Below are 144,179 nucleotides of genomic sequence, written 5' to 3' on the forward strand. Positions count from 1 at the left end.
AAGTCGGGTGATCTAGCTGGTCAATTCAATTTCCAATTTTTCAGGAAACATTTCGTCTAAAACTTCTTTTGCAGCTAGACAATCTCATTATGCTCTAGCTGCAAAAGAAGTTTTAGACGAAATGTTTCCTGAAAAATTGGAAATTGAATTGACCAGCTAGATCACCCGACTTAACTTCTCCCGATTTCTTTGTTTGGGGTTACCTCAAAGAGAAAGATCGATGTATAAAGGTAACTTTATAAATTTTAATTAATGTTCTAAGGTGATTTCAAAAATAAAGAATAATTTTAGTACTATTTTACGATTAATTAAATCGTTTTTTTTTAATTAAATTTTTTTTAATTACATTTTGAAAAATGTTTTATTTTTCTTTTTGTGGATATCTTGAAATTGACGTTAGAAGGGCCTTTAGGCAACCCTTAAAAAAATCTGCTCATGTGTACCCTTTGCCCCACTTTTCACCAAAAAAAGCTCACTTGAAACTTTTTTCGATTCGAGTTTTGGTTTTCGAGATATAAGCATATGTCATTTTAAATGAAACACCTGTATATTAATATATTAATGATATTGATTTATATAAATATAATAAGTTTGTCATTTAGAGGGAATACACATAACCTCACTCTTTAAAATTGGTTATCTATAATTTGAAATTTATGTTTTAGAAACCTTCTGATGATGGTCTATTTATGTCGAAACATGTAAAGGAAAGATACTTTTAATAAAAACATCGATCAACAGTAAAATAGAAATTAATTTTTATTCATTTACCTTAAAATCTTTTGCATCAATTTAGAAACACCTGTATATCAAGAAAAGCAAAAGATTTTCACAATATCTTTTAGTTTTTGACATATTAAGAAGAAAGTTGAAGAGTCAGCAACAAACGGTTTGAAGGAGGTACAGCATTATTACTAAAATTTTGATGAATTTTACATTAAATAATAACAATCAACAAATTACTTACGTCATGGATGGAGGTTATATTACATCTTCTATTTGATTCAAAAGGCGATGAAAACTTTTTTTCGAGAGACGAAATCTCGTCATAAATTCAACATCTGAATGAATATTTAAATGGTCAACTCTACTCCTTATTATCCTTTCGCTTCTTATAGGAAATAATTCATTGATTTCTTCAAAAATTTGTTCTTCATCTCCAATATCGAAGACAGAGGCGGCGCTACTGGGGGGTGCAAGGGGTGCACTGCACCCGGCCGCCGCCTAAAAGGGGGCGCCGGCGCCTTTTTTAATATTTTCTCCAACAATATCTTATCTTTCTTTTGCAGTATTTAGACCTGTCATCAGTAGCTAGTCTTCAGAAAGCAGTATTTCGTCTCCACAAAGCAATTTTAGTCCTTAGAAAGCAGTATTTAGTGTTCCAGACGCTGTATTTAGACCTGTCTTCAGTATCTAGTCTTCAGAAAGCAGTATTTAGTCTTCTAGAAGCAGTATCTAGTCTTCTGCTAAAGTTATGTATGTTTTCTCCAAAATATTTTATCTTTCTTTTGCAGTATTTAGATCTATTAGCAGTATCTAGTCTTCAGAAAGCAGTATTTAGTCTTCTAGAAGCAGTATCCAGTCTTCTGCCAAAGTTATGTATGTTTTTTCCATAATATTTTATCGTTCTTTTGCAGTATTTAGACCTATTAGCAGTATCTAGTCTTCAGAAAGCAGTATTTAGTCTCCACAAAGCAATTTTAGTCTTTAGAAGGCAGTATTTAGTGTTCCAGACGCTGTATTTAGACCTGTCGGAAGTATCTAGTCTTCAGAAAGCAGTATTTAGTCTCCTAGAAGCAGTATCTAGTCTTCTGTCAACATTATGTATGTTTTCTCCAACAATATCTTATCTTTCTTTTGCAGTACTTAAACCTGTCAGCAGTATCTAGTCTTCAGAAAGCAGTATTTAGTCTCCACAAAGCAATTTTAGTCTTTAGAAAGTAGTATTTAGTGTTTCAGATGCTGTATTTAGACCTGTCGGCAGTATCTAGTCTTCAGAAAGCAGTATGTAATCTTACAGAGTAGTATCTAGTCTTCAGAAAGCAATATTTAGTTTTTTAGAAGCATTAGATCTTTTTGGGAGCCTCTTGTTATCTATACGGATCTTCTACCACCCGGTACCTCATTTCTGCAGCAATTACTTTGCTTTTGTGCTTATCCTGCATTGGCAAAAGTTTCCGTATTGGTGATTTGCTGTCCTGTGCAATAACAAGACGCTATTGGTCTATTGGTTTGTTGTTCATATTCTTCGCATTCTTTTATTGAACACATAAGTATTGCCATGAAAAATCATGTTTGGTTTATAATCAATTTTTTGTTTTCTCTGAACAGTAATTTCAGACTTGATGTGGACTTTGAACAATGTAATTTCTGTTTTTTGCTGAAGTCTAGTTTATAACTATTGCAATTTCAGACTTTTTCTTGTAAATTAATCTTCTGACCAGAGTATTCCCGACTATTCCCTTAAGTTTGGTTTTTCACCAGTATAATTCTTAAATTTTTGCTGAAGTATGGATTATGATTATTCCAGTCTTTTTTAAGTTTATTTATATTTCTTTGATTATATATATTATGCATTTTTTGATTTTTTTAAATTATAATGAATTTTTAATTTTTGGCCCGCATTTTGGGCGCTCCCCCCCCGCATTCCGCCCAAAATGCTTGGGGGGTGGCACTCCGGTTCCCACACCCTAGCGCTTCATTTGCTAGCGCCGGCACTGATCGAAGAAATTATCCATGATGATTTTATCTAATGTTAATTATTAATAGTTTTTTATTTAAGTTTGTATTACTTTTCTTGTTTTAACCGATAGTAAAGCGGTCGAATTTTATACGTCAGTATAAATTCTATTTGAGGTTAGGTATCCGCAGTTATCCCTTAGATAGCAACTTATCCGACACCCAACCCACAGTTGGGTTACAGATATTTCAAAAGTTATCCGTTGGATAGCGGTATCTATAAGATAAATACAGTGGTAGTAACCAATTTTTAAGCTATCCGATAGATAACGCTATCAGAGACTTTAACTACGAGTGGTAGTAGTGGGCCTAAGAGGAAGTAACCTCTCCTCATAATAAATCTTTATCTACATTTAGGTTGAAATGCTTCTTCTACTTTGTATAATTGCCAAAGTTTCTAAATAGAAGTGAAAATAGATACAGTAACTATTCCTGATAACTCTTCATGATATACAATCATACATTTTGCAAGATAAATTTGGTTACAAATAACTACTAACTATGAGCCACTAATAACTCAACATAATAATCTGGAATAGCTCTAACTTTATTCCAAATCAACTGTGATTAACTTAGAGAGTCTAAAGTAGCTCTGAGCTAGTTTCAACTATTCTGAGGACTTTAAAGTAATTCTGTGCTATTCTAAAAAATCTGAAGTAAATCGGATTTATCTTCGATAGTGTAAAATAAGTCTAACCTATACTAAATTAATTCAACCTCTCTCTACAAAGTCTGAAATAACTGCATTTAGAAAAATGATATTAAATTCTTTATTAATCTTACGGAAGTATTTTCAGTAAAATCATTGTAGTTTAAATAACCAGAAAGTTCAAAAAATGAAGAGCTGCGAAAGAGTCAGAAACAATTCAGAATGATATTAAGAAACTAGAAGTAAAAGTTTACCTGAAGAAGGTTCACTAAAATATAGAACTTATTACAAAAATATAATAATACATGCTGTTTAAAGTTAATTGAAATAAATTAAATATTAAAAAATGTATTATAATTAAACACATCCATAATGTTTGTGGAATAGGAGGCGTGAATAATTTCGTTAGGAAATAGAAGCAAGTAATCTGATAGTAATTCGCGACAAATGGAAAGGATCATCAAGTTCCTACGGGTGCTGTGAACAGAAAAGTAACATTCCTGCAAAGTACAGGCTGCAACAACTCGACACACATCGCTGCCTCAAATATAGTAAAATTATACGGCTGAAAACATTTTCATCTCAACTTTGGCAACAATTTCTCATTTAAATAAAATAAAAAAAAGCTTTACTACTGGTTTTATTTCTAAGTTCTTCTAAATCAACCTGACATGTTTCCGATCAATAATAGATCATTATCGGAGGTATGGTCAAACACAGAAATATCATACGAGGAAACTCAACATGAGACAATAATTTTTGCGGGTAGAAATTATTAGTTCTTGATATCTATTTATTAAATTAATATAGTACTGTTGAAAGAGATTTCTTAACAATTTCATTTATTTACCCAATGATTTTCCTTCTTTTCTTAAAGTAACAATTAACGTGAAAATACCTTGTGGAACTTTAATTTTCAATAAAACTATAGAATAAGTACACTTCTGTATCGCTACATCAACTGTTTTTGAGCGAAATAGTAGTTCCTTTATTACTTATAACTAATTTTGCTACGCCTTGTAAACACAACATGAAATATTTGAGATTAAGAGATCTGCACCACTTATATCTTGAAGATATTAAGTATGTATTAGATATACTTGAATACTATACAGAATGTTTCTAAATGGATGCGAAAGATTTTAAAGGCTGTTTTTTCATAAAAAAAAGCACTCTTTCATATAATTTTTGCTCAAAATCTCTTTTCCTCCAAGTTATAGCCCTCTAAAGTTAAGAGGAAAATTGTTTTTAATATATCCAACATGGAAGAATTTAGACGAAAGAATTTTGGCAGATAACTGTTGCTAATAAAATGGCACTTTTTGACGATTTTAGTAACTTAAATTAATCGAAATTTTCATTCAACAACAAAGTATTCTCAAATCCAAATTCCCCCGCAGCTGACTTTACAATTTTAAGTATGATTGCCTTCAATATACAAGTATACAAAAAATAATTATTCAAATATTTAAGTCTTAAGATCATGAGTGGAAGTGATAAACACACTTTTTTTCTTCATTCGTGGTGGGTGTCACAACCTTCAATAACCCAATAATTATTGGTTTATTTTGAACATCAAGTATGTTAAAGCAGATAACTGAAAATTGAAGGAATTAAAATATGGAACTTATTCTGAATTTTTATGCAAATCCATGGAATGCATTAAATCAACCAACAATGTATCTCAAATGATGGTGAAGTAATGTTAGGTAACAAATTGTCATTGAGTACAATTTGTTACCTAAAATTACTTCTCCATCATGTTTAGATTTCCAGTTATAGACATTTTTGTAACTAGAATTTACAATTTTGAATATTTGAGAATTTTTGGGTTAGAACTAAAAAATTATAATAGTTGAAATGAAATTGTTGGTGGATTATGATTTTATAATTCTTTAAGAACAAGTTATATCAACAATGTTATTTCTGCATCGGCTTTGGATTTCCAATTATAAAAGAATTCTCTTTATAAAATCAAAAATTTATGAAGTTTTGAGATGTTTTGCGATGAATGCAAAAAATGGTTATGAATGGAACAACATTCTTTATAGATTACGTTTTTATGATTTATTGAGTACAATTTGTTACCTAACATTATTTCTCCATCATATTTAGATTTCCAGTTATTGCACATCTTTGTAGCTAAAATCGATAATTTTGAATATTTGAGAATTTTTGGGTTAGAACTAAAAAATTGTAATAGTTGAAATGAAATTGTTGATGGATTATGATTTTATGATTCTTTAAGAACAATTTATATCAACAATATTATTTCTGCATCGGCTTTAGATTTCCAATTATAAAAGAATTCTCTCATAAAATCAAAAATTTATGAAGTTTTCCGTTGAAAGTTATCCGTTGGATAGCGGTATCTATAAGATAAATACAGTGGTAGTAACCAATTTTTACGCTATCCGATAGATAACGCTATCAGAGACTTTAACTATGATTGGTAGTAATGGGCCTAAGTGAGGTAATTTCCCATTTTTCGAGGTAAATAATTATTTGCAATCATTTTCAAAAAATCATAGCAAATCATAGACTTAATACATTTTTATGAAGTTATCAGCATTTGGTATACTAATCAAAAGCCTTGCAATGATAGAAATGGATTTTAAAAATATCTTTTAGTTCTTCAGCTATTTATTTTTAAGCATAGTAAGGCACTTATTAATTTTTCGGGATAAATAATTCAAAGCAAATCGTAGATTCAATAAATTGTTATAAAATTGTCAACATTTAGTACAGAAATTATAAGCTTTCCAATGAAAGAGATATTAATTTTTAAACATAATTATTTTTTTCAATCATTTTAATAAAACCATAACAAATTGTAGTTTTAATAAATTCTTATACAATTATCAGCATTTGCAATACAATTTATAAGTTTTCCAACGAAATAAACGGATTTAAAAAATATCCTTTAATTTTTGAGATAATAATGTTTAAACATTCTCATATTTATTACTTACCTGATTTAGATAACTTGAATAATGGTGTTTCTTTTATGGAAATAAAAGTAAAAATTCTTAATCGAATAAATAAGTATAATATATTTCATAATTTAAATCAGTTTATTATATTACAATTACTTCCGGTTTTTTGTCGTCTATTTTCCGTTTTCTTGTTCATTATTTTCGTTCATTTTCGTATGTAAATTTAAAATCGATATTGCTGTCTCAATTTTTTCTTTTCACAAATTAAAGTTTTCAATGTTTATAACACGATGCGACGTTTTTAAAATTAAATTATTAAAAACTCGTTGTTTTCGAGATTTATTCTTTTTTCTTCAATAAATTAAAAATTTTCGGTTTTCTTTTATCCTATTTACAATTTTTTTCGAGATATGTTTATTTTTTAAATTATTTTCAAAATTATTTACAAGATGTTTTTTATTTTTTTTTTGTTTCGAAATTTGTTTTTATTTTTAAATCTAAAAAACTTATCTTAATTATTTATTGCACAGTTCCATTTATTTTTCCAAATTTTTTTTTCTTCATCATCGTCATCAAAAAACAACTTTTATTTAAATTAAAAATTAAAAATAAAGAAATCCAAATTCTAAACTAAGTATTATTTAACAAAGATTCTATACTAAAAGGATTCGGTCTTTTTATTTTTTCTTCTGACGTTTCACCGGAAGTTAACGTTAATTCCGATCCATTTTCAGTGTTTCCATAAAAATCTCGACTCGTTGTGCTTAAATTTTCACTTTCAGCACCTGAATCACCAACGACGTCTATATCAGAATCGGAATCTAATTCGGCTCCTCTTTGCGTTAAATATTCTCTTTTTAATGCGACCAAATCGACGGCGATTCCTTTCGCTCTCAATTTTCGAGCTTGACGTTCTAAAGCTTTTTGTAACTTCTTTCTTCTTCTTGCTCTTTCTCTAGCTCTTAATTCAGCCGGTGGAATTGGTTCGCCGGAACATGATTGTGGATGGGCATTGTGTGCGGGTCTTCCAGGGCCTTTTTTTGTGTGTTCTTTTTTGCGCCACTTTGCACGACGATTTTGGAACCAAACCTGCAAAAAAATACATATATATAAAAATATAACAATACATATATGAAAAAACGATATAAATAGGATGTGTGCAGATTTCAACGTGTATCGAGAGTTTGGAGCCCCGAGGGGCCGTAATTAGCATGTTAATCCGAGAGGGGCGTATCGGAGAAGTTCTTGCCGAGGCAGCAGCGCTGCCCGGTGGCGCCCCCTTCGCCGTTGCGGCCGTAATTGCGTGATATACATATAAATTGATTGTGTTAAGGTTGATGACTTCATAACGCGAAGGGGTCGAACGGGAGCGTTATTTTAACCACTTTTTTTTTGTTGGAAATTATCATTATCAGGTGTTAATTATTAGAAATAGAGAGTTTAAGATTTAATCTGATTCAAGAATAATTTCTTAATATTCATAAATATGAACGGAAACTTTTTCGCCCCGTCGAAGTCGATTTCTGGGATCCCTAAAGGTCATCGAAGTTAAAAGACTTCCCTAACCCTCAAGAAAAGCTTCCACCCTGAAATAATCTGAATTTATTTCAAAAATTTTTTTTTATAGGATTCTTTTTAATTTTAGCATTTTTTCAATGCACAAACGAAGATAAATTACAATTATCGGTTGATGGGATGGGGTTGGAATCGCAAATTGGTCTCCCATAAAATACCCATCATAATTACGGGTGTTTTGCATATAAAGTAGGAGCTCAAGAACGTATTCGTGCTTTTTTTTGATCGTTTTTTAAATGGGAGGAGATTCTCTTCGCCGCCGTCGAGAATGTAACATCTTTATAAAATGACCAGGAGCGATTAAATATTTATCGGGTTCGGTTCAAGAACAACTTCTTCGCCGACGGTTAATTTTGGTCTCATAAACGTTTTTTTTTTTTGATTATTTCAATTCGTCCTTTTTTTCAGATTTTATTACAAACAATAAAAAATTTTAGGTTATTCATAATTGTTTATAAATGTATTACATATTAAAAAAATCCATTTTAAATTAAATATCGAGTTGTTTAAGTCCAAACACGATGGGTTTATTTTAAATAGTTCCAAAGATACACAAAATATAAAAAAGAAACAATTGAAATCAAAGATGGCCGACACCAACTGTCATTTTTAAGGTTATATTTTGATAATTTACTGATAATATGAGTTGTTGGGTATTAAATTAAAGGATTTTTCATGTTTTTTATGATTATGAAATTTTTATGATTAAAACAAATTATGCAAAAAATTCATTGTAATTAATCAAAATTGAAAATAAGCCCAATCTCGATGTGTTTATCTTAACTAGTTCTAAAAACATATCTGTGCAGAGGCGGCCTAAACCGGGCGCCGATTAAAAGGGGGCGTTGGCGCCTTTTTAATATTTTCTCCAACAATATCTTATCTTTCTTTAGCAGTATTTCGACCTGTCAGCAGTAGCTAGTCTTCAGAAAACAGTATTTAGTCTCTACAAAGCAATTTTAGTCTTTAGAAAGCAGTATTTAGTGTTCCAGACGCTGTATTTAGACCTGTCGGCAGTATCTAGCCTTCAGAAAGCAGTATTTAGTCTTCTGCCAAAGTTATGTATGTTTTCTCCAAAATATTTTATCTTTCTTTTGTAGTATTTAGACCTGTTAGCAGTATCTAGTCTTCAGAGAGCAGTATTTAGTCTCCACAAAGCAAATCTTAGTCTTTAGAAGGCAGTATTTAGTGTTTCAGACGCTGTATTTAGACCTGTTGGATGTATCTAGTCTTCAGAAAGCAGTATTTAGCCTTCTAGAAGCAGTATCTAGTCTTCTGCCAATGTAATGTATATTTTCTCCAAAATATTTTATCTTTCTTTTGCAGTATTTAGACCTGTTGGCAGTATCTAGTCTTCAGAAAGCAGTATTTAGTCTCCACAAAGCAATTTTAGTCTTTAGAAGGCAGTATTTAGTGTTCCAAACGCTGTATTTAGACCTGTCGGAAGCTTTCTGAAGACTAGATCTTCAGAAAGCATTTAGTTTTTTTTTAAGCAGTATCTAGTCTTCTGCCAACGTTATGTATGTTTTGTTCTTGATACTGACAGCTACTTCTTTCTGGGTGTCTATCATCATCTTTTTGGGAGCCTCTTATTATCTATACGGATCTTGTACCACCCGGTACCTCATTTCTGCAACTGTTACTTTGCTTTTGTGCTTATCCTGCATTGGCAAAGTTTCCGTATTGGTGATTTCCTGTCCTGTGCAATAACAAGACAAGTCCATTGGTTTCTTGTTCATATTCTTCGCATTCTTTTATTGAACACAAGTATTGCCATGAAAAATCATGTTTGGTTTATAATCAATTTTTTGTTTTCTCTGAACAGTAATTTCAGACTTCATGGCGCCGGCACTGTATCTGTGACTTCGTGCAAAAAGGGGCAATGTCTTATTTTTCTTGAAAATAAGACCTATATTGCAAGAGCATTAATTTGTAATATATTTTCAGTGCTAAAACGCCCAAAGTCAAATTCCGCTTGGAAGTATGCGTAATTATTTTTTTATTGATGAGGCATATGTCCAGCAACCTTGTCATCAAGTTTATGCAAGAAGGGCCAATCTTGAATTTAACCTTTTTAAATGTAAGTTTTTTAAATAAGTCACAGCTGCCATATAACATTGGCCGTTAGTAGCAAACACGGAGTTCGGAGTATAAACGTTATTTTATGTGGTGTCTGCAATTTTTGTGATACTTATGACATGGATTCCAGAGTTCCAGAGTTCGAGAGCGAATAAAATGTTAAAAATGTGTCTTGCCTTTAAATGTAAGTACAGAATTAATAAGTCATTATGTAAAAACGTTTGTTTTGAGCTTCTGGAGAGATCCAATAAATGTGAGGTTTTGATTATTAGCTGCTTAGAGTACCTTCAATAAAACGATATTTAAAATAAGTTATCAGACTAGACGGATTGCATGAGGAATAAAAATTATTCTCCTTTTGCTATCAGATTCTGCTGAGAAAGAAGATACTGTTGCAAGTAGTAGCATTTCACTGTCTGCTGCTAATCAGGTAAGCAGAGAAGAATTAGAAAACGATATACAAAACTCTGTGCATTTGCATGAAAGTACCACATCATTTGGTGTATATGAAAATCAGGGTAATTATTATGTGAAATTGAAGGACCTTTAGACATCGTAGAAATTACTGTCCCATCAGTAAATGCAGAAATAATAAACTTTGACCGTGAAGAACGTACATTTCCTTTCCTGGAAGAAGATTGTGTATTGAGGACAGTTCGGATGAATACATTCCTAATGCAGATAAGAATACCGACGACGAATCATCACTAGATCTTTCGTTATTTATAGGAAAAAAATCAAGATCTACCAAAGGAAAGAACGTCGTTCCACAAAATATTTCTTCCGTGCAAGGTGCAGGTTCCAAAACTGCAAAGAAAAGAAGTTGAGTGCAAAGCAACGAAAACACAAAAAAAAGGCGGACTAATCCAGATCAGTGGGACAGAGTTAAAAGAAAGCAACTAAATACAGGGTAAGGAATATACAACCGTTTCTGGAAAAGAAATTCTAAGCAGATTAAAGTGCTCTAAAAAATTCTGCTTACAAGAACGGCTAAATATTTTTAACAACTTTTACTTGCTTTCTGGTGAAGCGCAAAGCTAATTTCTAGCAGGATCGGTTGAAGAAAGTAAGAAAAATGTTGGACATTTTTCCAGAAGGTATTTCTTGCAAAAGTCTGATAAGAGAATTCAAGTTTGTTATGCCATGTTTTTAAATACTCTTGCTGTAACCTTAAAAAAAGTAAGAGTAATTGTTGAAAAGGAAAGGTCTTCAAGAAGATAAAACTGGTAAGCACGGCAAACAGTTTCGAATCCCTGAAAGTGATAAGAACGTTATTAGAACACACATAAAACTGTTTCCAGCTTCTAAAAGTCATTATGCACGAGAACACACAGGGAAAAAGTAGTTGTCTTCAGATTTATCAATTTCCAAAATGTATCGTCTTTATGTTGAATACTTCCAGACAAATAACTTCACAGTTCGAAAAGAATCTGTATATAGAAAAATATTTGTTGAAGAATTTAACTTATGCAAATGTGGTAAATTTCAATTACAACTAAGGTATTCCGAAAACGAATTACAAAAACAATCGATCCAACATCTAGACTTAGCTCAATCTTCCTATAAAGAAAAGAAATCTGACAAAATAAGAAGTAGACAAGATAAGCACATAGTCACTGTATCATTTGACATAGGAAAATGCCTGCCTACACCAAACTTGACAATTCATGAAACTTGTGGTTATGGGATGAAATATTGGCAGCAGGTGGGTGGTGGACAGAAGATAAGTTCGTGTCCTTTTCAGTATTTTACGAATTTAGAACATGATATTCAAGAAGTTAACTTGTACAGCATCTGATGTTGTTACATGCCGTTCACTATTTAGGACGACAAGATAAGTATATATTATTTTATTATTATTATTGGCCTCTCTCGTCACCGCAACCTATAAGATCTATTATAACTTTAGACCTGCAAAAGTTTACTGCAAATCTAGGTTCTCAATGAACCTTAGTATTGCTCCAAGGTCTTGTTCCTTTATGTCGGTAGGTGTCAAAAGAGCTTTACCGAAAATTTTGTAACTTTTACTTGCTTTCTGGTGACGCAATTATACAGCATATGTTCAGCCGTTTCTGACTCGTCGTTGCAAAGTCGATAAGTTTGATCCTCAGCTTGTCCAATGTGGAAGAGGGAGTATTTTAGGGGTGCATGGCCGGTCAAGAAACCTGAGAGCGTGCTTAGATCCCTTTTGCTGAGGCATAAAACCTCTTTGGTTTTGTTTTGCATTTTTATTAGCGTCTTGTTGGACCCATCTCAACCTTTAAGCTCATCCTGTTCTCAGACGGCTTCTGTTGGACGTTGACCGGACAATGTAATATGATTTTTATGCAAATAATCTGCATACTCCTGGTATGGAGTTTTCGTCAACGGCATATCCTTCCATAAATCTGGCGTTGAAAATACTTATTATTATTAAAAATATTTTTTATTATTAAATCTGTTGAAAATTATGCCCGTTCAGAAACAAACCCGCGCTGGTCAACGGACACGATTCAAGGCATTCGTAGCTATTGGTGACGGAAAAGATCACAATGGGTTGGGGGTGAAATGTAGCAAAGAAGTTGCTACAGCTATCCGTGGGGCGATTATCCTGGCGAAACTTTCGGTTATCCCTGTAAAGTTAGGTTACTGGGGAAACAAGATTGGTAAGCCCCACACGATTCCTTGTAAAGTAACAGGAAAGTGCGGTTCAGTTACGGTGAGGTTGATTCCTGCACCACGTGGTACTGGAATAGTTTCGGCCCCCGTTCCCAAGAAATTACTGCAAATGGCAGGAATTGAAGATTGTTACACCTCAGCTAGAGGAAGCACGGGGACATTGGGTAACTTTGCTAAAGCTACATTTGCGGCAATCGCGACCTGAAAGTTCTTTCCAGCGTAAGGCTACCTCCCAACTGTTGATTATTTGTTTTAGGTGGCTTTTTTGTAGTCCACAACCGGGTTGGGGTCCAATAATGGGCGTTTCCGCTGCCTCTCTGGCCAGCTTGTCCGCCTTCTCATTGCCCTCAATGTTTCTGTGACCTAAAACGACTATAGATTAACATAATGGTCCCTAGCGAGTTCTTTCAGGTTGCTTGTACACACCCTGATCAGTGCGGAATCACACGTGTAGGCCTGAATTGCCTTTCGGGCAGCCCGACTGTCTGTGAAAATGTTTATTGATGCACCTTTCTGCCCCCTTTGTAGGTTCAAAGCGGTGCAGAAGTTTATAACCAGAACTTCTGCTTGAAAAATGTTTATGTCCAAACTGAGGTTTAATGTAATGTGGCTATTTGGTCCACTGATGTCCATGGCTACTCCGGCTTCTCTTTTTAGTTGAGGCCCACCCTTTGTCTAATCATAATTGCTTCTAAATATGATCTTATACGGCTGGTCGAAATTGTATTCTGTCGGTATAAGGTCCGTTTTAACTTCAATCAAGTGATTTAGACATGGGCATCAACTTGAGCGAAGAGCCTGTTTTCAGTAATGAGGCACTTAAGGCTGCCTCCTTTTGTATATATTAATGAAGTGGTGTGAGACCGAGTAGGGTTTCAAGAGCAGGCATCAGACAAGATCTCATTGCTCCCGTTGTATTAAGACATGCTAACCGCTGGATTAGTGCCAGCTGTTGTTGTGCTGTCTTATGTTTTGTTTTTGGTCACCAAACCAATAAGGCCTAGGCGATCATGGGTCTGATTATTGCTACGTAGGGCCATAATGGCCTCTTTCCTCACCATGTCAAGGTAAGGATATAACAATCAACCATAAATTTGTGGAAGCTTGCCATACCTACATGGAAGATACTATCCACACTGCCATAGAGAAAGCAAAAAAGACTCAAAGAAAGTCTCCAATAAAAGTTGTTGAAATGGAGCAGAAAAACTTCCTCAAATTTAAATCTTTACTGGATTAGAATTATCTTCTCCGCAAAAAAGATACTCTAGGACAAGTGACTAGGACTCTGTGGTCATTAATCAAATTTATGCAATATCGGCCAGAAAATCCAGGTAAAGTGTTCTATAAAGAATCTTTTTCTACCGATGAAGAATTTAAAACTTTAGACTTGTCAAAAAGAAATTCAGCGAGGATTATACCCACCAACATTATGTTACAACCACTAAATAACAAACGTAACCTTTAAGCGAGGAAAAGTTAAAGGACCTAAAATCATTGCATCCATACATTCACGTGAACAGCAGAATTTTCTACGACAAGTTTATGGAAAATCTTAAAGGAAAATTTGATGTTGAAGACTATTTTCCAGATGAAAGGTCTGATGATGAATACGAAGAGTAAGACTTTTACATAGCTTGGGGCTCTTTCAATTACTACAGTTTTGCATATTTTGTAGTTCTTTCTTGTGTTTGAAATAGTGATGTAACGGATATTCGCATCTGCATCCGCAACTGCGGATAATCCGCATTGTTTTGAGGATCCGCATCCGCATATATTTTAACGGAGCTCCGTTACAATAAATAAGTAGGGTAGGTTGAAAGTACAAATAGGGTCAAAACGTGCCCTATTATGAGTCAAACATATTCCCGAAATTTCATTTTCCTAGCGTTTATGGTTTTTAAGAAAAAAGAATTAAACCAAAATTTTCCGCCATTTTTGGAGAGGTGTAGCTCCTTCGGGGCGCCGAAGTCGCCCATGGTTCATATATCAAATTACCCTTAAAATTCAGTAAAGAATCACCCTTGAAGTTTGTCAGATACACCCTGTATATATAAAAACTTTTTTGAGGTTATGTTCTTAATTACTGATCAAATCAAAAATTTTTATTAACAATATTTATTTAGAATTACTTCAGGAACAGTGTTTGTTAATAAAATTTTTTGCTATCTTGAAATTTTAATTTCCCTCTGAATAGTATGCTATCAAAATTAATTATCTCGATAATTATTGTTTTTATCAAAAAATGTTTTAAATAAAATTTGTTTCAATTTCGATTTTGAATCAATTATCTTAATAAAAAATGTTTACATCTCTATTAATTAAACATCTAAGTGTAATTAGGTATAAAAACGGAAATATTATTATTTTGAGGTTATCTCCTTAATTACTGATTAAATCAAAAAGAATTGTTGATAAAGTTTGTTTAGAATTGTTTCAGGAACAATTTTTGTTAACACAATTTTTTCTAACTTGAAATTTTAATTTCCCACTGAACAGTATGCTACAAAAATTAATATTTTTGAGGTTATATCCTTATTGTTGATTTAATCAAAAAATGTTGTTAACAAAATTTGTTTAGAATTACTTCAGGAACAGTGTTTGTTAATAAAATTTTTTGCTATCTTGAAATTTTATTTCCCCTCTGAATAGTATGCTATCAAAATTAATTATCTCGATAATTATTGTTTTTATCAAAAAATGTTTTAAATAAAATTTGTTTCAATTTCGATTTTGAATCAATTATATTAATAAAAATTTTTTACATCTCTATTAATTAAACATCAAAGTGTAATTATGTGTAAAAACGGAAAAATTATTATTTTGAGGTTATCTCCTTAATTACTGATTAAATCAAAAAGAATTGTTGATAAAGTTTGTTTAGAATTGTTTCAGGAACAATTTTTGTTAATACAATTTTTTTTTAACTTGAAATTTTAATTTCCCTCTGAACAGTATGCTACAAAAATTAATATTTTTGAGGTTATATCCTTATTGTTGATGTAATCAAGAAATGTTGTTAACAAAATTTGTTTAGAATTACTTCAGGAACAGTGTTTGTTAATAAAATTTTTTGCTATCTTGAAATTTTAATTTCCCTCTGAATAGTATGCTATCAAAATTAATTATCTCGATAATTATTGTTTTTATCAAAAAGTGTTTTTAATAAAATTTGTTTCAATTTAGATTTTGAATCAATTATATTAATAAAAATTTTTACTTCTCTATTAACTAAACATCTAAGTGTAATTATGTGTAAAAACGGAAAAATTATTATTTTGAGGTTATCTCCTTAGTTACTGATTAAATCAAAAAGAAAGTTGATAAAGTTTGCTTAGAATTGTTTCAGGAACAATTTTTGTTAACACAATTTTTTTCTAACTTAAAATTTTAATTTCCCACTGAACAGTATGCTACAAAAATTAATATTTTTGAGGTTATATCCTTATTGTTGATGTAATCAAGAAATGTTGTCAACAAAATTTGTTTAGAATTACTTCAGGAAAGTGTTTGTTAATAAAAATTTTTGCTATCTTGAAATTTTAATGTCCCTATGAATAGTATGCTATCAAAATTAATTATCTCAATAATTATTGTTTTTATCAAAAAATGTTTTAAATAAAATTTGTTTCAATTTCGATTTTGAAGATTTTGAATCAATTATCTTAATAAAAAATGTTTACATCTCTATTAATTAAACATCTAAGTGTAATTATGTGTAATAACGGAAAAATTATTATTTTGAGGTTATCTCCTTAATTACTGATTAAATCAAAAAGAATTGTTGATAAAGTTTGTTTAGAATTGTTTCAGGAACAATTTTTGTTAACACAATTTTTTTCTAACTTGAAATTTTAATTTCCCACTGAACAGTATGCTGTTCTTTTAATCAAGATTTTCTCAACAAACGCCGCTGAGAACGAGTGGAGGGGGAAAATCGTATCGTTTTGTTACAAAAGTTCCGTGCCCTGCTGATTACCAATTAATAATTTACTAATTATTAGTAATTACAATAGAAATATTATTTTCATGAAAATTTTAGTACGTAACTTTTTTCAATAACTCCGCATCCGTTAAAATCGCATCCAAAAATCCGCAAAATTAGAATTAAAAAATCCGATTCCGCATCCGTATCCGCTAAACTCACATCCGTAAAATCACTAGTTTGAAACTCTATATTGTACTAGTTAATAACTTTGTCTTCTGTTGTACCATATGAAATATTTTGTCTGTTTTTTATATTTGCAGCAAAAGATCTAAGCTATTGTATGGTAACACTGCAAGTCTAAACGGCCATCAAATTGTCATCAAATGATTCAATTTAAGGTAAGTAATTCTAATAACAAAAGCATGTAACTATCAAACGTTGACTTCAATAAAGTAAACTGAGCACGACTGACATTAACCTAAAAAAGTGGCAAATCTGTTTTCTGAATTTACTCAACAGTAAGAATTTTGACATTGGCCTTTTTTGCACCAAGGCACAGATATAAAATGTAAAAAGACATAGTTGAAATCAAAGATGGGTTGAATAATATTATTTTTCAAATAAGAATCTATCTTATATATCTATTACAAAGTGTGTTGTACTGCAAGAGGATGCTTTATTCTGTGCAATCATGAAAAGTGCTACGATTGCAGACTCTGTAACACCCGTTACGTTGCAATGTCACACCTGTGACAAGATTAATAAGAAATCAAATAACTTATCTATATACAAATTCTACAAATAAATTTTACAATTAAATAACCAATCGATACACCCAAAACGGTTTTTACCATTACAATTGTTCTCATGCTTATTGATTTTCATGTTATTCCAGTTATCAACCTTTTTTAAATTGTACGATAATATCACGTTTATTTCTAGTTCCGATAATATATTTTTGTTGTGGCTATTTTATTAAATGTCAAATGTTAATTTAAGAGGCCAAAGTTTCGAGATAGCCGGCAATATTACGGCCGTATTATAATTCCAGGTTGGGTATCCAAAGTTTATGCTATTACAAACTACAACTTTTATGAAAGAAATGCAAAACTTAATATTGCAAAAGATTGCGATCAAGTTAAAAAATCTCTATCTCAAGAACTAAAATGGATGTCCTGAAACAGTTTGGAAAAAGTTCATCCTTTAATTAGTAATTCATGGAAATTCGATTAACGTTTTCCACAAAATATATCTCTTATGAATTTTTGAATTTAATGTAAAAAATATATTGAGCAAAGGATTTCGATCGAATTAAAAAAATATTATCTCAAGAAAAATATTTGATTAATGTTTTCCATGAAATAGATCTCCCATGAAATTTTGAATTTAATAAAGTAAAAGATTACAATCAAGTTAAAATATTTCTATTTCACGAACTAAAATGAATTTCGATATGTTTTAGCATTACACAATTATTTATTTATAAACAAGGTATGTTTTGCCGGAATGATCATCATTACACAATGTACAATAAATTATTCCCACGATTTGAATGAAACGATTTCGGCGCGTAACTTCAAAAGCAAATTTATTTCTGTTATCAGAATGTCTTAGTAAATCATAGTGAAATCGCATCCAATCAATACAAAAATTGCAACATCTTGTTTTAATGATATTTCTAAATCAGAGTAAAAAAACGTCTTGTAACAAATACTTTATAATATTCTACTGTTCGCAAATTAGAATTGGTGTCAAATATAGGGTAATCTGATTGCAGAAAACTACATCGTACTTCATTATAGACTTGTCACCGGTTGTTCAACTAATTTTATCTGTACAAACTTTTAACTTGATTCCTCCTGGTATGTCGTTGTTCAGTTCGTCATCGGCGAGTGATCTGGCACAATCAAAAGTTTTCGTGGTATTATGTAACTTGATAACAACATTTGCTCGAAATTGTAACACGTTTAAATTATCTAACGTACCGGAAAATCTTCATGTTATTACTGCTATATATAATTTTGATTGTTTTAAAAGATCCACACAAAGCAAAATAAGATAACATTATTATGCTAACTGGAGTGTTTCAAAGAATTTCATTACTCACATAAATTGAAATTCTCCCGTTAAGATAGGCTTTTGAGGTGCAAAATATACACGGCCAATCAACGGATTCCTACCAAACCGGAAATGTAAACTCAAAAAGCAGTGTAAATCGTTGGAAACAGTGGGCCAAAATAACTTACCAGCAGATAAATGAACCGGCCACTTTCAAGGTCTATACACAAAAAGAATAGATGATGCAACTTCGCCAAATAACAAAGATTAAAGAGAGCAGATGGTTTATAAATTTTATGACATCGTTCGACAGGATACAACTGCCGGACGGTATAAAAGAGTTATTACTTAATCCAAAGAATATTTAATACTAACACACTTAGCAGAGATGAAGGTACCCTTGAATGTGGGGGTAGAGCAAGGTGATAGCTTCAGCATAACATAACATAGACATAATCCAATATTCAACATGAAGATAAATGTTACCAAAATAACAACTTTGGTAATTACTAGAGAACCGCGCAGATGTGAAACAAAAGTGCCACATGATAGAGCTAGTAACAGACTACACTTATTTGTGGGTAAGTATACCGTTTTGTGGAACAACCAGAAACGAGTCAACAAGTCAACCAGAACACGTGGAGCGCTAAGATCGACCAAGTGGAGAAGCATGTTTACTCTGGAGATCAGGCCAATAATGATAAAAACTGCGGAGACGCAGGCAGATATTTTCACATGCTGTTGATATCAGCGCACGAGATGGGGAATAAATTAGAAACAAAATTTTAGTATAAAAGTTGTAGCAAATTTCATTCTTAACAACATTGCTCTGTTTCACTTTTGCTCTCAGATGCGTAAATATAGAGAAAATCACGAAAATGTGAAAATTTGATGATTTTGTGGTTTTATATGCTATTGATAGTAGCGCACGAGATTGGGGACATATTAGAAAAACACTTTTAGTATAAAAGTTGTAGCAAATTTTATTCTTAACAACATTGCTCTGTTTCACTTTTGCTCTCAGATGCGTAAATATAGAGAAAATCATGAAAATGTGAAAATTTGATGATTTTGTGGTTTTATATGCTGTTGATAGTAGCGCACGAGATTGGGGACATATTAGAAAAACACTTTTGGTATAAAAGTTGTAGCAAATTTTATTCTTAACAACATTGCTCTGTTTCACTTTTGCTCTCAGATGCGAAAATACAGAGAAAATCATGAAAATGTGAAAATTTGATGATTTTGTGGTTTTACGATTGTGAGCACTTACTGGAAACACTCAAGAATCAGAAAAGAAGCAAGGAAATTGGGGAGGAATTGGAGAGGAAAGATGTGGTAAGATGAACGCTTAGACTGTAGAACGAGCATATTTCACGATTGGAGAGGAATAGACTGCTAAGGATTGCTGGAGATTCCAGATCATTGCAATTAGATTTTTGTAATTAGGTTAGGTTTGATGCGGTGTATTTTAATTAATATGGAGTGAGTTTCTTGGTAGGCAGAGGCTGTTTGTTGCCTTATTGGTTGGGTGGAAAAGCCGCACGCTGAAAAACTGGTCAGCCGGCTCATGCTTTATGCATGATGACGGTAAGATTAAATGCAAGCATAACAGAATAGAAAGAACAAGCGTCTGTGGCTTCAGCAAAAAAGAAGAAGAATCTTTTTTCTGCAAACCCCTAATCTAATTGTATACACAACCTAGAAAAGACAAAACTCAATAAAAATGTCACTGCGCATAAGCAATCATTGAGATTAACTTTGAAGATTGACTAAATTTTCATAAAATTTGCTTTACAATGTTATTTATTGCATCATCATATCTCAATTTGTACACAATATTAGATTTACCAACAATAAGTTTCTGTTCTTGACATTTATAACTATCCAATACGCAGAATGGGCTTAAAAATCGTAACAATGAAGTTTATGAACAATAAAAAATTATTTGTTGCACACTAAATTTCTAATAAATTTGTCGTAAAACGTTCGTTATTTCATCATTCGTTCTGCGATTATTTAAATGACAAATTTTCTTAATTTTTCGAAGTCACTTCGAATTTGTGGCTGAAGCTACATGGCATCCGAAACCTTAAACAGTTTTAGTAATCAAAAGACGCACGGCTTAACCCGAAAGTTGCTAGTTCTGGGTCTAGTGTTAGTTCTAGTGATAGTGCCAGTGTTAGTTCTAGTTTTAGTTTAATTAACACCGACCATGAAAGCCTTCGTACTTATAACTTACTAATTTTCTGATGATATATGGACCTAATAATAAGCACTACGACTACAAAGACGAACAGAATGGCTTTGGATTTCGATTTGGGTGGTAATTCAGAAATCGCATATCATCACAAAGGTATTCAGAAGTCATGTCGAAGATTTATCTTTGATCGGAATGGTTGCACATTGTGTTTCGCACATATTAAAAGCTAACATTTGGATTTAGTTTATATACAGGATGATTTTTTGAAAACGATTCGCCTGAGATTTTTCAGAAACTAAAAGGAAATTGAAAATTTCCGAAAACAGATTCATTTATATTTCAAGGGGGAAACGGTTTGACCTATGATTCATACTTTTGACGTTTACCCCTACGCCCCCACGAATACCTTCCAAAAAATTTTAAATGGAATGACCCATCGCGTGGTATCTCAAATGAAAGCTTATCTTATAAGGATTATGGTGATGTGTCACTTGAGCTTTTTTTTTATTTAGCATTGAGAAAATCATTTTACATTATAATAAAAATTTAAACATCTACGTAGACGTTGAAAATAACATTTTAACAAAACCACAAAAAGAACATTCACAATAACTGCTCAAAATAAGCACCATTAGTCTCCATGCAGTAGTAAAGCGGGTTTTCAAATTCTTGCCTTACATTCTGAAAAGTTTCTCGTGGAATGTTTCGGCACTCGTTGCTAATTCGTTGACGCAAGTCATTTAAATCTATGGGTTTAGTCTTATAAACTATAAGTCAAGACTTGTGAGGTCCGGTGATCGTGGAAGCATTCGATTGTTCCTTATCTACCAATCCAGTGATTTGGAAATTTCCGGTTAAGCCAATTACGAACATTCGCAGCATAATGCGGTGGAGCACCATCCTGCTAGAAGAACAATTGATGTTCGTCGAGTACTTGATTACCTTCTTCATCAAGCTGGTTTTCCACTTCTTAGTTATTAGAGGATCGATGATGTTTTCCAACATATTCAAGTACACGTCACCGTTTAGCGTTTCATTAATGAATATGGGTCCAACTATTGAATTACCTAGTATTCCTGCCCATACATTAATCTTTTGAGGTCTCTGTGTATGTTGCTCTCTTGTAACATGGGGATTTTCGTCGCTCCAATATCGTACATTATGCTTGTTCACATGTCAATTTAAGTAAAAAGTGCACTCATCACTGAAGCAAATGTTTTTTACTAAATTTGGATTCGCAATGATCATTTCGGTCATAGTTTCGCAAAATTCTAGTCGTCGGTCGTAATCGCCCTCGCTATGTTCTTGCAATATTTGTATCTTGTAAGGCGAAATTTATGCAGCTTTATCACTTTGCGTATCGACGAGTAAGAAAGTCCGGTGGATGCTGCAACCTGACGCAAAGAACTGGTTGGCTCCATGGTAAAATTTCCAATTGCTTCCATCTCCGCCAGTTCATCTATTACCTTATTAGTATGCCTTTTCTTGTTCTCTACCGATCCAGTTACTTCAAATTTTTGCACAAGTTCGCGAACGTATTTATGCTCCATATGCTTATTTGGATGTCTTTGATTAAAAGACCTTGCTGTTGCACGAGCACATTGCTCGGCACCATAAATGTAGATAACTTCCACCCTTTCAGCAATAGAGTTTTACGGAAACCAATGTAAGTTAAGTTGACTAAACGGAAACAACTAATGTGACAGTTTTTTAGACAAAACGTCAACGGCTTGTTTTCTTTTGGTTCCACGCCTAAGTGATGAAAATTAGGTTTCGTTCGCCTGAAGTGACAATGACAAACTTTGTCATAAAATGTATGAGAAAATAGGAAACGTGGGCAAGTGACACATCACCATAATCCTTATAAGATAAGCTTTCATTTGAGATACCACGCGGTGGGTCATTCAATGATGGGTAAACGTCAAAAGTGTGAATCATAGGTCAAACCATTTCCCTCTTGAAATATAAGTGGACCTTTTTTCGGAAATTTTCAATTTCCTTTCCAATTTTTGGTTTCAGAAATATCTTAGGCGGATCGATTTCAAAAAATCACCAGGTATAATAATTACCCTATAATGTTAATACTTCTACATCTTTTAGATGGAAGACTACCAAATATTTTATTGAAATTCAATGAAATTAATTACCCCTACCTAAAATCATACGTTTTCCTCCCCTCTACCCACATCATCAAAAAGCCCAGAATTTCCTTCGTCATTAAGACCTTAAACTTATTATTAATCTCCCCTCTGCTACCTGAGCACAACGTTCTTGTTTTTCCATATCTCTATCTAGTATTGCACAGTTCTGATAATATTCTCTTCTTTCTTCTCATCTATACTCCTCAACCACGGTCCCTCCAACGCTTTCCCAAAACCTTTAAGCTCCTCTGTCGTTCCTCTTACCTGCATTCAACTCCTCTCTCACTATATATCACAGAGATTTCTTCCTCAACCCCAAGAACCACCTTTAAGATCTCTCCTGAATCTAGTCTACCATCTTGTATTCCTTTCAATCCCATATTTCCGGTCCATACATTATCAGACGTTCCACCATTCCATCAAACATTATTATCCTTCTACCCAAATGTTTTAAAAACATTCTTTCTCTCCAGCTTCATATCTGTCCAATAATCTACTTGCTTTTCTAACTCACCCCATTATTCGCTTTTGCAAAATTTTACAATTTTCGTTTTTTCCACATTTAAATCCAAATCCTTCCCCTCAAAGAATGTTTCCAGAGATCGCATCACCCCTTTCAACTCTTCAGCCTCTCTTGCCTCCACTACCAGATCAACTGCATATGTCCCCATCACTACTCCCCCGTTCTGCCCCATCTTTAACCTTTCTTCCAGATCCCCTATATACGCCAGAAACAATCCATCCTTTTCATTTTCCTATTCACCTTCATCTTCGACATATTCTCTGGTAATTCTCTTGGTAGTTCTCTTTTTCCTTATTCTTAAATCCTCCTTTTTAAATGCTGCTCTTAGATCTACGAATCGTGCATACAATTGCCCCCTTCCCCTTTTTGTATCTACTTCCCTGTCCACTAGCTGTCTCAATATGAATATGTTATCTATAGTCCTTCTTCCCTACCCGCTCGGGCGGTATTGGTGTTCGTCCTCGTTGCTTGAGGACTGCCATAACAATCTTTGAGAGGCAGCCGCTAGCAATGAGATTACGATCTGCTGGACAAAGGGTCATTCGGAAAATAAGCTTCATGACATGGTGAACAAACTGGCAAGGAAAGCTGCAGGCGAACCTGCAGGCTCGCCGGAATCATTCATTGCCCCAACAATAAGGTCTTTAATAGAGCTTTGTCGCCAAGCCAAGAAGGCTCTGATGTACCCTGATCCTAAACGAACAGATTTATTTATGAGGCTGTCCAGGAAGAACCTACGTTTGGTCATAGGGCTAATCACTGGACACTGGCATCTATAGAAGCACTTAATGAACATGGGAATAAGTGACACCGACATCTGCAGAGGATGCGGTGAGGAGGAGAAATCAGCGGAACACATTTTATGCGACTGCGTGGACTTCAAACATTAATGTTATCCATTTATGGAGATATCCAGATTAGAATAAGTGGAATCTGGGCAGCATAACCAGGACAAATTCTAGCCTTTGCCTCCAAGGTGATATGGCTGGAAGGACCCTAATGCTGACCAAATGAGGGAAGTAAGTATAAGGGATCTGCTGAGGTCAAAGTGAATCAAGAATCCAGAATCTCTTTCTGAAACCTGATTATCTGTCCGATAGAATCATTTTTTTCCATCTCCTTTTTCAACCTTTCGTCAAGTATACCATTATTTGTTTTATATGAAGTGTTTAACAAGTTTATCCCCCATAACTTTGTGTAGATTCTCTTTTTCTTTTTGTGTAAACTGCCAACTTACCAGCCTTTCCTCTCTTCAACCTCGTCAGTATCCTCACCCCACTCTCCTCTCCATATCCCTTCTCTGTCGAATCTCACACCGTTCCAGCAATTGAATGCAATGTCCTTTCCAACTCATAGAGGATGTCTATGAGTTGGAAAGCTACTTATTTCCTCCCGCTTTTTTTGGTAATGTGTTAATACCACATTTTTATTCCTATATCGTATAGATTTTTACCCCTTCACATTACTTTCTTCCCAATTTCTTTGTTTTACATACCTCTTTATATTTCCTATACGCTTTACCTTTTCTTCACTACCTCATCTGTCTCTTTGCTTAGCTTTATAGAATTCACTATCTTACCACTCAGTTTCTCTCCCTCCGCGTCTCTACATTCTCTCTTCACTATTGCTTCTTTCATTACCATGATCATGTCTTCCATACTCTCGATTAGTTTTATGTTCAAATGATAATTTCTCAATTTTTCACTCCTTATTATCACTCCCTTCAAATCAACTTCCAATCTGAATCCACAGATTCCTCAATCTAAACTTATCTATGTATTCCCATGTTTCCTGATTCATGATCACACAGTCAATTGCCGATGTCCTCTTGTCCCAGTTTAAGTGTACTCCCCCGTTTTCTTCTTCTTAATTTCCGTCCCAAACCTCCCATCCATTCGCTTCTATCCATCGCTACAGTTCTTTATCCTCCCTATTTTCCACTTTATCTTTTGACCATTGCATCGCTTCTTGTAAAGCAGATCTTGCATATTTGACTAGAAGATGTATTTCGTAGGTGTAAATATCAAAAATTGGCAGTATTAGTAATGGTGTTTTGAATTTAGCCCCAAAATATGATTTTACTAAATAGAAAATTCTAGAAATAGCTGACTGCATGGAGTGTAAATGAAAATCATTCGAATTTGAAACAATATGTTTCTTCGATTCATAGACTATTTTTTGTGTAATTTTGTAGGACAATTGCAATAAATCATACAAGAACTGTATTTGGTCTGATAATAAGGAATCATCCTGGAAATAAGCTTAAAACTTTGGCCCACTCATAAGAGTAATTTTAGAACGTCGAAGTGTACAATATCAGCTAAAATTTCTTATCTAAAGTCATTAATTCCAGTAATCAAACCTAATCGTACGTTATACAACGCGTTAACCTTATTAAACATGCTTTATTAGGAAGTCGTGACGTAGTACAACTTTATACATAATATTCCTAAGCTTTTATATCTAGACTAAAGCTGCTTCAAAAAAATATTAATTAGAAATCAAAAATTATAAATTACTTGTAATGACTGTATATTAATAAGTATACAATGATTTAAATTTTAATTTGATGCCTTTAACATACAAAGTAATTATTTTTAACGATTTCTAACCACTTTTTCAATAAATCTTAGGAAATTTTAGCATATTTATGTAACGCTTCAATGATATATTTATTATTAATTCAAATTTTATTCGAATTTTTTTATCGACTTTAGCCATAAATTAATTAAAGAATATTTGAGGTTTTGAAATCACTTTTGTTCTTCAAACCAGGTCACATTTACTATTTTTAACCTTTACTATTCATCGTTTTGCAACTTCCCTACAATTAATCTATCAAAATTTCTACTCCTATTATTTAAAGGGATTAATTACAGTCCAAAACGTGCTGTTATAGATTTTATTAGAGATCAGATATTAATCTCGAAGACAAAGTCGTGGTCTTATTCGTTATTGCTAATTTATATTCGAACATTGCCAAAGATCTTATATTATAGTATATTTCAACACCTTGATAACAGTTTACAATGTTTGATATTTAACCTATTTCAGTTTTTTTAAATATTTTTTTTCAAATATCTTTGAAATTAAAAAATTACGTTTTAGTAATAGAGATTGTTAGGCGATTTGGGTTTCTAATTTCTACACATTAATAATGGCTAAAAACGCCGTTTTATTGTTTACCATTTTGATTGCCTTGACGAAACACAATCATCTTCTTACGCATCCTTTGCTTCTCCATCGTGTTTTATTGTTTTTCTTTTAATCATCTGAATTTATGAAGGATAAAACTAGTATCGTATCAGGTCCCCATCAACTTCGCAATGACGACACGGTTGATTTCGTTTGTCAATTCCAATTTATGTCCGTAACAATATAAAGGTTGTTTCAAACACATCGATTTGGCATACAGACCAATTAGCCTAACTTCATTTCTCCTCAAAGGGATGGAAAAGGTAATCGATCAATACCTAAGGAATGGAGTGCTTGTCACAAATCCACTACACCCTAGCCAACATGCTTACCAGAAAGCAAAATCAACAATTACCGCTCTCCATGCTTTGACTAGCACTTTAGAGGAGGCAATTGCAACCAAAGAGATAGCCCTATGTGCTTTCATAGATATAGAGGGTGCGTTTGATAACACCTCATATGAATCCATAGAGAAGGCTCTAAACGTAAAAGACATACATCCGTCGACAATCAAGTGGTGTATAGCCATGTTGAAAAGTCGGCAGATCACAGCCAGTCTGGGAGGCGAGTCGCTGACTATAAAGGCGCTAAGAGGATGTCCCCAAGGGGGAGTGCTATCACCTCTATTATGGTGCCTGGTAGTTGATGACTTGATGAACACCCTAACTAAAAACGGATTTAAGATACAAGGGTATGCTGATGACCTGGTAATCACAATCCGAGGTAAATATGATTCAATCACAACTCAGCTAATGCAGAAAGCCCTACTACTCACCAGTACTTGGTGCAGAAGCAATGGGCTCAGCATCAATCCCAATAAAATCGAAATAGTCCCTTTCTCGGAGAAGGAAGCTACAAATAATAGCACCCTCCATTGAAAGCAGAACTATTAACCTCAAAACAGAAACTAAATACCTAGGGGTAATACTTGACAGTAAACTAAACTGGAACTCACACTTAGATAAGGTGAGGAAAAAGATCCATGGTCGCCTACGCCTCATTGGTTTGGTGGCCAAAAACAAAATATAAGACAGCTCAACAACAGCTGGCACAAATCCAGCGGTTAGCATGTCTTAACATAACGGGTGCAATGAGATCCTGTCCGACGGCTGCTTTGGAAGCCCTACTCGGTCTCACACCGCTCCACTTATATATACAAAAGGAGGCAGCCTTAAGTGCCTTATCACTGAAAACAGTTTCTTCACTCAAGTTGATGCAGGGTAACCTCAGAGGACACCTCGAGATCCTCAAGGACCCATGTCTAAATCACCTGATTGAACTTAAAACGGACCTCATACCGACGGAATACAATTTCAAACAACCGTATAAGGTCATATTTAATAGCAGGGATGATTGGACGAAGGGAGGGCCTCAACTAAAAAGAGGAGCCCTAGCCTGGTACACCGATGCTCCAAAGACAGTAAGATCTGGAGTAGGCATGGGCATCAGTGGACCAAATAGCCACATCAAATTGCCCCTCAGCTCGGACTTAACAATTTTCCAAGCAGAAGTTCTTGCTATAAACCTCTGTACCGCTTTGAACCTACAGAAGGGACAAAAAGGTGCATCCATAAACATTTTCACAGACAATCGGGCCGCCTTAAAGGCAATTCAGGCCTACACGTGTGGCTCCGCACTGATCAGAGAGTGTACCAACAACCTGAGAGAACTCGCTAGGGGCAATGATGTTACCTTATGGTGGGTTCCAGGTCACAGCAACATTGAGGGCAATGAGAAGGCCTACAAGCTGGCCAAAGAGGCAGCAAACACGCCCTTCATTGGACCCCAACCTGGATGTGGACTACAAAAAAGCCACCTAAAACAAATAATCAACAACTGGGAGGCTTCGAAGATAGCCTTACGCTGGAAAGAACTTCCAGGTCACACACAAGCGAAGAGTATGATAACTCCGTCACAAAACAAAACCAAAGAGGTTTTATGCCTCAGCAAAGGGGATCTAAGAACGCTCTCAGGCTACCTGACCGGCCATGTGCCTCTAAAATACCACCTCTTCCACATTGGACAAGCTGAGGATCAAACTTGTCGACTATGTAACGACGAGTCAGAAACTGCTGAACATATACTGTGCAATTGCGTCGCCAGAGGCCGTCTAAGGCACAACATCTTCGGTAAAACTCCCCTGTTACCTACCGACATAAAGGTTCAAGACCTCAGGACAATACTAAGGTTCATTAAGGACCTACATTTGCCCTAAACCTTTGGAGGGCTAAAGTTACAATAGATCTTATAGGTCGCGGTAACGAGAGGGGCCGCTCTCCTCAGCCCGGCAGCAATAATAATAATAATAATAAACACATCGATCAACACGTCAAGTCATATTCAAAAATATAGTTTAGAAAAAGGTAATATTCTTTTATGGAGTATCGCATTTAAAAAATTGTTAAAAAAGAATTTATGAAGGAATAAATTTTGATGTGTTGAATTATCATTAAATTTGCTTTAAATCGCTTCTTATTTCAACCTGATACCTCAATTAGTTCTTGAGATACGATTCTTTTAAATTCACTCTTGTTGAAGATAACTTTAATAATACTACTTTAGTTTACAAGAAAAATCTCGAAGACTGTGATATTTTTTTATAATGCAAAATCTTAAGCTGATTCTGAAACTGTCTTCAGTTTTTCTCCACCACGTCCAGTTTTTAAGATATCTCCAAAAATGTGGAAAGTCGTAAATTAAACATAATAATAAAACATATTTATATTCAGTATATTTTTTATTTTGCATAGTGTTCTTGTGTAGCTACATGGACATGAAAGTAGAGCTCCAGAGTAACATTTTGAGGTATTGATGGTATTAATCGGATCCTCCGTTACTTTGATACAACCTAAAACAACTCAACGAAATCAGATTTTTTGGCATTTATCCAATTTTTTTACACTTAATCGCACCGTAACAAAAAAGAATTATTATATATAAACAAAAAAGTTAGCTACTCTATCCTGTAGAACATTTAATGCTCTAAATATAGAAGCATTGGACACCATTATCGAACGTATTTGACCGGAGATATCGTTAATTTACAAGAATCGTGCAAAATTTTATTTTTTGATATTTAACAGCGATGTTGAAACATTCTTACGAACAATTTTTTTTAATAAAGAGGTGTTTTAACACTTCCAGGAACTAAGTATAAATATTAAATTAAACGAAATCAATATTATTATTTTTTAAATACAGTCTTGACCAAAAGTATTGAGCACCCTAAAAATGTCTTGGAAACAGCATTAACGCCCTTTTACATCACTTTTCTATAAATTCTACTTATCGTTTCTATAAATTAAAAGTAGCTATAAATAGAACACATATAAAATATTTTTCCATGTATAGTCACTTAGATGGCTATATTTAGACAAATGTTGTGCCAATTTTAGCCAGGATAACCAAGTTAGTTTTTAGCTTTGGTATTTTGTTGAGAATGGCACCATCAAAAAAGAAAAAGAAAACAAAGAAAATATTAATAGATCTATGCAAAGAAATAAAGGTCCAATTCATCAATACTCTTCAGAACAACTTGCACGCGCACTTCAAGCAATAGAACAAGCTGGAATGGCTGTGGCAAAGGCCAGTAGTAGTTTTGGAGTGCCTAGAACAACCTTGCATGATAAGGTATAAAAGGTATAAAACAAAAGTCCTGTGTGCAAGAAGGTATAGATACAGAAGCTCGTACAGAAGTTAATATAAGTTCTGATAACAACATAGCCCTCAGATGCATAGAAAAACAAATCAATAAGAAGACTGTTTTAGTTCTATTTACAGAAACATTTCAGAAAAAAGAAGAATGGCAACTTATTTGGAACTATATAAATTATAGAAAAGTCTTAAGAAAGCATCTGATACAAGTGATATTGAGAAAGAATTACCTTCGAATGACATTGTGGAAGATGTACCTTTGGAATTATTAAATACGGATTTAAATGACGCTGATATCATTTTTGAATTTCCAGAGTGGGATAGTGATAATGACAATTTCAAACCGTGGGTAGTGAAAATGGAACAGGTTCTGTTCTTCCATCAGCATCAGGTGAAGGTGATAAGGTGATATCATCAGGTGATAGAATATAGTTATAAAAGCTAAAAGTACCCTGAACGATATTCTAAAGGATGTTCTTCATTATCCCGAGCCTAAGCAATCAATCAAAAAGCGGAAAAAAGATCATGTGCCTTCAGTTTTGACCACCGATAAGTGGATTCAGATAGCTCAAGCTAAAGCTGATGAATTGTCAAGAAAAGAAGCGGAGAAAAATGAACGAAAACGAAAGAAAGAAGAGAAGAAGAAAAGCAAGTCAAACAAAAAGACGATGGAGAAAAAGACCATAAACAAATGTGTAAAACAGACTAAACGTGACAGAGTTCTAGTATCAATTAATCAAACCATACCAAACCGTGACCAAAATGAACTTGCGAAGGAAATGGAAAATGAAATTAAAGATACGGCAAGGATAAAAGATCAGCCTAAAAACTGGGATGTGGATTCTTATGTTATTGTAAAATATGATGAAGAATATTATCCTGCTAAAATTTTGCAAATAGATAAAGATGAAGTACGGTGTTCAGCGATGAAAAAAAGTGGTATATACTGGAAATGGCCAGAGGTAGCTGATATTATATGGTACTCATCTGCCAATGTCATTGAAGTTATACCAGAACCGGAAACTGTAAATTCTCGAGGTTTATACTCTGTACTTCTTGTCGTTGTACTTCTTCTTCAAATCATTACATCTTTACATACTAGTTTTCAATCAATTAAATTCCCAATTTATCAATAATTTTAGTTTAGATTAAGTATGGTGGCTAAATATAGTGCATACACCAGGCTATAAATGGTGATCAAGTGGTTATAATAGGAAAAACGGTAGTTTTTCCTTTTTATGTTTTTTGTTGAATTTACGTTTTATTTTCTTAATACTTTTCCACTAATGACAATTAACGACAATTTAATTCTTTACAAAATACAAGGCAAGGAATTCAAAACAATCCTTAAACTGGCCATAAGTGGTACGCCGACCCTACTCTTTACCAAAAAGGATTTTGGCCCTGATTAAGGCAAAGGGGTAGGCCCACTAAATATTAATTTTTTGTTAACAATAAACCAAAGGTTAACTACAGCAGCAATTAGTAATACTACTTTTCACTTTTCCCAGAAAGTGAAAACGAATGAGAATCTCTTTTGCAAAAAAAGGTCTAACAGGCACGAGTTCTGAAAAACTTTTTCCAATAATGTGATTGTTTGTTGTACAGTCTTGGCCATAAGTATTGAGCACCTAATAATAAAGAACATTGTTCTGCCAAACAGTACTTATTTGAAAATTTTTTTAGTATAAAAGGATCAATACATTATCGGGATGACGAGACGACCAATTACGACTGTTATACAACAGGCGTATTGTCATTATTTTGGGTTTGCTTTGACGAATTTAGACAAGCCATGGACTTTGAATAGATTTGGTATTCCAATGTTATGGTCACAGATATCAGATCACTTCGACTGCTATTTCTGTAATATAAATCTAGACAGCATAAACGAAAAAACAAGAAAAAGTTTGGTTTATGGTCCTAATGTAAGATGAGCCAAAAATTAATGCAATCCAGTGAAAGTGATCAGAATAAATAGAAGAGTGAAGATATGTCATCTAGCAGCGACTATGATGTCAAAATAAACCATCCCGCTTACAGCAATGGAATTACTTACACCCTACAACCCGTGTAACTGTTTATCGAAACAGAGGCGAAACATTTGTACAATATTTGACGAAAGACTGTTTGATGAATTGAAAATAGACCAAGTGAATGGCGTCTTTTTATCGATAGCTCTAAAAACACTCTTAAAACAGCTTTACTTCATAATGGAAACAACTTTTCCACTTGTTCATGCCGTCAGTGTTAAAGAAACATATGTGTGTATATAAGAGGTTTTGAGTCTAATTCAGTACAATGCATCCCAATGGAAAGTTTGTGCAGATTTAAAGGTAATTGAGGCAGTAAAGAAATATGATTTTCAGGTAGTTGCTGAGGTTACTGGCTTACAAGACAGTTTTACAAAATATTGACTGGCCTTCTAGAGAACACTGCGATACAGGCGCTTTCAATGTCTTAAACAACCCTCTGGTGAGAACAGAATCTGTAATATTGCCTCCACTACACATCAAATTGGGTTTGATGAAAAACTTTGTGAAAACGTTGAATGCAGAAAGCCCAGCATTTAATATCTTACCAAGCTCTTTCCATAACTATCGTACGGTAAACTAAAAGAAGGCATATTTGTTGGCCTTCAAATAACAAAATTAACAACAAAAGAAGCAACGGCGTGGATTAGCTTCAAACAAACCGTACATGGATTTTTAGGAAACCATAAGGATGAGAATTGTCGCGAAATAATTTCCAACTTATTACACAATTACCATGCTATAAGATTTAATCGGGGTTCCATCAAGATTTAATGATATTGGAAAGACGTTATCAAGGTTACTGAGACGCAGCGATGGTGGGAGATTATCTCTGGAGTGTCATTAGATAGACCGACCCAAAGATATACAAAAAATTGCATTGTTTCAACAATGTAGTTAAAATGGCAAAAAATTAAATTTTACACGATTCTTGTAAATTAACGATATCTCTGGTAAAATACCATGGGCGAACGGCCCATGGTGTCCAATGCTTCGATATTTAGAGAATTAAATATTCTACAAGATAGAATAGCTAACTTTTTTGTTCATATATAATTCTTTTTTGTCACGGTGCGATTAAGTGGGAAAAAAATGGGAAAATTACCAAAAAATTTGTTTTTGTTTAGTTGTTTTAGGCTCTAGCAAAATACCGGAGAGTCCAATTTATGCCATCAATACCTCAAAATGTTCGTTTGGATCTCTACTTTCATGTCCATATAGCTATAGAAGCACATTATGCAGATTAAACAATATATGTTACCGGCAATCTCCGTTACGCCGGCACACCTAAGATTGACTAGGCAACTCGCACATTGCCCGAGCATTTTTGATCAAGTCTGAAATAACTTTTCATTTCGGGGTTTGCCTAGTACGCAAGTAGACAAAATTAGGTGTGCCAAATGATGCTCACGCAAAGTCCGAAAAGTGTAAATTAACATACATAAAATAACAATACATATGATAGATTATATGGGAAACTGTGTAAACCATTACTTGTTTGAACACGAGTTTGAATGGTGACATTTCGAGTTGCAAAACACTTTAGCCCTCTTACATTTGCATAAATTTGTTCGACATTTTTTATTGCAGTTACACTTCAAAAACCTTTGGCCTTCGAAGGCAGAGTTTTGGCTACTAATCTGACGCAGAAAGAATTCAATCTCTGGGATGCCGCACATCTCCTGTGCTCCTGTCAAGGCTTGGAACAGGCAGAGTAACTGATGTTCCAACCTCAATCGGGGGAAATTTGTTATTAGATGTTAACTTCATTTTCTCTGCAAGTCATCGTTTTTCTTGTTGCACACCGAAGACATAAAACTGATGCTCCGTTGGTATTATTTGTACTCTGGGCACAGATGACATGAACATTTTGCGTACAGCTAAAGGGTGTCCTAACAAAGGCGCCGGATTTAATTTTAAAGAAAAACACATTTATTTTTTGAATTAAGCAAATATTTTGATTTCAACATAAAGAAAAATAGTTCCGATTAAATGTGAAATACAACATCAGCCAAATGACCACCACGAAACCTCTGGCACAGGGTTATTCTTTTGTTTCCTCTTATTTCCTCTTTAAGATTTTCAACTGTTTCAGGCTTATTCGCATACACTTTTTCCTTTACATAGCCCCAAAGAAAAAAGTCCATCGGTGTTAGATCGCACGATCTTGGTGGCCAATGTTGATCGCCAAATCGAGAAATGACACGGCCCGGCTTGGTCTGCAGTAACGCCATTGTTTCACGTGCTGTGTGGCAGGTCGCACCATCTTGTTGGAAAAACATGTCCTCCACATCAATGACATCCAATTCGGGCCACAAAAAGCCGCATTTTCAAAGAAGAGTCCAAAATGCACACCAAACAGTTACTCGCGGTGGATGTATTGGTTGTTTGAATACCACACGAGGATTTTCAGCACCCCAAATTCGACAGTTTTGTTTATTTACGGATCCGTCGAGTTGAAAATGTGCCTCACCTGAAAAAATGATTTTCTTCGAAAAGTCCGCATTAATTTGATGATGTTCCAACATCGAATCAGTAAATCCACGGTGCTGCGCATGGTCTCTTGGCTTGTTTTCTTGCACCAATTGAACCATGTACACGTGCAAATGCAGATCTTTTACCAAAATGCGTTGCAGTGTTTCTGGAAGTGTTTAATTCTTGACCACGATGCCGAATGGAAGTTCCTGGATTCTCGACCACAAATTCTCTTACTGTGGCTATGTTTTCAAGTGACCGACAAGGACGACGACGAACATTGATCTTCTGATCCACCAGCATAAATTTGGTCTCAAATTTTGTAATTAAACGCCTCACTGTTGATTCATATGGAGTTTTCGCAAAACTTTCACCATTTTTGTAATGTGTTTTTACAATGGTTAGACGTTGTTCATTTGAATAGTTCACCATATTCATAAATCGCGCGGTCTATACGTGACAACTGTCAAACAAAAAACGCCGTACAACTCGTATTAATAAAATGGCGGCAAATCTAAATCCGGTTCTCTTGTTGGGACACCCTTTATAACACTTGTGGACTCCTCAAGTTTCTTTTTTGCATATACAAGAAACAGGTTCCAATTTTGCCATATCAACATCAAGGGCAGGAGTTGTTCCTTTAGTATTTTCTGCATCAGGAAACGGAGTTGATCCTCCAAGACTTTCTGCATTAGGACCACAAGTGGAATTCTCTTGCTCCATAGTAGTTGCAAGTGCCTTTTCAAGATCTTCTTCAGTTCTAAGAACTTTTTTGATAGAATTAGGCAATGACTGTGTTCCGATATGAGCGGTTCTTCCTTTAATGAAATAGAAACTGTTATTTTTTTTTGTACAGAACTGAAATTATTGCTTACCGAACATCGCTTCAAAAGGTGTTTGTCGTTTTTCTGAAGCTGACAAAAACGAAGACCTTCGCTCCAATGCTTAGTCTTATTGTATTCCATCCACGCAAATAATATATCTTTTACTCTTCACACTCCCTTGACTTTGCGGGGTTTGCCATGGACTATTGCTAGCTCGGGCCATACTTCCCTTAACTCTTCAACTGCCCGATTAGCAAACTCTTGTCCGTTGTCCGACTGCAACACGCTGGGAGTTCCCAAAATACAAAAAACATCCAATAATGTGTGAGCCACTTCCTCAATGGACGTAAAATTATGAACTTAGTTAGATGATCTTGGTAGTTAAAAATATATCGGAAATCACCATCACGACAAGTCTGCATATCTATGAGATCGACCTGACTTCGGGAATTCACTTCTTTAAATAACTGTTAATCCTTTTTTTAGGTTGGTTCTTTTAGCTTTTATCATTCTATCTCTTCCACCGTGCCCAATTTCACGATGAGCGTTGTGAATTACGTCACATCGTAACGTTTAAGGCGACGATATTGTAATTGTAATTGTTGCTTTCTTTGCAGCTTCTACTTCTTCAATAATTTCCTGGTAGCATTGCTTGCTTTCAATTAGAAATGAATTTGATGACTTGTTCATCAATTTTTCCATAAATTTAGATCTCAATTCTGTTCCGGGTTTTAAAAGGCACACAATCGGTTGCATTTATTGCACTTCTCATTTTGAAACTTTTAGCTCGAAGTACACTCAACCGCAGTAAGGAAATGACTGATCGTCGACAAGTTGAAACTTGCAGAGTGCGTCGTGCGCATCATTGACAAGGAAAGCACGTGAAACCCAAGTTTGCCTGACCCACTTTAGACAAAGTCCGAAGTTAATTTATACTTTTCGGACTTTCCCTGAGCCTTATTTGGCACACCTAATTTTGCTTAGTTGCATAGTAGGCAAACCCCAAAATTAAAAGTTATTTCGGACTTGGTCAAAAATGTTCGGGCAATGTGCGAATTGCCTAGTCCATCTTAGGTGTGCCAGCGTAACGGAGATTGCCGGTAACATATGTACAGGGTGTCCAAATTGCGATGGGTTTGCAGGGTATCTCAGTTATTATGAAAGATAGAAAGTTGCGGCTTTCGCGAACCTGAGCTACTTTTTTGTGAAACTTACAATGGCGCAAACTAAATTTTCATAGTCCTCTTCGTTTTTGATATGTGTGTTTGAAATTCTGTATCTCGGCTATCCGGAAACTTAGTAAAAAAGTAAAAAACGGGTTCTAATAGATGTTTTCACGTGGAATTCAATGGTGCACGTAGAATTTTTCTAGTCATCACGGTTTTTGAGTTATAAACACAACTCAAACACTGAATACTCAACTTCTAAAATACTTAACTCTTTATAACTCAAAAACCTTGATGACTAGAACAATTCTACGTGCACCATTGGATTCTACGTGAAAAAATTTATTAGAACCCATTTTTACGTTTCCGGATAGCCGACATACAGGGGTGTCTGAAAATCGTAAATTTTGAAACACTCCCTGTATATCAAAAACGAAGAGGGCTATGAAAATTTGGTTTGCGCCATTGTAAGTTTCACAAAAAACTAGCTCAGGTTTGCGAAAGCCGCAACTTTCTACCTTTCATAATAACTGTGATACCCTGCAAACCCATCGAAATTTGGACAGCCTGTACTGTATGTTACATTTTTGGGGATATCTGGAAAACTGGACGTGATGGAGAAAAACTGAAGTCAGTTTTAGAATCAGCTCAACATTCTACGTTATAAATCGCGGAAAAAATTGATTCAAATTTGTAAACTATAATTCTTTAATACAGCACAGTCGCAATTAGAAAAGTTGTTACAAAAGAATATATGCAAATGAAGATTTACTATTTGTTTTGCCGAATTTACATTAAATTTGCTTTAAATTGCTTTTTATTTCACCGCAATTTCAATTAGTTCTTGAAATACGATTTTTTAACATTTAATTTTTGGACACTATTTTCATAATTTGATTAACAGAGTTGTAAGTATTTAAAGAATCATAACGGGTAGATTTGTAGGAGTAAAGAAATTATTTAAAGCACATTAAATATTAACTAAATTAGCTTCAAAGTACTTCTTATTAATTGATGATATCTCAAATTGTTATTGAGAAATGATTTTTTAATTCTTTAATATAATGTTGTATTTAAGAAAGTTGTTAATCATTATTAGATTTCTTTTCATTCCATTCATGATATCTCATTTAGTTCTTGAGATACGATTTATTAAAATTCATTCTTTTTGGTCACAACTTCCATAATTAGAGAAACGGAGTTGTATTTTAAAGAATCATAACGGCGAAATTAGTAAGAGTAAAGAAATTATTTACAGCACATTAAATATTAATTAAATTAGCTTCAAAATGCTTCTTATTAATTGATAATATCTCAAATAATGATTGAGAAACGAGAATTTAAAGAATAATATGTTTTGACCCCAATCTCAAATATATTTTAATTTAATTAAACACAACTTAACTTTTTTGACTGTTTTATTAATTTTGATTTATAATTTAACCCTCATTAATCATTTTTAAGACGATTTATTTTCGATTTAATCCGACTCTGATCTGATATAAGATGAAAATTAAGCACGTCCAAACATCAAAATATAAAAATAACTCAAAACTTACGGCCACTCTGCTTTCTTTCAGGTCCAATCTCATCGCCAAAGCTTCTCGCATAAAAACATCTGGATAATGACTCGCCAAGAAAGCTCTTTCTAACTCTTCAAGTTGCCAACTATTAAAATTCGTTCGACTTCTTCGCCGTTTTGACGCTGCACTTTCTGAATCGGCACCTTCACCACCACTTCCAGCTCCACCTAGAAAATATAATAAAATTTTTATTGATAAAAATTGAAAAGATGTTGAGTTTAAAAGTTTCTAATTGATGCTAATTAGCAATTAATTGTAGCCTTGTTAAATTGTCGATTAATGCGTGTCGTAAACAACGAGCCGAGACAATAATAGATTGATTCTTATTCGTTACAAGATTTATAAGTCATCAAACACGTGTCTATCTTTAGTTGTTAAAAAGGAAAAAGCTAGTAAATGAAGGGTTATCTGAAACGGATGAGACGGATGTGTAATAATTTTTTAAAAGTTATAATTAAACGAATGAATGAATAGATTGTGATTTATGCGACGACGGGTTTAAAATTAGAAAACGGAAACGATTATAAAATTAAAAACCAATCAACTTTGTTGCAAGTTATTTTTGAACACAAACAATTGTTTCTAGGTTATTTATGAAAATTAGTCTGCCTCCTTTTATTTTTATTTATGTATTTTCCCATAAAATATGATAAATTGAATCAATTCGTCTCGAGAACAACGAGGGAAATTTCTCTATTCCTCGAAAAATCAGATAACAACTAAGATATGAAATGGGCAGAAGTCAGAAAGATAAAATAACGTTATTTCTCGTAGGGAGAACGAAATCATTCCGTTTTTGATTTAGTATTCAATTTTTCCCCTTGTATACAACAACGACAAACCCTCTTTTCTCTGCGTTCATGTCGTGTTTTTTCATGTTCGTATAAACAACCGGAAATATAAAACAGAAAATAAACTTTTTCTTTGTTTATTTACCTGATTTGATTTATTTGAAGAAATGAAATTATAGTTATAATATAAATTTTATTGATTTCTCACTGACAAAAAATTATCTCAATTCATATTATTCTTACTTTTTCCTGCATCTTACTTAGTATACTGCGAAGTTGTAGAAATATTCGTATCATAAAAAGTTCATATGCCAAGGTCTACCACCTATTACATTACATTACATAGATTATATATCGGGTAAGTGGACCAACCAAACTTGCATCGCGACCCTATCTATATCTATCTGTTGTACTCCGATAGACAACTTTATCAAATTTCACCGTCCAATGCTCTTAACGAACATTAATACCTTGCTCGGTGAAAAGTCATTCAGACCGTTTGGGGAGATAAACTGCGACCCAAAAATGAGAATCTGATATGATTAACAGCAGACAAGTGGCATAAAACATGCTTAACCGTCTCCTTGTCCTCCGCACATAGTCGGCATTCAACATCGTCGGCTAGACCCAACATGTTGAGATGTGTTTTTAATCAGCAGTGCCCAATAGCAAATCCTACAATATTCCAGGATTTGACAGAAGCGATGTTATTAACATACATTAGCATGTCTCATTCTAGGAGAAACGGTCCATAGTAGGCGAAGTGTCTCTTCAGCCCACAGTCCAATCCGATGTTTGGTCATAGCAAATGATACGCCAACTGCTAGTTATGGTCCCCTCTACAAGCTCATCTGCCGCTTCATTGCCAGCAACTCCAGAGTGACCTGGGACCCAGATCAGAGAAACTCTATTATCACAACTCAGTGTGTTTAATGTTCTCTTACAGTCATTAACCAGAGCTAACACCATTTTCACGGCTTACAGCGTTTGGAAAGCAGCTTGACTGTCTGAAAAAAGTAGCACTGTCATGTTCTTCACCTCTCTCTCAAGAAGGACCCATGTCAATAGCAAATACTTGCGCACCAGGCTGAGTCGAGGTGTCTGGCAGTATACTCCTGCTCGAACCCTTTCCGGCGTTTTTGATCACTGTGAACATACAAATATCTGCCTGAACTAGAGAATTTCCGTTTTCGACCCAGGACTGCCGTTCAGCCAGTACAATCTGGTATCGAGCATTAATCACTGATAGTGATCCCGCCAAATCTGACGGCATTGACAGCACAGTAACAGTGCTTATAAAGTTTTCCGCAGCCCATTGGTAGGACATGTCGGAATAGTTTTCAGCATATTGCTTGAATCTGTAAATGGTAGTTCTAGGCACTTTCTTTATATACAAATGCAAAGGAGATAGGCCGAGCAGAACATCCATTGGTAGAGTTGGTGTTGTGCTCATCGTACCAGAGATTGCCAATCCAGCTGCTCGTTGAATTCGTGAAAGTTTACTGATAACTGAAGTCGTCGGACTTTCCTATGCCGAGTTGCTGCTCCGTATGTGATCATAGGTCTAACCACAGTCACATAGACCCAGTACAGTCTTTTAGGAGTAAGACCCCAATTTTTTCCAGAAAGACTACGACAAGTCCACAAGGATAGTCTAGCTTTATGTAAAACTCCCTGTAAATGTCCATTCTATGAGAGGGTTTTGTGTGGAATTACTCCTAGATATTTGACTTCCTTTGAGAAATGAATTTCTTCACCTTGGATAGTTGGGCGAATTAGTTCATCCATATTTCGAGTCCTGGTGCGCAAATGGTGTCTAGGGTCACCTGGAGGACTTTGACTATCGCAATCAAATTATCAACCAGGAGAGACCAATGCAAGGGAGGTAACACCCCTCCCTACGGATAGCCACCTCCCGGCCTGAAGCGTATCGTGTCACAGTGGAGTGACCTAGAAACTATTCTACTATTAAGTATATTGCGGATCCAATCCGCTATAGTTGCTGCCAATCTCCTGTTAACAGCACCTCGTTCAAGAGATTGTGGTATTGCGTTGTTGAATGCACCTTCTATATCCAGAAACGCACAAACCAAGATCTCTTTATCCTGGATACTCTACCAACCAAGTTGTGTAGAGCCAATTCTGCTGATTTTTTCGTTTGATAAGCGTATTGGTGGAGATTCAGTAGACCAGATTCCAGTGGCACCGTAAGGATATACCGTTGGAGAACTTTTTCAAAGGTTTTCAACAGAAATGAACAACTTGGTTGACAATTAGACACTAATTAGTTATTAATTATCTTTTCATGTATTTTTTGTCAAATTTAAACCGATTTCGTCACTTCGAACTTATTTCTGAAGAAGGTTGCAACATGATATCCGAAATATCAAACATTTTTTTAAAAGATGCACAGCTTAACCCGAAATTTTTTAGGTCTAGTGTTAGTTTTAGTATAGATATCTAAATTAAATGACGTTAAAATTTAAACATAAAAGAAATGTTGGGAGATTCTTTAAAATGTTTCTAATTCTCTTGAAATTAAAACAACTTTTTGATTGGTTTCGAAGATTCTTGGAGAATCTTCGAGAATCCTTGTAAATTATTATAATATTTTAAAATAGATGAACATTTAGTTAGTCGATAGAAGCGGTGCAACGAGTCTCTGTCCATAGAAGCACGGCAAGAAAAGGTAGTGATGTAAAGTTCATTTTATCAAAAAACAGAAGTTTTATTGTACTATTCTGAAATTGATAAGGTAAAGGCGATTCAAGGTTCCGTGTTACTGTTAAAGTGTCCAAACACGATATCTGTAAAATTACTCATTCTTGTTAATCTTTTACACATACAGTGTGTCCCAGGATAGATGTTACAAGAGGTATAATAACTTACAAATTTTTGAATTTTATTTTAAGGCTGAGGAATTAAGCCCTGCTTGGTGTGGAAAGAATTTTAAGTATATTTTCATATTTTGAAAATCAACTCAGCCTTGATCATGAAGCGAAAACTATTTTGAGTTCAGGTAAAGTAAGCTTTTTGTTCATGATACGACAAAATATCATTATGAAAAATTGTTCAGAATGAGATATTATGGTACTATGCAAAATTTCAGAAAGATCTACCACATTAATAAAACCACTATATTTTAGATTAGATCAGAGTGAAGAAAAAAAACAATGATAAATGCCATGAAAAAAAAATGACTTAAGTAGTCGCAACTATTGACAAAGATCAGATTTGGTTCACATTTCAATTACTATACAATATTTATGTTATTTAATCTAAAATGTGATGGTTCAACCAAAGTAGATAGATCCTTCTGAAATTTTGTATAGGACCATAATTTCTCATTTTGAACAACTTTTCTTAATAAAATTTTTCCATATCACGAACAAAAAGATTACTTTACCTAAACTAAAAATAGTTTACGATTCATTGTCAAGACTGCCTTTGTTTTCAAAATATGAAAATATTCTTAAAATTCTCTTCACACCAAGCAGGGCATAATTTCTTAGCCTTAAAATAAATTTCAAAAATGTTTAAGTCATTACACCTCTTGTAACATCTATCCTGGGACATACTGTATATGTAGTAATATCGTTTATAGTTCTCGCTGTTATACTACGTAAAGTTATTCTGTGGAAAGCGTTTGTTTCACCAACTGCATAGAATTTCTTAAATATCCTCTCTAAATATGGATAGACCTGAATATTCCTGAATACCAAAGAAATTAATTTGGAAGAATTTGAGTTGAATGTCTTAGAGTAACCAATAACAACTACGCCTGTCATATCGTAAGTACTCATAAGAGTACCATTTAATAACCAACCATCATTGATTATCGTGCAGTTTAAATGGAATGAATCAGTTTTCGTCTAATAGTTGTAGTTTATGTTTATTGCAGCTCTGATAACAATATTAGCAAAGTGAGTTAATTTGAAAGTGATTTTTTTATTGCAGAAAAAATTTGCTAGGTTGTAAATTAATCTAAGTTTCTTGGTACAACATTAATAGCTGATTAAAGCATTTAGCATCTTTAAGTTTACATTTAATATATAATAATGTTGAAGGATTTTAAAAAAATTTATCGCAATTTTCTTCATCGAAAGGTTTTCGAGATATCTTGATACTCAAACAAATAGTTTGAGTATTAAGTTGTTTTCAGTTCTTTCAAGCACAGAAACCAAATTTGGACTGTATAAGCAATAAGTGAGGATACAATATCAAGCTGTGCAGAAGAGTTAATTAATATTTTGATAAATAGCAATCAAAAATGAAAAGAAAATTGAAGATATGGGTTAATGTAATTTATTAGACACCAATAACAGCAAGAAAGAATGATTATCATGATTTCATTTAAAAACCATATACCAAATTTAGTAACTGCAATTTTTATGTTATGTTACGTAATATCGTGACTCTTAAATGTTTCACATTTAATTGTGCAAGTACAATTTTAAAATCTTATCCTGCATATTTTCACGGCAACATTGTCACTGTCCAAAGATACCTTTTAAGAAGCAACAATTTTGAATGATATAAGTTACAAATGTAAGTGGTATCCTAGCATGCATCTAAGTTATGAGTTTGTAGTTTTACAACTTGATGGCTCTTTGGATGCGTCCTTAACTTGGACTCTCATTGTTAAACACAATGTGAAGAATAAACTATTATTAAATTTTTAACTATTATAATAATATAGATTATGTTTATCTTTGCTATGTAGACGATGTTCTTTGATAAATTTTGCGAAACATCAAAAGAATACAATATGAGGATTTCCATAGAAGAAAAAACAAAATATTAGTGACGTCTAGGGAGTCTCGAAGATGTAAGCTGAAGCTGGATGGCAAAGTCATAGAACATTACAAGCTATCAAGCTGTACAATGATGTAGAGATAAAGTCCCTTAAATCGATCCCAGAACTATTTTTACGAGACCAACAAAGAAGGCGACAAGAGAGAGAGAGAGGGAGAGCTGCAGATATTGGGATCGACCCATGCGGAAACGGACAGCAGGATGACCACCGAAGAGATGAGTGCAATCATGGCAATTATCACCCGTTGAATAACAGGAGAAATCCTAAACTAAGAAGAAGGAGAGTTGTGATCTTAAGTAATACTTTAGGAACATTATCATTCAATTTACAACAATTTAATTTTTTTGCATTGTACATAAAAAATAGCAATAGCTAGGATAAAAATGATTATGTATAATACTTTTAATTTATTGTATTCATCTCTGCTATAAAATTTTGTTTGGTTTTGAGAGTTAAAAAGAAAAGACGTTTAGTTGTTGTGGAAAGTTAGTGCTCGTATAGATTTATTAACTCAATAACAGCTAAGTTTTAAATAATGTCACATAATTCTCCTATAATAAAAGCTAAGAGTAAGGCGATTTAAATACTAAAATTAAAATTTTAAATCAACTTGCAACAGGACAAGGTGCAACGGCTGTAGGAAAGCATTTTGGTATTCATGAAGCTACCATAGGAACGATCACGAAAAATGAAACTACGATCAGCAAATTGGTATGTTCAAGAACGTAAATAACTGCTAAATCATCGTCATACATAAGAGATGTTGTCAAAGTGAAGATGGAAAAATGTTGATTGAAGATAAATCACAAAAAAGAATACCAGTAGATGGAATTGCTATTAAGCAAACTTCATTAAGAATTTATAACCGTATTAAACAAGTTGAGCCAGGCATGTCATCTCAGTCAAAACAACCTGAATTTGCTGCAAGTACAGGTTGGATGACGAGATGCTCTCCATAATATAAAAATTAAGGAAGAAACTTCGTCTGCAGATGAATTGGCTGCCAAAGAATTTCCTGAAATACTTAAAATTATTGAAGATGGAGGATGACAATTACTTTGAAGTAGCAAACGACCTTGTTGTTTTGTTCCAATACTTCAGAAGAACGTATGTTAAAACCACTGCTAGTAAATCGTGCTTCAAAACAAAAAGGCATGGATAACCAGTGGAATCTTTACGGAATGGTTCCAGAAATACTTCATCCCAGAAGTTAAACGCTACATAAATGCAAAATGTCTAGAATTTAAAGTTCTTTTAATTCTAGACAATGCACCTGGCCTTCCGGACTTGGAGCACCCAAATGAGCAATTGTGCTTTCTTCCGCCTAACAGACATAAAGCCATCAACCTTGAACTCATGTTGGAAAAATATTTGGCCAGAATGTGTCAAAAGCAAAGATTCTGATCCTGTCATCCATAATAACGCTGCTTTTACTGACATCACAACGCTAGCACATACAATTGGTAGAGTTGGATTCGATGATCTATCATGTGCCGATATAGAGGAATTATTAGTTGATAAAAGCTTGAGCGAATATGAAATCATAGACCTCACCCTTGAGACTCATCATGACAGAGAGCAATGCGATAATTACGAAGAAGATCCTCCCATTTTAAATGCAACTGTAATTAAAGAAGATCTTGATCTTGCCAGGAAATTAAGTAATCATTTTGAACAATATGATGCTGATGAAGAACGAGCTGCAAAATTTCAACGTGTACTGAAATCATTAATGGCATCAACACAAGAGACTAGAGATGATAATCCAGAAATAATTTCACAAGATGATGAACAATATAATCTCTAATATCTATATATATCTGCAAGGTAAGGTTATCTTTATAAATAAATATCTCAAAAACTAAAAAATACTTTAAATAACCGTTACCTTCATTGAAAAGCTTACAATTCATAGTACAAATGCTGATAATTTCATAATGATTTGTTGCAATTCCGATTTGATATGATTTTTTGAATATGATTGAAAATAATTGTTTATGAAAAATGCCAAAATGCCTTATGTTTAAAAATTAATATCTCAAAAACTAAAAGATATTTTGATAAGCCGTTTTAAAAATGTTATGTCACCTACTTTCACATCTTCTAAAAGAGGACTACCAATGTTAATTAAGTATTTAAATTATTTCTTAGTTTCCTTAAATAAAGGAAATTAAATTTTAATGTCATTTAATAATTTTCTATAAGTTTTAAACAATTTCTGTCATTAAGATAAAAAAAAATTAATTAATTTTTATCGGTTTCTTTTAATGTCAAATAAATAATCAAAAAAAAATTAATAACTTAATTTCTTCATCTTCAAGAAGGAAATTGAAGACATAAAAAAGAGAAAGACTTCAAGAAATAAGGTGTTCGTTAAAACTCAATATGCGAGGACGATGCCGAAGCGTTTAAAAACGATGAAAATCAACGAGAAAGAGTGAGATGCAACGAAGATTTTAAAGAAGATGAAGAAGGTGTGTTGTTAACTCAAAAGACGAGTTCTTCGGTTGGGTTGGGTTATGGATTGAGCTTTATGCTTATGGCTTAAGAAGGTTTTTAAGTGTTTGCTGGCACGCAAAGTGTTTTTAACGTTATAAGTAGTACGAAACGAAGCGTATGTTAATGTGTTAATAATTTAATTTTCGGCAGAAAAAACAATAAGAAAAAGACGAAAGTTTGACCCCCCAAATACATCTCAAATTAAAACTAAAAGGCTCCACTTATTAATAAGGGTGTTGATAAATGTTTTGTTTACATCTTCACATCAATTTCATTTTAAATTTCTTATCCAAGCGCTTTTAAATTACAAGTCATTTGTAAAAGTTCCCGGGTTAAACCGCAAACCAGATCCGATCTCACTTTTAAAACAGCTTAATCATTTTTAACAACTCAATTTTCAATTTTCAAGCTCTAAAAATACAAAAATCACACTAAATTAATTCGATTTGTAACAGTTTATCTCAAAACTAAGTTAATTTAGATACAAAGAGATGTTATTTTTTCTTTAACAGCGGTGTTGAGAAAGTTACGATGTCAAAAGCGAACCCTCCTTGGCGAAGAAACACCCTCCGACGGTGAACAGAACTGAAATTATTGTGTTTCGTTGTTCATTTTGGTGTTTTTGGGGAGTGGAGAACGAAGGGGGACTTTAAATGGGCTTGTTTTCGGTGTTTCGAGGGTCGTTTCGTTCCGATTATGACTTGTATTAAGTTAACAAAACACGAAAACAACGAAAACGGGGTGATAAAAGGAGTTTTTAAATCAAAAAGTTAATGATAATATAAAGAAATCATTTTTTTAATTTAATTCAAATATAAATAATTTAAATATCATGATGAACGAAGAAAATTGCGATTAACTTTATTTGTAAATAATTGTAATTTTGAACATTTTCGGCTTTGTAGTTTAACACAAACCCAAAAAGAAATCAACCGTAGTCAGAAAACATCGTTTTAAGTCGAAAATGTGTTGACTTCGAGGACGGATATCTCCCAAACCGATCGATGAAAAGAATTGTGCATAACTTTCTTGGAATCACTCAACATTTTTACATTGTAATTGTAAATTTAAACATTTTTTTATTTATTTTAGATTTAATTCTCTCACACAACAGAACCTAACCCTATTTTTGGATTTTCTTCCAATATTTTCACTCAACAAATTTTTTAAACTTGATTTATTTCATTATGATGATGGGGTTCTTAATGTTTCATAATTAGATTTATTTGACCGTAAGTGTGTTAATTATAGAATTAAGTTTTTTATGTAAAGGATTTTTAATTTATATGTAGATTCGGCTGAGGATGACTGTTTAGTCGAAACCGGTACCGAGGAAAATTAATAAAAAAAGCAAGAAACAAGTTCTTTTCTTTTATTTCTTAATTATATATATATCTTGCAACATGAATTCTATCACATTAAACATTTTCGGCTTTTTTGGCATAAACGCACCAAGAAATCACATGTAAACAAAGAACATCATTTTGAGTTGAAAATCTTTTGACTTTGAGGAGGGTTAACTCCTAAACCGTTAGATAAACAAAATTGCGGTTAACTTTTTTGGAATTATCCAACACTTTTACATAATAATTGTAGATTTGAACATTTTCGGCTATGTAGGCACACCAAAACATCAACCGTAATCAAAGAACGTCGTTTTAAGTCGAAAATCTTTTGATTTAGAGGATAGATATCTCCCAAACCAATCGATAAGGAAAATTGTGGTTAACTTTTTTGAAATTTTCCATGATTTTTCCATAACAGTTGTAGATTTGAACATTTTCGACTGTGTAGCTTAACACAAATCCACCAAAACATTAACCGTAGTCAAAGAATGCCGTTTTAAGTCGAAAATCTTTTGATTTTGAGGATGGATATCTCCCAAACCGATTTATAAAGAAAATTGCGGTTAACTTTTTTGAAATTTCCCAAGATTTTATGATAATTGTAGATTTGAACATTTTCAGCTATGTATTTTTGACAAACCCACCAAAACATCAACCGTAGTCAAAGAACGTCGTTTTAAGTCGAAAATCTTTTAATTTTGAGGATGGATATCTCCCAAACCGATGGATAAAGCAAATTGCGGTGAATTTTTTTGAAATTATTGAACATTTCTACATAGTAATTGTAGATTTGAACATTCTCGGCTATGTGGCTTAACACCAACCCACCAAAATATCAACGGTAGTCAAAGAACGTCTTTTTAAGTCGAAAATCTTTTGATTTTGGGGATGGATATCTGCCAAACCGATCCATAGAGAAAATTGCGGTTAACTTTTTTGAAATTTTCCATGATTTTTACATAACACTTGTAGATTTGAACATTCTCGGCTATGTGGCTTAACACAAACCCACCAAAACATCAACCGTAGTCAAAGAACGTCGTTTTAAGTCGAAAATCTTTTAATTTTGAGGATGGATATTTCCCAAACCGATGGATAAAGCAAATTGCGGTGAATTTTTTTGAAATTATTGAACATTTCTACATAATAATTGTAGATTTGAACATTTTCGGCTATGTGGCTTAACACCAACCCACCAAAATATCAACGGTAGTCAAAGAACGTCTTTTTAAGTCGGAAATCTTTTGATTTTGGGGATGGATATCTGCCAAACCGATCGATAGAGAAAATTGCGGTTAACTTTTTTGAAATTTTCCAAGATTTTATGATAATTGTAGATTTGAACATTTTCAGCTATGTATTTTTGACAAACCCACCAAAACATCAACCGTAGTCAAAGAACGTCGTTTTAAGTCGAAAATCTTTTAATTTTGAGGATGGATATCTCCCAAACCGATGGATAAAGCAAATTGCGGTGAATTTTTTTGAAATTATTGAACATTTCTACATAGTAATTGTAGATTTGAAAATTTTCGGCTATGTGGCTTAACACCAACCCACCAAAATATCAACGGTAGTCAAAGAACGTCTTTTTAAGTCGAAAATCTTTTGATTTTGGGGATGGATATCTGCCAAACCGATCGATAGAGAAAATTGCGGTTAACTTTTTTGAAATTTTCCATGATTTTTACATAACACTTGTAGATTTGAACATTCTCGGCTATGTGGCTTAACACAAACCCACCAAAACATCAACCGTAGTCAAAGAACGTCGTTTTAAGTCGAAAATCTTTTAATTTTGAGGATGGATATCTCCCAAACCGATGGATAAAGCAAATTGCGGTGAATTTTTTTGAAATTATTGAACATTTCTACATAATAATTGTAGATTTGAACATTTTCGGCTATGTGGCTTAACACCAACCCACCAAAATATCAACGGTAGTCAAAGAACGTCTTTTTAAGTCGGAAATCTTTTGATTTTGGGGATGGATATCTGCCAAACCGATCGATAGAGAAAATTGCGGTTAACTTTTTTGAAATTTTCCATGATTTTTACATAACAGTTGTAGATTTGAACATTTTCGGCTGTGTAGCTTAGCACAAATCCATCAAAACATTAACCGTAGTCAAAGAATGTCGTTTTAAGTCGAAAATCTTTTGATTTTGAGGATGAATATCTCCCAAACCGATGGATAAAGAAAATTGCGGTGAACTTTTTTGAAATTATCCAACATTTTTACATAATAATTGTAGTTTTGAACATTTTCGGCTATGTGGCTTAACACCAACCCACCAAAATATCAACGGTAGTCAAAGAACGTCTTTTTAAGTCGAAAATCTTTTGATTTTGGGGATGGATATCTCCCAAACCGATGGATAAAGCAAATTGCGGTGAATTTTTTTGAAATTATCGAACATTTTTACATAATAATTGTAGATTTGAACATTTTCGACTGTGTAGCTTAGCACAAATCCACCAAAATATTAACGGTAGTCAAAAACGTCAATTTAAGTCGAAAATCGTTAGATTTTGAGGAAGGATATCTGCCAAACCGATCGATAGAGAAAATTGCGGTTAACTTTTTTGAAATTTTCCATGATTTTTACATAACACTTGTAGATTTGAACATTTTCGACTGTGTAGCTTAGCACAAAGCCACCAAAACATTAACCGTAGTCAAAGAATGCCGTTTTAAGTCGAAAAACTTTTGATTTTGAGGAGGGATATCTCCCAAACCGATGGATAAAGCAAATTGCGGTGAATTTTTTTGAAATTATCGAACATTTTTACATAATAATTGTAGATTTGAACATTTTCGGCTATGTGGCTTAACACCAACCCACCAAAATATCAACCGTAGTCAAATAACGTCGTTTTAAGTGGAAAATCTTTTGATTTTGAGGATCAAAAGCCGTTCCATTAAAAAAGTTTCGGTTATCTTTTTTGAGATCATTAAACATTTTTACATAATAATTGTAAATTTCAACACTTTCTGTTTTAATTATCAGCACATATGCTGATGGAAGTTTTAATTTTGAAGCAGGGTGAGATAAATCTGAAGTGATTTTTCAATTGCAGGAGAACATTAGCTATGTAGGGGATAACCAAATTTTTATTGCACAACAGTAATGATAATAATAGTAATTAAGCATGATTCAAAATGATATTATCTCGAAAATGCTTCAACACATTCTTTGTGACAACTTTACAAAAACGAAATAAAGTTTATTAAAAACTTAACCGCTATTTTCTATATCGAAATTTATATAATATAAAAATTTAAATAATATAAAAATTTGGTTATTTCTATAATAGTTACTTTCAGTTCTTCTTTCAAATACATAAAGCAAATTTGCATTGTACAAGCAATAAGTGAGTATACAACATCAAGCTGTGTAGAAGAGCTAATTGATATTTTGACAAATAGCGATCAGAAAATGAAAGGAACATGGAAGACATCTATTGATGTAATTTATTAGACACCAATAACGTCAACGATGAAAATGTGCTCAATGAAAATTCCAAAATGAAAGTTAAAGCCAATTACAAATTATAATTTCATGTTTGTGAATATTTTTTGCGTGTAAGCTTAATTTTGTCTCTTTCACTTTTAAAGTTATAATATTGTTAATGACAAAGTTATCAAATTTTGTAATTTTTGTGTTTTGATTAAGACAGGGAATTCATTTGAATTGTTTTTTCATGATAGTGTTATAAACCGTATGAAGGTTGTAATAGTAAAATATTAAAGCGAAATAATAAGTACTTCCGGTCTAATCACCTTTTTCTGGGGTGCGATCTTCGTTCAACCAACTGTATAAGATCATTTAGTGAAGCATTCTCTACCACTCCATCCAAACATACCTACCTAGAATGCTAATGAGCTTCAATTCGACATTTTGGCGATTGACCATAAAGTACCAACATTACAGTTTGAAAACAACCGATATATCTTTTTAATGGCATTTCAAAAAGAATGAATTTATTAAATAGGTAGTATTGTTTTTGGTAAGTCGAAATGGCAACAATGGTCCTCAAAACTACGTTTTCACAGCTTTTGGACAAGATATCTCAAAAACTACTTGATCAATCTTCCTGAAATTTTTTACATATATAGATAGTATATCAATACAAATTATAGGATTGAAAATGAAAGAAACGCAATTTCAAAATATCTTTTAATTTTTGAGATATTAATTATTTCTATTTCTACTATAGTTTCAAAATTATTGCAATAAATCGAGATTACACAAATTGTAAGCATTCCAATGAAAGAGACGGGTTTTCAAAATATCAATTAGTTTTTGAGATATTAATTTTTAAAGATATTACGGGACTTTCTAATTTTTCGGAATGTACAATTACTTTCAATCACTTTCAAAAAATCATAACAAATCGGGATTTCACTAAATCATAATGAAATTCTCAGTATTTGTTACACAAATTATAAGCTATCGAATGGAATAAACGGTTTATCACAAAATTTTTTGGTTTTTGAGATATTAATTTTTAAACATAACGATGTTTTTTATTTCTAAGAAATCAATTATTTCCAATACATAATAAAATTATCACCTTTTCTTACACGAATTGTAACGAAGGAAGCGGTTTTTGAAAATATCTTTTAGTCTTTGAGATATCAATTTTTTAAATGAGAAGGCAAATTCTCATATTTCGGAATATACAATTATTTTCAATCACTGTCAAAAAATCATAACTGAATTTTTTATTTATTTAACGAATTTATTATAACGTTTAGAACAAAAATGTTTACACAATTCGTCATCATTTTTACTCTAGTATTTGTGATTAAAGTTATGCCACGACTTACAGAAACATCCTGTATAACCATCGATTTAAGATCCATTTTGAAGTTGTGGAGATTGTAATATATATTTTTTATATACAGGGTGAGTCAGAAAGAATGGGAAATCCGAATACCGGAGACACTAGACACCAAAATATGACGATTTAACCTAACATCTCTTATACAAATGTCTGAGGTTTTCAAGGCACAGGGTGTTGAGAGTTAAATTCATATTTCGAAATTTCTTGATAATTTTGAAGCTTTTTGTACTATTAACATAAAATTTGGTAGTTATATGTTTTCGAGCACGAGAAATACGAATTTGAAATTTGTTTTGTGATTACTCGTAAAGGGCGCTAGTACACACTGCACGTTTGAGATATCAAGTCATGACTATTTTGTCAGTTGAAGTATGGTGAATTAGAACCAGAAATTTGAAGGAGCTTTCAATTCTACACAAAAAAGGTAGTCTTGCTTACATTGTATAAGTCTACTGGTTTTTAAGTTATCTGCTTTTAATTGTTTCAAAGTAATTTTAAGGTTAACATTTAAATACGTCGTGGCACTTTCAAATTGGTAATAACTTTATTGTTGGCAAAAATGATTATTACACACGGAAATTAGATCAATGTTGACAATTAACAAGCAATTGCCGAAACATGAGCGGAAAAATAAGCCAACTTTGCTTATGTTAAAAAATAAAAATTTTAGAAGAAAAAATAGATTTAAACATTTAAAAGTAAATAATTCGAAAACCGTTAGACTTAGACAATTTAAATAAGAGTACCTTTTTTATGTAAAATTGAATGCTCTTTGTGATTTGTAGCTCTTATTGGTCGTAGCTACACAGCCAAAAAATTTATGATTTGATTTATCGAACGAGCAATAACAAAACAAGTTTGAAATTCGTATTTCTCATGCTTGAAAACATAAAACTACCAAATTTTATGCTAATAGTACAAAAAGCTTCAAAATTATCAAGAAATTTCGAAATAAGAATTTAAACTGTCAGAGATGTTAAGTTAAATCATCATATTTTGGTGTCTAGTATCTCCGGTATTCGGATTTCCCAGTCTTTCTGACTCACCCTGTATAGCTTACTGGTGTAAGCAGTAGTGAATAAACTAAAATTTTAAAATACACTTATTTTTGCACATAATCAAAGAAAACTATGAGTTATGATTTTTGGGGTGAATTGTGAATATTTTTTATATTTAACCTTGTTTTTATCTCTTTCACTTTTTATGCTGTTTATACAGCATTTTAATATAAGTTAAAATTATGAAATTTTGCTATATTTTATGCCTTGATTAAGTCGGCTAAACTGTTTGATGAATTAATGCCAATTATGGATTATGACTTTAGGGTTAATTGTGAATACCTTTTAGTACGTTAAAACTACTCTTCATTTTTTTATCTCTTAAACTATAAACCCGAAATTATTTAAATTTACAATTATTACGTTTTAACTTAACCCACGTTTTAACTTTTTGCGTCCAATAACTTCTGTTTAGTCTTTCTTCTTTGATTTTTGTAAGCCTCGCATTTTTCCTTGTTTCTATCCGCTAGATAGACTCTCCACATCATTTTCTTCTTTATTTCCTCCTTAACTTCTTCATTCTTCCAAGTAGTTCGTTTCTGTCTCGTATTCATCACTTCCAGATACAAATCTGACGTAATTTTCTTCGCTGTTGCTTACATTTTTCCTATCTTCGTTGCAGATTCTCGTCACATAGCTGTTTTTGTTCTTCTTCATATTTCTTGGCATTTCATCTCTTAATCTCTATATCTTAATTTCTATTAGGTATAATTCTTAGGATTTTTTTTACTCTTTTAAAACGAGATAACACAGCGCAACCCAAGCAAAAACTAGTCAATCATAATAGATAATTTCAATGTATCTTTAATATTAATTAAAAAAGATAATTAAAATTTTTGTAATTGTTTCGGTTCATAACACTGTTTCAAATGTTATGTAGTAATCTTTGTAATGGCTAATAATTCGAAAATATTTCAATTTTCTCTTTATCATCAGGTATGCAAGTGTCTTTATTCAGAATTGCAGAATCAATATCGTCATTTGATATAAATTTTAAGCAAAACCTATGAAAGGTTCGACCAGGGTTCGCTAGATTTTTTAATCAATTGATTTAAAACACGATTTTAATCATTGATTTAAAACAAGTAAGTTTTTATATTAATCAATAACTTAAATCAGAAGAAAAATGAAAATAAATATATTCTTTATATAAAAACTACTAAGGAATTATAAAGTTTATATAAAAACACTAATTTTCTGGCTTTTTCCACTCCTCATTTGTTACACTCATTGGAGTGGACTAGCCCAAATGTTGTGAACACCCCTCTCTACTGAAGCTGAAGAACAAACAACACAAAAATTGTTTTAATGTTGGAAGAAGTTTCTCAAAATCAGGAGGGTTCTTTTGTGAAATCTAGATACAGGTTCCTGCAGTGATAAGGAAAGATTTAAAGTAGGGTTTGCAGCGCGCCGCGAAGTGATGGGGAAGAAAGTAGCCAACTTGCCAAGACCTGCATAATTTGCCATTTAGTTTACAATGGAGCGTTGGACGGGTGAGCAGCGCGGTTACGCAGTTAAGCCCTATTTTCAAAACGGTGAGATTTCGGCAAATGGGCAAATCATCGGTCCATATTTTTTTGAAAATGATGCTGAAAATGCCGTTACCGTTAATTCTGTACGATACGTTGCAATGATTCAGAATTATCTCACACCACAACTTGAAGGCCTTCCAGGGAATGAAAACACACTTTTTCAACAGAACGGGGCAACAACTCACACTACAAGAATTTCAATGAATACTGTAATTGCTTTGAAACGGCGATATCAGCGATACCCCCTGCGACTTCTTTCTTGCAGATCTTCTTTATGCAAAATTTTCAGACACGACTCCAAGAATGCATAAATTGTAACGGAGGACATTTGGCAGATGTAGTATTCAAAAAATAATTTTTTTGACTTTGTAAACCAAATGGCAAATCATGCAGGTCTTGGCAAGTCGGCTACTTTCTTCCCTATCACTTCGCGATGCGCTGCAAACCCTACCTTAAATCTTTCCTTTTCACTGCCGAACCCTGCATAACTTCCTTGCAGAAAATGGTTCTATTTTCGCGTCTAGCTTAACTATTAGTGGTAGTGGTAGTAATCCAGTATTAGCGTGCGTATCCCTAAGTGTGTTCACAGCTTCGTCTTTCTCTTCCATCGTCAATTTATATTTTGCTTTAGTTACATCTAAAATAAATACAATTAAATGGTAAGGCGTAAGTGCCTGTTTGTAAAATTTCTGCTAAACTTGTATTTGAGACAGTGATAATTCCAATTTTTCGTCAAATAAACTTCCTAATTTCTTCCATACTTCTACAGCATCTTATAGAGAAGCACTTTTTTTTGCAATCTGTCAAGTCCCCGGGATTAATAATCTTTAGCAGATCGTTTGGGATCAAAATTAGATACTTTTTGGTATATTGATATATTATTTGGTATATTTTGGTATATTATTTGGTATATTTTGTAGGATCAATTTCCTTTTTATTTTCTTCACATACTTTTGACAGTTTTTCCCATTGATTTGCAGAGTATCCACCATACTGTTCCATCTCACATCGTTTAAAACTTTTCCATCAGTATACACAAGCCATATACTTAGATCTAGCCAGGTGATTGTTTCTAAAATATTTCACAATTTGAATTACATGCTCTTTGACTTTAGTTACTTCAAGGTCTTTGCAAAAAGCTTAAGCTATATCCGTCAGAAATGACTTTACATTACAATTATATTTTGCTTTACAAGATTTACAAGGGGGTTACCAAATGTATTTATTGTTTCATATAAGAATGCGTTTCCATCTTCAGTAGTTATGGTTAAAGACTTCCAAAACACTTTATTTTTTCTTCCTCATAAATGATCCTGAATAATGCGTTCATATTTACGTGAAAACATCAAATCCAAGGTTAAAGAATAAAAGATACGTACGAAAACTAAATTAAGAGATATTTGAAAAATCAAAAAAATATTGATTTTTTTTTAAATCAATGATTTTTTATTAAAATAAAGAAATCGTGATTCTTTTCCACCCTGGGTTCGTCACATAACACGAAGAATTAAAAGTGTGATTAAATGATTTAATAGTAATTTAACAATTTAATTTGTGGTACGCATTCAAAGTCGATACAAAGAATGTTTAATTGAAATAATACCTTAAAAACGTTTGAAATAAATCTTATCATAGATCTCATATTGTTTACTAATATAATGTAGAAACATGGCGGGACTCCAGAAAAGTTAACACATTTTCTTTCTTTTTACATGCTGTAAGATATCCAAACTTAAACAAGAAGTTTAATTTGAAATGATGCCAACTGACGAATTTTTCACTTGATTTGTTTTAAATTGTAATAAAGCGGAAAATGCCCCGATTCAAAAAGATCTTAGATTAGGCTTGATTAACATTGAAACAAAATAGTTTGGGACATTTTGCGGAAAAGCCCATGTCACCCGTTAGTACGGAATTTTCTGTAACAAGAGTATTTGCAGGAACTATTGCTAATTAAAGAAGTTAAATAAAGTCATATTATAACTTGAAAACCTAACTTAAAACCTACATGAGTAGTGACCTGTGAGCTTTTGGGATGTGTTGCCTTCAATATTTAAACTTAAAACTTGGGAAAAGGGGAAACTGGTAATTAGCGAATAATACAGAATTCGCACTACTGAGAAGAGCAATACGGGATGGGACTCATGTAAAGGAAAAGGGCGGCGGAAACAAAAGAATGCTGCCATAAGTAGGTAGTGCTTGGCATATAAAAGGAATGTATGGTAAGGAACAAGTACTAATATAAGAATTAATAAGGTCGAAGATAGGTATACTTGCTCTGGTTGTAACTAAATGGAAACAACAACCATATGTATGTTATAATGGAGTTACGTTGAATTACTGTGGAGTAGACGATAAAATTCGCATATACACTGAGGTACTGCATTATTATATCAGAATAAATTTCTAAAAGCTTACTGTGCGATCTGCTTGATAATTTATCTTTTCATCTTGATTACTTATCCTTAATCGTTCTAAATGCTTATCCTTAATCTGAGCCGCAGATGTCGGTATTTGCATGGGTATCCATATACTTATTGGTAAATAGTGTATATTGTATCGAGAATAATGAAAACCTTCTATATAATAGTTTTTGAATTTGCTTCAGTGATGTTATATTGTTTTTTGTTTCTCACCAAAATGAAGCAAAGAGTGGTACTATTAAGAAACACCAAAAAACTGTGCGCCAAAAATATGAAGGATTGCTTTAAGCTTAAAATTGAACGCAAAAGATATCAGGTGGTGCAATACTTCAATGATAATGTTCGTAAATAACTTGTTAGCAATGTAAATTTCTTATAATACTTAGATTACTAGCACTTAGCTAGTAAAGGAGCTGCAACCATTGTTAAGGGTTGAATTTGACTTTACGGGTTATTCTATAGATTTGATTGAATGTTATAGACAAAATGTAAATGACTGAAATGACGATAAGGAAAAATGTTGGAATACCTTGTAGTTGAAGTATGAAAAATCCAAAAACAAAACTTTCGTACTTAGTGATTTTACCGCAACTGTGGGAAGGGATTTTAAGAGAGGAAAAGAGGATTAGAAAGGTTTGGAGAAGACACCATAAATAGCACTGGTAGAAGGCTGTTAGAACTCTGTGTAGACAACGACCTGGTGTTGACTAATTCCTACTTGGAACAAAAAAAGGTGCACAAAATAATCAGGGAGGTTAAAAACAGGGAAGATTAATAATAACAAATTTAAAAAAAGCAATGAAATTGGAAGAACCACTGGTTGCAAGTAATCCAAGTGATGAGGAAATGGAACGAAGATAGGAAACATTTAAGGAAACAATGAAGAAAGTGATTTCAGAAGTTTGTGTTCTGTAAGTAGAATGAAATCGAGACAGCAACGAACTACTTCGTGGAATGACAAAGTTAAGGGGGAGATAAACAAGAAGACTGAAAGACTGAGAAGAATCAAGAAGTTAGTTGAAAGCCTTGAAGTTGGAAAGGCTGTAGGTTATGAGGAAATTCCACCAGAAATGTTGAAATTCTTAACTGAAAGTGGAGTTGTGGGATTACTTGGGATTCTTAGGTTGGCGGGAGGTTGGGCTAAAGCAATAATATTGCGAATTTACAAAAAAAGAGCGACTCTAGAGACTGCAATAACTACAGGATAATGTCGATTTTATGTGCTGCAGTAAAAGTTTTTATTAAGGAAAATAATAGAGCCAAAATCTAAATGTGGTCTAAATTGGATTTAGAAAGGGACGTAGCGTTATGGACCACATATTCTGATTATTTCAAAAAACTGAAAAATGTAGTTAAAAATAAAAATGAATATTATGTTTCCTTGATATGAAAAAACCTTTGATTGCTTAAGGCGGCTAATAATCAGGGAAAGTCTACGGATTAAGGGAATAGGTTAGAAGTTAACCAGATAAGAACGGACAAACCAAATTTTAGACGAATTAGAAACTAAAGAAGGATAAAGACAAGGGGTGTGCTGAGTCCGCTGCTGTTTATAGTCATAATGAATGAGATTGTAAATGGACAACAGAGAAGAAGAGAAAACATAAGGTAGGGTAAAATACAATGCGGTTTGAAACAGGTGTTTTTGTCGATGATGTGGTATTGTGTGCTGTGGAAGGGAAAACCTACAAAATAACTTAGTATGTTGGAATAACGAAGTTACAAAATTCGGATTAGAAATCAACACAGGAAATACTAACGTAAAGGTTGTTTTGAACGAAGAAATTTTGTGGTTAGTCCCTAAATGAATGGGGTTATTATCATGTAGGCTGACAGCCACAAATATCTGGGGTTCGTGATAACCATAAAAATTAAAATGCCTTGTTTAAAAATTATGTTATGTTTAAATTATGTTTAAAAATTAGAATATCCCAAAAGCTAAAGGATATGTTAAAAATTCGTTTATAAGAATATAAGAAATATCTACTATTTTCTAGCCGTAATGCAAATCGCCAAAATGTTGTCTTCTGGGTAAGGCCCCAAACATCTAATTATTAAGCTGTTTCTAGATAGATCTTCATAAACTACCAATACATATTCTTATTTATCTAAATGAAGTGGTAGAGGATGTTTCACTAAATGATCTGATTCAGTTGATTTAACAAAGAACGCACCTTACAAAAGACGGTTATTACACCGGAAGTACTGAAAATTTCGATTTAATATTTTACTATCATAACTTAAAACATTTAATAATATTTTTATGAAAAAAAATTAAATGAATTTCCGCCCTTAAGCACTTATTAAGGCTAGTAACGGAGAGCTAAAAATTTTAAAATGCGATATGGTATTAGATAGCTTCAAATTGAAGGTAGATTGTTCGATAAACCATCTCTCTAGTTCAGCTCAACTCTTGAGGCTGAAATGAATTACGGGATATCGCTGCGAAGAAAAGGGTTGCAAAAACAGTTAAAAAGAAATTTTTCAATCATTTTCACACTATAAACTAAAGCTATGTATCTATAACATACTGCTTCGTCTGATTACTCTATTTTTGATCTTGATGAACAAGGTAATAAATTTCTAAAAGCTTAGTGTGCGATCTGCTTGATAATTTATCTTTTTATCTTGATTGCTTATCCTTAATCGTTCTTAATGCTTATCCTTAACCTGAGCCATAGATGTCGGTATTTGCATCGAGAATAATGAAAATCTATTATCTTCTTTCTTTCTATTATCTTCTATATAATAGTTTTTGCAATGCTTCAGTGATGTTATATTGTTTTTTGTTGCTCACCAAAATGAAGCAAAGAGTGGTACTATTAAGAAACACCAAAACACTGTGAGCCAAAAATATGACGGTTTGCTATTAGGCTTAAAATGGAACGCAAAAGATATCAGATGGTCCAATACTTTAATGATAATGTTCGTAAAACTTGTTAGCAATGTAAATTTCTTATAATACTTAGATTACTAGCACTTAGCAGAGCTGCAATGAGCTGCAACCATTAGACGCATGTTAATTCTATCCATTCAAAGTGTACCATAACCAAGGAATTGTGAAGTGGTGGTGAACAGAAAAACACACGAGAATACCTACAAGAAAATTAAAAAGGATACTATTGATACCATACTATGACCAGAGCGACCATAAAATTTTTAGACCCGAAATTTATCGTCATAAGAACATCAATGGAGAGGATGATATGGAGTTGAAGTGAATCTAGATGGTTTTACTGGTCCTAATGAAAAATTTCCCCATTCCATACCGAAGGCGGTATTCGAAATTTTATTTCTTCATGGTGTTCCAACGATTTTTTAAGACTATCTAGGTAATTGGAAAGTTCCAGGGATTTTTTAATTATATCTAAGGATGACCATGATTTGTAACGATTTCCAGGAATTGCTAAAGACATCTAGGAATTAATATTGATTTAATGAATATGGAATGTGTGTGGATTTTGAGTGTTATCCAGAAATTCCAAGAATGTGCAAGTATTTCTAAGAATTATATGGTTAAATAACACATTTTCGCTCGCAAAATAAGTATATTAAAGTTAAATTTATTATAATCTTTCACTTTGTTGCATAATCTTTATAGATAGAACATTTTCAGCGCTGTGGTTTAAGAAATATTAATTGAAAAAGTTATTTCGCCAAAAAAAAAATCATTATCTAGACTAGCAGCTTGAGAGAAATCCACAAAACTTCTGATAACAAAAAAATTCTTTGTGTTTGAAGCTGGATACCTCGGAAACCGTTCGACGAAGAAAATTGCGGTTACGTTTTTTCGAATTCTTTAATATTTTTACATAGTTATGGTCAATTTAGTTACTTAGTAGAAATCTACTAAAAATTGATGAAATATTAACAAAGTGACAACATATTCAATCAAAAATGTATTTGGGTTTGAAGTTAAATGACTCGGAAATCGGTCAACGTAGAAAATTGCGGTAAGCTTTTTTAGAATTCTTCAAAGTTTTTAATAATATTCGAAAATGTATAATTTTCAATTTTGCGGTTTAAGAAAACTTGATTAATATAAATGTTATATAAATAGTAGTTTAAGAGAAATCTACTAAAAATCCGGTTTAAGGATGGATATCCTGGGCGAAACCGTTCGCCGAAAAATTACTGTTATATTTTCTGGAATTTTGCACCATTTTTATGCAAAATTTATGAACCGGAACATTTTCAGTTTTGCGGTTAAAGAGAATCGATTAAAAATCATTGGAAGTATTAAAAAAAAACATCAATTAAAAGAAATAATAAGTAATTTATTATTTACACATTTTTGCATAATAATTGAATATTTGAACAATCGGCAAAAATTTATTGAAGCGTTTTCAAGATGACAGCTTTTAATAAAAAAGTTCTTTGAGAAACCGTTACATAATTTCCTTCGCTGTTAACCTTTTTAAAATTGTTGAACATTTTTATGTAATTATAGTAAATAGTTTATATATATGTTTAGTTCTGCGGTTTTCGAGAAATGAATTATGTTAATATTTTAATGCGAAATAATGTGCGAATTTAAAAAATTGTGGGAGATTAGTTTTTAGGAGATTAACAAGAAACTCAAAAATGCGTTATTGAGCAAAAATGTTTCAAGCAAAAATTAATTTTGATTTAATTTTTAACATTGTTTGAAAAATTTTTATATACAACATCTAAGAGATATAAATTGTCTTAGATTGTTGTACTATTCACAGGGAAAAAAATTTTTTTTTTAAAGTTTCAAATAAAAATTATTTCTGATTTAATTCTAAACAAATATTGTTTGAAAAATGTTTGGTTACAACATTTAATTATTAAGATAACCTCAAAAACATTATTTTTATATACAGGGTGTTTCTAAATTGATGCGACAGATTTCAAGGAGTTACATCTTCCCCACCGAGTTACAGCACTCTAAAGTTTGGCGGAAAAATTGTATTTATTTAATAAATCCACTATGGAGGAATTTAGAAGAATGAAATTTGGTAGATAACTGTTGCTAATAAAATGACACTTTTTACAAGAGGCTGAAAATATTAACCCCAATAATACTTTGCATTAAAACTTTTTAATGCGTCTAAATTTTTCTATTTTGCATATTATATTATATATTACATATTTCTATTGATTTAAATAGATTTAAATACGCAACATTTTTGCCTCTTGACATTTTGTCCTAAAATTGTTAGTTTGATCACAAAAATAAAATAATACACACGCTCAGGTGAATTAATTCAGAGATTGGTTATTATTTGTCAAAGAAATGAAGTTAGGTATGTCAAATTAATCGCAGCATTATTTTACTTCTTGTGATCAAACTAACAATTTGTTAGTTGTAAAATGTGAAGAGATAAGAAAGTTGCAGATTTTTTTCCCTTAACTTAATCACCCTTGAAGTCTTTCGCATCAATTTAGAAACACACTGTATATACTACCCACTGAAGACATTAAATGTGTGTATTTAAGAAATCAGTTTTAAATCACATGCTAAGAAAAAACTCACGAGAAATATATTTCAATAAATAAAGAAAAATATGTTTTAGATAGCCTTAAATTGTCGTACTATTCAGAGGGAAACTAAAAAAAGCGCCATTTAACAAAAATGTGAAAAATGTTTCAAACAAAAATTATTTCTAATTTAATTCTAAATAAATATTGTTGGTAAAGCTTTTGGATACAACATTTAATTATTTACATAACCTCAAAAATATCATTTTATATACAGGTAATTCAAATTTGACACCCACCATTGGGATCTCAGAAACCATAAGAGATACAGAAATGGTTAAATGGGGACAAAATTGGATCTAGCCGTTTTAGGTTTTAAAATATGGCCGAAAAACAAAAAAATGACTTTTTCGCTTTTTGCCTATAACTTCTTTACTTTTCGTTTTTTCCTAAATCTGAAAGACTTTTTATGAAAAATGTCATGACACAACTAGAAATTTTTTCCGATGTTTCGTTTTCGTGAACTATCATCAGGTTTATTATTTTCTTTTTTAATAATTGTGATATATCATTGAAATCAGAATTAATTATCCTATTTTTGATTTAATTTTTAACATTGTTTGAAAAATTTTTATATACAACATTTACTATGTCAACAAAAATATGTCTTGGCCATCTAAGATATATAAATTGTCTTAGATTGTTGTACTGTTCACAGGGAAAAAAAGCGTCATTTAACAAAAGTTTTAAAAAATTTTCAACTAAAATTTATTTTTGATTTAATTCTAAACAAATATTGTTTGAAAAATTTTTGGATACAACATTTAATTATTAAGATAACCTCAAAAACATCGTTTTATATACAGACTGTTTCTAAATTGATGCGAAAGATTTCAAGGAGTGATTTTTCAGCAAAAATTAAGGAATCTTTCATATAACTTTTTGTTCAAAACCCTTTCCCCACCGAGTTATAGCATTCTAAAGTTAGCAGAAACCCCATTATGGAGGAATTTAGAAGAATGAAATTTGGCAGATTGATGTTGCTAATAAAATGACACTTTTTGACGATTTTTACAACCCGAAAATGGGGCTGAAAAAATTAACCTCTATAATACTTTGCATCAGAACTTTTTAATGCGTCTACATTTTTCTATTTAAAAACTTGAGTCTATTGACATTTTCTCCTAAAATTGTTAGTTTGATCACAAAATCAAGAGATAAGAAAGTTGTAGATTTTTTCCCTTAACTTAATCACCCTTGAAGTTTTTCGCATCAATTTAGAAACATCCTGTATATACTACCCACTGCAGACATTGAATGTGTGTATTTAAGAAATCTGATACGGAATATTTTCAATAAATAAACAAAAAATATGTTTTAAATAGCTTTAAATTGTCGTACTATTCACAGGGAAACTAAAAAAAGCGCTATTTAACAAAAATTTGAAAAATGTTTCAAACAAAAATTATTTCTAATTTAATTCTAAATAAAAATTGTTTGGAAAGCTTTTGGATACAACATTTAATTATTGATATAACCTCAAAAATATCATTTTATATACAGAGTAATTCAAATTCGACTCAACATTGGGATGTCAGAAACCATAAGAGATACAGAAATGGTTAAATGGGGGCAAAATTGCGTATCTTAGCGCTTATCATTTTTCAACTAACTTTTTGGATCTGGCCGGTTTAGTTTTTAAAATATGGCCGAAAAACAAAAAAATTACTTTTTCGTTTTTGCCTATAATTTCTTTATTTTTCGTTTCTTTCTGAATCTGAAAGAACATTCTTAAGGCAACTTTTTATGAAAAATGTCATGACACAACTAGAAATTTTCTCCGAAGTTTCGTTTTCGTGAACTATCATCAGGTTTTTTTTTTTCGAATAATTCAATGTTTTTTTAAATGAAATACATTGTGTGACATATCATTAAAATCAGAATTAATTATCCTATTTTTTGGTGTGAAAATCAAATATGGCGTTCATAAGAAAAATTAAACCTGATGATATTGAATGTGTATATTTAAGAAATCAGTTTTAAATCACATTCTAAGAAAAAAATCATAAGGAATATTTTTCAATAAATAAACAAAAATATGTTTTAAATAGCCTTAAATTGTCGTCCTATTCACAGGGAAACTAAAAAAAGCGCCATTTAAGAAAAATTTGAAAAATGTTTCAAACAAAAATTATTTCTAATTTAATTCTAAATAAATATTGTTTGAAAAGCTTTTGGATGCAATATTTAATTATTGAGATAACCTCAAAAATATCATTTTATATATTATATCAGTGAATAAATTTAGGAAAATTTTTGTTATCAGTTTAAATTTTTTTATGGGTATCATAAACCATGTCTTTATAGCTTTAATTTGGTGCAAGAATTATTGAATAATTCCTAAAAATAAATAATGAGTAACATTTTTAATATTCACATTTTTTAAATTTCTTTATAATTTTCTAAACGACACTTTAAGGATTATAATAAAGCAGGTTTATAATAAATCGGTCAATTATTTAAGTTATAACTTTTAAAATTCAACAAACAATTTTTTTTATAAAACTTTAGTTTGCTTAAAAATTTTGTGACAGATAATAATAGTTTCTAACCTTTACCCTGATGAGATTCACTTCCGGAATCTTCACTTTGTGGTCCTCCGCCGCCGACGGAACCCATAGGAGGTCGTCCGGGGGCTGCCAATGCCGTTGGATATCTAGGTCTACCTAGGGGTCCGAAAATTGCGCCTGATGATGGCATCCCAAGTAAAGTTGCAGCCCCCGGAAATTGTAATAATTGTGGGGCAACACCGCACCAAGGCGGCTGCCCCCGTGGGGCTGCCAAATGAGCCCCCAACGCGAATAATCGCAAATTATTCGCCGATTCCAACATTAAACGTGTTTTAAAGTCGTTTTCGGTTTGTTTTTCAGTACCCACTTTGATAATAAATAATAAAATAATAAAAAAAAACTCAAATTATGTCACTAGGTGAAAAATGATTTTCACTTTCACTGTTTTTTTTTTTTTTGAATAAGAGTGCGAAAAACTCAACTTTATAACTTCACTTTATTTAATCCAAAATCGAATATTCACTTCACCAACACTTATTTATATATATTATTTATTATAATTTTTTTTTTCGAAAATCACTTCACTTAACCTCAATTTAATCTAATTTTAATCTCAATTCTCGTTTTATTTTTAATGTTTTTTTGTTATTTTATCGCGAAATTTGTGTTTTCAAACTCGAAAACGTTCCGAACGTGAATCGAGTTGGCGTTTCACTAAAAACAGTTCGAAACAGAGGCGGCGCGGGGCGGAAACAATTGACTGCGAGTCGAGGGTTAGACAAAGAGGACAAATTCCGAGACGATATGATGTGATATCGGGTCGGTGGTGGGGGTGAAAACTGGTATAAACCACGCCTACTCACCCGAACGTCATTTGTTCGCGGTTGGAGAGTCGAATGCGATTTGATTCGTCGAGCGGTTTTTGATCGGTTATAACGACCACGCCTACTTAGAATCTGTTTTTAAGTCCACATAGTTAAAAAATTAGAACCACGCCTAAAAATAAATTAAAAAAACATTTTTTTTTGTTTAATTTTGTGTCGATTTTAACAGTTTTTGGTAAAACATAAATCTCCGAGTTTTCCTTCGATACTTTTATTCTCAATACTTTTATTATACAATATATTATTAAAAAATACATTTTAAGACATAAATCAGTTATTAAACAAGACGTTTTAAGATATAAATTTGATTTTAATTCTTAAAAATAAATCCTTTTTAACTCTCATAACACAAAAAGAGCAACCCGAATCCCTGTAAACCTGTTAAGATCCTTCGATTAGATTACATTTCGAGGGGGATCGGATGCAATTCATTTCAGGGTTGCTCTTGAATTGTATTTACTGCCACTGTAACTATACGTGTATGTATGTGGGACGCCACAAATCAAAATCCGGGAGCTAGGGGCGAAATCCAGAGGGAGGAACTTGAAATTTCTGCTTTACTCGTGGCCAAAGAGGTTCTATCTATCGCCCTTCTCTCATCCCTAGAGAAAATTGGTTTATACGGTCCATATGTTGTGGATTATCTATGTTGGATAAAGTTTTAGGGTTCACTTCAAAAAGATTTAGAAAGGTTCAAAGTTGTTTTTTGATTTTCTGAATAATGTGTAGGGGAAATTGTAAAACATATTTATGTTAACCTACTAAGTTTTGTTTATTATCTATTAAACTGCATTGCCAAAAATGTTACAATTTGCAGTTATCATGTAAAAATGTTGGAGAGTTCTAAAAAGGTTAACAGGAATTGTTTTCGTTGATTGCTTTCGCAGATATCCATCTTCAAACTCAAATGATTTTTGATTTGAAATGTTGTCATCATGATAACGCTTGAGGGTTGGGTTGGGTTGGGTTGGATAGATAAAAATGTTCAAAAATCATATTTGAAAATGTTTAACTTAAGTGTTAAACTATAAACTTAATTTTTTTGAACTTTTTTTTAATTAGGCACCTTAAAAATGGTATTTAAACTGATAAGTACTTAAAAAATCGTCCTAACCTTATTTACAGGAATTAAAAAATGATTCTTATATCAAATTAATTTTAAAAGTGTGTACTTTAAGAATATTGAAAAATATTTTTGGTTTTTGTGAAAACGTTGAAAATTGAAACTGTGCTTTTTGGAACATTTTAGGTAACTAATTGAAAAATCGTCCTTATCTTATTTACAGTCTTTCTACTCTTTTTAAATTAAAAGATTTTGCAAAATCGATTTCTTGGATAATTGTTATTGCTTTATCACTAATTAGAGATACAAAGTTTAAACTCAAGAATTTCTAACGATTTTTAACTCTTCCTTGATTAATTTAAGTAATTTATGAAAAAATGATTTCTTTGATAATTTCTTTCGAAATGTTGAGGTCTATTTTGTAAAATAACTCTTGGTTTTTGAGATACAAAGGTTTAGACTCAAGGAGCAGAACATTTTGAGAGCCACCTTAGCTAAAATGTAGAAGACATAGGAAACGCAACGAATTATGAACAATCGAAGAAGTGGAAGAAGCATTAGAAAGAATTAGCCAACCTCAAATCACCAAGTTCTGATAAGATACCATCAGAAATCCCGAAAAAAGGAAGCATCATGCTTACCACAAAACTTTGCCAACTTATAACAGAAACATGGAAAACAGAAACACTGCTGGAAGAACGGAATAACTCACTTATATTAAGTTATGTTCCCTATCCTAGAAATACAACGCCCTAGAATGTGGAAACTACAAGAGCTCTATTAATCGCAATCTTCTTACGCAAATAACCATTGAATAAACATTAGACAATTAAAGATAAAATGACCTCGGCTTCATTTCATCAGTCTTTGTGGTACCAATAACTATTGTAAGTGTTTATGAAGAATTATTTCAGCTAGTAGATAAAACCAGATCGAGGCAGCGCCTCGCCCGAAAACGACCTCGACTCCATTCCTTCAGCTCGTGACAACGATTACTTTGTCATACAAATAATTTTTATATATTAAGATCCTATACTGCTAGCGAAATAGTATGTACTATGTATACTAATGGCAGACTGAATACTACTAATGAAATACTAGATACTATTTCCGGATGACTAGATGTTGCTGGCAGAACACTATATACTTCTTGCATAAGATTAAATAGTTCTAATAGGAGACTGATACTGCTAGCGAAAGGGAATGTATTACTAATGAAAGAGTAAATATTGTTAGTAAAATACTTAGATAGTGCTGACAGAAGATTAGCACTTGCAGGCAACAAGATACTGATGGCAGAAGATTAAATAGAGACCAATATAGTACTTGATACTGCTTGCAAATAACTATATTCGGATAGAGGAAGAGTATTTATCACCAATGGAAGACTAAATATTGATAATAAAATACCTAGGTACTGTACCCGGATGACTAGATTGTGCTGGTAGAAGATTATCAATTGCATTCAAACATCTCAAAGAGCATATTATAATCACAGGGAAATTGAAATTTCGTTGTATTAAACATGCAATTAATAGAAGTTATTTATAATAAAACAATGCAAATAGAATACTAGATACTATTTGCAGATGATTGCATACTGGTAGCCTAAGAGTATGTACCACCAATGGAAGACTGAATTTTGATAATAAAATACTTCTCCCAAATGACTAGATGAATAGATACTGTTGACGGAAGGTTAGATGCTGCTAATAAAAAAGTAGATATTGCTTCTAAAAGACTAGATCCGCTGTCAGAAGGTAAAATACTTCTAATTGAAGACGAGTTTCTCCTTATAGATGTCACACACTGCTATACAAGGAGATTGATTGGAGAGTGTGGAGTAGCATTCTTTCTATAACATTTTGTTACATCTCCTATAATAACTAAGATATCTACTGTGATAGCTAAAATCAAACACACTGTGTAAACCTAATAATAAGATAATATTCTAATGGACAGTAGAGGTTACAAATTTATATTATAAATGTATATTTTTAACCAAATCTAATTTTTGTTATTAATTTTTTGTTTTGTTTCATTTATTTGATCTTCTGTTTGTTATTTTTGGTAAGTAAAAACTAGTAAACTAAAAGATTATCAATAGTAGTTAATAGTACAAATAATAATAGAAATAAATTAAACGAAAAACAGCCTTCCAATTTCGATAAATTTCCCAATATGAAAGAAACTACAATAAATAGGTATAGGAATGTTTATAGATAAATTGTACAGAACTAAATTTCCTTTTGGGTAGGCCAATAAAATATATCTTATATGAAATACGCTGATTATTGTATCAGTAGAGAATTAAATTCTCTTTCTGATAGGCTAAACAAGTACGGGGCGTAACAATAATTCAATTTTTGACCATCCTGTATAAGATACTCCGATACAACAAATGACAATCTATTGGACAGCATCTGAAGAGTAATCGTGTAAATTTAGAGCTTTTTTGAAAGAACGTTTTCTGGGATATGGGGTTTTTGGGACACCTGTATAGTGATTGTTAATTTTTTAGGGATTGTTGTTATAAAAAAATGTAATTAAGAAAAGTTTACCTATAATTTTATTCTAAACAAAAATTTTTACAAATATTTTTGATTCGATCAATAATCATTAAGCCTAGTAGAATTATTATAAAAAACTTTTGTTAAAATAATCGAGTTTGACATTATATTTTAAATAAATATTATTTGAAATATATTTGAATAAAAACTATAATTTGCTTTAAAATTGCTCTTATTTTTAATGCTATTAAGAAAAGTTGTTTATAATTTAATTCTAAATTTTCTTATCAACAATTTTTGAATCGATCAATAATTGTAAGAGGATTTCAAAGATATTAACTGTTTACCTGAATACAGTGCTACTTGTTAGAAATTGGTATAAAATTTGGTATAAAATAAAAAAAAATTAAAAATTTGCCCTGACTTTATTTTGAGGGGTTATAAAATGAACATTTAAATGACATTGCTTTTAAGAACTTAAAGATGATTCTTATATCAAATTATTTCTCAAAGTGTATAATTTAAAAATATTGAAAAATATTCGTATCTTTAATATCATGGTTTATGAGAATTTATCAACAATCGAAGTCTTAATTTTTTTTTGATATTGCTCTAATATTGAAATAACAAAAAATATTAAAAATTTGCACTGATTTTAGTTTCATTGTTTATAAGACGATTCTTATATCAATTTAATTTCCGATCTATATAATTTAAGAATTTTAAATTAATATCTAAATGTGACGATTTTTGAGGAATATATAAAAAATCGAAAACTTTTTTCGAATTAAATTGAAATTATTTTAAAAAATTTGCCTCGAGTTTATTTTCGAGAGTTATAAAATGATTCTTATATCAAATCATTTGTCAAAGTGTATAATTTAAAAACATTGAAAAATATTCATCTGTGAATATCATGGCTTTTGAGGAATTTATCAAAAATCGAAAAGTCTCAGCTTGGGTTAAATTGAAATTGCAATAAAATAGTAAAATGTGTTTTTTAAAAATAAACTATGTTTATACTCCAATATATTTTATAAATTTATTAACTCTACCGGTTTCGGCCTAGACCATCATCAGGAGTCTCGTTGTATAAGGTTGAGGTTAGGAAACACATTCAAATTTACATTCAATTACATTCAAATTTTGATATATCATTAATGGACTAAACTTAGAAAACGAGAATAGGGTATATAATTTAGGAATATTGAATAATATTCATATCTTAATATCATGGTTTTTGAGAATTTATTAAAAACCAAAGTATATTTTTTGAGATATAAGTTGGGATAAGTTTGATATATAAAGTTACTTCTTTGTGTATTACCTCGAGAAAAATCCTAAATATAAAATTATTGATGAATCACGGTCAATATTTTTCTTATACTCGAGATTGCAAAAGGTTAAAAGGAACAAAAATAAAATAAGGTGAGAGTGTTGAATGAACACATCCCTTGAGTGCCATTTCCTTCCATTATAGTCACTTCCGGTTCGAACCCCACGGCTTCTTACTATATCTATATATTATGTACTTATAGATATAGCTATAAGTTTCCTTTTTACGAACACGTGGCTATTCAACTTTAATTGTTGTCGTTTTTGTCATTGTTGACACATTTTATCGACACTTATCGACATCGAAACCGATTCGAACCTGAAAACAAACATTATCGCCTTCCGTCGGTTCACTTTAAGCACGGAAAGACGGATCGGTTTTCGACGTTTGATGAAGTATCCAATTTCCTTTCGAATTTATTTGGAAAAAAAAGTATTTTTTTAAAATTTCCGAATAAAAAGATTAAAAAAATCACCCCACTGACTATTCTATTACGCTAAATCATTTTGTTATAATATAATACTCTATTTTAATAATATATATAAAAAGAATTAAAATTAAAATTATCAGGAAATGAAAAACCACCCCTAAGCCTACTTTGATAGACGCACGATCATCGTCGAGCGTCGTTACCATGACGACAAACTGGTTCTCTGGAACGTCGTCGTTTTAATCAACGCCGACCGGCGTCGTTGTCATTGGCAACGGTGGCGCCGCCGTCTCCTCCACCGCCAAGTTGACAGCAGCAACGCCACCGACGCCATTGGACGATTCATTTTCTAATTACCGAGACGACACCCTGGGCGGCCATATTGAAACCGCCAAGGCAACGATCCAAACAATGTTTCGACGCCCCTTTTACCATCATCAGGGCAAAACCTCGATTTGGACTGTTGCGAAACCCTCCTAATACAATTAACTCGTTCTGGGGCCAAAGTGAAACTCGACTGTCGTAACTTTCCCTCCCCCTCTTTCCCTCCTATTTTCTCACTAAGAAGACGAAGAAAAGAGATCGAAAAGGGAAAAGCAAAAAAAAAAATAAATTAAGAGGGGGAACGAAGGAGGAAAATGAGTTTTCGGAAGGATTTAAGAGCGTGGATTTTGTTTAAGAGGAAGCTTGGGATGAGTTTTTGGGGTTTTTGGGGGGAAAAGGGTAAAAAGAGGTTGGGAATTGGAAATTTAAGGGATGGTGGGGGGAAATATCGATTTAGCACGACCGCCCTTGATTAAAACAGATTGAATCGGACCGAACTGAGAGAATTAGGGGGGAGATAACGATTATTGGAAAGGTTTTTTTGTTTCCAACTTTTTCCAACCTTTTTCAAAAGGGAATATCATTAATTTAAAAAATTCAAATCATTTTCTTTTCTTTACTATTCAAAGACAAGGTTTTAATTGAGAGTGTAGATAATAATAAATCAATAAGAACCGACATCAATTAGTAGCACTGTCTTTTAGATAAACAGCAGAACTAAAAACTCCGGCGAGTTAATCAGTTTGTAACGGAAACAGATGTTTTTCTTCTGAGTCTTTTAGGTTATCAATGTCTTTGGCGGCACGTTCATAAAGACTTCTTGAATTATTTTTTAACCATTTTAAAGAAGATATCTTGTAGTTTTAAGAAATCATTCAATCACAATATTTTAAACTTTTCCCTTTCCAATTCAATTCCTAGAATTAAATTGATAAAAGAACGAAATTGACAATGTATAGAGCAGAAGAGAAATTGGAGAAGTAAAAATCAAAAAAAAAATTATAAAATAAATTAAAAATTGGGGACAGGATAATAATTGGGTGTTCGTTGTGTTGAAATTGCTCGTTCGTTTCGTTTCTATTATGAATTTGATTGACGAGACTATCCAGCAGAAGTAAAATTAAATGTAATTTAATACCGCTGAGACGTTGATGATATCCGAATAATTCGGTTTTCGAACCAAGACGAATCTCGATTGAGAAGTTAAAGTCGAAGGTGGACGGGAGTTGATTGGAAACCAGGCGATGAGGAGATGATGAGAAATACGAAGAAACCAAGAGATTGAAAAAAAGAACGAAAATCAAATTCGTTAGAGAAATAAAATTAAGCTAACGCTAAATAATGAGTCTCATTAAATAATTTTGTAATCCACTTTTGAATCGCCCGAAGTGGTATTAAGGAAGCATTAAGTTTACCAAAACCAATTCATAAATCACAGAGTGCGATACGCTTTCGCACGTGTCCGACACACTACAAACACGTGTCTCAACGCCGTTTTAACATCAGATTAACCTCTAAATAGGGATGTTAATCCTACCAGAAAAAATTGGGGTATCAAAAAGTGGGCGTTCAATTATCACTTATAATATCACGGGAGTTTGGATTATATGTTAGGGAGTTTGGGATAATTCTTTAGAGATCAAGAATATTTCAACGCAAAATTTAGTTATTACTGAACACATTATTTAAAAATCAAAATAACTGAAATAAATGGAGAAAATGTTTTTATAATAAATTAAATAATAATTAAATATTTGAAAATCATGAATTTGATTGAGGTTTTTGACATCAAAATTGGCCATAACACAAAAATGAATAGAAATGGAAACTAATTGTTTGTACGAAAAATAATCCATATTAACTCGACAAGTATCTTGCGTAAATCTTATTATCATATCATTAATTGTTATTAAATTATAAGATATTAATATTGAATTTCCCAAAATTCACGTTTTTGAGAATATATTTTTTAATTAATCAAAAGAACTAAAATAAATGAAAAAAAAAGCCGAATTAATGCGAAAATTATCTTCCATAAACCATATTATCATATCATTAATTGTTACTAAGTTATAAGATGTTAATGTTTAAGTTCCTAAATTTGACGCTTTTGGGAATAAATTTTTAAATAAATCAAAAGAATCAAAATAAATGATTAAAACCTTTTTATACAAAAAACATTACAAATTAACACACGAAAAATGTTTCCTTATTCATAATTATATCATCAAAATTTTTACCATCTATCTCGTTAGATAACAAAAACACTTGAAAATTATGAATTTAACGTTTTTGACAACAAATTTAGTCATATCTTAAAAATGAAACAAATTGTGTATACAAAAAATAAGCCTCATTAATTCGAAAAGTATCTTGTACGAACCATATTATCATGTCATTAATTGTTACTATAAGTTATACAATGTTCTCAAATTTGATGTTTCTCGGATTAAATTTTTTAATAAATACTAAAACAAATGGAGAAAACATTTATATACAAAAAGCTTTTGTTTAATTTGGAACATTCTTTTAAGTTACAACAACAATTTATTGTATGGCCCTGGACTTGCAGATTAAGTGATATGCCTAAAGTTGTTGAGGTCACTTGTTGTCGACATGTCGCATTGGTCTCCAGATAATGTACTAAATAACGAAGTTATAATAATGAAGTCTATATGGCCGAAAACTCCGCAAAAATAACTTCGGTTTTGCTTAAATTATGCACATGAAAATTAGTACATTATCATTTTTTGAGACGATAAATACTAATTTGGTATTAGTTTTGATCTATCTTTCAGATGGCGTTGCCTACCCTAAGAAACTCCCTTTAAGTAGTAATATCTGTTTCCTCGTTAACATTTTTACAATTCACACAGCTGGAAGCAGTTTCCTTCTCTAAAGTTCTCCGTTTCCAAGATAATCACTGTTTAAAGGCACATTGCAAAATTTAACTATGCTTAGTAAACATTAGTTGGCGGCATAAATTGGGTTAAATTTTAAAATTATTACGACTTAATCCAATTTATCTTATTTATCAAGCTTTGTTTAAGTCAATTTAAATAAAACAAAATTTTCATCTTTCTTGCTTTTTATTTTATTATACTTCTAAATCGATTTCGAGGAAACAATCCTCATCTTCAGTAGAATTGTCAGTTTAGTTGATCATATTAATCATTAAATCTAACACATTATCCAAAGTAAACTTCATCTTTTTTATCCAAACTTGAAAATTTCTTACTTTAATAATTGAACAAATATAATAGAATATCAAATTCAAAACCAAAAGTTAAAATACACTTAAACAAAATCCAAAATAATATAAAACAAAACACGCGTTTACATTTGACAAAAGATGTCGTAACTGTAACAAAAGATTGTTACAGTTAATACTTTATTTTGGTTATTCTTTAATAGTTTTCACTGTCACTTAGCATTAATACTGGAGTATAGGGTATGCCAATTGACAGTGTTAGTCTGTATAGTGTTTGACTAAATAAAATCATTTTCAGCGCCAACTAATGTTTACTGAGCATAGTTAAATTTTGTAAAGTGCCCTTAAACAGTGATTATCTTGGAAACGGAGAACTTTAGAGAAGATTGGTAAGTATACCAAATTTATGTAAAAATGTCTGAGAAACTGTTTCAAGTTGTATGAGTTGTAGAAATTTTAACGGTGAAAAAGATATGACTACTTTAAGGGAGTTTTTTAAGGCAAGAAGCGCCATCTGAAAGATAAATCAAAACTAATACCAAATTATTATTTATCGTCTTAAAAAATCATAATGTACCAATTTTCAGATTCATAATGTAAGAGAAAACGAAATTATTAAAGAAAAACGAAAATAAAGTATTAACTTTAACCATCTGTATCTTAGTTATTATTAACAATTACTAACATAAATTGGATTAAATCGTAATAATTTATTGTAAGGAATTCACTGTTGCTCTGTGTCCCATTAATAACGGACCATCCTGTATATGTATGATCCCTGCATTTAAATTTTCATTTACAAAATAGTGTTTTAGATCAATATGCACGTTTGTTATTTGTTGGATTTTTAATCAATGAAATGCAGCCTTGATTGTCTTATAAGATTCTCTTGAATGATAGACTCTTGTACTGCTGAATATAACGTTTTTGACTGTTTTGTTTTCTAGTAGCCCACATGCTTGTATTTTCAAAAACCTTGATCAAATAACCTGATACTGACTTCCTATAATTATGATCCGTTGCCCAATCGGAATCTACATAACATATTAGTGGTTCTTCTTCCTTTTTCCTTTCGTACCTTAAATTCATATCCATTGTTCCTATCAGATATGTCAATACTCTTTTCAAATGTATCCAAACCTCTTCATTGTTTATGTCTTGGTAACGACAGAAGTAATTTATAGCAAAACTAATACCGGGTCTAGATTCCAACATTAGGTACATCATACATCCAGTCAATTGTCGTACTAGTTTGTTTCCTTTTAATCAGCGTTAAATGACATTAATGTTAAAAGTAGTTTTGGTTAAGACGCTTGCCGCCACTTTTCTTATTGTTCTAACTTCCAACCTCGTGTTTCTTTTAAGCACACTCTGTATACATGGAGTTTACTGGGTATTTGGAACTCACTGGGCCCATAACCTGTTGTTATTTCAAGTTAATCATCATCTCACATCATCTATTGTTACCAACTTATAAAAGAACTAAAAGCAAACTGACTACATGCAAACCATTGCCAACTTAAGAATAGGTAATTATAAAAGTAATCATTCAACAGTTTTTGACAACAAATTTAATTAAACTAAAACTAGAACTAACACTAGCACTATCACTAGAACTAACACTAGACCTAGAACTAGAAACTTTCGGGATAAGCCGTGCGTTTTTTGAAAGAAGTTTGACGTTTCGGATGCCATGTTGCAACCTTCTTCAGAAACAAGTTCGAAGTGATTTATATCTAAATTCGTTATATCTCAAAAATGAAATAAATTGTTTATACAAAAAATAAGCCTCATTAATTCGAAAAGTATCTTGTACGGACCATATTATCATATCATCAATTGTTTCTAAGTTATAAGAGGTTCTCGAAATTTTTTTAATAAATCAAAATAACTAAAATAAATGGAGAAAACATCTTTATACAAAAAACATTACGTTAAAATGAAAAATGGATCCGATATTGACTTTATATCATCAGAATTTTATTTGTTATTTGTATTTGAAAATAACGAATGTTTTTGACATCAATTTTGGTTATAACTCAAAAATGAATGCAGATGGAAACAAATTGTTTTTACAAAAAATAATTCGTATTAATTCGAAATTAATCTCACATATATTTTATTATCAAATCATTAATTGTTACTAAGCAATAAACTGTTATGGTTGAAGTTCCCAAATTTGTCTGTATTTCTACACAACTCGCTGAAAAGCTTTTTAACGCCGTGGTTGCAAATACGATAGAATCTAACTTATTGCAACTGTTGAGTAAATTGTACAAGACTCAACATCTGGTGCACTTGGGTGTTGACGATTTGATTGAGAAGTCTTCAAATTAATGCATCTCTATAATAAATCTACCGTAAGAATGGTAGATTCATTCTGACTATGAACTGTATGAGGAGAGTACTTACTGTCCTGATACTACCTCAATGACGGTTATGGGGTAATTTTCGAGTTTAATTTGGAGCATTCTTTTAAGCAAAAAGAACCAATCATTTCTTGTGGTTGCTTGTAGCTTCAGTTGCAACAACAATTTATTGTATGGCCACGGACTTGTAGATTAGTAAAGTTGTTGAGGTCGCTTGTTGTCGCCGCGTCGCAGTCAAGACTACATCACCCCTAAATCGATCTCCAGATAATGTACTAAATAATGAAATGATAATAATGAAGTCTATACTGCCGAAAACTCCGCCAATGCCTGTCCCAAGCCAGGCTGAAAAAGAATTAAAACAGGGAAAAATGGTTTCTTCGGCTATGGTAAGCAATCAGTCTGGAGGATGCACATCTCGAAATCATAGTTCCCGTTCCTCCTTGTATGGTGTTTAGAGATTGGGCCAATACCCCAATACCTATTAGGGTCCAATTTAAGAACAATTTAAGTTTTTGATTGATGGATTTATCGCAACTGAAGTCAAAACATTGACTTCATCCTCCTGAAGATCGTTTTGGTATGTTTTTGCACGTTCTTTTTGTGAACAAGCAAAAATCCATTAAATTTTCTGCTAACCGACTGAAGATTTCTGTGTGCGGTTGTTTTCTTTCCAGATACCTTGTGAAATATAATTCCGCGGCTGACGTCGCATCCTTATTTCATAACATGGCATTCCATCATGTTACATTTTTCATAATTTTCGAATTTTTCATTGTAAAGTTTTATTCAGTTTTGTTATACTTTGACACTCAACATAACGAAACACCAGCACATAATGACAGAGTTGTTGCCAAATTTTTAAATACAAACTTTGGCAATTATTGGATATGTTGTTTTTCCTCATAGATCTGGTGGACCAAGGAAATGAAAAAAAACGCAGAGTTGGATCAGGTCGGCAGTAGTTATTTTCTGAGTTGGAAGATTGCATCTGGGAATGGATTGCAGGCAGGAGAGCAATGGCTTTGGTTGTGCGCAGGGCTGATATTCAAAAATTTGCCCTTGAAACAACAATTGAATTTGATATATCTACAGAAGAATTTAAAGCATCGTCACACTGGTTGGACAACTTCCTTAAACGATATGAACTGTCTCTAAGGAGATCAACAACATAGTTTAAGCTGGAAGACAATGAAGTTGTTAAGCGTGTACTTGCGTTTAAGCTTTTTGTTGATGGCATCGATTTTTCGAAATACCAACTCTCCAACATGATTACTATGGATGAGACCGCGGTATTCCTAGGCCAAAGAGCTCAAACGACAGTTCACCACAAGGCTTCTTCGTCAATTTACGTTCCTTCTACCGGTTACGATAGTGCACGTGTTATCTGTATTTTGGCGATTCGTCTAGATGGCAAGAAAGTATCGCCATTTGTAATCATTAAAGGTAAAAAAGACCAGATTCAACGTGTTTCAGGAATTTTTGTCATTAAAAGTGAAAAAGCCTGGTGCACCCAAGCAGTTATAAGAAAGTGAGTTGATTTTATGCTGCCACCACTGCTGAGGGGTCAGAATAGAGGTTTACTAGTTTGAGATTCAGCCAGTACTCACCGCGCTAAAGACATGAAAAACTTTCTTGCTGAGAGGACTGGTTACCTCCAGACACTTGACATTGCAATAAACAAGCCATTCAAGGATCATTTGCGGATGGAAATCAATGAATATATTGAAAACAGAATGGTGAGATGCACTACGAACAGGCTACTTAGACAAGAAGTATTCATTTAACGATAGCTATATCGCAAGACATGAGAGATTCGGACCAATGATTCAACAGGAAATGGATTTGGAAGGAAATCAGAATATAATTCAGAATTTTATTTATGACGATGTTCCAGAAGAAGATGACATGACTGTAATTGAATAAATTTAAATTTCTGTATTCTGTGTAAAATAAATATTAAATAAAAATATATAAATATACTTTTATTTTTGCCCTCCCCCGAAAATAAGCCCTAGCGCCTATTTTGGACCAAAAAAGAAAGTAGGGTAGACTGGGTACGGTTGTGACAGTCGCAATTTTAGCGAAACTATATGGACAACTGGGGTGGTTGCAAGAGAAAATGTCTGAACGTGTTTCTCAGTACTGCGTCAGCCATCGCGCGACATTAACGCTAACAGGCCTTTATTACTTTTTAACGGTCAAATGTAAGTATTTTGATTCAATATCTTTTAATAACTGTTGTAATATGTGTACAGATAGAGTAATGACTGATTTTCCTCGTTATAAGCTAAACATTAGTAGTTATATAGCAGTAATTACTTTGTACGTAGATTATTTTGTATTGTCATGGCGATTGTTTTTTTGCGAAGGAGTGCGTTGGGTACGGTTGTGACATATTTCTTGGTTTGGGTTGTGACACGTAAAATTTTGTTTTTTTTGCTTTTAGATGCCCAGAAAACGCTTGAGGAAGACCGAAAGAGGGCAGTTGGGATCACAATGAAGACAGCATCCGTATGGGGTATGTCGCTCATAATAAAGCATTCTCTGAGAAACAAGAACAGCAGCTGTCAAGATATATAACACATTACGCAGAAATATATTTTGGCCTTTCTCCTAAAGAGGTACGTAAGTTAGCTTTTGAGCTGACTACCAAATACACTCTCAAGCGGCCTGGTACTTGGGATGAGAATGAAATGGCAGGTGAGGAATGGTTTCGTTCATTCATGAATAGAAATCCTTCACTGTCTGTTCGTGTGGCTCAAGCTACCAGCCTTTCAAGAGCAACAAGCTTCAACAAAACAAATGTGGAAGCTTTTTATGACAATTTGCAAACTGTTATGGACAGGCACACCTATGAACCACAGGATATATACAATGTTGACGAAACAGGCGTCACTACCGTCCAAAAACCTGATAAAGTCGTAGCTTGTGGCATACGACAAGTGGGATCCCTTACTTCAGCTGAACGAGGCGCACTAGTGACGGTTGCTTTTGCAATAAATGCCTTGGGCAATGCTATGCCTCCTTTATTTGTATTTCCACGAGTCCGTTATCACGATCATTTTGTTCGCAATGCATCGTTCCTAGTATTTCTCGAACATTTTAAGAAGTTCTCTAATGCTTCTCCAACACATAGAGTCTTGCTAGTGTTGGATAACCATTCATCGCATATCCATATTAATACATTAGATAACTATAAATACTGCTTGTGATGGATGGATGCGGAGTCATCCTGGAAAAACAATGACAATCTACGATGTACCAGGTATTATCAAAACTGCTATGCCTCTGGCTTTCACTCAAGCGAACGTTCAGGCTGGTTTTTGCAAAACTGGTATTCCGTATAATTGTAATACATTCCAAGAAATTGACTTTCCACCATCTTATGTAATTGACAGACTAAATCCTGACACTGGTGAAAACAATCCTGACACTGGAAGAAACTATCCTGTAGCTAACAATGAAATACTGCCGTATCTAACACAAGAATTTGGCTTATCACAATCCTTCGAAAGAAACGGACCAAGCCTTCACGCTGGAGAGAACAATCCTAACGGTGAAATACCGCCACTTTCAGCTTCCTTATTGGGCGAATCTTTAATTTCAAATCCAAGTAAAGTTCAGCCAGTTGTGTCATCCTCAGGCATGCCACCTGTTTTTTCTCCTGAAATTGTTCGACCTTTTCCGAAGGCCCCCTAAAGAAAAACAAAAGGTTCCAGAACCAGAAAGTCGACCATCTATACAGATACGCCTGAAAAGGAGGCTGTCAGGCAAGAATATGAAGAAAAAGAAAAACGGATGAAGGCGAAGCAGATAAAAAAAATCTTACTGAACCAAAAGGAAAGCAAAGAAACGGAAAATATCACCACCGTCATCGGACGAAGAAGAGTATTTCTGTCTGGTTTGTGCAAGCGCATATTCTGTAAGTAGGGCTGGCGAAAAGTGGATCAAATGCGAAGGAAAATGTGAGCTTTGGTCACACTTAGAGTGCACAGGTGGTAGTCGCCAATACATTTGTCATAACTGTGATGAGTCTGACTAGATCTCAGTATCTTAGTTTTCAGTTTTTAGAACCAAGGATCAACCTTAGATTTCTTCTGTTTTTTTTATGTTTATTTTTTCTTGAAGGAGATATTTTCAGCTCTTTGTTTCACTGATTTTGATATACCATTTATTAATATTGTTTTGCATTTTGACACAGTTACTATGATGTATAATTAGATATGTTTAGTTACCTTTTTTGACTCATCGTAATATGAAGACTGTTATAATAATTATAGATATATATTACTCGTAATAAAAGATTTTAGACAATTTTGGTGTATTTTTGAACTTGTCACTACCGACTCCAAGCACTGTCATAACCGCCCCTGGGATGTGGTCGGTTGTGACATTTTTTTTTTTTTTTTCTAATTTGCTCCTATGAGTTAACCATTGTACTTAGTGACCAGATTTTAGTATTTACTCGTTGACAAATGTACACTTTACTATAAAAACTCCTTTCAAATGGAGATGAAATCAAGATGATAGATCAAATGAAAATTGTCACAACCGTACTCAGTCTACCCTAAGACAGTGTCTTATTTTCGGAAAAAGACGGTAGCATTAATAATAACGCTGTACCTCCTACAAATCGATTGTTGCTGGCAACATGTTGTTGGCCATTGCAGATTTTGCAGGAGTGAGTGTACAATTGGCATCTACGGTAGTGCACGACGTCAGCTGTGCCATTGCCAATTTAAGGCCAAGGTATTGTAAAATGCCAGAGGGTGAAGAAGTAATTGCTGCCCAAAGGGAATTTTATGATATTGCACGATTTCCGTGTGTGATTGGTGCAATTGATTGTACCCATGTCCGTATGCAATCCCCAGGTATGTCAATATTAACTTTTGGTTTTTATTGTAAGTAAATAACGTCAACATAATTAATATTGTAGACGGAGAATTTGCAGAAAATTTTAGAAACCGAAAAGGTTATTTTTCCATTAATGTGCAAACTGTGTCGGATGCCAATATGCGTATTTTAGATTTTGTAGCCAGGTGGCCAGGATCAACGCATGATCAAACAATTTTTAATAATAGTTGCCTTAAACACCGTTTAGAAATTGGCCAGTTTCGAAATGGACTTTTATTAGGAGATGGTGGATACCAAAACAAGTAATAAAATATAAAATGTTGTAATACATGTTTTTGTTTATTTATATTGCCGTAGGAATTATTTGTTGGTACCGATATGAGTCTCAAATTAGAACAAGAAATGTTGTTGAACGCCAATATGGCACATGGAAAAGAAGGTTCCAAGTACTGCGGTTGGAACTAAGAATTTCAATTGAAAGGTATACATTTCCTTATACTGAAATAATCAGTCATGTATATTACTCTCATTATTTATAGAGTGCAGCCTCTAATTGTCGCTACAGCAGTAATACACAACATGTGTATTAATATGAAAGACGATCTACCACCCAATGAGGAGGAGATTGAAGAATGGGATACTCATCTTCCGGCAGAGCGGGGCAACGAAGACAGAACACGTAGGAACGAAATTATTGATTATTTTGCAAATTTACAATAGAATTTGTTTTAAGAAAAGAATATTTATTATTATTTTTTAAACATTAAGAATAGTATCTAATAAACTATCTTTATAATAAGCCAGCCTCTTTCTTTTTTAATAATATTTCAAGATCCAAGAGCTCCATTTTTTTGGCGTGTTCTTCTTTAGCTTGCTTTATTAGCAACTGTTAATTCCACACGTTTTTCTGTGAGCTTGTTGAATTCATTGTGAACTTTTAACACATAATCGAATAAGTTACTTGGTTTAGAAGCTGAATTCAAAACTTTTGCTTTCCTCTTTTTTAAATTTTGAGGCGTCCAAGAGGACCAATTTTCTTTATCTTCTACTTGTGGTGGTGGCGTATCCGTTGTCTCTTCTACACCAGCGGTTGGAATGACATCATTTGCGCTCCATTCAATCACACATTCTGCTTCCGACTAACGTGTTCTAGCATCTACTGATGTAGAAGCCAATACAACGTTCCTAGTAGGTGAGAGGCCTGATGTAGAAGTTGTTGCTTCTACATCAGTAACCGCCAACCCAGTTAATAAGGAATTAGAATATGTGATTACATCTGAATCGTATGTTGATGGCATTCCAACAACTGATAATAGTATGAGGCCTAAAGCATAAACATTTTTACCTACTTTAACATCATTCGAATGTAAATTCACCTTTCACTCTTTCCTCAATAGGGGTTAAGGAGAAAACCTCTACAGGACCCCCACCGGTCTTCATTGTGTTCATGCGTATCTTAGAATTTTTTTTTCTCACTTCTTTTTTAAACTGATCATACTTCCCTTTGACACTTTTTACATCCCGGTCAATACCTGTAGTGGCTGTCATAGCCCGAGCTATTTCACTCCATGTCTAAAATAACCAAAAAACATTTTTTTATATAACGCAATACAGCGGATGTAGAAGCATTATTCCATATTACTAAATAAAATTATGTACGTACTTGATGCTTTTCCTGCCAGTGAACGGCATCACTTTTTTTATTTTCCATTATGTTTTTTTTTCTATAATTAAATCAATTAGCAGTTCCATTTCTTGTTTGGAATAATTTGCGTTACGTTTTTTTTTATTGTCGTTTTCCATTTTGAACAAAATAATAATCACTGAAACACGTGCTATTTATGATGACGTTTGACGTTAAAATGAGCCATAGAATGAGCGGAAATGAGTTAAAATAAACTATAAATGTCAAAATATTAGGCCTTTTGACTGTATGGTTGCCAACTTAAAAATTTACCCGAAATGAAATCAGTAGATTCTTTAGATATCTTAAGGATTTCCTACCTGTGAGATAACTCGAGGTGGTAGGACCGCCGACTCAGTAAACTATTAGTTTAGCGGTATCTTATAGCTAGCTTATCTAATAGATGCCAATGGTTTGGTAGTAACGGGCCTTAGGCTCGTTACTACTATCTTCTGGTTAAGCTATCTAAGGGATTATTACCACGGTTACAGTTATTTTACGCGCTCTAATTGGCTAATAGATGTGTTTATCTATAAGATAAATTTAACTAAAAGATGGTAGTAATGGACCTTAGCCAATGGGAACGCTTAAAACCGCTGTAACCATGGTAATTATCTATCGGATAAATTTATCAAGAGGTGGTAAAAGTGGGCCTAAATGTATCTCAACTGCTAGCAGTAATATAAACGCACTTACTTGCGTTATAACGATATGATCGCACTAATCTCGCAAAATATAAAAATTTAAATAATCCTCACAAAAAATCAATTTATACTTTGTTCCCACTTTAAAAATGATCATCAAAATCCTGATTGATAAAGTTATAGTTAAAGTTAAAGATTCCATGAAGTCCTGTCAAAATCTATATTTTTATATAAAAAGCATAAATTGCTTCAAAACTTAAAATAGAATATTGTTCTCTATAACCTTTTTTTTTCGTAGATTTTTCACTTTAACTTATAAATTTTTTCATTTTTTATTACCATTTTTTCTTTTCTTTTCGGTTGGCTTGGGTGTGTGTCAAAACCATTATTATCTCTTGAAAACAATCGAGTTAACAACTTGCCATAAACACCGGCAACTAAAAGAGTTCCAGACGTGTAATTAGATGATTAAAAGAGGCCCCCATTGTTCGCCTTCGGGGCTGACAGCTCAATCTTCTTCTTCTTCGTTCTCTTTCTTCGTCCCCCACATTAACCATCTTCATCCTTTTCTTCGTCTTCTTCTTTGCGGCTAAGATTAAAAAAAGAAAAAACTATAAATCCAAGGATCGAGATGGATTTTTTTTTCATACTTCTTTTTCTTTTTTTAATGTTACGGTCCTGTTTCTTGCTCTTGGGTTGAAATTTTTTTGATTATTATTTAAACTGAACGACTTGGGCATTAAAAAACAATTTTTACCCGGCACTTTTAAGCGTAAAGTAGCCAGGTTGAGGATGAGGATCTTTTTTAAAGGAGTTGAAGTGAGATGGAATGAGAGAAAGACGAAGAAGTAGAAGATGAGAAGAAGATGAGGAGAAGAAGAAGCGAGAGTGGATGGTAATTACGGTCGAGGTTCGTATAATAAGATATCAATCAGAGGAAATAATTACGGAGAACCGGATTTTTTGGTTGATTTTTTTATGCGAGGAGGTTAGAAAATAGAGACTATATAAAATTATAGGTTAAAAAAAAGGTTGGATTTTGGTTGGATTTGAAAAGATGGTTAAAAATCAATTAAGAATTTTTTTTTAAACATGGTTAGGCATAATCTATTTCTTGGAAAATTTAAGGAGAGTTTATAAATTATCAATAATTGCAACCAAATTTAAACAACAAACAGAAGGAGAAAGTCAAATCTATTGGGCTGTAATAGACTGACGAAATTTGAAAAAGATTTATAACACTCGATTCTTTGTACCACCCAGGTGGGACATCTTAATTGAAGCACTCATGCAATCTTTTAAATGTTCCGAATCCACTGATTAGATTGTAATAGCTACGTAGCAAATATTTTTAGGTTCGTTAAGTAATCCACTGAGGAGAGGAAATAACAGCAGAGATAATAACAGAGATCCGGAGAAAGAAAGAAAATGAACAGGAACGATACAAATTGGCTCTAATGGGCAAAATTTGAGTGGTGAGACAAAAATAGAGTCATAAGCCCCAATAGCAAAAAATTAATATAATTAATATAATTGCACGGAGCTCGGAACATTTTACAAAAAAAGATTTATTACACAACTTATAGCAAGCTTATCCCTATTAACACTTTTGTTCTCAGTTGCATATAATAGGCAGATAATTTCGGAAAAGTGAAAAATAGATGAAATCGTGGAGTATGAGTTTCTCAATGTTTTTAAAGATGAGTATTAGTATCAAAGTTGTGGCAAATTTTATTCCCAACAGTATTGCTCTTTTACACTTCTGTTTTCAGACGTACAAACATCAAGAAAAATTCGAATAGCTGAAAATTAGATGAAATCGTGGTTTTACATTTTATTGTTGGCAGAGCGCGGGATTCGAAAGGCATTAGAAAAAATTTTTATTATAAAAGTTGTAGCAAATTTTATTCTTAACAACATTGCTCTTTTACACTTTTGCTCTCAGATGCATAAATGTAAAAAAAAATTCGAAAATGTGAAAATTAGATGAAATCGTGTGTTTTACATTTTGTTGTTGGCAGAGCATGGGAGTCGGAAGGCATTAGAAAATAAATTTTAGTATAAAAGTTATAGCAAATTTTATTCTTAATAATATTGCTCTTTTACACTTTTGCTCTCAGATGCATAAATATCGAGAAAAATTCGAATAGTTAAAAATTAGATGAAATCGTGGCTTTACATTTTGTTGTTGGTACAGCACGATATTCCGAACGTTTTAGGAAAATAGTTTTAGTATAAATGATGTAGCAAATTTTATTCCAAATAATATTGCTCTTTTACACTTTTGCTCTCAGATGCATAAATATCGAGAAAAAATCGAATAGATGAAAATTAGATGAAATCGTGTGTTTTACATTTCGTTGTTGGCAGAGCATGGGAGTCGGAAGGCATTAGAAAATAAATTTTAGTATAAAAGTTATAGCAAATTTTATTCTTAACAATATTGCTCTTTTACACTTTTGCTCTCAGATGCATAAATATCAAGAAACATTCGAATAGCTGAAAATTAGGAGAAATCCTGTGTTTTACATTTTGTTGTTGGCAGACCATGGGATTCGAAAGGCATTAGAAAAAAAATTTATTATAAAAGTTGTAGCAAATTTTATTCTTAACAACATTACTCTTTTACACTTTTGCTTAGATGCATAAATATCAAGAAAAATTCGAATAGCTGAAAATTAGATGAAATCGTGGTTTTACATTTTGTTGTTGATATAGCCGATATTCCGAACGTTTTAGAAAAACAGTTTTAGTATAAATGTTGTAGCAAATTTTATTCCAAATAATATTGCTCCTTTACAATTTTGCTCTCAGATGTATAAATATCCAGATAAGATCGAAAATGTGAAAATTAGATGAAATCGTGTGTTTTACATTTTGTTGTTGGTACAGCACGATATTCCGAACGTTTTAGAAAAATTGTTTTAGTATAAATGATGTAGCAAATTTTATTCCAAATAATATTGCTCTTTTACAATTTTGCTCTCAGATGCATAAATATCCAGAGAAGATGGAAAATATGAAAATTAGATGAAATCGTGATTTTACATTTTATTGTTGACAGAGCGCGGGATTCGAAAGGCGTTAGAAAAAAAAAATTATTATAAAAGTTGTAGCAAATTTTATTCTTAACAACATTGTTCTTTTACACTTTTGCTCTCAGATGCATAAATGTAAAGAAAAATTCGAAAATGTGAAAATTAGATGAAATCGTGTGTTTTACATTTTGTTGTTGGCAGAGCATGGGAGTCGGAAGGCATTTGAAAATAAATTTTACTATAAAAGTTGTAGCAAACTTTATTCTTAACAATATTGCTCTTTTACACTTTTGTTTTCAGATACATAAATATCAAGAAAAATTCGAATAGCTGAAAATTAGACGAAATCTTGCGTTTTACATTTTGTTGTTGGCAGAGCACGGGAGTCGAAAGGCATTAGAAAAATGTTTTATTATAAAAGTTATAGCAAATTTTATTCTTAACAATATTGCTCTTTTACACTTTTGCTCTCAGATGCATAAATATTGAGAAAAAGTCGAAAATGTGAAAATTAGATGAAATCATGTGTTTTACATTTTGTTGTTGGCAGAGCATGGGAGTCGCAAGACATTAGGAAAATAAATTTATTATAAAAGTTGTAGCAAATCTTATTCTTAACAATATTGCTCTTTTACACTTTTGCTCTTAGATGCATAAATATCAAGAAATATTCGAATAGCTGAAAATTAGATGAAATCGTGGTTTTACATTTTGTTGTTGATATAGCCGATATTCCGAACGTTTTAGAAAAATAGTTTTAGTATAAATGTTGTAGCAAATTTTATTCCAAATAATATTGCTCTTTTACAATTTTGCTCTCAGATGCATAAATATCCAGATAAGATCGAAAATGTGAAAATTAGATGAAATCGTGGTTTTACATTTTGTTGTTGGCAGAGCGCGGGATTCGAAAGGCATTTGAAAAAAATTTTTATTATAAAAGTTGTAGTAAATTTTATTCTTAACAATATTGCTCTTTTACACTTTTGTTCTCAGATGCATAAATATCAAGAAAAATTCGAAAATGTGAAAATTAGATGAAATTGTGGTTATGCATATTGTTGTCGGATTTTTTTCAGTCCATATGTGATCTTTAAGGAAATTTCTAATGGATTCGAAAACATAGCCTCATTAGTAAATAAAATACGACATAAGAACTGCGGAGTCCATTGGCATAAATTAAACGAGGTAGAAAATCTCGAGGTAAACGAGGTTGAAGTCGTTGCAAATGGTAGGGATACAACAGTTGTTCTTTTATAATTCTAAATATGGTGAAATAGCAATTATACTCAAAGATTCATAAAAACGTAATCTATAAAGAATATTGTTTCAATCATAACCATTTTTTGCGTTCATGACAAAACATCACAAAATTTCATGAATTTTGGATTTTATGAAGAGAATTCTTTTATAATTCGAAATCCAAAGCCAATGCAGAAATAACATTGTTGATATAAATTGTTCTTACAGAATCATAAAATCATAATTCATCAACAATTTCATTTCAACTATTACAATTTTTTAGTTCTAATCCAAAAATTCTCAAATATTCAAAATTATCGATTTTAGCTACAAAAATGTTCTATAGCTGGAAATCTAAACATGATGGAGAAATAATGTTAGGTTACAATTTGTACTCAATGAATCATAAAAACGTAATCTATAAAGAATATTGTTCCATTTATAACAATTTTTTGCATTCATCCCAAAACTTCATGAATTTTGAATTTTATAAAGAAAATTCTTTTATAATTAGAAATTCAAAGCCGATGCAAAAATAACATTATTGATATAAATGATCATAAAGAATCATAAAATCATAATCCATTAATAATTTCATTTCAACTATTGCCATTTTTTAGTTCTAACCCGAAAATTGTCAAATATTCAAAATTGTCGATTTTAGCTACAAAGATGTTCTATATTTGGAAATCTAAACATGATGGAGAAATAATGTTAGGTTACAAATTGTACTCAATGAATCATAAAAACTTAATCTATAAAGAATGTTGTTCCATTCATAACCATTCTTTGCATTCATCTCAAAACATCCCAAAACTTCATAAATTTTGGATTTTATAAAGAGAATTCTTTTATAATTCGAAATCCAAAGCCGATGCAGAAATAACATTATTGATATAAATGATCATAAAGAATCATAAAATCATAATCCATTCATAATTTCATATCAACTATTGCAATTTTTTAGTTCTAACCCGAAAATTGTCAAATATTCAAAATTGTCGATTTTAGCTACAAAAATGTTCTATATCTGGAAATCTAAGCATGTTGGAGAAATAATGTTAGGTTACAAATTGTACTCAATGAATCATAAAAACTTAATCTATAAAGAATGTTGTTCCATTCATAACCATTGTTTGCATTCATCTCAAAACATCCTAAAACTTCATAAATTTTGGATTTTATGAAGAGAATTCTTTTATAATTCGAAATCCAAAGCCTATGCAGAAATAACATTATTGATATAAATGATCATAAAGAATCATAAAATCATAATCCATTAATAATTTCATTTCAACTATTGCCATTTTTTAGTTCTAACCCGAAAATTGTCAAATATTCAAAATTGTCGATTTTAGCTATAAAAATGTTTAATAACTGGAAATCTAAACATGATAGAGAAACAATGTTAGATAACAAAATGTACTCAATGAATCATAAGAACGTAATCTATAAAGAATGTTGTTCCATTCATAACCATTTTTTTCATTCATCTCAAAACATTCAAAAACTTCATAAATTTTGGATGTTATAAACAGTATTCGTTTATAATTCGAAATCCAAAGCCTATGCAGAAATAACATTGTTGACATAAATTGTTCTTAAAGAATCATAAAATCATAATCCATCAACAATTTCATTTCAACTATTATAATTTTTTAGCTATAACCCAAAAATTCTCAAATATTCAAATTTGTAAATTCTAATTACAAAAATGTCTATAACTGGAAATCTAAACATGATGGAGAAGTAATTTTAGGTAACAAATTGTACTCAATGACAATTTGTTACCTAACTTCAGCATCATTTGACATACATTGTTGGTTGATTTAATGCATTCCATGGATTTGCATAAAAATTCAGAATAAGTTCCATATTTTAATTCCTTCAATTTTCAGTTATCTGCTTTATCATACTTGGTGTTGAAAATGAACCAATAATTATAGGGTTATTGAAGGTTGTGACACCCACCAAAAAAAGTGTGTTTATCACTTCCACTCCTGATCTTAAGACTTAAATAATTGAATAATTATTTTTTTGTATACTTGTATATTGAAGGCAATCATACTTAAAATTGTAAAGTCAGCTGCGGGGGAATTTGGATTTGAGAATACTTTGTTGTTGAATGAAAATTTCGATTTAATAAGTTACTAAAATCGTTAAAAAGTGCCATTTTATTAGCAAAATTGGATATATTAAAAACAATTTTCCTCTTAACTTTAGAGGGCTATAACTTGGAGGGAAAGGGGTTTTGAGCAAAAATTATATGAAAGAGTGCTTCAATTTAGAAACATCTGTATAGTAGTCAAGTATATCTAATACATACTTAATATCTTCAAGATATAGGTGGTGCAGATCTCTTAATCTCAAATATTTCATTTTGTGTTTATAAGGCGTAGCAAAATTAGTTATAAGTAATAAAGGAACTACTATTTCGCTCAAAAACAGTTGATGTAGCGATACAGAAGTGTACTTATTCTATAGTTTTATTGAAAGTTACAGTTCCACAAGCTATTTTCACGTTAATTGTTACTTTAAGAAAAGAAGGAAAATCATTGGGTAAATAAATGGAATTGTTAAGAAATATCTTTCAACAGTACAATATTTAATAAATAGATATCAAGAACTAATAATTTCAACCCGCAAAAATTATTGTCTCATGTTGAGTTTCCTCGTATGTTATTTCTGTGTTTAACGATATCTCCGATGATGATCCATTATTGATCGAAACATGTCAGATTGATTTAGAAGAACTTAGAAATAAAAGCAGTAGTAAAGCTTTTTTTTTATTTTATTTAAATGAGAAATTGTTACCAAAGTTGAGATGAAAATGTTTTCTGCCGTATAATTTTACTATATTTGAGGCAGCGATGTGTGTCGAGTTGTTGCAGCCTGTACTTTGCAGGAATGTTACTTTTCTGTTCACAGCACACGTAGGAACTTGATGATCCTTTCCATTTGTCGCGAATTACTATCAGATTACTTGCTTCTATTTCCTAACGAAATTATTCATGTCTACTATTCCACAAGCATTATGGATGTGTTTAATTATAACACATTTTTTAATATTTAATTTATTTCAATTAACTTTAAACAGCATGTATTATTATATTTTTGTAATAAGTTCTATATTTTAGTGAACCTTCTTCAGGTAAACTTTTACTTCTAGTTTCTTAATATCATTCTGAATTGTTTCTGACTCTTTCGCAGCTCTTCATTTTTTGAACTTTCTGGTTATTTAAATTACAATGATTTTACTGAAAATACTTCCATAAGATTAATAAAGAATTTAATATCATTTTTCTAAATGCAGTTATTTCAGACTTTGTAGAGTGAGGTTGATTTAATTTAGTATAGGTTAGACTTATTTTATACTATCGAAGATAAATCCGATTTACTTCAGATTTTTTAGAATAGCACAGAATTACTTTAAAGTCCTCAGAATAGTTGAAACTAGCTCAGAGCTACTTTAGACTCTCTAAGTTAATCACAGTTGATTTGGAATAAAGTTAGAGCTATTCCAGATTATTATGTTGAGTTATTAGTGGCTCATAGTTAGTAGTTATTTGTAACCAAATTTATCTTGCAAAATATATGATTGTATATCATGAAGAGTTATCAGGAATAGTTACTGTATCTATTTTCACTTCTATTTAGAAACAATGGCAATTATACAAAGTAGAAGAAGCATGTCTACCTAAATGTAGATAAAGATTTATTATGAGGAGAGGTTACTTCCTCTTAGGCCCACTACTACCACTCATAGTTAAAGTCTCTGATAGCGTTATCTATCGGATAGCTTAAAAATTGGTTACTACCACTGTATTTATCTTATAGATACCGCTATCCAACGGATAACTTTTGAAATATTGTGGATTGGGTGCCGGATAAGTTGCTATCTAAGGGATAACTGCGGATACCTAACCTCAAATAGAATTTATACTGACGTATAAAATTCGACCGCTTTACTATTTCGGTTAAAACAAGAAAAGTAATACAAACTTAAATAAAAAACTATTAATAATTATTAACATTAGATAAAATCATCATGGATAATTTCTTCGATCAGTGCCGGCGCTAGCAAATGAAGCGCCAGGGTGCGGGAACCGGAGTGGCCCTCCCCAAGCACTTTGGGCGGAATGCGGGGGGGAGCGCCTAAAATGCGGGCCAAAAATTAAAAATTCATTTTAATAGAAAAAATTTAAAAAAATTAAAAACTGCATAATATATATAATCAAAGAAATATAAATAAACTTAAAAAAGACTGGAATAATCATAATCCATACTTCAGCAAAAATTTAAGAATTATACTGGTGAAAAACCAAACTTAAGGGAATAGTCGAGAATACTGTGGTCAGAAGATTAATTTGCAAAAAAAAGTCTGAAATTGCAATAGTTATAAACTAGATTTCAGCAAAAAACAGGAATTACATTGTTCAAAGTCTACATCAAGTCTGAAATTGCTGTGCAGAGAAAACAAAAATTGATTATAAACCAAACATGATTTTTCATGGCAATAGTTATGTGTTCAATAAAAGAATGCGAAGAATATGAACAATAAATCAATAGACTTCTCTTGTTATTGCACAGGACAGGAAATCACCAATACGGAAACTTTGCCAATGCATGATAAGCACAAAAGCAAAGTAATAGCTGCAGAAATGAGGTACCGGGTGGTAGAAGATCCGTATAGATAACAAGAGGCTCCCAAAAAGATCCACTGCTTCTAAAAAACTAAATACTGCTTTCTGAAGACTAGATACTGCTCTGGAAGATTAAATACTGCTTTCTGAAGACTAGATACTGCCAACAGGTCTAAATACAGCATCTGAAATACTAAATACTACTTTCTAAAGACTAAAATTGCTTTGTGGAGACTAAATACTGCATTCTGAAGACTAGATACTGCTGATAGGTCTAAGTACTGCAAAAGAAAGATAAGATATTGTTGGAGAAAACATACATAATGTTGGCAGAAGACTAGATACTGCTTTCTGAAGACTAGATACTTCCGACAGGTCTAAATACAGCGTCTGGAACACTAAATACTGCCTTCTAAAGACTAAAATTGATTTGTGGAGACTAAATACCGCTTTCTGAAGACTAGATACTGCTAACAGGTCTAAATACTGCAAAGAAAGATAAATTATTTTGGAGACAACATACATAACTATGGCAGAAGACTAGATACTGCTTCTAGAAGACTAAATACTGCTTTCTGAAGACTAGATACTGCCGACAGGTCTAAATACTGCAAAAGAAAGATAAAATATTTTGGAGAAAACATACATAACTTTGGCAGAAGACTAGATACTGCTTCTAGAAGACTAAATACTGCTTAGACTAGATACTGAAGACAGGTCTAAATACAGCGTCTGGAACACTAAGTACTGCTTTCTAAAGACTAAAATTGCTGACTAGGTCTAAATACTGCAAAAGAAAGATAAGATGTTGTTGGAGAAAATATTAAAAAATGCGCCGACGCCCCCTTTTTGGCGGGGCCCGGGTGCAGTGCACCCCTTGCACCCCCCAGTAGCGCTGCCTCTGTCTTCGATATTGGAGATGAAGAACAAATTTTTGAAGAAATCAATGAATTATTTCCTATAAGGAGCGAAAGGATAATAAGGAGTAGAGTTGACCATTTAAACATTCATTCAGATGTTGTATTTATGACAAGATTTCGTCTCTCGAAAGAAAGTTTTCATCGCCTTTTGAATCAAATAGAAGATGTAATATAACCTCCATCCATGACGTAAGTAATTTGTTGATTGTTATTATTTAATGTAAAATTCATCAAAATTTTAGTAATAATGCTGTACCTCCTTCAAACCGTTTGTTGCTGACTCTTCGGTTTTATGCAATGGGTAACATGTTGCTATCCATAGCAGATTTTGCAGGAGTGAGTGTACAATTGGCATCTTCAGTCGTTCATCATGTTAGTTGTACCATTATTGTTTACCATCACATTTTAACATACAATAATACGAGATATACATACTTTTTGCTTTCCTTGTCATGTAACTGCATCACTTTTTTTGTTTTCTATTACGTTTTTATGTTTAATAACAAATTCAAGAAGTTCGCATTCTTCTTTGATGAAATTGGTGGTTCGTCGCCTTTTCTCAGTCTCCATTTCGAAATTTTAATTTTAAGGTTAGAACAGGTTAGAATATCGTCAAAATACCTAATAGTAGGTTTTTTGACCACATAGAGCTGTCAATTTAACATAATAGACCAAAAAATCCCTAGATTCCTTGATTATCTCAAAGATTTCTTAACTATGAGATAAATGGAGGTGGTAGTACGCACGACCCTGTTATCTACGAGATAAACTGTATCTTATAGATAGCTTAACTGACAGATAGCATTGGTTTGGTAGTAACGGGCTTTAGTAGTACTTTACAAGTACTATTAAGGATTACTCGTAGAAAAAGAAAACTATTAACTTCGTTTAACATTTTTACGATTTAGATAAGTTCTTTGGATTTTTTTTGTTATGCACGTGATTTTGACAACCTTTTCTTTATTAAGTTGGATGGTTCACTTTGCAAATTGCTTCCTTATTGTTTCTTAGTCTTGATGACACGTGGATGTCTGAAAGCTCGACTTACAACACTAATACGAAACCACCTCATTTTTCATGGTAACCATGAATACAGCCATTCTGTTTATCTACACCTAATAATCTAATGAGATGCTATCGTCTGAACTAGAATAAGTAAAAACATATCTATAGAAACAAAATAGCTTCAGCCATGAAATGTTGACAGTTTTTGGTAAATGTTATTGTTGTGATTAATCACATTTGATGATGGGCGTAAATCATTGAACCTCATGGCAAATTATTCCAGCGCCGATATTGGAAATTTAATTTGTATATCAATACCAAGTTTATTAAATTATTACATTTGCCATCAGGCGAATCGTCATGGCCTTCCAATAAAAATACAAACGGTTTCCGGCATTTCCTGCATGTTTTGATAAATTTTCCAATATGACAGAAACTATAACAAATTCCTATTTATGTATAGAAATGTTTACAGCTAATTTGTAGACAATTAAAGTCCCTATCGAGTAATCTAATAAAATATGGGGCATTCGATTTAAAATTTTCGACTTTCTCCCCATTCAATATGGAGAAACGGTAATTTTTAGACCAGCCTGTATAAGATAGTGTGAGACAGCAATGATAATCTATGTGACAGCATCTGAACAGTAATCGTGTCAATTTAGAGTTTTTTTGAGTTAACGTTGGCTAGGATATGGGGTTTTAGAGAGCATGGTGAAATTTGCCAAAAAAAACTTGAAATCAAAATAACTGGAAAACGAAAAATTCTAGGTACCACTAACTTTTCTGAAAGTCAACATATCTACCTCCGGTAGACCGGAAGTGGCAGCCATCTTGAAAATATATTAGATCGAATGTTCCGAATGAACTATAGTTACCAAAATTTCAAAACTGTACGAATAGTATAACCTAACAAAATTCTAACGAACCAGTTACGTGAGACTATATGGGTACAAAGTTTGAGCACAATTGAGCCAGTAGTTTTTGAGCAATCGTGATCATCAGTTATCAAAATGCTGTTTTCAGAGAAACGCCATTAAAGTTTTTATTACTTTTACGTTCTGGAAACTCTGAAATACAAATACTTACTGTTAATCTGCTATTCGAGGACCCTGAAGGTCCTTCTTTGATGTCGTACATACTCGGTAAGTTCGCCCTTTCTTCTCTTTGTTACGTCATTCGGCTAATACTGTTGTGCGTTTGCATTTCTGCTTGTTGCCCAATTTTTACTCCCATCGCACCCATAATTTTTAAAATTGGTATAAATACGTCGCTGAATATTATCAATGCTAAAAAAGTTGCAACTTCAATTGTTTTCGCAACACAATGTTTATATTTACGAGCGAAATTCCAACTTAGCGTGTTCAACGATTATTGTTTTAGAATTCTGCACCTGAACAACGTTTGAGCTGCTTATCGTCTTGATAAATTGGTTTTAATTTGTTCAAAACCTGTAGTCTCTGCAGTGGACTTGAGTGATTGAAACTGTCAAGTATGCCGGACGGCCTCCGCTTTACGCCACTTACATTAACTGTCTTCGCCTTCGGGACAGTTTTGATGTAATGGCTTTTTATCAATGGAAGTTTTGCGGTTTTCATATCTTCCACATTGCTTAATTCGTCATGACTTCGGATAGACAAGCTGTAGTACGTGGTTAGTTCAACTACCTTTGTTATTGTTTTTCATATTTCGGAATTTTGTTCTCATCCGTTTCTCAGCATGACTCACACACACTTTTTTTAGCACCAAGACTTCATTTCCATAAGGATCTATGCTTAATATGCCTTTGAACGTTATACTATCCCCATTTCCTATATAATTTACATAAAGCACTTCGTGTTTGTCTTTTGATCTTAGGAACATTTCGATCATAGCGTTGAAATCTGACTCCAAACAATTTCGTTGCTAACCACAGTTGCTAAGATAAATCGCCAAAAAATGTCATCACTTAGTTTATTTTAGTTTAACACTATTGGCAAATTGCATATGGTGATTTACCGTTAGCAACACAGTTAGCAACGAAAATGTTTGGAGTCAGTATAAGCTCCGCCCATCTCTGTGACGTCAAGGCTTAGGTTGTCTATTAAAAGAACTCAAAAACTAAAAGCGCCAGGTATCAACATGTCTTATCAATGTCAATATATTTCTATATGTAGAAAGAGAACACATAATAAAAATTATATCATTCGATTTAAAATAACATATGTTCATTTCGGTACGTCGTTATGGAACATCCTGTATGTACAAAAACATTTTTCGTTTATAGTGTGGTCAACTTCCTAAAACTTTCTACTAGGAAGAACTGTGTAGCTCGGCTTCTTAATGCCATTATGTACGTTGTCGCTTACTTGTACACCTGATTGTGGACACGTGTATATTATAAAAGAGATAAATCGAAAAAAAATGTCATCAGTTAGTTTATTTTATTTTAACACTATTGGCAAATTGCATATGGTGATTTACCGTTAGCAACACAGTTAGCAACGAAAATGTTTGGAGTCAGTATAAGCTCCGCCCATCTCTGTGACGTCAAGGCTTAGGTTGTCTATTAAAAGAACTCAACAACTAAAAGCGCCAGGTATCAACATGTCTTATCAATGTCAATATATTTCTATATGTAGAAAGAGAACACATAATAAAAATTATACCATTCGATTTAAAATAACATATGTTCATTTTGGTACGTCGTTATGGAACATCCTGTATGTACAAAAACATTTTTCGTTTATAGTGTGGTCAACTTCCTAAAACTTTCTACTAGGAAGAACTGTGTAGCTCGGCTTCTTATGCCATTATGTACGTTGTCACTTATTTGATTGTGGACACCTGTATATTATAAAAGATTTAAATAGAAAATATAAAGGTGTTCTTTTTGGTATAGTTAACAATTTATAAAATTTCCAAACACATTTTCCAACAAATCGATTTTACACATATTTTTAAACTTATTAAAAACGAAATAGAAGCATAAATTCACCCTAAATTATCGCATCTATTCCTCGGTGTCATATAAAATAGGCCGTGAAACGGACGTCCCTAGGCGGCCATGATTTCCGGTGGTCACTCTGGACCAAATCGAACCAATTGCCACCGTTTCAAACCCATATTCAACCACGAATATCCAGTGACTTTTGTGAACATAACATTCAACTATTATTTACGACCTACTTCGAAATCAGTTGTTATTTATCGGATATCGAAACGATTTATGCATCAAAATGAAACTGCAATGATTTACATTAAGTGTTCAATTGTAATATAATCTTTGTGTAATCTTGTTGGAACTAAAAATCCAGAAATTTGGGGAATAAACGACAAAAACCTTTCTCGTTCCCGCTATTTTTTTTTGGTTTGTTTTTAGTGCCAGTGATTTATTTATGGATATTGACGTTAAAAAAATGGTGATAGCAACGAAAAACGAATGTGCGTTTTTACAATGGGCTAAAAGCTTTTTTGCGTAAATAAAAATGGTTCAAAAATTTATACGACAGCTAGTTCTCTGCTTTGTTTTAAAAAATGTTACCTTTTTCTACCATTAACTTTTCTTTAATTTGATTTAATTGAATCTAATTTAATTAAGCTACTTTTGAATCGCCCTGTACAGCTGTACAGAGTATAATAATTGGAATGTAGCGATCGAAGAAGGCGAGACAAGAAACCATCCAGGGAACATCTTAATCAAAGGAGTCCGAAAAAGATGTTGTTAAAGGTGTTTGAGACGATGAAGAAGAAGGTGAGGCGGCTTTCGGTCCCCCGTTGTGCCCCCGGGGGGCCCGACACCTGCCCCGAAGATTATTTAATTTATTTCCCGCGAGACGTTAATCATCCCAACACCTATAGAGGTCGCTTTTGTTGTCGATCCGACGAGGAAAATTTTCATTCGTTAAAGACTAACTCGATATCTTAATATAATGATTGATGTTAGTATTACAAAAATTCCAGAAAAAAAACACCCTAACTTGTGTTAATAACAGCACATTTAACGTGTTGTTTGTAAACATAGAAATTTAAAAAAGCTGTTGTAATGAGTACGGGAAGTTAGCCCCCCATTTTTTGATTATTTAATTTTTTATTGTTGTTCTAGATTGTTCTAGAGTTGTCCTACATTGTCCCAAAACGGCAAATCGAAAAAATAAAAACTCCGCGAGAAAACCGATAAAACAGGTTTTTTGACTAGCCCCCCATTTTTGGAAAAATCAAATTTTCTTTGTTGTTCTGGGTTGTTCTAGTTGTTCTAGTTATTGTTCTAGAAAATCAAAATTATGGGATACAGCATTACGAAGTTATAACTAAAAATAGGTTCGGCCGCCGAAATGTCTAGTTGATTGCTGTGACCATGGTTTTTGTATTATCAATTCCATATTACAAATATATACTTATTATAGCTAACGCAATCTGGAACAGCTAATATTTTCACTAGAACAACTCTATAAAGAACACTTTACTCTTTGAAAATTAAAATTTTTGTAAGTTTCAGTTAGTAATTCTTTCATAAGTTCATAAGTAAGTTTCATTAATATCTATTTCAATATAAAATAAAAAATATATTGTTCAAAATACTTGCGGATTCGACAGCATATTTCATAGTTTAGCATTTGCCCGTACACACAATTCATTTAGAAATCATGTTGAGAACGTTTGCACAGATTGCTTTAGTTTCCTAAAATAATTTTTAAAAACCGGTTCTAGTAAAGTAACATATAAAAAAAGAACTGAACTATTAACAGGAATAAATTATTTTGAAAGCCAGAAAATTTCTATTTCAAATATTGCGTTTCTTTGCATACAACTGTTTAGAAGAATTGAGTTATTGTAGGACTAAAAACTACAATAATTGTTTAAACGTTACTTTCCATAAAAACATAATTTTACCAATCGATATTGACATTGTAACAATATTTGGCTATGCAACAAATTCTATATCCCCACAGGTATCATCAGTTATGAAGGTACTCAATCTTTGAATGATGTAGGACAGTATCCAGCATTTGTGCCCAACAATGCCAATTGGATATTATTTAATGACTTACGAGAAATATCCGCACAAGTTGAAGAAGCTACTGAAATAAATGCACAAATGTGCATATATGTTTATAAATGAGGAAAGTGATGTAATCGTATTATTCCATTATATTAGTTTATTTATCTACGACTGCTTGGATAAGTCATCATTACCGCACTGATTTGAGGTGATTTGAGTTACGTAATGAAGTTCATTACCGCACTGGTTTCATTACGTAACGCATTTTTAGCCTAATCAGAACAGACTTAATTTATTGAAACGAGCAACATACTCTACTATTTACTTTACTCATGTGATTACACGACTCGGTCTACGACCTCGTCGTGCGATTCTCCACACTCGTACAGTAATTATGTTTCTAGCTCACTTGTAATATAATAGTTATTTATATATATTATTATAAAATATAATAGTTAGTAAAATATAATAGAAACATAATTACAGTACGAGTGTGGAGAATTGCAGGTCGTAGACCGAGTAATTATGCTCTAGCCCACGTGTGATATACTGCATTTTATCTACGACTGCTAAAAATTACTAAAAAATCAATTTCTTTAAAAAAGTCTATTTGACATTTATAAAAATATTTTAAAATGATTGTTGACAATTTTGAATTGTCAGTTTCAACAACATGTTTACTCATCTGGAATAAGTAATTTGAAATGTAAAACCATAACAATTGATGTTTATAATAAATAGTATTGTTTCTCTGTAAGTAGATAGCACTTTTTCTCTTGTATTGTTGCTCGTTTCAATAAATTAAGTCTGTTCTGATTAGGCTAAAAATGCGTTACGTAATGAAACCAGTGCGGTAATGAACTTCATTACGTAACTCAAATCACCTCAAATGAGTGCGGTAATGATGACTTATCCAAGCAGTCGTAGATAAATAACTATTACATAATTTAGTTTATTTAGTTATAGTTACCTTAGAATAAGTTATTGTACTGATATAGTAATTCTGATCGAATAGTTATTGTCTTATTTGTTAGTTTAGTTTATTTATTAATTTATTACTTAGTTTATATAAAATAAAATACACTTTAAATCGCAACTTATGGTTTACTATTATAAGTTTAAAGAGAAAGGTGAAACTTGTGATTTTTAGAAAATTAGGATGGTCAGATTATTTCATATTTTTTTAGATTTTTAAAACTATTATTATATTAAATCACTGATTCAACAAAACCTGTCCGATATCACAACAACTCAAATTTAAGGTTTTTCTAGTGAAAATAACAGCTGTTCTGAATTGTTTTAATTGTTTAGAACAACTCTAGAACAATCTAGAACAACAACAAAAAATTTAAAAATCAAAAAATGGGGGGCTAACTTCCCGTACTTTGTTGTAATTTATTTTATCATCTTCGTTAATTTTTAACGGGCGATTTCTCAGTGGATAAACGACCCCGATTTCACACCGTAAAGAGAATATATCATCTGGTATTATGGTGAATTAGCAAAACAGCACCAACCTCCAACTGAAATTCCCCAGAGGAGTTTCCTCTGTAAGTAGGGGTCCTCTTTGAGGGGGTGAAAACGTTACAAAAACCCGATTCGATTCGGTTTTTTTTGAACGCATAAAATAGAAACCGTAACCGAATTGAGCTAAACGTAAGTAATTTCACGCTTCTTTAGTTTGGTAAACATGATGGTACTTGGTAGATAAAGAATAAACGTTGTATTTTATTATTTTTTATTTCTATTTTAATTGGAATTCGTTTTGGTTGAGTGAAAATTAAGTTTAAAAATTTATTATTCTTTCAAAATGATTTTTCAAACCGTTATTAAATTTGCAACATTTATTAAGAAATATATAGTTTTTCCAATTTGACCGCTTCAGCTGGATTCACCCCTCTAACTTACAAAAAAAGATATCATGTAAATATCCGGCCTGTTTCTCCCTTTTCTCCGCAAAGAATCGTTTTCGAAACGACTTGACTCAGCTAGAAACAAATCGAAACGCATAAAACACCTCGAAACACAGCATCTAAAATCTAAAAGGCGCTTATTTCGCACTTTTATTTTAAAGTGGGGTCTAGAAAAAAAAAGTTATTTTTGTTTTATTCCAATTTAATTTCATTTATTACATGAACCCATAAACATTTCTCGATTTTAATAAGATTAATTTTTTTAATTCTTTTCTTTTTTTGTTTGAAACTCATCTGTGGTTTGTGAGCCGCGAGCCAATTCGTCGTAGTTAACTGGTTACAACACGTGAAAAAAACGGTTCCCGACTTCTTCGCGACCGCAAACCTGCAGTTTAAACTGGCCCTTTTCTTGTTATTGTCGTCGTTGTTGTTGTTTGGTTGGGATGTTGGTGGTGTTAAAGAGGAGGCGAAGCTAAATTAAGACTTCTCCGTAAGCGGGGAACGAGCTTCACGGAAGAAACGAGACCGCAAAAGCAAAAATCGAAATGTTCCGGTCTTAACTCGTTTAGAATGGGGACTGATTGAAACAAAGAAAAAAATGAGATGGGAAAAAAAGAAGGTAAATTGAGAAATTCTTCAATTTTTTTAAGTAATCTTCAAAAATCTTAAATAGTTCACCAAATTAATAAGCAGAAAATAATTGTTTACCCTGAAATATGAGAAAGTGCCGTATTGTGTTTAAAAATTAATATCTCTAAAACAAAAAGTTTGAAAATCTCTTTCTTTCATTGTAAAGCTTATAGTTTGTATGATTTTTAAAAAATGATTGAAAATCCCGAAAAGTGAGAAAATGGTATATTTTGTTTAAAGGTTTATATCTGAAAAGCAAAAGGTATTTTGAAAATCCGGTTGTTTCGTTGGGAAGCTAATTTGTATAGCAAATGCTGATAATTTTCAAACCTTATATTTATATATAAGTATATACACAGTATACGTTCAGCAGTTTCTGACTTGTCGTTGCATAGTCGACAAGTTTGATCCTCAGCTTGTCCGATGTGGAAGAGGTGGTATTTTAGGGGCGCATGGCCGGTCAGGTAGCCTGAGAGCGTTCTTAGATCTCCTTTGCTGAGGCATAAAACCTCTCTGGTTTTGTTTTGCGACGGAGCTATCATACTCTTCGCTTATCTGTGACCTGGAAGTTCTTTCCAGCGGCAGGTTGGGGTCCAATGAAGGGCGTGTTTGCTGCCTCTTTGGCCAGCTTGTCGGCCTTCTCATTGCCCTCAATGTTGTTGTGACCTGGAACCCACCATAGGGTAACATCATTGCCCCTAGCGAGTTCTCTCAGGTTGTTGGTACACTCTCTGATCAGTGCGGAGCCACACGTGTAGGCCTGAATCGCCTTTAAGGCGGCCCGACTGTCTGTGAAAATGTTTATGGATGCACCTTTTTGTCCCTTCTGTAGGTTCAAAGCGGTGCAGAAGCGGTTTATAGCAAGAACTTCTGCTTGGAAAATTGTTAAGTCCGAGCTGAGGGGCAATTTGATGTGGCTATTTGGTCCACTGATGCCCATGCCTACTCCAAATCTTACTGTCTTTGAAGCATCGGTGTACTAGGCTAGGGCTCCTCTGTTTAGTTGAGGCTCTCCCTTCGCCCAATCATCCCTGCTACTAAATATGACCTTATACGGTTGGTTGAAATTGTATTCCGTCGGTATGAGGTCCGTTTTAATTTCAATCAGGTGATTTAGACATGGGTCCTTGAGGATCTGGAGGTGTCCTCTGAGGTTACCCTGCATTAACTTGAGTGAAGAAACTGTTTTCAGTGATAAGGCACTTAAGGCTGCCTCCTTTTGTATGTATAAGTGGAGCGGTGTGAGACCGAGTAGAGTTCCAAAGCAGCCATCGGACAGGATCTCATTGCACCCGTTATGTTAAGACATGCTAACCGCTGGATTTGTGCCAGCTGTTGTTGAGCTGTCTTATGTTTTGTTTTTGGCCACCAAACCAATGAGGCGTAGGCGACCATGGGTCTGATTATTGCTACGTAGGCCCTAGGAGCCTGCGGCAGATCTGGTTTGCCATGATGGCCTTTTTCCTCACCTTATCTAAGTGTGAGTTCCAGTTTAGTTTACTGTCTGGTGCTTTTATTTGTAGCTTCCTTCTCCGAGTGAAAGGGACTATTTCGATTTTATTGGGATTGATGCTGAGCCCATTGCTTCTGCACCAAGTACTGCTGAGTAGTAGGACTTTCTGCATTAGCTGAGTTATGATTGAATCATATTTACCTCGGATTGTGATTACCAGGTCATCAGCATACCCTTGTATCTTAAATCCGTTTTTAGTTAGGGTGTTCATCAAGTCATCAACTACCAGGCACCATAATAGAGGTGATAGCACTCCCCCTTGGGGACATCCTCTTAGCGCCTTTATAGTCAGCGCCTCGTCTCTGAGACTGGCTGTGATCTGCCGACTTTTCAACATGGCTATACACCACTTGATTGTCGACGGATGTATGTCTTTCACGGTTAGAGCCTTCTCTATGGATTCATATGAGGTGTTATCAAACGCACCATCTATGTCTATGAAAGCACATAGGGCTATCTCTTTGGTTGCAATTGCCTCCTCTGAGGTGCTAGTCAAAGCATGGAGAGCGGTAATTGTTGATTTTACTTTTTGGTAAGCATGTTGGCTAGGGTGGAGTGGATTTGTGACAAGCACTCCATTCCTTAGGTATTGATCGATTACCTTTTCCATCCCTTTGAGGAGAAATGAAGTTAGGCTAATTGGTCTGTATGCCTTGGGGTCCGCGTTTGAACGCCTACCACCTTTAGGTATGAAGACCACCTTTACTTTCCTCCATAGAGTGGGTATATAGCTAAAGCTGTAGCTAGCTACATATAGGGATATTATTATTGGGAGAAGGTCTTCTAAGCCTTTTTGCAGTAAGATAGGCAGAATTCCATCTCCTCCAGGCGATTTTAGGGGCTTGAAATTCGAGATAGCCCACCTTACTGTGTTGGTTGTGAAAATGTTCCCAGCTGTTCTGCGAACCCTACCTGATGGACGGGTTATGTCCATTACTTCAGGGTCGGCATCTGCATGGGGGCAGACTTTTGAGGAAGGGAAGTATGTACTCAGTATCAGCTCCAACGATTCCTTAGCATCCTCAGTATATTTACCATCATGTTTGCATAGGTGGCCTAGATCAGTCTTGTGATCTTTTGCCAAGATCTTATGCAGACGAGCTACTGTAGGCGTATTGTCTATGCCTTCACAGAAGCTGCGCCAGGTTTTTCTTTTGGCTTTGCGGAGAGCCAAGTTATATTCCGTTAGGGCTTTCCTACAGAGATGCCATGTTTGCTCGAGTTTGGAATTCCTGACTTTATTATACAGGGTGATTCATAAGTAATGGGCCAAATTGTAAATGTACGTTCAGGAGGCCAAAATACTGTCTGCTCCTTACTGAGATACAGGATGTTAAAGCGAAAAAAATAAAATAGATTTTTAAACCGAAAACCCTCGTTTAAAAAAAGATAGACATTTCCAGCACGAGTTTAAAATAAATGTGTGGTGCGGTGTAATAGGCAATACATTACTGGGACCAGTTGAATTACCTCCTAATTTAAATGGAGAGTCATATTTAATTTTTTTAAATAATGATTTCATCTAATTCATATGGCGCATGTGGCGACATCTACGAGTTAACTCAAATCCTCTCACACATTATTGTTTACCCTTACAAAAACTATAAGTCAACTATGAGTCATTATGTAGAAAAGTAGCTGATCTATTAACAAAAATCTATTTTATTTTTTTCGCTTTAACATCCTGTATCTCAGTAAAGAGCAGACTAAGACCCATTATTGTTAATGAAAATATTATTATTTTGGCCTCCTGAACGTACATTTACAATTTGGCCCATTACTTATGAATCACCCTGTATAGTCTTCTAACCATGACTCGCTGGTTTTCAAGGTCCTTATTCCACCAAGGCACATTGGATTGTGCTCTTTTGTGTTTTATTGGACAGCTTGATTCATACGCACTATGTATGAGATTGTTTAGTTGAAAAGAGGCTATTTCGAGATCCTCTCTGCTTTCAATTTTTGTTTTGATTTCATCGACCTCTTCGCTAATGTGTCTACAAAAAGAGCACCAATCAGTGAGTGAGGGGATTCTGAATTCTGTTTGTTTTGTCATGCCTGAGGATATCTAAATTTGTAGTTTGAAGGTATTGGTAAAGATACTCACCCCTTTTGTATGTGTCTGAGCTGTTCCATGCGAGATGATGTGCGTTCGCATCGCAGCCCAGGAGGAGTTGTTTAAGGGGGAGGATACAACAAACAAATCAAAGATTTTGACAACTTACGGATTAGACAACGCAAGCTATTAAGTAGCTTGGGTTTCCTACGAAGATGCAGAGAAAAGAAGGTAACGCTAACCTTCCTCAGAGTGAAGCACCATATCGACACTGCTGCGACACGTAGGATCTTGATTAAGACAGAACAGGCGCTGATACGAGAAAGAATTCACAAAACCTTTAAAGATCTACAGCAAATAAGTGAGAGGTTACTAGGACTCCACCTCTCACTTTCCAATTCTATGGCAAGGCAAGACTGGGATAAAATAGACAGTATAACCATGGAGAAGGCTGAACGTGAATTCCAAAGAAGTCGAGACAAGCAGATTAAGAGGTTTGAATCATTGGACCGCCGCACCCACAAAAAGAAGAACGATTTACCAATCGAAACGGGCTATCATTAATCAGCTAATATTTATGATCGACAGATTTAATAGCATCCTATTTGCCATAACAAAATCCATAGTATTTGCGAAAGCAGGAATATGTCATCCATCTATTCAGCCTTGAAGAAACTCCATGCGAAGTACGACTGATTCTGATTATGGGACAATATGAAAATTGTGAAACAAGGATGGAGGACCTACCAACGTCAAGAATTACAAGAACAACATACGATCGATATCTTATAAAATATACACACCTCAAAAGGTAAAGAAGGTTTGTAGGAAGATGTTGAATGGTACCAACACCATCAAAATAACACCTGAATGTTTTCTGCAAATTGGCGCTGCTACCCTGAAAGCATAGCGTTCCTGACTAATTGCCAAAGACTACCTTGGAACGGAGAAATAGAGAAACTAAAAGAAGACCAAGGTGGTAAAGTTCAAGGCGTTATTGGTGAATTGAAGAAACTATAGGAAGATGTAAGAAGAATTGAACGATATGGACCATTATATTATACTGCTTAATTATACTCCTAATTGCAGGGTTGATAAATAAGAAAATTTACAGAAAACAGTAGATTAATCCACCGAAAGAAGAAACACCCAAACTGAACCTAGGAAAACAAACATGGTCATTTTGAGAAAATTCCAGGGTTTGTTTCCCTCGTTGGCAGGAGGAGTTATATGTAGATGCCTTCCAAGAGTAAATGCTAAATAAGCATTTCCTACAGTATTTAACTCGGAGCGCAATTACGAAGAGAGAGACTAAGCTACCATCGCCAGACTTAATCCAAACCCAACTAAATTTCAATTATTTATTCCACATCACAGAATAGTGGAAACTTCTGCAATTATTAAGATCGATACGGTTGACATAAATCCATTACAGAATGTTAAGTACCTAGGAATGAACATCGATTCCAAATTAAACATGACTACACACTACAGGAAGGTATAGGCAGAAATGTCTAAACGGGCGAAATATTTTAGATCTCTAAGTTATAAAGACAAAGGTATAAACACGAAAACAGCGATGCAAATATATAAGAGCATATGTAGACGATTGATCGAATATGGCAATATTGTATCAATGAATCCATCCAGAAAAACGGGAGACATAATTGACAAAGCGGAAAGAAAATGCTTGAGGGTTATCTCTAAGATTAGACACCCAAACAACCCATTACACAACGCAAGAAACAAGACCTTATACGAAATGACTGGTATTGAACCTATAAGACTAAGACTAGTGATGTAACGGATATTCGCATCTGCTCAGGAACAATTTTTGTTAACACAATTTTTTTCTAACTTGAAATTTTAATTTCCCACTGAACAGTATGCTACAAAAATTAATATTTTTGAGGTTATATCCTTATTGTTGATGTAACCAAGAAATGTTGTTAACAAAATTTGTTTAGAATTACTTCAGGAACAGTGTTTGTTAATAAAATTTTTTGCTATCTTGAAATTTTAATTTCCCTCTGAATAGTATGCTATCAAAATTAATTATCTCGATAATTATTGCTTTTATCAAAAAATGTTTTAAATAAAATTTGTTTCAATTTCGATTTTGAATCAATTATCCTAATAAAAAATGTTTACATCTCTATTAATTAAACATCTAAGTGTAATTAGGTATAAAAACGGAAATATTATTATTTTGAGGTTGTCTCCGTAATTATTGATTAAATCAAAAAAAATGTGGATAAAGTTTGTTTAGAATTGTTTCAGCAACAATTTTTGTTGACACATTTTTTTCCTAACTTGAAATTTTAATTTCCCACTGAACAGCTACAAAATGCTACACTGCTACAAAAATTAATATTTTTGAGGTTATATCCTTATTGTTGATGTAATCAAGAAATGTTGTTAACAAAATTTGTTTAGAATTACTTCAAGAACAGTGATTGTTAATAAAAATTTTTGCTATCTTGAAATTTTAATTTCCCTCTGAATAGTATGCTATCAAAATTAATTATCTCGATAATTATTGTTTTTATCAAAAAATGTTTTAAATAAAATTTGTTTAAATTCCGATTTTGAATCAATTATGTTAATAAAAAATTTTTACATCTCTATTCATTAAACATCTAAGTGTAATTATGTGTGAAAACGGAAAAATTATTATTTTGAGGTTATCTCCTTAATTATTGATTAAATCAAAAAGAATTATTGACAAAGTTTGTTTAGAATTGTTTCAGGAACAATTTTTGTTAACACAATTTTTTTCTAACTTGAAATTTTAATTTCCCACTGAACAGTATGCTACAAAAATTAATATTTTTGAGGTTATATCCTTATTGTTGATGTAATCAAGAAATGTTGTTAACAAAATTTGTTTAGAATTACTTCAGGAACAGTGTTTGTTAATAAATTTTTTTGCTATCTTGAAGTTTTAATTTCCCTCTGAATAGTATGCTTTCAAAATTAATTATCTCGATAATTATTGTTTTTATCAAAAAATATTTTCGTATTCCGCATCCGTATCCGCTAAACTCACATCCGTAACATCACTAAGACTAGACAGACTACGGAAGAAATTTTTAGACAACAGAAACAATTATGAAAAAATACATAAATTATGTTTAAAGAGACAAGCTGCACAGATGGAAGTTGAGCAGAAGAAGACAATATCCGAACTTTTTTCATAAATACTTAGCTGATAATGATTAATATTGTTAAAAATTTTTGTTGTAATTATACCCAGAAGAAAGACCATTAGGTCGATAACTGTAATAAAGATTTATTTCTCTCTATTAATTCCAAACTTACACTTTTGTAAACCTAGTTTTAAATAAAATAAACTTTTTAAAAACAAAAATTCTGGACTTAGAATTTTATCTCGTGTGTACTAATATGTAGAAGATATTCTGATATAAATAACATTAAACAGTTTTGCTTAAATAATTAATGAAGTTACCTAGAATATCGCGATCTTAGCCCGGAATGGTTTTAGTTAATCGTCAGTACAGTTCAGATATTTGTCAGATTCTATATGCACAGATGTTTACGAGCTCGGGGAGCATGAGAAACATTTCGGAAATGCTACGACACGAAATCTCCGTTTAAATAATATATAAATATATAGCGGTATATATATATATATATTATTTAGCGGTTTCAAAAAATCGCTAAAATCTTATTTGGAAATATTCATATAAAAATATATAATTTATGATCATTATAATCTACTACAAAAATGATTAAAATTAAAAAAAATCACTGAGAAACCTAAAAACATCTATATTAAGATAATTTATAAACACTGTAAACTAATCTTCTCATGTATTAATTTTCTTGCCGCATAAAACACGATCATTATAACTGATAACACGATTTATTAATAAACTCAATCCGCAGCGATAAACTCATCGTTTTATTTTGTTTTATTCAAGTCAAAACAAGATTAATAAACGACTCGTAGATTAATTAGAATTAATTTCAATCAATCATCGTTTAAAAATAACCAAATAAAAAATTTTTAAAAAAAACTTTTTTTTATTTGTCCGATTAATTTTAATTTTTTTTTCTTTTATCTCTTGGGATACATTCGGAATTAATGGAAATCTTGTTACCATTTACCATCTGTATCTAATATAGAGGGGTGGCTTTTGATTTTATACCAGAACAAAATCTCCCTCTATCGTTATAGAGGTGGTGGTTTACGAGGCCCCTAAAGAATCGTTAAAGATATATGTACTATTGTAGAAAGGGTGATAAGTTAATGGGATTTTCTGATTAAAACGACCAAAACGAGACGAAATCGATAATTACATCGTAAGGGGGGTAATTAATTACATCGATGTAGAACGATAACAACCATAATTATTCTCTTAAATTTATTTTTTCTTTAACAAAGAGCTTTTAAATCATCATTTTTGTAGCGAAACGTAGAGAAAACGCACGTTTCGGCAATTTTTTCTCATTACATTATCTATATATGACGTTCCAGGGTTCTGAGTAAATCAACTTTATCGAGTCTTTGCTTTTTGGGGCGGCGGTACGGGGTGAAAAGGGGACGAGAGGGGAGTTAGGAGGGGGTTATACGAGGGTTGAAAGTTATACGAGGAGGGTTTGAGGTCGATTTAAGGTTTTTCCGAGGCACAGGCACTAAATAAAAGAAGTGGCCTTCTTTTCGCATTGAAACGAGCCGGTTTGAACACGTCCTGGTTTAACTAAACGAGAAATGATCACCTCGACGTGACAAGAAAAACGAGTACAAGAATTTCTGTCTCGGAAAATCTCAAGTTTTAAACATTTCGAAATTATTGTTGAATATTATTCAAGGTTACTCATTAAATAACGTAAAATCGATTTGCTATAAATAAAAAAAAATGTTTCTTACTTTACATCCATATTTGAAGATTAGTCTAAGCAAGGATTTATACAACATAATTAATTTGGTGTCTAAGTAAATTCCTAGGTACTGATCCTTCTTAAAGTGAAGATTTTGCTAACTTAAGCTTCCATTTTGTGAGCCATTTTAGGATTAAGAGTGTCAGCTCAATTGTGAAGTTCTCGTATGCATCATTAAGCTTTCATTTCATTATTAATGATTTCGGGGATGTTATGGATATAGATATATACTTGGTGCTTTGTATATTTATAGTTTTTAAGTTTAGCAGAAGCCCAGGGAACCAAACCTTATTGAAAGTTTTAACATAAGAATGTTAAAGCTTCGAAACATGGGAAATTGATCCAGTCTGCTATTGAGAATATTCCTTTAAATCAGCAAAAACGGCACATTTTTCTTCACCAGACCGGCAGTTGCTATTAGCCTTGGTAACATTAGGAATAAATTACAGATTCTCTTTTTAGTCATCATCATCATGCTTTTAGTCATCTATACAGCTTGTTGTGAACCTTCATCAGATCATTTAATTTTTTTTTCAATTTGTCCTTCACTATTAATCTTCTTAGGTCCTCCTACACATCGTCCACAAAATCGATCTGGTACCAATAAGTCTTATGGTACATCTTAAATAAATTTAATAATTTTAACTACCTCTGGTTCGCAATATAAAGATACAACGGGAAGTTGTAACGCCGACGTCAGAACGGTTATTAACCGTTGTTATTAACAGCACTTTCCTCTCAAATCGCCTTAGTGCTTTTTGGTATTTCTGCACTACGGTCCATGTTTCCGACACATAGGTAAGTACTGGGATTTTTCTTGGTAGCTTAGATGTAAAGTTGATTATAAGCCCATGGAATCCAAGTAGAGAATCCCAAGTATACGAAACTGTTAACCGTCTCTATCTTGCAATCCCCAACTTCCAAATGTTTTTTTATGTTTCCACCACCAGCCTTTGCCCCCATATGCTTGGTATTGGTAAAATTAATCACTAATCACATCTTCTGCGCTTCCGTGTTTAACCTTGTAAAGGCCTCCTTCCCCACATTTTCTGTTCACTTCTTCCTACATTATCTATGTCGTCGGCGAATGCTAAGATCTGCGTTGATTTGTTCTCCTTGTATTCTGAAATTACACGAATCTTCCTGATAGTTAAATGTATCATTGTTACCAGATAAGGAGGTATATTAAACTGTGACATTGCCTCGAATAATTTGTCTCTCAATATGATGCCGTATGCGCAGCTGAAGTCCACGAACATATGATGTGTATCTGTATTGTAGTTGCATGCAAAGATACGGTTTATTGTTGGTTTATTCTTTTGGAAACCGGCTTGGTACCTGCCAACGACTTCTTCTACGTACGATTGAAGTATATCATATGATCCCCTTGTAGTTGCCACATTCAGTACAGGCGTTTTGTGTAGTGGCCATAGGTATTAGGGGAAATAATATGTAATGTTTTTTTTTGTACTTTTGGTATTTAATTACATATAAATATGAATCTTACAAGTTTCGGCTAATTGCCATCTTCAGAGACTACTTATTTATAAAATGATTCAAAAGAAGATTAGATATCAAATATCCAATTTACATTATCGATATCTTGAAAGTTATAAATAGTATACAATAAAAGTAAAATAATTTACGAACACGTTACATTTTAAAACTGGAGAACGTACTTAAGCTATTTTCGTGTCCACTAGGGCTTCTCTATTAGACCTCACATCCATAATGTTGGTGGTACCTTTATCTTACATCCATTACAACACGGTCAATATGGTTAAAAGTTACACCATCTGGGGAATGTCATGTGACTTTATGGATATATTATGATAGAAATAGGTACTTACGATTACCATCTCCGTTGCTGAGACGCATTCTATAAAACGTGTTTTGTTGTCATTGCTATGTTCGTGGATACTACATTTTCCAATGGTTGGTCTGTAATGTGTCAGTAATGTCTGTCTGTAATGTCGTAATGTGGTCTTGTCGATTATTGCGTTCATATCTCCTGCAATTATTTTTTTGTAATTCGCGACGGTAATGAAAGCTATTACAGTACTCAAACGGGTGCTGTAATGAGACTCCTTACAGCATCCGATGGTGTAATGAGATTTTAGTAACATTTTATGGAACCAGTTCAAGTTGGTAACATTGGTTCATTAATTTTTCTAGTTGTCAATGTGACAATTTTTGTCGATGGATGTTTAAACACGTTCTTAGCATCGAATACAAGATCCACAATGATGAGGACATTGAACTCTGAGAATTTCTCTTATTTTGGGAGGTGTACACTAAATATTGTTTTCAGGTGAATACATTTTGTGTTTTGACAATTTTTAATTGTCAATTCAAATTTCTATTTTCATGCGTTACGGTGTTGCCAACTGTTACATACCTATTTTCCTGTATTGTCAAAATTTATTTTAGGTATTTGTGTTAAAAAAAAGATAAAAACGCGAATTACAAAACATAGCATAAAAAACACGTTTCGTAAAGACTTAAAGCACTCATCATTAAAAACCTCGTTTCGTAAAACACGCTTGAAATGCATGTCTTACGAAACTAGTTTTTTAATATACTATTATACCATGATTTTACCATTTATTGTATCGTTTCGTGAGTGCATGTACAGGGTGGGCAAATTTGGGTGTTATTATAGGCTATCTCAGAAACCCCGATCTCTTTTTTCGAGACTAATGCAATCACGCAAACACCAAACATCTATCTTCTTTTGTTTTTAAGTTATAGCCAAAAAGTCAAATTTTTGTGATTTAAAAAAATGCTCATATTTCGTTTATTTTTGAAATTAGAGAAATGGGGTTGATACGTTCTTAAGACACTTTTTTAAGTAGAATATACTGCCGTTGAAAAATTTTAAAAATAGTTGATGATTTTTGAGATACAACACATAGTTGTATTTTTTTAAATACAACCTATAGTAGATTATGGCGTTACTGAAAAGAGCATATTTTTAGCTTTCCAATGATGTATTGCACGCAATTATTTTTTAATAAGCCGTATATTTGAAATCACTTTTTGGGTATAACTTAAAAATAAAAGAACATAGAGGTTTGGTATTTGCGGGATTGGGTTATTCTCGAAAAAAGAGACCGGGACATGGCACCTACTTTTTTCGTATCTCTTATAGTTTCTGAGATAGCCTATAATAACACCCAAATTTGCCCACCCTGTACATTAATAACTGAGTAATTGAAAAAGATTCTGATCACGCAGATCCTGGGGTTGACAGCCTCGAAACCAATTACTAACTCCTTCAACCTTTTAGCTACAATGCCAACATCCCAAAGGTTTCTAATGTGTTACGACAGATATCATAGATACTGTATCCAGCTCTCCCCAGTATACCATTGCCTTAAGTTGTCTGTATTACGCGGTGGTAGTCACATGACTGTTGTTACTAAATTTGACCTTTTCAGAGATATTTTCAATGTTTATAAGTTTTAAATCGCTTACTTGAATATTATTATTAAGGAATGCAAAGCCAACATTGTGTATCTAAAGGTGTGTCCAGACATTGCGCGGCATTCGCGCGCAACAGCAGCGCGCGGCGTGCCGCGCGATGTTTGGACGACCACGCGCGCGGTATATCGTGTTCCAGCTGTTGCTAACGAACATTTGCAGTAAACATTCGTGGGTAATCGTGTGTGATCGTGTTGCCGTATACAAAAAAATTAATAACGAAACATCGATTCGTTTAATTGAGGTTTACATACAGATGGTTGAAGATGTTGTGGGATCCACAAGAGAGAGATTACTACAATAAAATTTAACGCATGACACGAAATATAAATGAATGAATTCAGTTTGTTTTGACATAAACAAAAGTGCGCGGCGTGTCTCGCATATGGCGCGCGGCAATTGTGTCCGACCAACGCCGCGTGTTGCTGCCGCTCACTTGCCGCGCAATGTTTGGACACACCTTTAGGATTCTAAATTTTTTTTCTGTAATTAGATGAGTCTTAGCACGCCAGATCTACATTACATCTGTTTGTTTAATTCCATTGACGTTTAAGTTTGCAATGTTGTGGCATTTTTTCTTGCTAGCCATTGGTGAGGTTGGCAAAGAGATTTTGAGTTGGAGATTGTACTATCTGAGATAAATAGGGTTTAATAGTTCTTAAATAAAGCTTAGTATTGTGGTTACAATAGAAGTTTTGTTTATGGAATTTTGGCTGGGTGTGTTCATTCGATTTTTAGGTAACATTGGCAAACGTACGTTGAATGATTCGATGAATGCTCGAGTCTCCCGATAAACTTTGTTACTTGTTTCTGGTCGTCCTTACTTCATTCTCGCTTAGCTTTCTTATACACAATCGAAACTTTATTATTCTCTCGATTATTATGCTTATACGTTGGCGGGCATGTAGTATCTAGTGATATATTCCAGATCTCAAAACTAATCGTGCGATAATCGAACAATTTCGGTGTTTAAAGCCTCATACTACTTTCATATCAATGCTAATAACATCAATTGAAATTTTGGTAGCATGGGTTGTTCATTCAGAATTTTCGGTCTAAAATAATTTCAAGATGGCCGCCACTTCCCTTCTATATACCGGACGTAGATCATAACTTCGTTATTTTAAATGGAATGCTATAGTTTTTCTTAAAAAATCCATGATTTAGAGGTATAATTTAATAATAAACACAAAAAGGCCTCTTCTTCTCTAAATAATATTGATTACAGAACTAATCTCACCAATATAAAATTCAGTAAAAATGAAATCGAATTACTTAACAAGAGTCATAAATTTACTATTTAATCTCAACCTAATGTTCATTTCACTGCAATAGAGATAGATTGTGCAATTAATAAGCTACCCAATCGCAACAATATTAAAAATGACATTATTCCTATTTTAAAGAAACATGAAAAATCCACTCATAATAATCAGAAAGGCCCAAACCATAATATACATTATAAATTACATAATACTATAAAATCAATAAAACAGAAGTTAACAAATAGTTATTTATATTACAAGTGGGAAACATAATTACTGTTCGAGTGTGGAGACTTGCACGACGAGGTCGTAGACCGAGTCGTGTAATCACACGAGTACTGTAATTAAGCTCTAGCCCACGTGTGATATACAGCATTTTATCTACGACTGCTAAAAATTACTAAAAAATCAATTTCTTTAAAGAAGTCTATTTGACATTTACAAAAATATTTTGAAATGATTGTTGACAAATTTTGAATTGTCAGTTTCAACAACATGTTTACTCATCTGGAATAAGTGTTTCGAAATGTAAAAACATAACAATTAATGTTTATGATAAATAGTATTGTTTCTCTGTAAGTAGATAGCACTTTTTCTTTTGTATTGTTGCTCGTTTCAATAAATTAAGTCTGTTCTGATTAGGCTAAAAATGCGTTACGTAATGAAACCAGTGCGATAATGAACTTCATTCAAATCACCTCAAATGAGTGCGGTAATGATGACTTATCCAAGCAGTCGTAGATAAATAAATTAATAATATTAATAATGCATTATACATAAAAGCCGACAAAAACGCCGGTACTGTCATCGTTGATAGAGATGAATATTACAATAAAACGATCTCCTTTCTAAATGATAACGGTTATAAGATCCTCTAAACTCTATAATCACGAAAACTAAAGATATTAGTAAAAAACACAAGAAAACTAGGCCAAAATATATATTTTCTTACTCCTACATACCTCAATTATATTCACTCATTAAACTTCATAAAGACAACCTCCCCATAAGACCTATAACTGCATATTAGAATTCACCCACTTCTAAAATTATTTCTTTCATCTACGATATTTTTAAACAAATTGATTTAAAAAATAAATATACAATAAAAAACTCAATACAACTAATCGAAAAATTAAAACATACTAACCCCAACAATAGTATCATATTATCGTGTGATGTTAATCTCTACACTAACGTTGACACCAATTACACCTTAGACATCGTGGAAGATATTTTTTATACTCATTTTAAAGATAAAATCACAACATGACACCTAATTAATATACTTCATCATATTATTCAACAAAACTATTGTAGATTTAGTGACAAAATTTATAAACTTGAACACGGTTTACCTATGGGTTGGCACATATGGAAGAACTTCATTATTAATCGTTTGAACCCTTATTCCAAATATATTGTAAAATGATCTTGATAACTTTCTTGATTATATGAACAACATGTTGAAAATGAAATTAAATTAAACTATTTAGATTTGACAATACTTAAAGGTGACCACAGTTTTGCTTATGACAATTTTAGAAAACCTTCTTCCCTAAATACTATAATTCCTTACGATTCTTTCCATTCACACAGCCATAAATTAGCTGCTTTTTGAAATAAAGTTTATCCTTCCAACACTATCGATAGACTACTGTTCAAAAACATCATTAAGCAAGATCCTCTTTATAATTATAATAAAGACAGATTTTACAATTTTAGAGCACTGACATACAATAAGATCAACTGCAAGATTAAGTCTATTCTACAATCATACGTTGTTTATGTTGGTTTCAAGTCTAATGGACAGATCAGCGATATATTGGAAAAACATAAACAGAAAGAAGACATTTTAGACTGTTTAGACTAAAGCTACATAAAAGAATATATGAACACAAAACCAGGAATACTTCCAATATATTTAAGCATTGAGACCGAACATAACATTAATTTTGAAAATGTGAAACTCCTTCACAAATGCGATAAGGGTGTGAGAATGGATGTTTTGGAGATTGAAATGGATAAAGTTAAACATAGAGATGATTCTCACCTACTGAATGATCATTTAGAAAATTTTTATAAGCCTTTGTACGCTTTTTTAAAACATTAGATTTTCGTTATTTTTAGTTCCGACTCTTTTTCGTTTTAATTTAAATTCATATTTATAACCTGTTTGCGACTAAATAAATTTTCCGCTCGAAATCGAGAACTAGGTGTCAGTTGTATCGAATGTGTTTTCTTGAAAGTTCTTCTTACTTTATAAAATGTTTTAATTTGTTTATTTTATTGTAAAGTTTTTACATTGTCATTTCTCCTTTTACTTGTGATTTTGTATTTTACGACTGTAAGTTAAAGATTTTCTGATATTTTTTAAGAAATACATATATTTGATTTTAATGTTCTTCTTCTGTGATGTGATGCTTTGTAGATTTGGCTGATGATGACATGTGAACATGTCGAAACCGGTACCAAGTAAATAAAATATAATAAATATATTATTTAGAGAAGAAGAGGCCTTTTTGTCTTTATTATTAAGCTATAGTTTTTATTACACCGTTTAATTGTACGTAAAAAATAGGTTGACTTTGATAAAAGTTATTGGTACCTACCGTTTTTCATTTTCGAGTTATTTTGGTTTTAAGCTTATTTTTGGTAAATTTCAGGATTCTCTTTAAAACCCCATATCTCCGCCAACATTCATTTAAAAAATAACTACATTGGCACGATTAGTCTTCAGATCCTGTCAGATAGATTGTCATTTGTTGTATCGGAGTATCTTATACAGGTGGTCAAAAATTGAATTACTATTTCTCCATATTCAATGGTGAGAAAGTCGAAAATTTTAAATGGAATGCGCCATATTTTTATAGCCTATCAGAAAGGGAATTTAATTCTCTACAAATTATTTATATACATTCTTATACCTATTTATTTTGGTTTGCCTCATATTGGGAAATTTATTAAAACATGCACGAAATGCAGGTTTTTTTATTAGAAAACTGAAATTTTGTCAGTTTTTGTTCCATGTTTGTATTATTGTTGTCATTAGTTACATTTGATAATGGGGGTAATCATGGCAGATCATTCCAACGCCGACATTTGAAATTTATTTTATATTGCTGGCTAATGTAATAAACTTTTGGGCAGGACGTGTCGAACACTTGATGAGAGATGCTTAACAAGGAAAAAATTTTAAAAAAATTGATAAAGATTTTCTTAGTTCTGGACATTTCGTGACCAAAAGAAAACGCCTATTTCCGGTCACCAGTGATGAAGACAACAAAATAAATATTTTATCGTATTTTATTGCATTTTCAAATTCAATTTAATAACAAATTTATATTATAAATTTATATTTTTATCCTAATCTAATTTTTGTACCATTAATTTTTTGTTTTAATTGTTGCATTTATTTGATCTTCTGTTTGTTATTTTTGGTAAATAAAAGCTAGTAACCTGAACGCTCTAACGAATCAGTTACGTGAGATATTCTATATAATAAACACCTACATTGTCGTCATTGAATATGTCGTCTTAAAGTACTACATGCTTTTAGCTTTAATTTAACATAAAAGTTATTTCGTGATCCCTCTAAATCAGCGGTTTCCAACCGGTGGATCGCCTGGACGTTTTTGGGTGTCGCCAAAAACGCTATGATAAATTTCTATGATTTCAAAACATTAATGAAACGTTTTATTTTATGATTTTCTTAAATAAGGGAACCACTGCGTTATTCTGAAATAGAGGAACCACACCATTATAAGTTACGTACTTGTCGAACGTTCTTGTGGGTTTGACTCAACGAAAGTGTTACTTATTATTTTTCTAACAAATGAGCAGACGAACCTAGCTTCGAATCTAGTTTTATAATATACCGCATAAGTATAAGTGCTTGTTTGTAGTGTTGTTAGATTACGTGTTTTCTGTTCTATTATTTACTGTTTGGTAAATAAAAATATAAAATGTTATTAATTCCAAATATTTAATTACTACTATTGTTTTAAATTTTCATTGAAGATTTTATTTTAAAATTAATCTAAAGTATCAATTGATTAATTAGCATCATATGAAATTGCAATGGATGTTGCAAAAATTAAAAAACCCCATACAATTGCAGAAACCCTTATCAAACCCTATTTATTACAATCCCTTAAGTTAATTCTTGGTGATGCGAGTGAGACTAAAATGCGTAATATATCCTTATCCAACAACACAATTCAAATACGCATTTCAGACATGTCCAAAGACGTGTTGGAACAAATTTTATCTGAAATAAAGGCATCTCCTGTCTTCATGTTCCCATATATATTCACTCGAACCATATCAAAGAAGAGTTTCTGTTTTGCAAACCCCTAAAAGCAACTACGAAAGATCAAGATGTCATGGATATGATAAGTAAGTTTTTTGAAAGTAATGATTTACAATGGAAAAAATTATGTGGAGTATGCACTGACGGAGCACCAGCAATGCTTGGATGTAATTCTGGCTTTCAAGCAAAGGGAAGTACATTGTATGATTCACCGATATACCCTAGCCAGTAAAACACTCCCCAAGCATTTGCGAGAAGTTCTCAACTCTTTGGTGACTCTTTGGTTTATTCAAGGAATTTCGTGTTTTTTACACTGCTGTGCGTTGGTTGTCAAAAGGAAATGTTGTTGGCCGCGTATATAAATTGGAAAAAGATAAAAAAAGTTGGAAATAAAAAAATTGGATCCAAAGCGTATTTCTCCGATATTTTAGATCAGCTAAACAAGCTAAATTTGAAATTACAAAGAAAGGAAACTACTATTATTCAAATCAAAGATAATATTCGCCATGTTTGAACACCTTTGCACCAAGGCTGAGGAATCGGAAGGGGGACTTCAAGCACTTGAATCCAGCGTTATTTTCCAGAGTTCTGTTGTAATATTAATGTTAGTTTGATTAAATATTTTATAAGCTCGCAATAACCTACGTAGTATGTTGGTAGTAACAAAATATCCCTAGATCGCGCGACACAGATATTTCAAGAACGTGTAACGGTCTAAAGTGTACTGATCGTGTAAAAACAATTAGAGAAGAATAAATCGTTTACTAAGAACAAAATCCTTTTTATTTAAACAAATCAACTTAAAACATGGTGCAGTCAGCGAGCAAATAAGAGATTGGTTAAAGGAAAGAAAATGATCAGCGAAAAGAAAAAATTGACGTTAAAATTCCGAAATCACTTTCATTCGAAGGAACATTTTCGCAAGTTTAAACAAGTTTTTGAAATTTATCTTGTGGCTAGTGGAAAAGGAAGTCAAAGTGGTAAAGTTACTTTACTTCTGAATGCAATTGGTGAAGAAGGGATTGAAATATACAATTATTTTAATTTAAATAAAGACGAAAAAGAAAAGTATGAGAGAGTACAAAAAGAATTCGAAACATATAAAAACCCAAAGAAAAATCTAATATATGAACGGTTTAAATTTTACAATCGTATACAGAAAGAGGGTGAGCCGTTTGATAATTTCACACAAGAAGTAAAGACTTTAGCAAAAACATGTGAGTTCAAAGAGCCAGAAGAAATGATTCGTGATAGAATAGTTCTGGGTGTGTCAGCAAAAGACTTGCAAGAGAAGTTACTAAATGTAACTAGAACTAAAGGATTGTGTCGATATGTGCCGATCATATGAAATTACGAAAAGTCAAGCACGAAAAGTGTAAGATAAAACCGATATGTAAGTAGAAGCAATAAAGAAAGAAATAAAAAAAGAAAGAAGAATTTGATTGCCGAAGATGCAAAACAAGACACCGTCGAAAAAATTGCCCAGCATCTGGAAAAAATGCAGCAAGTGTAGAAAGAAAAATCACATTAAAGAAGCTTGTTGGTCAAGGAAAGTAGCAGAAATTACTGAAGATGAAAATGAAGCAGACGTTGAGGCGCTCTTTGTCGGGTCAATTGGAAAAGAAAAAACACGAGAAAAGTCTACGTGGTGTGAGGATGCATCCGTTCAAGGCGTTAATATCAATTTCCAGCTCGATACAGGATCCGAAGTAAGCATATTTCGAGGGAAAGACTACGAGGCTGTGCTACCAAAAGAAATCAAAGACTATTTTAGAAGCGTATGGAGCAGCCAACATCGATCAGATAGGCAAAATTAAATTTTCTTGTATGTATAAACACAAGCGTGAATTAATAGACTTTTTTGTCGTTCAGGGTGCTAAGAGATCATTGTTAGGGCTGAAGGATTGTAGTAAATTGGGTTTGGTTACTGACCCAGAAAAAATAACAGCAGTAACCAATTTGACACCGCCAAACAATAAAAAAGAATTACAGCGACTTTTAGGCATGATTAATTGTTTGCATGCATATATTCCAAATCTAGCTGAATTGACAGCACCAATAAGGTTATTGCTTAAGAATGACGTTTGTTTTCAATGGGAGTCATCTCATAATGATTGTTTAAAAATAATTAAAGATTGTTTGCACTCTGTAAAACGACAGTTTTAGCCGGATTTGATCCAAAAATTGTACCGGTGATCCAAACAGACGCATCAAAATTTAGTATAGGATGTGTTTGGTACAAAATGGAAAGCCCGTTTCATTTTATTCTAGAAGTTTGATAGCGGAGGTGGAATATATAATATTTGGTGTTTTACAGCGAAAGAGTCATAGTGCCTGAGGCATTGAGAAAAAACATGGTAAAAGTATTACATGATGGTCACTTTGGTCGTACGAAGACAAAATTAAGAACTTCTTAAAGTTCTTTATTGGCCCAACATCAATAGGGATATTGACGAGTTAATAAGTAAATGCATTGTATGTTAGAAATATCAAAATGCAAACAGTCATGCTCCAATGATGTTGCATTATTGGAGCGGATATTGCAGAGTGCAATATATAGGAAAAAAATATTTATGATTTGTCGACTATTACTCGAAATGGATTGAAATAATTCAGATGAAGTCAAAGACAGCAACAGATGTTATAAATGCATTTAAAAAAGTATTTGCTACTCACGGTATTCCAAGTATTGTGGTTAGTGACAATATGCCATTCAGCTCATATGAGTGTAAAAAATTCGCTAAAGAGTAGGATTTTCAAATTATTACATCAAGTCCTCACTACAGTAATTCGAATGGACAAGCAGAAAGCTGCGTTAAGATTGCAAAAAATAGCATTACTGGAATATCGCAGCACACCGTTGACATATTTAAATGTTTCTCCGGCTCAATTACTATTTAATAGAAGAATTAAAACAAAATTGCCTACAAACGAAAATCTACTTAAACCATCTTTACAAAGTGGTGCTTGTATTGAAAACAAACTATCAAACAAAAGACAGTTATATAAGGAATATTATGATAAGACTTCAAAAAATTTACAAGATGTAGAGGTGGGTGATAATGTTATGATGAATACTGATATATCGCAAATTAAACAATGGCAAGGTAGTCGTATTATAGGTAAAGCATGTGAGCCAAGGTACATCCATACATCATTCAAAGTAACAATGTTATACTAGTGAGAAGAAATAGGGAGCATTTAAGAAAAACGCAAATAAAAATATATCTAAAAAAGAAGGTACGTCAGGATGATAATGATAATAAAGAGAATGTTGAGAATAATACTACAATTCTTGAACAGGAAAATAAAGAAAATGGGAGAATGGAGAATATTGTGCCACCGCCGCTGGGTTTAAGTACCAGGCAACGAAAATTACCCGAAAGACTTAAAGATTATGTAGTTGGTTGGGTTGGGTTGGGTTGGGTTGGGTTCGGTTAAATATATATAAAAATATAAAAAAAGGGGAAGATGTTGTAATATTAATGTTAGTTTAATTAAATATTTTATAAGCTCACAATAACCTACGTAGTATGTTGGTAGTAACAAAATATCCCTAGATCGCGTGACACAGATGTTTCAAGAACGTGTAACGGTCTAAGTGCACTGATCGTGTAAAAACAATTAGAGAAGAATAAATCGTTTACTAAGAACAAAATCCTTTTTATTTAAATAAATCAACATAAAACAAGTTCTCTGAGCAAGAAGCTGCATTTGTGCAAAACCCATGCTTTCATCGATCTAATCGACATTTCTGATGAAGTGCAAGATGAATTTTCATCCCTGTTACAAATAAAATCAAAATCCAGAAATAAACTTAAAGTTGAGGATGATACAAGATTGGCCTTAACGACAACAAAAAGGCACTGACCTCAGGTTGTACTTGTACTTCTAAAATTCTGTTTTGTTAAATAATACGTATAAAATATACTACCTATGTAGGTACTTTTTTACATTATTTTATCTCTATACTTTATCATTCTTTTTTTTGTAAGAAATCCATATGAGACTCTTATAGTATTAGAATATAAACAATTATAAAAACCAAATGGGCCTCAAAGTCTCAATTTATTTTAAAATTTTTTCTTTTTAAAATATATTTAAATTTACATGGTACATGTTTCGACTTTCGTCAACATCAGCCAAATCTATAAACATCAGCAACAAATATATTAAAACGTTAAAGTAAATTAAAGCACTACTTACAGTCAAAGGTGTAAAAAGGTAAAATATATCAAAGAATAAACACGTTCAACACATAATCACAATCGAAAATACTTATAAAGTATAGCGAAGCGAAATTTTCTTTTATTTTAAAAATAAACCACCTCCAAACAAAATAAAATTATAGAACGAACGACCAAAACAAGAAAGGAAAAACGTCTGTCAAACAACACGAGAAGAAACACAATGAAGCGGTCAAACAAGAAATATTGACGAATAAAAATCGGTATTCATGTAACCAAAATTAAAAAGAATATAAACATCATCAAAAAATTATTAATATTTAAGAAAAGAAAACAACGGTTTATAGAAATCATCATTAATTTAATCATTAAGTAGGTTGGAATTCATATTTCTTTTCTCTTTATCAATTTCTAGTCTTTCTAATAAGTGAAGTTTAAGACCCTTATCACATTTATGAATTAATTTAACGTTGTCATAGTCAATAATATGACCTGTTTCGATGTGGTGTTTAAAAACGTTAGATGATAGTCTATTTTTGTGTTCTTGCATTCTTGTGTTTAATTTCCTACCAGTCTGACCGATGAATCTGAACCTTATATAACCTTATATAAGGTTCATATTCATAAGGGGGGTCATAAAAATTTTGTAAAAATTCAAAAGGGCCACACCTGAAAATAGGTTGGGAACCGCTTCTCTAAATCAACCACATATGACTTTTTAATTTTTCAAATTTTGACACATGGTGAATATTTGACACAGTTTTATTATTTAAACAAAAACCAAACAAAATTATTAAACGAAAATGATATTTCTTAATCATCGATACTTTCAAACATGCTGAATATGTGACATAATTTTGGGACGCTTTTTTATCATAAACACTTACATTGCGATATGTCGCCATAAAGTATTTGCTTTTAACATAAATTTAACATAAAAGTTATTTCCTGAACATTCTAAATGAGCCAGATATAATTTTTTTTAATTTACTTGGTTATTTACATTTGGAGAGTAAAAATATCAATAATTTTCAAGCATGTTTTTAACTGTAAAGAAATTATTTTACAACGTTATCTTTTTATACGTTTTTTATTCATATTTGAGGTAGCTTTCCAAAAATATTTTAAATAGAAACAATACTTTTCCGTGTGCTAAAAGTCCAAAAGTGCTATGAAACGAATTTATTTTAATCACTAATGTTGTGATTCTAGCTTGTACTAAAATCTTTGATAAATGTGTAATTTTATAAACCATTTCGAAAAATGAAGTTTAAGGTAAATATTCTCAACCAGCATATGCATGGTAAAAAAAATAGAAAAACTAAAACTTCTGCTTAATCTTCATGAATTATAGAATCAAAACAGTGATTAAAAAACGTTTTTTTTTTAATTTTCAAACTCTATTAAACCTAAAAAGTCTGTAAATCCTTAAAATTTTTTTTATATTAATGTCACCCTTAAATGATTTTTTACCGTTTTTAGAACGCCGCTCCTCTTCATCCCTCACCAAAACCTTTTATAACAACAGCTCCATCTATCATTCTTCTTTCAATTGTAATCGTTTAACCACGCCCTCAAAAACAGACCAACTCTGATCATTTCCCTGTTCTATATGGAGCTCCCCCACCACTAAATCAATCCAATTTTCGCAGTAGGAAATCAGTAGTGGGGATGTGTTTATGATTTCTATGGGGGGGATAGAGAGGGGAAGTTGTTAAAAATTATTTGTATACTGGTTGTTTCAAAGTGGATAATGGATTTTTACGACACGATAAAGAAATCTGAAAAATATAAAAGTAAATTTAAAAAAAAAGTGTCGCGATTAGCTGTTGCGAAAAAAAATTGTCAAGTTAATTATGTTTCGGAACGAAAACTTTTAAAATTTCATTTATCACCAGATCGAGAGATGTAATCATTAGAGCGCCGTAAACGCCATAAAATAATAAATAACCGTAAACTATATAACACTATATACACTATATTTAGTGGCGTTGAGCGCTAATTGCTTCGCTCTCTTCGCTTGAAGATCACGATGAAGACGTGACAAATTAAAAAAAAAAAATAAAATAAAAAAATAAACACTTCAAGTCAAAAACTAATTGCCTTGCAGATACGAAGAGGAAGAAAAAGAAGACGACGAGATTAAAACGTGAAAGAGAGATCGAAAATAAACGTTTTCCAAGCGAAATTGATTCGCCTCGAACCTCAAAATTTATTATGATTACTTCGTCTAATGAAGAAATTAAACTGAGAGAGGAAGTGAGTAATTGGTTTCTCTCTGTCTCGAAGAAAAATAATTATGTTTGCAAGATAAACTGTTTAATATGTTAAATTAAACAAAAATTATTGATATAAAAAAATCGATTGTGTCAATAAAGCAACCCTAACCACGTCAGAAAACGTGTTAGACACGTTAACTCAATTAACAAAAAACGATGGTTTTAGTTCGACATCGAAATCTTTTATATCGTGAGTTTCGTCAGTTTATCTATAAATAATATGTATTCGTTTTATCTATAACGAGCAATCAATCGTAAATTAATCTACAAACGGTGTTAAACGTGTCCTAAACACGCTTTAACACGCCATAAGGCGTCCTGATAGCCCTTTTCTGTTTGGAACCGTGTTCGGAAACGATCAAAGACCCTCCTGGGTACCCTATTTAATAGTTTTGCTCATTTTGATGAAATAGATGATGAAACAGATTTGTTTTAGTCGTCAAAATAATGGTTTTTAAATTGATAATTTTTTAATTATGTCGACATTTGTATATTTTTTTTAATTAACTTAAAAATTTTAATCAACAAAAATTGTGAAAAGGGGGTTGTTGGAATTTTTAGATTGTTAATTTAATTATTCAATAAAATTATCTGTTTTAACATATCTGTCAACAGCTGTAAGAGAAGGCACGCAGCACTTAGTCATAGCACATATGTAGCAAAAAAATCATATAGTCTTTAAAAATACGTAGGACCCTTACAAATTTAACCTAAGATAAGACAGTGCGTATTTTGGAGAAGAACAAAAATGTATTGTTTTGGACAACATTGATAATGAAACCACATATGTTTTGGATTGGTTTGCTTTGGGGTCATGTTTGAATTATATTATGTTGTCTTGTTCATGGGTTGCGTTGTTTAGAGTTGCACTGCTTTGAGGTTGGACTCGCTGGCTTTGCAGTTGAGTTACATTGTGGGTGAGTTGCTTTGGGATTTAATTCTTTGGAGGTTCGACTACTTTGTGGTCATGTTCCCTCAGGGTGGACTTAGCTAGATTTAGAGTTGAATCGTTTTGTGCCCAATCATTCAATTCTCACTATTAAAAAACTCATTATGTCGTGGCATTTTCAAATTGGTAATAACTTTATTGTTGGTAAAAATGATTATTGCACACGGAAATTAGATCAATGTTGACAATTACCAAGCAATGTTTCGACACATAAGCGGAAAAATAACCCAACTTTGCTGATGTTATAAAATAAACATTTTAGAAGAAAAAATACATTTAAACATTTAAAAGTAAATAATTCAAAAACCAATAGACTTAGACAATTTCCATAAGAGTACCTTTTTTATGTAAAATTGAATGCTCTTTGTGATGCCCTGTATATGTTAAAAATATATCAATGAAGGTATGTGGAAAATTGTTATTTTGAGCTATGTCTTTAATAATATTTATTTCATGATTTTTTTCTGTTGGTGTTAAGAGAGTGTTAAGGTACCTGTGTTTGTATGCTCTGAATACTGAATATTTGTGTGAATTGCGGTGAAAAGAGTTATAATGTACAACAGTATCTGTTTGTGTAATTTTTCTATAAATTTTAAATTGAATATTTTCATTTTTATTAACCAGAGTCAAATCTAAAAAGTTCAATTCATTATTGTTCTCTATTTCAAGGGTGAATTTCTTATTTTTATGTAAAGTGTTTATGTAATTATGAAAATGATTTATTGTATTTATGTTGTTATTATTATCCCAGATAACTAGTATGTCATCAACAGTATAATGTTTTTGTTATTGGTGTTGTCGTTACTTAAGATTTTATGTTCTAAATCATTCAAAAATATGTCGGATAGAAGACCACTTAAGGGTGACCCCATCGGAAGGCCTTCATTGTATTTATAGTAAGTGTTATTAAAAGAACAAAAATTTTGTTCAGTACATAATTTAAATAAATTGTAGATATGTTGTGACTCATAATAATAATTGCCAACATGATTGCCACCATTCTAATCGGATAGGCACCTCAAGAAGAAGATGTAAAGAATAGACTATAACCCACCATCAGAGATTATTAGTTAGCTACACAAAGATATCCATCGTTCTGCCAGCGTTGCAGCTCATATATCATACTCAATTTTAGGCTAACTTAAATCTATTCTTTTTCGTATTTCAAAGCAGGACAACGACACATGCCTCTCCTCACCAACTATCAATAAAAACACTAATAATAAAATGTAAAAATTTGACAATTTCTTCATTAATTATTTTTTCTTAGAAATTTCAATATTATTATCTCATAGTGTTTATATCATAAATTAGAATCTTTAAGCTTTAATTTAACAGATATATCATATCATAATACTTAAAAACATAGTCAATATGATTTATTTTAACTTGGTATTATTTTTGATTTATTAATTTGACGAATTCTTTAATAATTTTTTCCTGAAAATTTCAATAATATTTTGTCACAGTTTTTATATCAATTCATAAACTAGACTCTTCAAGCTACAATTTAACATACATAACACATCATGATTCTTGAAATTGGCGGATAATCTACACGTAGCGATATTCTTCGTTCAATTCTTAATTGTAAAATGTTGTATGCTTCATACGTCTTGATGAGGTTCACAAAGTTCGGATAATTTGTCCATAAATAATCATTAATATTCATATCTGATGATAAATAAGCTGTAATTTAGTATAAAAATAATTTTGTAAACTAGTTTTTTTTGTTAAAGTTATTTTCTTTAGCTTTAAAGTTCGTTTTCATGAAAAACACATTTAGAAATACAGTAGAACAACATTTTAACATTAAGATTTTCGATTCAGAGTCGATCGTAGAATGTCGCTGCGTGTACATTATCCGCCAATTTCTAAACATCCTGTATATAATATACAGGGTGATTCACATAAGAACCGACACAGAGCAGGGATATGTAGAAGACAATAAATTAAGATGATATAACGTAACTTACCTCTATACTAAGTTGTACATCTGAGGAGTTATAAGCCTTCAAAGTTGGCATTTCCATTTTTAAAAAGTTCAATATCTTCGTAATACATTAAGCTAAAAAAACCAAATTTGGTATACGTTATGAGTGTACCAAGGGTATTAATTGGTAGCAAATTAAACTCAATTGAGGCATTTCATAGGGTTGATTAAGGGTGATGGTACCCTAAATTTTGACCGATTTTTTTAACCTTTTGGCGGATTTAATACATTACAACTTCATTTCATGTGGATATAATTCTAAAACTTTTCTTACTCGTATTATTTTTTAAAAAACTTCGTTTTCATAAAAACTTAAATAAGTAAAGACACGTATTTCGTAATGTTACTTAAAATAAGAGAAAATTTAGTAGTCGGCTATGAAATTGTACGTCAAACTTGACAAACAGATTACAAAGTTATTTGACGACAAGGTTTTCTCCATCTTTTCTCCATCACCTTTCATTCTTGAGTTAGGATCGATTTTAACACCAAAAGTACCCAATTTTGACATTTTGGGGATTTTCTCTTTATCACATGAAAATCATTACATCTAAACTAAATTTATTTATGGATGATGTCTTCTTAGTTGACAATAAACAACTTATTACTAAAAAACTTTTCTCCATCACCTTTCATCCTTGAGTTATGATCAATTTTAATACCAAAAGTACTCAATTTTGATATTTTGGTGATTTTTTCTTTATCACTAGAAAATCATTATACCTAAACTAAATTTGTTTATGGATGATGTCTTCTTAGTTGACAATAAACAACTTATTCCTAAAAAACTTTTCTCCATCACCTTTCATCCTTGAGTTATGATCAATTTTAATACCAAAAGTACTCAATTTTGATATTTTGGTGATTTTTTCTTTATCACTAGAAAATCATTATACCTAAACTAAATTTGTTTATGGATGATGTCTTTTTAGTTCATAATAAACAATTTATTCCTAAAAAAATTTTCTCCATCACCTTTCATTCTTAAGCAATGATCGATTTTAAGATCAAAAGTACTCAGTTTTAACATTTTGGGGATTTTCTCTTTATCACTAGAAAATCATTATATGTAAACTAAATTTGTTTATGGATGATGTCTTCTTAGTTGATAATAAACAACTTATTCCTAAAAAACATTTCTCCATCACCTTTCATCCTTGAGTTCTGATCAATTTTAATACCAAAAGTATTCAATTTTGATGTTTTGGTGATTTTTTCTTTATCATTAGAAAATCATTATACCTAAACTAAATTTGTTTATGGATGATGTCTTTTTAGTTCATAATAAACAATTTTTTCCTAAAAAAATTTTCTCCATCACCTTTCATTCTTAAGCTATGATCAATTTTAAGATCAAAAGTACTCAGTTTTAACATTTTGGGGATTTTCTCTTTATCACATGAAAATCATTACATCTAAACTAAATTTGTTTATGGATGATGTCTTCTTAGTTGACAATAAACAACTTATTCCTAAAAAACTTTTCTCCATCACCTTTCATCCTTGAGTTATGATCAATCTTAATACCAAAAGTACTCAATTTTGATATTTTGGTGATTTTTTCTTTATCACTAGAAAATCATTATACCTAAACTAAATTTGTTTATGGATGATGTCTTTTTAGTTCATAATAAACAATTTATTCCTAAAGAAATTTTCTCCATCACCTTTCATTCTTAAGCAATGATCGATTTTAAGATCAAAAGTACTCAGTTTTAACATTTTGGGGATTTTCTCTTTATCACTAGAAAATCATTATATGTAAACTAAATTTGTTTATGGATGATGTCTTCTTAGTTGATAATAAACAACTTATTCCTAAAAAACATTTCTCCATCACCTTTCATCCTTGAGTTATGATCAATTTTAATACCAAAAGTATTCAGTTTTGATGTATTGGTGATTTTTTCTTTATCATTAGAAAATCATTATACCTAAACTAAATTTGTTTATGGATGATGTCTTTTTAGTTCATAATAAACAATTTATTCCTAAAAAAATTTTCTCCATCACCTTTCATTTTTAAGCTATGATCGATTTTAAGATCAAAAGTACTCAGTTTTAACATTTTGGGGATTTTCTCTTTATCACTAGAAAATCATTATATCTAAACTAAATTTGTTTATGGATGATGTCTTCTTAGTTGATAATAAACAACTTATTCCTAAAAAACATTTCTCCATCACCTTTCATCCTTGAGTTATGATCAATTTTAATACCAAAAGTATTCAATTTTGATGTTTTGGTGATTTTTTCTTTATCATTAGAAAATCATTATACCTAAACTAAATTTGTTTATGGATAATGTCTTCTTAGTTGATAATAAACAACTTATTCCTAAAATACATTTCTCCATCACCTTTCATCCTTGAGTTATGATCAATTTTAATACCAAAAGTATTCAATTTTGATGTTTTGGTGATTTTTTCTTTATCATTAGAAAATCATTATACCTAAACTAAATTTGTTTATGGATGATGTCTTCTTAGTTGACAATAAACAACTTATTCCTAAAAAACTTTTCTCCATCACCTTTCATCCTTGAGTTATGATCAATTTTAATACCAAAAGTACTCAATTTTGATATTTTGGTGATTTTTTCTTTATCACTAGAAAATCATTATACCTAAACTAAACTTGTTTATGGATGATGTCTTCTTAGTTGACAATAAACAACTTATTCCTAAAAAACTTTTCTCCATCACCTTTCATCCTTGAGTTATGATCAATTTTAATACCAAAAGTACTCAATTTTGATATTTTGGTGATTTTTTCTTTATCACTAGAAAATCATTATACCTAAACTAAATTTGTTTATGGATGATGTCTTTTTAGTTCATAATAAACAATTTATTCCTAAAAAAAATTTCTCCATCACCTTTCATTCTTAAGCAATGATCGATTTTAAGATCAAAAGTACTCAGTTTTAACATTTTGGGGATTTTCTCTTTATCACTAGAAAATCATTATATGTAAACTAAATTTGTTTATGGATGATGTCTTCTTAGTTGATAATAAACAACTTATTCCTAAAAAACATTTCTCCATCACCTTTCATCCTTGAGTTATGATCAATTTTAATACCAAAAGTACTCAATTTTGATATTTTGGTGATTTTTTCTTTATCACTAGAAAATCATTATACCTAAACTAAATTTGTTTATGGATGATGTCTTTTTAGTTCATAATAAACAATTTATTCCTAAAAAAATTTTCTCCATCACCTTTCATTTTTAAGCTATGATCGATTTTAAGATCAAAAGTACTCAGTTTTAACATTTTGGGGATTTTCTCTTTATCACTAGAAAATCATTATATCTAAACTAAATTTGTTTATGGATGATGTCTTCTTAGTTGATAATAAACAACTTATTCCTAAAAAACATTTCTCCATCACCTTTCATCCTTGAGTTATGATCAATTTTAATACCAAAAGTATTCAATTTTGATGTTTTGGTGATTTTTTCTTTATCATTAGAAAATCATTATACCTAAACTAAATTTGTTTATGGATGATGTCTTTTTAGTTGATAATAAACAACTTATTCCTAAAAAACATTTCTCCATCACCTTTCATCCTTGAGTTATGATCAATTTTAATACCAAAAGTATTCAATTTTGATGTTTTGGTGATTTTTTCTTTATCATTAGAAAATCATTATACCTAAACTAAATTTGTTTATGGATAATGTCTTCTTAGTTGATAATAAACAACTTATTCCTAAAATACATTTCTCCATCACCTTTCATCCTTGAGTTATGGTCAATTTTAATACCAAAAGTATTCAATTTTGATGTTTTGGTGATTTTTTCTTTATCATTAGAAAATCATTATACCTAAACTAAATTTGTTTATGGATGATGTCTTCTTAGTTGACAATAAACAACTTATTCCTAAAAAACTTTTCTCCATCACCTTTCATCCTTGAGTTATGATCAATTTTAATACCAAAAGTACTCAATTTTGATATTTTGGTGATTTTTTCTTTATCACTAGAAAATCATTATACCTAAACTAAATTTGTTTATGGATGATGTCTTTTTAGTTCATAATAAAGAATTTATTCCTAAAATTATGTACAATTTCACAGCCGACTACTGAATTTTCGATGATTTAAGTAGCATTAACGAAATACGTGTCATTAGTTATTTGAGCTTTTTATGAAAACGACAATGTTTTTTAAAAAATAATAAGATTAAAAAACGTTTTAAAATTAAATTCTACATGAAATGAGGTAATAATATATTAAATCCACCAAGAGGTTAAAAAAATCTGTCAAAATTTAGGGGACCATCACCCTTAATCAACCCTTTGAAATGCCTCAATTGGTCTCAACTTGCAATTTGGTTTTTCTAACTTAGTATAGAGATAAGTTGCGTTAAATCATCTTAATTTATTGTCCTCTACATGTCCCTGCTCTGTGTCGGTTCTTATGTGAATCACCCTGTATATAAATTTTAATTTTATATGTACCTAAAGGCAATCAAAATTATTACTCGCGTAAATCGTTTTTTAAACTTGAAATTGCCTTAAAAATAGCTTTCGACGTCACATTTTCTGGTTAACAACCTAAAAAATAAAAACCTAAAAACCCGGTTCTGAAAATTGTTATGGTCCTTAATTTGCACCTGATTATCGGTTGAAGAAAACGGATTTCCAAGTAATTCTTACCCGAATAATGTCTTTATTCAAGGGTAATATACACGCAACACGAAATTTTTATAAATTAAGTCTACTATATAAAATTTGCTTCTTTTATATGTGTACTGTACTTACATAGTGCTTATCTATACCGAATAAGATTAACTCTTAATTTAGCTCATCGTCGTCTTTTAAAAACACCAAACGAATCCAACCGACAACAAGAAAATGGCTTCATTTTAAACCGTTTTGCGGTAGCTACAAAAAATAATAAATAAATCGCTTTGTCTTAACCAGTTTAAAACGAGCTAAATTGGCTCTCGGTATAAAACCGCAAACTAAATTTTCTTTTTAACCGAACGAAATTTTAAAACATTATCATACCAGATGATTTAAAAGTAAATTAATCACTTTATAAGATTAACATCGTTTTCAAAAATTCGTGTAAAACGGATTGAAAAAATATGCCTCGCAAAATTCGGTGATTAATTCTTTTTTAAAAAACTAAATATCCCAACTTTACAAATTCTTTCTCACCACATTTTCTTAAAAACTTTTATTATTCCAAATAACCCACCCCCATTCAAACTTAGTCCCTCGCTTTCCCAATTTAAACGTGCACGTGCATGTAAATGGAGGCTCTTTTTGGTTAGCTAATGCTGGCAAACACGAAACGAAGAGTTCGAAACGTTTCCAGAACTCAAACTGCCTCAAAATCAACGCGAAATGTCTGTTTTTGGAAGTTGTTGAAGTCGTTCAAGTCGTTTACGCCGTTTTTGGTGGTGCTAGTTTGTGTTGTAACGTTTACGTTTAGTATTTTAATCCTTAAATGAAACTTGTTAAACGCTAATATTTGTTGGAAACTGTTTGAAAATGTTAAATTATATCTGTCATTATCCGTTTACGGACTTTAAAACAGGGTTATTTAAACGGAGAAATTCATTTTGAACTTTGTGATTTTTAATATTAAAACGAAATTTAAAGTATTTCCTGTTCTAAGTAATATTCTAAGTACGTTTTCTTCTCTAAATGAACTAGATCGGATCATTTAGTGAATCCTCTACCCCTTCATCCAGATGTACAAAAATATACAGGGTGATTTATTAGCTCACCATCAAACCTTGACATATGATAGCTAATCCAATTAATAAAAAAAAATGTTAATGAACATATTTCAAATATTTACGAAATCATAACACTTTAAAGTTTTTTGAACTTTCGAAAAAGTCGTCTTTAACAACATATAACATTGACTTACAACTACAACACATTAGATTTTTAAAAATTTGTCTCGCAGAGGAAATCTTTCCAAACTTTACTAATAAAAAATACCCACATCATATGAGGAAAGAACAGATTGATAAAATAAAAACCCAATACATTCGCACAATTCTAAACAACCATTACAAAAAACTTAATTTGCTTAACCTTAAGCTTTACAATTGTTACCAATCACTTAATCTTCACCTCCATTACATAGAAGTCGAAGAAATAATTAGAGAAGCTAAATTGCATGACAGGATAATTTTAAATGAAGTACGAAAGAGAAAACAGAAAAAACTGCAAAAATTGAGAAACGAAAAAAATATCAAGGGGAACTAAATGCTGAGACAAGAAACAATTCATAAATGTTACCCAAAGCTAACGAACACCACTTCCATAATCTTTACCGAGAAAGAAGAAGACATACTAAAGAAAGGACTGAAGTATGCCCTAAGACTGAGACTGATCTCCCTATGTTAGCGATGGAGGTTCAAGCAGCCATTAGAGGACACGAAAGGGAAAACATAATCAAGAAAGAGATCCAGCAAATTCTCATTAAAGAAGAAAGAAACCGAGAACATATAAGAACAAAGAAAAATAAAGGGAACAGAGAAGAACTTAGGGTGATAAAGAGTATTAAGCGAAAAATTAGAGAGAATAACTTAATTATGACCCCAGCAGATAAGAATGCAGGAACAATTATCTTGAGTAAAGAACAGTATATTAAAAAAACCGAAGATTTCCTGAATGACAACGACTTCAAAACCATAAATAAAAACCCAACAAATAATTTCCACAAAAACACCAAACAGATTATCAAGGAAAATAACATGATTTTAGAAGAGATCCTGGGCAATGTTAGAAATTTATTACCCATGAATCCACAAATTCCTAAACTCTATGCCCTCCCAAAGATTCATAAAAATAACATGCCTATTCGACCCATTATAAGTTCCATTCAATCCAGCACATACAGACTTTCCAAATTACTACAAGGATTTGTTAGAAATACTATTAATTTTAAACCAAAACATACGATCACAAACCGTAATCAAATACCAACTATGATTAACAAAATAAAACTACCTGATAAGTTTAAAATGATTTCATTTGATGTCAGTAACTTGTACACCAATATACCCATAGCCGAAACTCTGAAAATTTTGAAAGAGAATATTAAGACCGAACTTAGAGACGAAAACAAGACTAACTCCATTTGTAACATCTTTAAACATTGCTTAGAACAGAACTTCTGTACAGGGTGTCCCAATTTCGATGTCCGCATAGGCTATCTCCGAAACTAAAAGAGATAGAAAAAAAGTAGCTTACATGTCATGATCTCGTTTTTCGAGAAAATGGTAATGTCGAAAACTCCGAACAGCTATCGTCTTTTGTTTTCGCCCTATCGGCAAAAACTGAAAATTTTGCGAAAACGACAATCGCGAATATCTCACTTATTATCAAAGATGGAGTATTATAAATAAAACATTATATGGGCAACTTTTTACGAAGAATTCAGTGGCGTACGTAGAATTTTTTTCCCATCTTTTATTTTCGAGATTTTAGACGTAACTTATTTTTTTAAATGGAAACCATAGTTGGCTATGACTTAAAATAATTTGTTGTTTTCTTCTGATAACAAATATATATAGTTTGTGGGGTATATTTCTTATAGTTATTGAATAATTAACAAAAATTCATTTTGTTCCATCTAAATCTAATGTATGTATTTAAAAGTTAATGTTGCTATGGTGATAATCATACATACTATGATGGAATATAATGTATCAATTTTTTTTTGTTCTTTCGTTCTTTCTAAAACTATTGTATGTATTTAAAACATAATGTTGTTATGGTGATAACCATACCATGAGGGAAAGCATTGTTTCCAATTATTGCCAAAGTTTGTAGCAAGGACAGTAGAATCTAACAGGACTGGTACATCCATTGTATTTTTGTAGTCGACTACGGATTGGTTGCCTGCACTCTACGTCACACTATTTACCACGCCTGGTAACTGTCTGTGTTTTTAGAGGTTATATGATAGACATTAATACGTCTAAAAACATAAAACTTCAAAACTAATATGAATACGTCTAGGATATAACCTCTAAAAACACACAGCAAACGCATAGACCATAACAACAGCTGGGAGTAGAAAATGGTGTGACGTAGTTAGCGGGTAGGTTGTCACAACAATGGATGTAGCAGTCCTGTTAGATTCTACTCTCCTTGAGTTTGTAGTAGTATTTAAAAATTCACTAACAACTCTGGCATTATGTGCTGGTGCTCCGTCATATTGAAAATATATCATTTGAGACATATTTAGTGGCAAATTGTCGACCTAAGGCTCAATGTGCTGCCTTAATATATTGAGGTATTTCCCTGAGTTTAAGTTTTTATGGTAGATACTATATGCCAAAATTCTATTATTTAAAAGGGCACACCATACATTGAACCCCAATCTTCTTTGAACACTCAGAGACTTCATCGGTCCAGATAACATTTTGAACAAACGGCAGATTATTTAATTTTTCTAAACATCATCTACAAAATTCTAATCTTAGATTGACATCTCCGGCACGTAAATAATGAGTTAGCCTCGCTTTGTATGGTTTATACTTATTTTTCTTTCATATTCAGGAACAGCGGCTTTTGGGTCAAACGTCTTCTTGCAATTTCTCTTGCAGGTCATTTTGGTATGTTTTTGTATGTGGTTTGGGAAAGGACCAAATATCTATTAAATTTTCTGCTAACCGACTGAAGGTTCTTACGTGCGGTTGTCTTCTTTCTGGATATCTTGTGAAATAAAATTCCGCTAACGTCAGATTCTTATCTGATAACATATAGCATTCCATCATGTTACATTTTTCATAATTTTCGAAATTCATTGTAAAGTTTTGTTCAGTTTTGTTATACTTTGACACTTAACATGCTGCTGCATCGTACCAGCACATAATGCCAGAGTTGTTATCGAATTTTTAAATACAAACTTTGGCAATTATTTGATACATTATGTTCCATCATAGTATGTATGGTTATCACCATAGCAACATTAACTTTTAAATACATACATTAGTTTTACATAGAACAAAATGAATTTTTGTTAATTATTCAATAACTATAAGAAATATATCCCACAAACTATATATGTTTGTTATCAGAAGAAAATAACAAATTATTTTAAGTCATAGCCAACTATGGTTTCCATTTAAAAAAATAAAGTTACGTCTAAAATCTCGAAAATAAATGATGGGAAAAAAATTCTACCTACGCCACTGAATTCTTCGTAAAAAGTTGCCCATATAATGTTTTATTTATAATACTCCATCTTCGATAATAAGTCAGATATTCGCGATTGTCGTTTTCGCAAAATTTTCAGTTTTTGCCGATAGGGCGAAAACAAAAGACGATAGCTGTTCGGAGTTTTCGGCATTAGCATTTTCTCGAAAAACGAGATGACATTTAAGCTACTTTTTTTCTATCTCTTTTAGTTTCGGAGATAGCCTATACGGACATCGAAATTGGGACACCCTGTACATTCAACAATAAATTCTACCAATATGCTGATGGTTTGCCAATGGGTTCCCCACTCAATGGGATAATGGCCGACTTATTTATGGACAACCTAGAAAATAAACTTATTATGAATGACATTAACCCATACAAGAATGAAATCATTACCTGGATCAGATATGTGGATGATATATTAGTTTTCGTCAAAGATGAACAAATAATTGATAATCTCCATGAATACATAAACGAATTACATTCAAAGATACATTTCACTCTAGAAACAGAAATAGAAAATAGAATAAACTTTCTTGACTTCACAATTCAACGTTTGGGCAACGAAATAAAATACACAATATTTAGAAAACCTACACAGACCAATGCTATTATCCTTTTCGACTCTTACCATGACAGCACCCATAAGATGGCAGCCCTCAGGACTTACCTACATAGAGCATTTAACTCAAATTTAGAACAACAGGATTTAGAAAGAGAAATCCTAATCATCCAACAAATTGCCAATGAAAACTCGTTTCCACAACACATCATACAGAAACTAGTCTCAAGATTTCGAAACAAGGTAGAGATAGAGCGCTTAACTACATTGCATGATAAAACGGAGAATAAAGAAGTTACCTACAGGTCAATTACATATCCAGGAACAATCTCACACAGAATTAGGAAAATCTTCCATAAAAACGACATTACCATCTCATTTAAAAATAAAAATACATTAAAAAATATTTTAGTCAACAATAAAGATAAAACGGACACTTTGGCAAAGAGTGGTGTTTACCAACTTCAATGTGGGACCTGCTCCGCAACGTACATTGGAGAAACTGGCAGGAATTTACAAATACGGGTAAAAGAACACAAAACCAATTCCAAAACGAATTTTGGTAGACATCTGACTTTCAATAATCACGATTTTGACGAAACAAAACATGTTAAGCTGCTACACCACTTAACAAAAAGCAACCTTATGGAATACATTGAGACGTATGAGATAAATAGATTCATCAAAAACAACACGAATCTAGTTAGCCTGAATGAACAGATTACACCAATTTACCAACCACTATATGGATGTCTGAGGAACCCTTTCCCCAGAAGAAAGGAAGATAAGACTTAGAAAACCTTACAGTGCAAGTGGAAAAGAGGTTCGAGTTTGGAGGCGACTCGAATGCTGTACCACTTGCACCCCATGCCCCAATGTCCCTTGAATACTAACACTTGGTTAGTTATTTCCCTGTTGAATTCTTGTATTTTGTTGCCCATAGAATGTTGTAAAAGATCCTGATTTTCATCCGTGACGTATATTTTATTCTGTTTTACACTTGATTTTATTTGATGACCGTTGTTAGTTTGAATTTAAATTCAGTTTGTCAAATTCTGTGTTACCGACTTCTTAACTTCCAAATTTATTCAACGTGTTCCGACAGTTGAACCTTCTCTTCGCACGTGCAACTCAGTTTATTTAGTTTATTTTAGTCCTTAATTTTTGTATTATTTAATGAATATGACGTAAGTCTAAACAAGATCAATCAATGTTAATTTAATAATTATCTAATAAGTCTATTATACTTTGTAGGGTTTACCGAAGAAGGGCAGGGTCCCGAAACCTGGTATAGACAATAAAGAAAGAGAAAAGGTTTGACGTTTCGGATGCCATGTTGCAACTTTGTTCAGAAACTGGTTCGAACTGGTTAACATTTCTGTGTATATTGAGGCTAGTTTGTTTAATGAACAACATAGTGCCATTTCAGAAATAATGAATTACGCAGAAAAATGGACGAATTGGAGTTAATCTACAACAAATATGCAACTAGTTTCTCTCCAGAGAAGCTTGTAAAGTTTGCAAGAAAACCGTACAAAGAACACATATCAACAAATTCTTAGGATCAACAATAGCCACCCCATGCATCTTTGCTGTTGTGGTTCTTGGAATAATTGCCTACATGAAGTACCGAAGCAAAACAACGCCAAATATAGAAACTCATGACGTCACTTTGCCTTAGGTCGAAGATCTCGCAGGTGCACCAGAAAAATAATGACACCAGTAAAGATAAGAATTAGAATTAAGATTAATTTTACATTTGTTTAATTTTTGTATTTTGAAAATTGGAATAAAACTTTTTTAAAAACAAAATATGTGAGCGAAAACGTGTGAAATGTATGCTGTACGTAATGCGTAACGAATCTTACAAGTTGAGGAAAAAGAACGCGATATAGAGCTTTTGATAAACCCATGATTTGGACAGAGCCTATAGACCAGTTATCTGATTGCCACTTTTGACTAATATAAATGGGATAAATATTTCCTCAGAACATACTGTGAAATATGCTAATGTACGTTCTGCAACAAAACCACCCAAAGTGCTGATTTACCTATACCTGCGTGCCAAATCAGACAAATGACGCTGCAAATGATGCCATCAATTTACCTTCATGTAGTACAATTGCAAATAAAATTCATGATCCAAACTATGTATTTGATTTACTAATTCGAGCTGATCATAACGATCTGGCTCGTGACTTAAAAAAGCAGGATCTAGTTTGCAAGAATGTAATTTATTTCATCCAGATACTAAGGTGTGTAGTTTTCGTAGCCGTGACGAAAAACTAAAAAAAATACTTTTCACAAGAAGAAAATGTGGTTTATTGCCACGATGTTACTTCAGTCATGGTCATGAATTTGATAGATATTAAATTTTAACTACGAGATTGGCGTTTGTTTATTGATTCATTGCATAATGGAAATAGATTTCCATCTGTTTCGGTAGCACATGCTTGTTGCTAGAAAAAGTTCAGTGTAATGTGGTGATTTAAATGTCATTGCTTTACTTTTAGGATTGCTGCTGGGTTTTACAAAGTAATGTTGCTTTCTATGTGAGTGGGATAGCAGAGATCGAAAAAATCACTTTTACTATCTTTATATACAAAACTAGGTTTGATAAAAAGTTTTGTCAAAGCCATGGATCGTAACCGTTCAGGTTTAGTGACGCAAAAATAAAGGAAGAAATTTTGGTCAGACCTCAGATCGGGGAATTGTTGAAAGACAACATATTCGAATAAAAGTGGAGTTCGTTAGAGAAATCTGCTTGGAAAAGTTTTAAAACTGTTGCGCAAATTTTTGTTGGGAAACCACAAGGCAAGTAACTACTAAGATCGAAGAACAGACGAACTAGTTTCGACGTATCAAGCATTGGGTTGAAATTGTCACTCAAAATGCTCTTTCTACACTCCCATCTCAACTTCTTTCTCCAGAATCTAAGAGCCGTTAGCGACAAACGTGGAGAAAGGTTCCATTGGAATATTTCCAGCATGGAAAAACGATATCAGTTCAAATGGAGTCCTCCTATGTTGGCAGATTTTTTTGGACGCTTGCAAGATACTAGGCTTAAGGGCGGAAACCACATTAAAGGTGGGAAGAATTAATTAGAATTTAATCAAATTTTGACATTATTTTGTTTATATTTCGAACAACTTTTGTAAATTTTTTTGAATAATTTTATCGAAAAATAACAAATGCTCTGATGCCCTCTGGACGTCGTACCTAAAGTTCTCCAATTGCGGGACGTGTAGCTATTTCAATTTTCATCTGATATCAAAAAGTTATTCATTTTAGATTAATAACTTATTTTCTAAGAATATGAACCTCAATGTTCCAATTTACCTCAACCGCAGGTAAATGTAACGAAAATTAAAAATTTTGCAGGTGTTGGAAAAATTTACTTAAAATTTCACATTCTTTTTTACTAATTATGCAAAAAAAACACTCTTAAAATCATGATATCATCTCAAAAGTTGGTTCATATATTTCGCAATTTCATAAAGAATCATACTATCAATTTTCATAATGATTGGTTCATTACTTTTTGAGTTAGAATTCCCGCAAATGTGAAAAGAGTCATTTTGAGAAACACGCGTTTGAAAAAAAAAATCTCGAAAACTAGAAATTTAGAAAAGTTAACAATAATATAAAGTAGTCACCGATTAATCCGCGATTTCAGCACCATATATTAGTCCTTCTTCTTCCTGATAGGTTTCATTATGCGCCTGCAGCAGTGCTTTTCGAGCTTGCCGACCTTCCTTCGACTCCAATGAACTACGTCGATTCTGTCGACTCACGCGTTGGTTATCTATTTGTTCGGCGTAATTGAAGCTATACATGCCTAGTACAATTCCTGCTTCGTTCATGATCATCAGAAGAGATGAATTTCCTTCATTGAATAAGCCCGCGGCTAAGTACAATGCCAATTCGATGACTTTTAGTCCGGAGTGCAAATGTTTAGGAACTAATCGCCAAATTGTGGAATTAAAGGTTTCATTTGCATTTTGCGTGTGGCCACCTAAACATCTTTCCAGTAATTCATCCCTTGATAAA

General features: G+C 32.4%; 2 protein-coding genes across 2 annotated transcripts; one reads left to right on the forward strand and one right to left on the reverse strand.

The window, feature by feature from the left end:
* Positions 1–6,421: 6,421 nt before the first annotated feature.
* On the reverse strand, positions 6,422–66,475 carry LOC111416155 (homeobox protein unc-4-like). Its single transcript, XM_023048106.2, has 3 exons — positions 65,791–66,475; positions 38,393–38,583; positions 6,422–7,413 (listed from the first exon to the last, which is right to left on the reverse strand). Exons 1-3 carry the CDS (start codon positions 66,068–66,070, stop codon positions 6,955–6,957), a joined length of 930 nt encoding a protein of 309 aa, XP_022903874.1. The 5' UTR covers positions 66,071–66,475; the 3' UTR covers positions 6,422–6,954.
* On the forward strand, positions 12,419–12,856 carry LOC111416148 (small ribosomal subunit protein uS5; the record flags this gene model as incomplete). Its single annotated transcript, XM_023048101.2, has 1 exon — positions 12,419–12,856. A coding segment is annotated over one exon (423 nt), but the record flags the coding sequence as incomplete, so codon positions are not given.
* Positions 66,476–144,179: the final 77,704 nt, after the last annotated feature.

This window comes from Onthophagus taurus, chromosome 5, assembly GCF_036711975.1.
Source record: "Onthophagus taurus isolate NC chromosome 5, IU_Otau_3.0, whole genome shotgun sequence".
Classification (NCBI taxonomy): Eukaryota; Metazoa; Arthropoda; class Insecta; order Coleoptera; family Scarabaeidae; genus Onthophagus; species Onthophagus taurus.

What these genes read in the sequence shown, in the direction of transcription:
- LOC111416155 (XM_023048106.2), bottom strand. Translation starts at nt 66,070, where the DNA reads ATGTTGGAATCGGCGAATAATTTGCGATTATTCGCGTTGGGGGCTCAT. An exon ending in TGAATCTCATCAGGGTAAAG is followed by an intron (nt 38,584 to 65,790) that starts GTTAGAAACTAT and finishes TATATTTTCTAG; the next exon opens with GTGGAGCTGGAAGTGGTGGT. An exon ending in TGAAAGAAAGCAGAGTGGCC is followed by an intron (nt 7,414 to 38,392) that starts GTAAGTTTTGAG and finishes ATTTTTTTGCAG; the next exon opens with GTTTGGTTCCAAAATCGTCG.